The sequence below is a fragment of the Microcebus murinus genome, unplaced genomic scaffold, assembly GCF_040939455.1.
Source record: "Microcebus murinus isolate Inina unplaced genomic scaffold, M.murinus_Inina_mat1.0 scaf004_hap2_Mmur4.0, whole genome shotgun sequence".
Classification (NCBI taxonomy): Eukaryota; Metazoa; Chordata; class Mammalia; order Primates; family Cheirogaleidae; genus Microcebus; species Microcebus murinus.
In genome coordinates this window covers 1214215-1358393 of record NW_027438950.1, presented here as the reverse complement: position 1 = coordinate 1358393, position 144179 = coordinate 1214215, and the positions used below count along the sequence as shown (strand labels likewise).

The 144179-nt window shown below is 35.6% G+C and overlaps 1 protein-coding gene and 1 pseudogene across 1 annotated transcript; both read left to right on the top strand.

Annotated features, from left to right (window-relative positions):
• The first annotated feature begins 49547 nt into the window (after nucleotides 1-49547).
• LOC142866385 (uncharacterized) lies at nucleotides 49548-57011 on the top strand (annotated as a pseudogene).
• Nucleotides 57012-64567: 7556 nt separating this feature from the next.
• Nucleotides 64568-124383, top strand: LOC142866394 (uncharacterized). Its single transcript, XM_075999763.1, is given in 7 exon segments — nucleotides 64568-64714; nucleotides 69517-69643; nucleotides 70157-70252; nucleotides 81394-82830; nucleotides 82915-82969; nucleotides 104559-105175; nucleotides 122333-124383. Coding segments are annotated over 7 exon segments (3705 nt in total). The 5' UTR covers nucleotides 64568-64711; the 3' UTR covers nucleotides 123703-124383.
• The last annotated feature ends 19796 nt before the right edge of the window (nucleotides 124384-144179 follow it).

The window sequence follows — 144179 nt, the reverse complement described above, 5'->3', positions numbered from 1 at the left end:
TTATTGATATGATGTTAATATAACACCATAAATTTGTATTACTGTAGTAAGGCCCTTAATTGTGTATAAAATACTTTATCATCCAAAGCAGAATCATATGCACACAGTTTCATAGCTCTTTTGTGATCCTCATTCCTGTGAACAAGAGATTATGTGCAAGAATATCAATGTGCTAAAAAATATCTTATTGGATAATCCCAGTCCCTCATATGTCAGAAACAGTTCTCATAACCATTTTCCTTGTAGTCAAATTAAGAAGTCTCTGGCCACTTTGCAAATATGTGTCTTTTTACAGGAAATGATGACATTCCAGGATGTGGCTGTAGAATTTTCTCCAGAGGAGTGGGCATGCCTTGACAAAGCTCAGCGGAATTTGTATAGGGATGTGATGCTAGAGAACTACAGAAACCTGATCTCCCTTGGTGAGGATCACTTATATACAGAAATCCTATTCCACATTAAGGCCATTATTTTATTTTTGTAGATAGTTTCTTAAAAGTTTCTACTTTACAAGAGTAAATTTTATATCCCTGCTGTCAAAGAAAATTGAAGAATTTTGATATATAAAATGAAATCATTAGATGTCTCATGTTATCTTCAACGTTTCCCTTTCTTGGACTGATATGTATATTTCACACTAGATTAGTAGTTACTCTAGGAATCAGGGTATATAACTGTTGCCTGCACCTGAGAATAGAATTTACACCTGTTATTTATGTGGTGATACTGGGAATTGGTGCTCAAGTCATAAATTAGAAGTAATTTTTTATCATTCTACAGGGTCTGTGAGAAAACAATATCTTGCAAAGGAATTTTCTATAATCTTCTATAATATTATGTCTACTAGGGATAGTACTGCATTAGTAATTGGAAAGTCTTCAGCAAGAGTCATGTGAAATTTTTCTTTTTTTTTTTTTATTTTATTTTTTTTTTATTTTTTATTTTTTATTTTTTTTTATTCTTTTTTTTTCACGGTCTGTATTCGTACTGAAATGAAATTTTTCTAATAAAACAGGTCTTGCATTCTCAAAACCAGAGCTGATCACATGCCTGGAGCAAAGTATGGAACCCTGGATTATGAAGAAAGAGGAAACAACGGCTAAATATCCAGGTAGGTGAGATTTAGTGAAGCAGATTAGCAAATGTTAGAGAGCCAAAACTCAAGGAAGAAAGCAGATATTAAAAAGTGGGTTTGAATATTCTGCTCTTTTGGAAATGATTTTTAGAAGCCTGTGTATGTTTCTCTTTATCTCACAGAAGGACATCTTCTGTCCCACGCCCTTAAACTCTCTAAGAACTCTAACCATGCAGTGATCTTCCTTAGAATTCAGTGAGAGCCAAACTTCTTGTCATCGCTTATAAGGGACTACATTATCTATTAGCATTTCTATTGGTTAGGAGTTATGGGACTATCTGTGCATATTTTGAAGACCATGACATTAAACCATCTTTTGACAGCCTTTCCCTCTCCTGTCCTTTCTGGAGTACAGTGGCTGATCATAGCTCACTGCAACCTCAAATATAGGGGCTCCAGGGTTCCTAGTACCTCTGTCTTCCAAGTAGCTAGAACAATGGGCATGAGCTACCATGGCAGCCATTTTTTTTTTTTTTTTTTGAGACAGAGTCTCGCTTTGTTGCCCGGGCTAGAGTGAGTGCCGTGGCATCAGCCTAGCTCACAGCAACCTCAAACTCCTGGGCTCGAGTGATTCTTCTGCCTCAGCCTCCCGGGTAGCTGGGACTACAGGCATGCGCCACCATGCCCGGCTAATTTTTTATATATATATCAGTTGGCCAATTAATTTCTTTCTATTTATAGTAGAGACGGGGTCTCGCTCAGGCTGGTTTTGAACTCCTGACCTTGAGCAATCCGCCCGCCTCGGCCTCCCAAGAGCTAGGATTACAGGTGTGAGCCACAGCGCCCGGCCTCCATTTTTTAATTGTTATTATTTTCTTGTAAAAATGGAGTCTCCTTATGTCGCTAGGGCTGATATCAAGATCCTGGCCTAAAGTGATCCTTCTACCTTGGCCACCCAAAGTGCTAGTATTATAGGTGTGATTCACCATGCCCAGCTCCATGTTTTAAGTTCCTTTTGATGCCTCCTTACTGAAATGTGTAAAGGGGAATAGTGGAGATATTGGGACTTGCTTCTGGAATGCCAGAAGCACTAAGAACACAAGTTCATATTTTATGCATCATGATTTCCAATTCTTAGTTTCCAGAGGCAATCCTACAGAAAATCAGACTCACTAATTTTGTACAAATGCATACCCTCCTCCTAAATGTAAGAAAATCTAATGTTATTTTACTTGTAAATACTCTTTTTGTTGTATAAAATAAGAGTAAATTTTCAACTTCATTATACCCAAATTCTCAAACTAATAATATAGTTTATTTTCCCTGCTCACCTTATGGAATTCTTAAATATACTGTCTCATTCAGTGCTTTAAATAGCTGAACATATTTATATTCCCAATTGATACATAATGCTTTGATAACCCATACTCCATAATTTCCTTTTATTTCATAGCATTAGAAATGTGTCATTCATATGTGTGTATATGTGCATGTATTTCTGTGTGTGGTGTTTTAATGGGTGGAAATTTCCACAAATAAGAAATGTATAACTGTATAAATTTATTGTACATACTGTAGTGATCTGATGTGTGTATAAATGGTAAAACAATATAATTAAGTTAATAAACATATCCATCATCTCACATATTTACCATTTAATTATAGTTAGAACATGTATTAATACTGAGGTCTATGGTCTAAACAAATTTTAAGCATATAAAACATTATTAATAACTCTAATCATAATGCCGTACATTAGATCTCCAAGATCTAGTCATCTTATAACTAAAAGCTTTTACCCTTAAACATCTGCTCACTTTTCCTGACTCCACACCCTGTAAACCAATGTTGTACTCTTTATTTTTGTAAATTCAACTTTTTAAAAATTATCCATAGCAGTATTTATTATCAGTATTTAATTATCCATACCAGCATTTCTGGGAATGGCTGATTTTACTTAGCATAATGCCTACTACGTCCATCCATGTTGTTGAAATTGCAGGATATTTATCATTGTCATGGCTTAGTAATATTATATAGTATGTGTTTGTACAGTCATTTTTTAGTCTATTCATTATAAGCAGGCATTTAGTTTGTTTCCATTTTCTTGCTCAATGTGCATAATGCTGCGATATATATGGGGGTGCAGAATCTTAAGATACTGATTTTGCATGGTTATACTCATAGGTAGAATTGGTGAATGACAAGGCAGTTGTATTATTTACATTTTTTTACAAATCTCTATGGTGACAATATCCATTTACAATCAGTAACAGTCTACAGGGATTGCTTTCTTGCACACTCTTGCCCTCACTTTTTATGTCTCTTCTTTTGGACATTAGCCATTATAACAGTTGTGAGGTGATACCTTATCATAGTTTTCATTTGTGTTTACATGATGTTTTGGTGATGCTGAGTTACTCTTCGTGTTTCCTGTTGTAAACTGGTATGTTCTCTTTGAAAATAATCTACATAAATTTTTGCTTATTTTGAAGTGGGTGATGACATTGTTTTTCATTTGAAAAATGTGAGTTTCCTATATATTTTGGGTGTTAACATATTATGGAATATAAAATTTGAAAATATTTACTTCTGTCCTATATGTTTTCTTATTTTGTTTTTTTCCTTGCTGTGCAGATGATTTTAAGTTTGATGCAGCCCAAATTGTTCAGATTTTGTTCCAGTGCTGATTTTATCATATACAAAAAAAAAAAAAAAGAAGAAGAAGAAAATTGCAAGTCTTATGTCAAGGTTTTCCCATATTTCTTCTTTTCCTTTATACTTTTTTTTTTTTTTTTACAAACATTACAGTTTTATGTATTCTATTTAAAATCTTTATTATCTCTGGAGTTAGTTTGGGGTATCATATAAAAAATAGTTTGCTTTTATTCATTTGTTTTTGGGTATTCAGTTTTTCAGCACCAAGCATTGAAGAGCCATACTTTCTGCATCGTGCATTCCTAAAGCCTAGATAAATGTTAGTTGACCTTATATGTTTTGGTTTATTTCTGAGCTCTCCATTCTCTTCCATTGTTATTTGTGTCGGTTTTTATGTGCATATTTTGCTGTTTTTATTACTCTCACCTTAAAATTTACTTTGAAATTAGAAAGTTTGATGCTGGAACCTTTTTTCTTCTTTTACATTATTGTTTAGGGCTCATCAATGGTATTTGTGATATCATACAAATATTAGGATTTTTTGGTTAATGCTGTCAAGTAATGCCCCTGGAATTTTGATAGGGAGTACATTGAATGTATACATAGTTTTGGATAATATCTTCCTATTTTCTCATGCCATCTTCAATTTCTTTTGTTAATATCTTATAGTACTCAGTGTGAAGGGTTTTTTTAAACAACTTTGGTTAAATATATTTCTTAGGAATCTATTATCTTGATGGTATTCTACATGAGAATGTTTTCCTCTTTTATTTTCTACTTTATTAGTGTGTAGAAAAGCAACTCATATCTGTATGTAAATTTTACATCCTGTGACTTAACTGAGAAGTTTTATTACTTTTAAAGCTTTCTTCTTATCTTCTTTATGGTTTTTGATATATAAGATAATGTCATCTGCAAATAGTGTAATTTTTACTTTTTTCTTTCTAACATGAGTGTATTCTTGTCATGCTCTTGCCTAATTTTTGTACTTACGTCTTGTAGTTATGATAGTATAGAAGCGTTAAGAGAAGTTGCACATTATCCTTATATTGGTATCTGTGCATGTGAAGAATTAAATATATTTCTCAGATTTTATAAACTGGTTTTGGAGGGTAAAGATTTTTTCTTTTGAGTACTAGGGCTAAAGGTCTCTCCACTAGGTTTTCAATGAAGACTTGCTGTAGCTAGGTCACAAGACTGCCGCTTGCTCTTCAGTGGAGTCTGCATCTGGTGGGCCAGTTCCAAAGGGCTTGGGTAGTTTTCAGTCCTCTCTTGTTTCTGGGTAAATTGGTTGCCTTCAGGATTTTGATGTGTATGACACATACTAGGGCATGGTTGTGGATTTCAGTCTGCATATTTTAGGGCTTATTCCATATGTGTGGCTGGGTGTGGCTCCCAACGAGTACCTTGGAAGAGTCCCTGCAGGTCACTGTGTGAATCTATGCACTGAAAGAACTAGATATGAACTATAGTTCAGACTGCTGTAGCCGAGTCACAGTTCTGCTTTACAGATGATAGCAAGACCAAGTTATTCAGATCTGCCTCCATGGCTGCAGATAGCTGTGTCTCTCCCAAAGTCTCTAGATGAGCAGCACCACTCCAACTTTGTCACAGGGAACCATCGGAGACTCTGTGTATCCAAGATGGTTGACCCATGTTGCAGTCTGTATTCATGACAATGGGTCCTTAAGTTTGTCACCTGGATGAGAACCTGAATACTCACAATGACTCTCCCAGATCTATGGTTCCACTAGTGTTTAATGACTTTCCATTTAAGTCCCCAAATTCAGATAATTGTAATTTTCTGTGGATTGCTGCCAAATTTTTGTTGTTCTTTGGAGGTAAAGACAAATGGATCCTGTCTCTCCCACTATATAGTTGATTTGCTCTCCTTGTATGTTTTCAATTTTTCATCCGTTCTATTTCAATTTTTATAATTTTTAGAATCAAAGGCTCAGAATAACATGGCAGCATTTCAGTTTCTCTACATTCTCACCATATGTATGTATTTTCATATGATTTTATTTATTTAAATGTTCTCAATGTAATACATGTGACATGACATCTCATTATCATATTGTTTTGCATTTCTCTAAAGATTAACAATTTTTGGGATGCTTTCAAATTATGTTTGGCCATTAGTATATCTTCTTTGCAGAAATGACAGATCAATCTATTGTCTGTTTCTTAGTCAAGCTATTCCCCTTTGTTTTTTTTTTTTTTTTTTTTTTGAGACAGAGTCTCGCTTGTTGCCCAGGCTAGAGTGAGTGCCATGGCGTCAGCTTAGCTCACAGCAACCTCAAACTCCTGGGCTCAAGCAATCCTGCTGCCTCAGCCTCCCAAGTAGCTGGGACTACAGGCTTGCGCCACCATGCTCGGCTAATTTTATATATATATTAGTTGGCCAATTAATTTCTTTCTATTTATAGTAGAGACGGGGTCTTGCTCTTGCTCAGGCTGGTTTCGAACTCCTGACCTTGAGCAATCCGCCCGCCTCAGCCTCCCAGAGTGCTAGGATTACAGGCGTGAGCCACCGCGCCCGGCTCCCCTTTGTTTTTGAATTTTAATCATTGATTACTTATTCACCATGTTAACTTCTACCAAATATGTGATTTGCATCTATTTTTACCCATTTTATAGGAGGCAATTTTACTCTACTAAGTTTTTCCTTTATTTAAATAATTTGATGTCTGATACAATCCCATTTTTCTTCTCTTCATTTTTCTTGATTTTGAATTTAATGTTACATCTACTGAAACACTGCCAGGACAAATATTATGATGTTTCCCTTATATTTTTTTTTTTTTTTTTGAGACAGAGTCTCGCTTTGTTGTCCAGGCTAGAGTGAGTGCCGTGGCGTCAGCCTAGCTCACAGCAACCTCAAACTCCTGGGCTCAAGCGATCCTTCTGCCTCAGCCTCCCGAATAGCTGGGACTACAGGCATGCGCCACCATGCCCGGCTAATTTTATATATATATATCAGTTGGCCAATTAATTTCTTTCTATTTATAGTAGAGACGGGGTCTCACTCTTGCTCAGGCTGGTTTTGAACTCCTGACCTTGAGCAATCCGCCCGCCTCGGCCTCCCAAGAGCTAGGATTACAGGCATGAGCCACCGCGCCCGGCCTCCCTTATATTTTTTCTAAGAGTTTTATACATCTATTTCTTATGTTTAAGTACTTAATTTATTTAAGATATATTCTATATAGTGCAAGGGAAGACACCAACATCATTTTTTTCTCTCATAAATATTCAGTTTTCTACAACATTTGTTTAAGGGACTCTTTTCTTTCATCGCATGGTCATTGCAATCTTGATTAACATAATTTTGGTCATGGACACAAAAGTTTATTTCTAGGATCTCCGTTCTGTTGTTTCATCTCATTATTTGTTTTTGTGCCAGTAGCATGTTTTTTTTTTTTATTCCTGTAGATTTGTTTTTAAAGCAAGAAATGCTATTCCTCCTTGTTTGTATTTCTAAAACAGTCTGGCTATTTTTTGTTCCAATACGCTTTAGAATTTATTTTTATATATCTTCAAAACAAGTACGATAGGACTATTATAGACATTGAATTAAATTTGGATATCACTGTGGATATTACTGACATCTTAACAATTTTAAATCACTTGACCATTGATCATGGATGCATTAAAGAGTGTTTAATTTTGACTTATTTTTGTATTAGCCAGTTTCTGTATTGCTTTTGATTTCTAGTTCCACTTCATTTATGCCAAAAAATGTATGGTGTATGTTTTTAGGTTTCTTTGACTTAATAAGACTTAATTGTCCTAACACCATATATCATGTATGATTGAAACCATAGTGTATTCTAATGCTTTTGACTGAAGAGCTCTGTAAATGTCTTTTACATCTAACTGGTCTATAATATTTTCCCCATTATCTGTTTTCTTATTTATATTCTGTAAAATTTTTGTATTCATCATTGAAAGAGAGGTCTTGCAGTCTCCTATAATAGTGTGTTGCTAGGTGTTTCTTGCAACACTTCTGTCCATACTTTTGTGCATATTTTCTTAATATATTTAGAAACTCTGATATACAATATATATTAAAATTATCTATGCTACATTATGTACATTACATGTATATCATCTGTCTATGTGTATTCTGTGCCATAGATTTCTCCTAAATGACCCATTTTGTCATAATAAAAGTTTTTGCTTTTCTTATGGCTTTTGACTTAAAGTGTATTTTCTTTAATTATAGCCACAATATCCTCCTCTTATTATTTATGTATATTGTTTTTACAATTACTTCCAACCAGTTTGACTTTTTAGAGCTAAAGGAAGGATTTTGTAGTTGGCATATTTAGGGTTCTGTTTGTTTTTTATACATACATTCATCTTATTTTTCATTAGAGAATCGAAACCACTTATATTTAATGAAACTTCTGAAGGAAGAGTTTTCTGTTTTCCTTATTCAAAAACTGAAGTTGAGAATTTGAAAGGAATTGCATTTAATCTGTAGATCACTTTGGACATCTTCATAACGTTAGGTCTTCTTCCCTTGAAGAAGAACATATCCAAGAGTGTGTTGTGTATTTTCCTATATTTGTGAATTTTTCTGTGTTTCTTCTATTGTTTGCTTTCAGTTTCATTCCATTCTAGTCAAAAATTAAAGTGTGTAAAATTTCAATTTTCTAAAGTTTGTTAAGACTTGTGGTTGAACAGGTAGATTTTTAGGAAGAACATTTTATGAGCTATGAAGAAGATTGTATATTCTATTATTCTGTAGAGTGTTTCCAATATATCTGTTAGGTCTAATTGCTTTATAGGGTTTTCAAATCTTTTGTTTTCTTATTAATAATTTCACTGGTTTTATTATTAAAAGTGGAGTAGAATATCAAAGTATCCTATTATTTTGCTGTCTAATTCTGGCTTCAATTCTGTCAATGCTTTTTGAAAACATATTTGAGAAACTTGATGTGAGAGATAAAGATAGATATCATATATATGTATTATTTTTATATGCTCTCATTGAATGAACACTTTTTATATTTAATGTCCTTAATTTTCTCTTGTGATAGTTTTGACTTAAAGTATATTTTAAAAACTATAACGTTTTTCACTTCAAAAGTAATATGCCTAATATAATTTTGAACTCCACTGCTCTTAGATGGTTAAAGTTTTCCTGATATATCTTGCTATCTCCTGCCAGTTTTAGTCTATTGTTCTCACCAGGTATGAAGCCAAGTCACTTTCGATAAAATATAGTTGGATTTTGTAATCCCCTTATTTAACTATGGCTTCTGACTGGAAACAGTAGTACATAAATATTTACATAATTTCTCAAAGGAAGGACTTACAATTTCCTTAATGTTAATTGCTTCATATAACTTTTATCACTATTTTTTTCCTTTCCACTCCTTCTTTCCTTCATTGTGCCTCACTGATTTTGAGTGACATTTTGTTTCTTTGCCCAGCTTTCTTTTTGTATCCGTATAAACATTTTTCTGATGTTCACTGTGAGAATTACGTAAAATATTTTGATCTTGCAACTTATGTTAAATGGATAACTACTTAGGTTGCATACAAAAATTCTTTTTTTATATATTTATTTATTTATTTTATATATTTATTTTTTTTTCCAAATTCTGTGGGTACAAATATTGTTAGGGTTACATATCTTGCCCCTGCCCCCCTCCCCATCCCACTCTGCCAGAGCTTCAAGCATGCCCATTCTTCAAGTGGTGCGCCCTGCACCCACCATGAAAGTACGTACCCTTCCCCTTTTCTCCCCTTCCACCTGTTCATCTCCCATTAACAATTTTTTTTTTTTAGAGATTTTGGTTACAGTGTGTCTTTGCCTCTCCCTAAAAAGGAATAGAGGTAATCCTTTCCCCCCTACAATGCTCATCACATCTTTAAGATGTGGGTCTCCCCCCCTCAGACCCCTGTTGAACACTATAATTATTTGAACACCATAGTTTTAGCCTGTCAGTACCAATTTTATGGTGAGTAGATGTGTAGCCCATTTTCCAGGTCTTGTGTTGTCTCGCTTTGTATTGCATGCTTAAGCTTAATCCACGATAGCATAAACGGTGCCAGTTCACTATTGTTTCTTAGGATTGAGTAATATATGGGCATCCAAAAATTATTAATCTTTACATCTGCCCTCAACTTTATGATATTGCTGTCAATAATTATGTCTTTTTATATTGTATACAAATTAACACATGGGAATGATCATTTTTATTTTGTCTTTGAAGTTTTATAGCATAATTAAATGGTTTCCCCCTCATTAAGATAATGCAGAATTTTATTCTTGATATGTGCATATTTTCCCCAGAGAGTTATGTAGTTGTCATGGGAGATAGAAACCAGACTTTGAAAAGGCCATAAAAAAACAGATGTGTGGACATGTGCCCATAGTTTCATCCTCTGTTAGAAGGGAATCCAGGAGATGGGATTTTTCTACTACAGTGATAACTCAGTCTCAGCATGGAGTAAGGGCTTTGGTGTGTAAATGAAACAAAGTTTCCTTCTTCCCCTTCCATGTGGTTCTTAGGTTTTTCTCATCTGGGGTGCTATGAACAATTAGCAATTATGATTTCTAAAAGAATCATGGCTGTAAGTACATTTTTAATGTCATACATCCATGATGGAAGTAAGACCATGGTATTCTATAGTGCGTTCTTGCTAATGTGCTTTCTATGGTTTTACATATTCAAATTTTGAAGTATATTCACCTGAGTCTGGTTAGTGAGATACTTTGTTATTTTCATTTATTTCAGAACTCTCTTCCCATTGCAACAAAGGCCTATTGCCAGAGCAGGGCATAAAAGACCCTTTTCAGAAATCAATAATGGGGCTACATGGAAGCTGTGGCCTTGAAAATATACACTTAAGAAGAGACTGGGAGTGTGTGGTTGAGTGTAAGAAGCAGAAAGTATGTTATGATGGTCTTACCCAATGTTTGTCAACTTCTCATACAAATATCTTCAAAAGTTACAAATGTATAAAAGTCTTCAGCAAATCATCAAATCTAAATAGACACAAGGCAAGACATACTGGAGAGAAAAGTTTCAAACTTAACGAATGTGGCAAAACCTTTCACCGCAGTTCAAATGTTTCTGGACATAGGAAAATTCATACAAGAGAGAAATCCTACAAGTGTGAAGAATGTGGAAAACTCTTTAACTGTTGCTCAAAACTTACTATACATAGGAGAATTCACACTGGAGAGAAACCTTACAAATGTGATGAATGTGGCAAAGCCTTTAAACAGTCCTCAATCCTTATTCACCATAAAAGAATCCATACCGGAGAGAAACCCTACAAATGTGAAGAATGTGGCAAAGTCTTTACCTGGTGCACAAACCTTACTCTGCATAAAAGAATTCATATGGGAGTGAAACCATACAAATGCGAAGAATGTGGAAAAGCCTTTACTCAGTGCACTCACCTTGCAGAACATAAAAGAATTCATACTGGTGAGAAACCCTACAAATGTGAAGAATGTGACAAAGCCTTTACCTGGTGCACAAACCTTACTCTGCATAAAAGAATTCATATGGGAGAGAAACCATACAAATGCGAAGAATGTGAAAAAGTCTTTACTCAGTGCACTCACCTTGCTGAACATAAAAGAATTCATACTGGTGAGAAACCCTACAAATGTGAAGAATGTGACAAAGCCTTTACCCAGTGCACACACCTTAGTCAACATAGAAGAATCCATACTGGAGAGAAACCCTACAAATGTGAAGAATGTGGCAAAGCCTTTACCTGGTGCACACACTTTACTCGACATAAAAGAATTCATACAGGAGAGAAACTCTACAAATGTGAAGAATGTGGCAAAGCCTTTACCTGGTGCACACACTTTACTCGACATAAAAGAATTCATACAGGAGAGAAACCCTACAAATGTGAGGAATGTGGCAAAGCCTTTACCCAGTCCTCAACCCTTACTCAACATAAAATAATTCATACTGGAGAGAAAACATAAAAATGTGTATTATGTGGCAAAGCCTTTATCCGGCTAAGAGACCTCACTCTACATAAATGAATCCATACAGGAGAGAAACACTAACAATGTGAGGAATGTGGCAAAGCATTTTCCCTGTGCTAATAACTTAATCTACATAAAATAAGTTATAACAGAGAAAAATTCTATGAATTTGAAAATTGTGGCAATGTTTTTAATAACTGCCCACATCTTATTCAACATCAAAGGAATCATACTAGTAAAAGTTAAATATAATGAGTATGTAAGTGCTTTACCAAAGTATTAGCCTTAAAATGCACAACAGTACTTATACTTAAAGTAAAAAATAATAATGTAGACTGCTGACAATACCTTTATTTATAACAGAGATCTTACTGGACATGGGAGAACTTACACTGAAAGAAATGCTCCAATATTTTCTCAAATATTGCTCAACATCACCAAAATTTTAAGGAATAGAAACCTTACAAATATAATGAATGTGAAAAAACATTTATGCAAAAGATATACCTTAGAGAACAACAAACAATTGATACTTAAAACTATTTTAATAAATTTCAGAATATGATTAATCAAGAATCAAGTCTAAACATATATCAGAGGACTCACAGTGCAATACACTAATGCACTAACACATTCATACATTTCTTTAAACTAGATTGTTGATTATAAAGAACAACCCAGTTAAAATAGCTAGTGGATTTATTTGTATGTCAGCTTTAAAAAGAGAGAGATTTTGTGAGAGTTATAATTATATGTAAAATATACTTTCTGGTCAGGGAAGGGTGAAAATATAATAACGTATAATTTTTTTGGTATTTTTGACAAGCAAATACTTATGTAATTCAACTTTAAATACAGTAGATGGTATGCTTTCATTCTTAGCGGGTATGTGAATGTGTGTGGTTAATGATAGCTACATCACATTTATTAGAAGTCTTTCTGTATTAAGGAGGCATTATTCATGCACTTTTCCATGGAAAATTAAAATTACTGAAATGTAAGATTTATGAAATGGAGAGGTACTATGGAGTTTTCTTATAACAAACAGCATTTTAAGTGATGTATGATGTAGGTATACAGACTCATATTCTTATGATCAGAATGAAAAAATTACAATATTAAAAATAACTTATTTTAATATTGCACATTACGATAATAAAATAGAATGAAATTTGAAATGTTTTTAGATTGCATGTAAACTTAATTTGTTTCATTAAATTAAAAATGTGTTTACTGTTTCCAATATCTTGTAGATTGAATAAAGTGTATTTTGCCACCAACATTAACCTATCCCATGTTACTCAAAGTTGGAGGAAATCGATTGTAAAAATGTACCATCGGGCTACACAATACAAAGACATCATTTTTGATCCTTTTATCAGTGGCTGTACTATGAAGAATAATGTTATCAGTGCTTTTTTTCATTACATTTATAATTACATTGATACTGTAATGCTTATAATAAAGATTATGCACTTAACAAAAAGCCATACATCTCTGAACACAGAATGAGTAGTTGTTACATTCTACCCTACATTTTTCTTTCAACATGCAACAGTGTTTCACTGCCTGGCCAGTGAAACAAAAATAAGCATATTTTTTATTTATATTGAATCAGATATACAAATACATCACAGTTAAGATGAACTATAGTTGTAGTATATTTACAGAGTAAGTAATTATGTTTGTGTGAATGTGGATGTATGCCGATTTTGAACTGAAAAGAAGAATATTAGAAAAAATGGGTAATTTCCAAAGTGTTGAGAATTTACTATCAAACTAGAAACTTCAAAGATTCTGAAAGGAAATATTTTGTTCACTTTATGTTGAATTAATTGTTTAAAACCCTAAAGCTTCTGAATTGGAACCTGCCCATGCCGACCCTCTGTTCTTATATTTTTATTACTCATGCTGGGTCTACTATGTTATTTTATTATTTCAAAGTTCATTAAATATAGCTTGTATGACCTGATCTGCAATTGCAACAAGGATTGTTATAAAACTTAATGGTGTTCATAAAATTACCTGAAGGTATGAGTAATTCTGCAGTGTAGTAATTTCATTTTACTTATTACATTCTATATTTTCATTGTAATTTGGGAAGCATATTGAAAACACCTTTTTGGTTACTGTTTCTTTTACTTTTGGTGATCGAACCAATTAATTTATTGACTTTATCAGGCTACTTTGTTCAGGTAAACACTCAGAAGGATTTATAAATTATGGAGTTGATTTTATATTTAAATAGGAGAAAAAAGTACAGGACAGTGTTAGATATGTAATAGACGCTTCATAATTAGCAGTCAATATTTCTATGGGAGTGAGCTTGTGGCTCCAGAGAAGAGATTGAAAATGTCCAGGGTAAAAAAAAAAATCACTGATTATGCATGTGGAGTGAAGGGACATGTAGAACAACCAACTCTCAGGATTTATAAGTGGAAATTCTGCTTTTTTCATTTCATAATTATCTCTAATTTGGGGCCATTTTTGTCTTCATTCCCTTCTAAAATGGTATCTAAGCCATTCTTGTTTCTGCCTGTGCTTGTGCTGCAATATTCTCACTGTTGTTTTCACTCCTGGCCAGTTCACACAGTACTTTAAAAGTTCTGATGAGAAGTGTATAATATTTAAATTTGGTGAAAAAACAATTTAACTAGAGAGCTTGAAACCATTTAGAGTCTATACAAACAGCATTGTGATTATTTAATTAAGATTAGAGAGATTCAGCGTTCTAAGGTTAAAGTAAGAGGCTTAAACTCCAAAGAAACATAAACAATTCTGAAGTCCAGAGGGGTAAATCAAGAACTCAGCATTGTTTGCTTTGTAAGAGCAAACTGTGATTAAATCCTAACATATGATGTCATAAATATGAAAATAATTATAATAAGTGAAGCATTAATAAGTGTGTGATGCATATCTTAAGTACTATATACAGAAACATGAGAATTTGGAAATCTCTTAATAGCGAGTTTAGGTAAATAAATAAGTTTGAATATAATTTTCTGTGAATTACTTATAGTACAACATATGCATCCATCTAGAATCTACTTATGAGTATGTATTTTCATTGTTAGAATATAATAGAATGATTTCTGTGGATTGAAAATAATTGGAATAATCTTTATCTGATATTTCAATCTTAGAGAATTTATTTTACATGACTCTATCTTTTATTTTATTTTTTTATTTTTTTTGAGACAGAGTCTCGCTTTGTTGTCCAGGCTAGAGTGAGTGCCGTGGCATCAGCCTAGCTCACAGCAACCTCAAACTCCTGGGCTCGAGCGATCCTTCTGCCTCAGCCTCCCGAGTAGCTGGGACTACAGACATGTGCCACCATGCCCGGCTAATTTTTTATATATATATCAGTTGGCCAATTAATTTCTTTCTATTTATAGTAGAGACGGGGTCTCGCTCTTGCTCAGGCTGGTTTTGAACTCCTGACCTTGTGCAATCCGCCCGCCTCGGCCTCCCAGAGAGCTAGGATTACAGGCGTGAGCCACCGCGCCCAGCCTCTATCTTTTATTTTAATGAGTGCAGTGTGCAGTACAGTTTTCATTTTTAGTCATGTAACTGTGGCCAAAACTTTGGTCATTGACTCTCGGAATCCCAGGGATCATGGCAGCTTTTTGATTGAAAATTTCATCAGTGATTTGGGATGCAATCCAAATTATGTTTTGTGTTCTCAAAGTGGCCAGAGGTGGGACAATCAGTACCACATACCTCTTTAGTGTCTTCCATACCATAATAATCAGCACGAGGAAGTTACAGGTATCTTTAGCTTCAAATAAATCGTCAAAGCCCCTTTCATGTTGTGTGCTGGATTCTGAATCTGTTGGCAATTATCAGAGTTTCCTTGCTTATGACTGAGAAATGGAATGATGAAAACAGCACTAAAATGATATATTTTTGATACAGTTCAGCTAAGTTCATTACAAAGATCCAGGCTCAGTTTTGGAACAATGCTATACTTCAAAGATTTTACTGATTTGTTCTTGTAATTGGCAGATAACATTATTTGTATTTGTCATGTAAAATGTGATGTTTTGAAGTACATACACACACACACACAAACACTGTCTAATGCTTATTCTAGCTAATTAGCAGATGCTTTACTTCCCATATTTATCATGTTTGTGGTGAAGAACACTTATCATTGACTCTGTCAGCATATTTTAAAAATACATCATCATTAAGTATAGTTAGCATGCTTTATACAGTGTATCTCTTGAATTTTTTCTTCCTACCCAGCAGAAATAATGTATCCTTTGAAAGGCATCCCCCCCCAATCATACACTTTCCTAAAACCCTAGTGCTGTGGCCCATTTACATGATGGAGGATGAACACAGAACACAGAAGAAAACACAGACACACATACAAAGACGGTTGACTTGAGTGTTAATACTCTGGGTTGTTTTTATTTTTACAGTCTAAAAAATTTAAGTTAGTTCCTTATACGTAACCACCCAGGCATTGCAGCAATGGCCATAAATTCTGGAACACGTAGCCTTAAGGACAGAGATGTCCCCTGACTCAAGGTTTCCAGGTGGTTGCTCTAGGCACCAGGCATAGATCACGCATCAAGATTAGCAAGGATGGGCAAGGCAGCCACAGGGAGCATTTGTCATCCCCACTTTCTCTTAGACTGATCCCCTGCGGCTGTGTGTGGCTTAGGTCACCTTTCCCTTGAGGGGTCTTACCTGTCATTGACTAAGGAGCCATCTTATGGGGCTTAACAGCAATCACAGTTACAATGTGTTTATCATGTGACCTCCAGACCCCCACTGCCTTGGGGCTGGGCAGCTCTTGCTTACTTGCAGCTCAGGTCCTTTGTTATGCCTCTAGGCAACACCTTGTTTATCACAGAGTCCCTGTCCAGAACACATTACTTTCAAACACTCTGAGTAGAGCACATACATTACTCAGTAAATTTAATTCTTAATCTAGGAATATATAATGTCAGTTCCCAACATCTCCCCCTATTTTATTTAATTTTGAAGGTGAACATGCTGGAACACGGCCATAACATTTTGTTTTTGCCATTGCTGAGTAACTTTCCTTTTCTTCCAGCACCTGTCGTTTAAGAGCAAAAAACATAATACAAGGAGGAGAACACTCAAATTATTCCCAATACTATTAAGCATCGTTTTTAATGAAGCCAAAGAGTAGGCCTGTGACAATCCACTAGCCAGGCCAGAAAAGAACTCATCATTATTAAAATCTGGCAGATTGTCTTGAAAAGCAGAGGTGATTTCTTGTACTAATTTTTGGAGGTCGCCAGTTAGGTTTTGACCTCCATTTAACAATTTTCATAATAATATCCAATGTTGGCTACTATTGAAAGGAATAGGAGTGACACAAAAATGGGAAGAATTCCAATAACAATGGAAAAAATATTGAGTTGTCAAAACCTGAATTTGGTCTCCCAGTCACTGAACTGTATTCTGCAAATGAATAATTTCACCTTCCAGGTGAGTATCAATTTCTTGCTGATGTTTCCATAATTTATGTGAAACATCATGCCACTTATGAACAAAATCAGCTGTTTGCACAGAAAGGTGTAATGCAACCCCAGCAATAGCAGTGGAGGAAGCAACAGCTATTAAGCCAACTACTACCATGATTATCAGACCAATGACTCTTTTTGTTCTATGAGCCAGAGGAGTTATTTTATTTAAAAGAGTTGTGACCAGGGCTGAATCGCCCCAAGGTAGAGATAGGTTGATAGGTAACCATATCTCTGTACGAACCTTGAGAATATACAGACTATGTAAGGATTTTTTTAAAGTAGCCCATGAAGTGAAGTTTACACAAGTAAATAGGGCACAATTACCAGGAAAGTCAGCTTTCCTGCAGACTGATTCCAATAAACAGTTCCCATGAGTAAAAGATAATGATAAGGAACACATGCCAGTAAAGTTTTAGAATGGCGATGGTGGAGGCGTCTGACAAATGGTGATGTCTTAGGAGCCCCCAGGAGAGTTCTCAGAAAATCAGCAATATGACATGTTTAACTTTCCACTGAAAATCCAAATCTAAAACAATGAAACAAATACATGGAAATGGTGGGATTTACCATATGTAGAGAGACATATTCATATGCATTTAACTATAAAGCCAGATAATTTGAGGAATATATAACAGAGACAAAGAAATGATCCTCTCTTGAATGTTGATATGTAAATTGGTCATTTTCTTCCTTTATTTTTATTTCTGTATTTGTACTACAATATAAAATATTTGGAATGGCTTATTTGTGTACTATATCCAATATTCATTTCTTATTCTTGTGCAATCATCTTATTTGGTTATTGTTATTTATTTTGCTATATTTTTGTTTTAATTCACAAATAGTTGTATATGAATATGTCAGACACAGTGTGATGATTTTATCTAGGCATACTTTGGGAAAGATATGATAAAACTAATTGACATTTCTCAAAACAGAGAAATCAATGTTCAACAGATATATGTCGAAATGCTCAACCTATCTAATCATCATGGAAATGAAAGTTAAAGCCACAATGAGCTATTAACTCACACGTGTAAGAATGCCTGTTCTCAATATAATGAATGCTAAGTGATAGTGAGGATGTGGAGAAAAGAAACACTTGGAGATTGTTGCTGTGAATATAAATTACGACAGACAAATTTATTTGTATTTCAGTAAATTTGGGGGAGTTCCAGTCGTGTTTCTCTCTTTGATAAATGTATGAATTATATAGTGATAAATTCAGGACCTTTAGTGCATTATTTATTCAATGAATATAGTTTTCACACTGTAGATGACATTTGATCCCTTAATCCCAATCACCCTCCTCCCATCTGAGTCTTAAAAATCTATTTTCTCCATACAGTCTTTGTAGAAAATAGTATGGTGATTCCTCAACAATAAAAATTGAATTACCATATGATCCATCACTCCTGTTTCTAGATGCATATTCAATTGAAAAAAAAACCAGTATGCAGAATATATATCTTTCCTTCCATATTCATTACAACATTATTCATTCTAGCCCAGGTATAGAAGCAGTGTAAGTGTCCACCAGCATATGAGTGGATAAAGAAAATGAGGTGCATTTACACAATGAGCTGTCAAACAGAATGAAATTCTGTCATTTGTGACAACATGTTTTGAACTGGAGGACATGATGCTAAGTAAAGTTAGCCAGGCACAGAAAGACAAATACTGTATGATCTCACTTATGTGTGGAATCTAAAGAAATCTGATTTCATAGTGGGAAGTGTGGTTACCACAAAGAGTGGGATGGGGAAAGAGAAAATCAAAGGGTACAAAGTGTCAGTTTTCATTTTTTTATTTTTTTATTTTTATTTTTTTTTTGGACAGCTCAATGAGTTGTATGTTTTCATTTTTTTAAATTCAAAGTTTCATTTTTTTAAATTCATAGACCTCTAAATAGAAGAACCCTGGTATTCTTACCAAAATATATCTATTCAATTGTAGTAATCTTCTAATGCTGCCATTATGGACAATATAATAATTTATATTTTTAATGTATAATTTATCCTAAATTTGAAATTTCCCCTAAAGTCACCCTAACTCTAACTTCCTGGCATGAGATAACTAAATCATAATTTATTGATATATTTTTAATTTTTAAATAATCTTGACATTTTTGCTTAATTTACTTTGCAATCATTACTTGATTGACCTTCATATTTGCTTTGTGACTCAATATTTGGTATTTTTATAAAGTTAAGGAAAGATGTATGGTTTTTATTTTTATATTTTTTATTTCAAAAAAATATGAGAGTACAAACAATTTAGTCGCATTTTATATCTTTTCCTCTACCTAGCACGGGTTAGAGGTATGCCCTTACCCTCCATGATGATCAAGGCTTCCCTTAGATGTGGGTCTACCACCAAACCCCTAAATCCCTGTTGAACACCACCACCATTTGTGCACCATAGTTTTAATCAGTCAGTACCAATTAGATGGTGAGTACATGTGGAGCCCTTTCTTCTGATCTTGTGTCACTCCACTTTGCATAATGGGCTCACTCAATCCAGGAAACCATAAGCAGTGCTAGCTCACTGTCATTACTTAAAATTGAATAATATTTCATTGTAAAAATATACCAAATATTAATAATCCACTCATGAGTTGGCAGGCTCTTGTGTGGTTTTTTTTTTTACTTTAAAATTGTAACATGCTCATTAATTTTATTTCATCAGAATTTTATCTTTGGAGGTGTAGGTTCTTATCAAATAATCAACAGGTGTCCTGGGAATTTCATCAAGGTATAGGAGCTCCCTCTATGAAAGCCCATGAAGGAGGGTGAACTGCAATGCAGATTAAAGCTAATGATGTATTAATCCCTTAGGATCACCTAGATCACTTTGTAAATCTTATTATGCCTTGGCTAGGGAAATGCTAGATTGATAAAGCATTCTCTCCTTCCTCAGGTATACAGTGGCTCAGGGTTTAATTAAGGATGGAGCAGCACCAAAATGGAATGGCAGCCTTATCCCTCTCCCCAGGTGGAGCAATTGCCAGAAACAGCACCAAAACAGGGTACCATTCTCCTTAGAAGAGCCAGAGATCCTAACTATCTGCCTAAGATTGTAAATCCTTTTGAAAGATTTTTAAATATGCTTTTTTTTTTAAAGAAATGCTTTATCTGAAACTGAGAAACATCTCTTTGAAATGAAATATCAAGGAAGATAGTTCTCTATCCCACAATTTCCATAAGAAGATGGCATGCTAACTTCAGTGAGCACTTAGCTTTAATTTGCAAAATTATCTCCTCCTTCATTGACTTGAGACACTTTTTTTTTATTTGAATGTAATCAATTACCAAAAACAGAGTCTCACTAATTACCAAGTAAGTTTATGGTGCACTCTTTATGACAAATAGGGCTATCTAGTCTTCGTTCTTCTTTCTTCAAAGCTAATTATTATTTATATAGATTACAGGTATGTAAAAGTTAGGATTTGCTTAGTTATGTACAGTAAGGACTTTATGTGTGCCTTTGAAATCTCTCAGTGGATTGGCACTCTGCACATCAAATTCTGCTTTAATTGAGTAATAAAAGGGTTTTCTTTTTAATTCTATTTTAACTTTGTGGAGAGGTTTTCTGAGTTGGAGACTCTTTACTTATAATATTTCCTAAACATTTTCCAGAATTAAAAATGCAACATAAACATAAAATGTGCCTACCACTTCTACATTTGAAGGGCTTTGAACACTAGATTCCTTTTTGAGCTTCCAGTCTGTAACCTGAAACTCTGCAGCACAGAGCTTCACTGTCCCCACATCTGCACACAGTAAGTTCTCTAGGCCTCTTTGGTGTCTACTGTCCCTCTAGAGCATACTTAGACCTTATTCCTGTGAATACACTCTCATAGGAAATAATCAGTTATTCTATCTTTTCTCTAAATGCATCTCACATCTTTAGAACTGAAATGGTTTCGGAGACCATGGGGCTCAGACACAAATGGGAACAAGATAATACACTCTGGGTTGGACACATAAACACCCTTTCTGCCTTCTCTTCTTGCCCAAATGCCAGGAAATGTGCAGTGAGTGCTACTGAATCCATGCCTCTCTAGAGACCTAAACCTGCAGCTCTGAATTCTGAATCCAAAGTCTGAGGTTCCTCAGGAAGCATTAGAGCAGGTTCCAAAGAAGAATTTCTCTTCCTGTTTTCCTCCCCTTCCTGTCAAAGCAAAGAATACACAAGTTTGATCAAACTAGACCTGGCCTGAACCTGGAATTCACAACACAGACATACATTGGACTGAGGATGTTCCAAAGTCTCAAGGGAGACATATGCTGCAGTGTAAGAGATCAACATGGATTTTTAAGTTGACTTTGAAAGGATCCTTTTGGGGTGAGTGTAGACAATGTTTTAGATCTTGTGTAGTATTGTATTATAGTTGTGTGTGAAGAATGGAAATGCTGGCACCACATCTAAATTTTCTGTAAATTATGGTGGGACACTTACTAGTCACCTTTTGTGGAATAATAAGGATTAAATCACACAATGTAAAGGCTTCTCCACAGTGCAACAAGCCATACTTCTAATCAAATAGCACATGCTCAGTAGACATTGCATTATGCTGCTCTTCACTTTGGATATTAGGTATATGTTGTGATGAGTGTTGGGCAAAAGGCAGTATGTATGCTGTGCTTGCTGTCTCTACCTGAGTGCTACTAATAATGGATTCAGGTTGACCAACAGCAGCACTAAAAGGGGACCTGACAAAGAACCCAAATAGTGTATACATTCCACACCAGCCAACCACAATTCTTAGAGTGAGGCGCACATTATCAAATCATTTACATTCACATTGATGTTTCAGAGACAATTTTAAAGTAATTGCCTCTCAGCCCAGACTTTCAATTAGGATAACCTGGCTAGATTGAAGAAACATCATCACCTGCGTGTTGGGCTGGGTGGGAACATCCATGTGGTTTTAATTGTGCCCCAAATAATTCTAATTTGATAGCAGGGTCAATCATTAGGACTCATGCATACATTCATGAGAATTGAGTTTAGCCTTTGTTCGAGATAGAAGTCACAGTTTCTGCTCTATTGAGTTTGGTAGAGACAAATCAGTGTGGTCCATATTCCTACTCCTGTTGCAAAAACTCCTGGCACCTGTAGCAGGGGGAGGTAACAGGAAGAAAAGACAGGAGAACCTCCCATTTTGGTCTCCATGAATGGGCTGATCATAGCTGACTCTTTCCTGTGAGCAAGAAAAATTGAGTGTAGCCTTTCTGCGTTTTATGTTCCTCCTGCTTGTCAGTGTTGTGGAAACAAGGGAAGAAATTGTGCTGACTCCTTTCAGGGCAGTCTCAAGATTTAATTCTAATTGTTCTACACAATATCACCTCAAAAGAAATTTCAGAGTAGGAGAAGAGGAGGAAGAGATGGCTGGTTTTCAGGTAAGTGTGCCCCAGATTAGAGGTTGTGTCAACTGTTTCTCCTAGAAAGTCATGTAGAACGTCAATTTTTTTTAACTTGCAAACCTTTACTTCTTTACTTCTAATGTGTATGCCTAATAAGTTTTGCAACTACATTTTTTAATTTCTTCTTATGATAGTCAAGGAGCTCTGGAAAATGCTTCCTCCTTATCTAACAGAGTCTGCTCTACATTCTCTCCCATAAGCTTCTTAATACAGTAGCCAATTTGTGTAAGAAACGTATGACATATAATATTGAAAATGTTCCCATTGCGACAGATCAAGATAGATTAGTGTGGATGTCTGAGATTCCTGTTGGATATAGTCTTTGAATTTGAGTGAAGAGGGGGAACATGTGCTCTCAAAGTTTTATCTGGCTGCTTGATCAGCTCTATGTAAAATATTATTAGGAGAATTCAGGAAGAGGATAGCATTGATTGCCTAGGATAATCAGAAAATCATGGAAAACACAGAAAATAGAAGACTTGCTCTGTATGATGCTAAAGTATTTACATACATCATTAAAGATCACAACAAATGGGAAGAATCTGTATCTGAAATTTGCATAAAACTGATGATTCCTCATGATTACATATTGTTGGCACTGCCATGCCAGCAGTGATTTTGTTTCCTCCTCTTTTCAATGGTACCTAACACCAATTTGTCCCATTAAAGTTATGTTAATTTCATTCACTTGCGTAAGATGCTCTCTGACAGATTCCTCCAATATAAAGTTAATTGTTTTTTTTATCATTAAGTGTCTCGTGGAGATTTACTGACTGTTGTGAATCAACCATCACATTTAATCTGGAAGCTCCCCTTTCTTTTTATAGCTTGCTTTAAAAAATGAAGGCTGTCATCTGTTTCTGTTCAGATGAACTGAGATAAATTCAAAGTCTACCATTTACTGCATCCTTACAAAATACTTTCCTTAGGCAAGAAGCATTGATATCAGCAGTTATATCATATGATGCAGAGATTCAGGCCCCATCCCAGATCACCTGAATCAGAATCTGTATTTTAACAAAATCTCTAATTCTTCATTGTACTCGTAAAAATTAGGTGATACCTTCTAACTCTCTATGTTTCTCTATGTGAGAAATATGCACAATTTATTAATGTGATGTAAATGTAACACACATAAATTTATATTACTGTAGTAAGGCCCTTAAATTTGTATTCAATAATTTATCATCCAAAGCATAATCGTATGCACAGTTTCATACATCTTTTGTGATCTTCATTCCTGCAGATAAGAGAATGTGTTCAATAATATCAATGTGCTAAAAATTATATTATTGGATAATTCCAGTCACTCATATGTCAGAAGCAGTTCTCATAACTCATTTTCCTTGTAATCAAATGAATATCTCTCTCTATGGCCACTTGGGAAATATGTGTCTTTTTACAGGAGCTGGTGACCTTCAGGGATGTGGCTGTAGAATTCTCTCCAGAGGAGTGGGCATGTCTTGACAATGCTCAGCGGAATTTGTATAGGGATGTGATGTTGGAGAACTATGGAAACCTGGTATCCCTTGGTGAGGATCACTTATATACAGAATTCCTATTCCACATTAAGACCATTTTTTTTATTGATAGTTTTTTAAAAGTTTCTAATTTACATGAATTTTATTTATTTATTTATTATTTATATTTTAGCCTGTTATGGGGTATAAGAGTGAAGGTTACTTATATTGCCCATGCCCCACTCTCCCCTCGAGTAAGAGCTTCAAACATGTCCATCCCCCAAACGTTGCACATCTTACTCGTTGTCGTTGTATACACCCATCCCGTTCTTCCCCCTCCCATACTCCCGACACTCCATAAATGTTACTCCTACATGTCCACTTAGGTGTTGATCCATTAATACTAATTTGCTGATGAGTACATGTGGTGCTGGTTTTTTCATTCTTGAGATACTTCACTTAGTAGAATGGGTTCTAGCTGTATCCAGGAATATATGAGAGGTGCTATATCACCATTGTTTTTTAAAACTGAGTAGTATTCCATGGTATACATATACCACATTATATTAATCCACTCATGAATTGATGGGCACTTGGGTTGTTTCCATAGCTTCACAATTGTGAATTGTGCTACTATAAACATTCGAGTGCAGGTGTCTTTTTCATAAAGTGACTTTTGATCTTTTGGGTAGATGCCCAGTAGTGGAATTGCTGGATCAAATGGTAGATCTACGTGTATCGCTTTGAAGTATCTCTATATTGCTTTCCACAGAAGCTGAACCAGTTTGCAGTCCCACTAGCAGTGTAGGAGTGTTTCTATCTCTCCACATATATGCCAATATTTATTGTTTGGGGACTTTTTACTGGAAGGTCATTCTTACTAGAGATAAATGATATCTTATTGCAGTATGCTCAACATCTCTGATCATCAGGGAAATGCAAATCATTTTATTCTTAATGTATTTTTAATTTTTGATCTGTTCTATGTCTATGTTGTATAATATTAGAATCCAAGGTTCAGAATAACATGGCAGCATTTCAATTTCTCTACATTCTCAACATATGTATGTACGTATGTGTATATACGTTTACTTATTTAAAAGTTCTCAATGTAATCAAAACGTTCCCAAACAGCAAATGTTGGTGTGGATGCAGAGAGAGAGGAACACTCCTACACTGCTGGTGGGACTTCAAACTAGTCCAACCTCTGTGGAAAGCAACATCAATGAATTTTATATCCATGCTTTTAAAGAAAATTTGAAGATTTTGGTCCATAAAATCAAATCATTAGATGTCTCATGTTATCTTGAACCTTTCCCTTTGTTGGGATTTCACACTAGATTAGTGGTTACTCTAGAAATCAGGGTATATAATTGTTGTCTGCGCCTTGGAATAGAATTTCCACCTCTTATTTATTTGGTGCTAGTGGGAATTGGTGCTCTAGTCATAAATTAGATCAATTTTTATTCTACAGGGTCTGTGAGTAAGCAATATGTTGCAAAGGAATTTTCTAGAACCTTCTCTAATATTCTCTCTACTAAGGATAGTACTGCATTAGTAATTGGAAACTCTTCAGCAAGAGTCATGTGAAATTTCTCTAATGAAACAGGTCTTGCCGAGTCAAAGCCAGAGCTGATCACATGCCTGGAGCAAAGGATAGAGCCCTGGATTATGAAGAAAGAGGAAACAACAGCTAAATATCCAGGTAGGTGAGATTCAGAGAAGCAGATTAACAAATGTTAGAGAGCCAAAAGTCAAGGAGGAGGGCAGATATTAAAAAGTGGGTTTGAATATTCTGCTCTTTTGGAAATGATTTTTAGAAGCCTGTGTATGTTTCTCTTTTTCTCACAGAAGGACATCTTCTGTCCCACGCTCTTAAACTCTCTAAGAACTCTACCCATGCAGTGATCTTCCTTAGAATTCAGTGAGAGCCAAACTTCTTGTCATGGATTATAAGGGAATACATTATCTATCAGCATTTCTATTGCTTAGGAGTTATGGGATTATCTGCATATTTTAAAGACCATGACATTAAACCATCTTTGACAGTATTTCAGTTTTCTGTCCTTTCTGGAGTACAGTGGCTGATCATAGCTCACTGCAACCTCAAACGTATGGGCTTCAGAGATCCTACAACCTCTGTCTTCCAAGTAACTAGATCTATGGGCATGAGCTACCATTTTGTTATTATTATTTTCTTATAAAAACGGAGTATCCTCATGTTGCTAGGGCTGGTATCAAGATCCTGGCTTCCTTCTTGCTTGGTCTCCCAAAGTGCTGGGATTATAAGTGTGATCCTCCATGCCCAGGTCCATGTTTTAAGTTCCCTTTGATGCCTCATTTCTGAAATGTGTAAAGGGGAATAGTGAAGATGTTCGGATTTGTTTCTGGAATGCAAGAAACACTAGGGAAATATATTTATATTTTCTGCATCATGATTTCCAATTCTACGTTTTCAGAGGCAATCCTACAGAAAGTCAGATTCACTAATTTTGTACAAATGCATATCCTCTTCCTAAATGTAAAAATATCTAATGTTATTTGACTTAAAATAATCTTTTTCTAGTATAAAATGAGAGTAAAATTTCAGCTTTATTATACCCAAATACCCAAACTATAATATAGTTTATTTTCTCTGTTCACCTTATATAATTCTTAAATACACTGTATAATTCAGTGCTTCAAATAACTGAATATATTTATACTCCCAATTGATATATAATACTTTGATAACTTATGTTCCATAATTTCCTCCTATCTAGTAGCATCAGAAATGTGTCACTCATATGTGTGTGTGTGCATATATTTCTGTGTGTGGGGTGCTTAATGGGTGGAAGTCTCCACAAATAATATTTGTATAACTGCATAAATTTATTGTACACACTGTAGTGATCTGATGTGTGTATGAATGGTAAAACAATAAAATTAAGGTAATAAACATATCCATCATCTCACATATTTATCATTTAATTATAGTGAGAACATTTATTAATAGTTAGTTCTATGGTCTTAAAAATTTTAAGCGTATAAAACATTATTAATAACTCTAATAATGTTGCCATACAATAGATCTCCAAGATCTATTCATCTTAAAACTAAAAGATTTTACCCTTAAAATCTCCTCATTTTTCCTTACTCTACACCCTGGAAACCACTGTTGTACTCTTTACTTTTGTAAATTCAACTTTAAAAAAATTATCCATAGCAGTATTTATCTTTCTGGGAATGGCTGATTTTACTTAGCATAATGCCTCCTATGTCCATCCATGTTGTTGAAATGGCAGGATATTTATCATTTTCATGGCTTAGTAATATTATATGGTAGGTGTTTGTACAGTCATTTTTTATTCTATTCATCAAAGCAGGCATTTAGTTTGTTTCCATTTTCTTGGCTAATGTGCATAATGCTGCAATATATATGGGGGTGCAGAATCTTCTTCAGATACTGATTTTACATGAGTATACTCATAGGTAGAATTGGTGAATGATGAGGCAGTTGTATTATTTACATTTTTTGACAAATCTGTATGATGACACTGTCTATTTATAATCAATAACAGTCTACAGGGCTGGATTTCCTGCACACTCACTTATTATGTCTGTTGTTTTGGACATTAGCCATTTTAAAAGTCTACAAATGTGAAGAATGTGGCAAAGCCTTTACCCAGTGCACATACCTTACTCAACATAAAAGAATCCATAGTGGAGAGAAACCCTACAAATGTGAAGAATGTGGAAAAGCCTTTACCCTGTGCACAAACCTTACTCGACATGAAAGAATCCATACTGGAGAGAAACCCTACAAATGTGAAGAATGTGGCAAAGCCTTTAACCAGTCCTCAGTCCTTACTCGACATAAAAGAATCCATACTGGAGAAAAACCCTACAAATGTGAAGAATGTGGCAAAGCCTTTAACCATTCCTCAATCCTTACTCGACATAAAAGAATCCACACTGGAGAGAAACCCTACAAATGTGAGGAATGTGTCAAAGCCTTTACCCAGTCCACAAACCTTACTCGACATAAAAGGATTCATACTGGAGAGAAACCCTACAAATGTGAAGAATGTGGCAAAGCCTTTACTTGGTGCACACACCTTACTCAACATAAAAGAATTCATACTGGAGAGAAACCCTAGAAAAGTTTAGAATCTGGCAAAGCCTTTATCCAGCTAAAAGGCCTCACTCTACATAAATGAATCCATAGAGCAGAGAAACCATACAAATGTGAGGAATGTGGCAAAGCATTTTCCCAGTGCTCACACCTTAATCTACATAAAAGAATTCCTATCACTGAAAAATTTTACGAATGTGAGATTTGTGGCAAAGTCTTTAATATTTGTTCACATCTTATTCAACATCAAAGAAATCATACTAGATAAAAGTTAGATAAATGTAATGAGTATGTAAGTGCTTTACCAATGTATTTGCCTTAAAATGCACAACAGTACTGAAACTTAAATAGAATGATGTAGACTGCTGACAATACCTTTAGTTATAACAGATCTTACCGGATATGGGAGAACTTACACTGAATGAAATGCTCCAATATATTCTCAAATATTGCTCAACATCAGAAAAATATTAAAGAATAGAAACCTTACAAATATAATGAGTGTGAAAAAATATTTATGCAAAAGTTATACCTTAGAGAACACAAAAACAGTTGATACTTAAAACTACTTTAATAAATTTCAGAATGCAATTAATCAAGAATCAAGTATAAACATATATCCGATAACTTGCAGTGTAATACACTAATGCACTAACACATTCACACATTTATTTAAACCAGGTTGTTCATTATAAAGAACTACCCAGTTAAAATAGTTAGTTGATTTATTTGTATGTTAGCTTTAAAACAAGAGAGATTTTCTGAGAGTTATAATTACATTTAAAATAAAAGTTCTTGTCAGTGTGGGGTGAAATTGTAATAAAGTATAATTTTGTTTTGCTATTTGTGACAAGCAAATACTGATATTATTCAACTTTAAATACAATCGATGGTATGCTTTCATTCTTAGCGTGCATGTGAATGTGTGTGGTTAATGATAGCTACATCACATTTATTAGAGGTCTTTCTCTATTAAGTAGGCATTATTCATGTACTTTTCTATGGAAAATTAAGAACACTGAAATGTAAGCTTTACTAAATTGAGAGGTACTATGGAGTTTTCTTATAACAAACAGTATTTTAAGTGATGTATGATGTAGGTATACAGACTAATATTCTCCTCATAATCAGAGTGAAAAAATTACAATATGAAAACTAACTTATTTTAATATTGCACATTACGATAATAAAATATAATGAAATTTGGAATGTTTTTAGATTGCATGTGAATTTAATTTGTTTCATTAAATTAAAAATATTTTTAATATGTCAAACATGTTGTAGATAGAATGAAGTGTTATTTTGCACCAACATTAATCTATCCCGTGTTACTCAATGTTGGAGGTAATGGATTATAAAAATGTATTGTTGGGTTACACAGTACAAAGACATCATTTGTGATCCTTTTTATTAGTTGCTCTACTTTGAAGAATATTGTTCCCAAAGCTTTTTTTATTATATTTATAATTATATTGTTGCTGTAATGCTTATAATAAAGATTTTGCACTTAATGAAAAGCCATACACTCCTGAACAAGGAATGACTAGTTGTTACATTTTATCCTACATTTTTCTTTCAACATGCAACTTGCTTGGCCAGTAAAACAGAAATAAGCATTTTTTTAAGTTTATATTGAATCAAGTATACAAATACATCATGGTTAAGTTGACCTATAGTTGCAGTATATTTACAGAGTGAGTAATTATGTTTGTTTGAATGTGTATATATACTTATTTTGAACAGAAAAGAAGAAATATTAGACAAAATGGGTAATTTCCAAAGTGTTGAGAATTTACTAGCAAACTAGAAACTTCAAAGATTCTGAAAGGAAATATTTTGTTCGCTTTATATTAAATTAATTGTTTAAAACCCTTAAGCCTCTGAATGGGAACCTGCCCATGCCAATCCCCTGTTCTTACATGCTTATTACTCATGCTGGGCCTACTATGTTTTTTTATTATTTCAAAGTTCATTAAGTATTGGTTATGTGATGTGATCTGCAATTACAGCAAAGATTGTTATAAAACTTACTGGTGCTCATAAAATTACCTGAAGGTATGAATAATTCTACAGTGTAGTAATATCATTTTACTTAGTACATTCTATCTTTTCATTCTAATTTGGGAAGCATATTGAAAGCCCTTTTTGGTTACTGTTTCTTTTACTTTTGGTCATCGAACTAATTGATTTATTGACTTTATCAGGCTACTTGTTCAGGTAAACACTAAGAAGGATTTATAAATTATGGAGTTGATTTTATATTTAAATAGGAGAAAAAAGTACAGGACAGTGTTAGATATGTAATAGATGCTTCATAATTAGCAGTCAATATGTCTGTGGGAGTGAGCTTGTGGCCCCAGAGAAGAGATTGAAAATGTCCAGGATAAAAAAAAGTCATTGATTTTGCATGTGGAGCGAAGGAACAAACAGAACAACCAACTCTTGGAATTTATAAGTGGAAATTCTGCTTCTTTCATTTCATAATTATCTCCAGTTTTTTGCCATTTTTTATCTTCATTCACTTCTGCAACTGTATCTAAGCCATTCTTGTTTTGGCCTCTGCTTGTGCTACAATATTATCACCATTGTGCTCACCCCCAGCGAGTTCACACAGTGCCTTAAAAGTTCTGATGAGCAGTGTAGAATATTTTTAATTTCATGAAAAATTTTAACTAGAGAGCTTGAGACCATTTACAGGCTATACATACAGCATTCTGATTATTTAATTAAGTTGAGAGAGTTTCAGTTTCCTAAGGTTAAAGTTAGAGCCTTAAAGTCCAAAGAAAGATGAACAATTCTGAATGCCAGAGGATTAAATCAGGAACTCAGCATTGTTTGCTTTGTAAAAGCAAACTGTTACTAGATCCTAACATATAATGCCATAAATATGAAAATAATTACAATAAGTGAAGCATTGAAAAGTGTATGATGCATATCTTAAGTACTATATAAAGAAATATGAGAATTTGAGAATCTCTTAATAGGGAGTTTAGGTAAATAGAATTGAATTTAATTTTCTATGAATTACTTATAGTACAACATATGTATGCATCTAGAATCTACTTATGAGTGTGTATTTTCAGGGTTAGAACATAATAGAATGATTTATCTGGATTGAAAATATTTGCAATAATCTTTATGTGATATTTAAATCTTAGATAATTTATTTTACATAACTTCAGCTTCCTTTATTTTAGTAGGTCCAGGGTACAGTACACAGTTTTCATTTTTAGTCATCTACCTTTGGCCAACAATTCAGTCATTCTCTCTAAAGGAATTTCAGGGATCATGGCTACTTTTTGATTGAAAATTTCATTAGTGATTTTGGATGAAATCTTGTTATCTATGCTCACAGTGGCCAGAGGGGAGACAGTGAGCACCACATACCTCTTCAGTCCTCTTCCATAACATAATCTTCAGCACCAGGAAGTCCAGGTGTCTTTAGCTTCAAATAAAAGCATTAAAACCCCTTTCATGTTCTATGCTAAATTATGAATCTGTTGGTAAATAACAGAGTTACCTTGCTTATGACTGACAAATGGAATGGCAAAAGCAGCACTCTCACTCTGTTGCCTGGGCTAGAGTGCCATGGCATCAGCCTACCTACAGTAACCTCAAACTCTTGGGCTCAAGCAATCCTTCTGCCTCAGCCTCCCTAGTAGCTGGGACTACAGGCATATGCCACAATGTCCTGATGATTTTTCTATATATTTTTATTTGGCTGATAAATTTATTTCAAGATTTAGTAGAGACATGGTCTTGTTCTTGCTCAGGCTTTTTTCAAACTCCTGACCTTGAGTGATCCTCCTGCCTTGGCCTCTAAGAGTGCTAGGATTATAGGTGTGAGCCACTGTGCCTGGACAGCACAAACTCTCTTCACACCAAGAGCTCACTTAAAGAATTGGCTCAAATAGAAAGGTTAATTCCTTAGGATTGGAAATCTGTGCAAATAGTTATATCTCCACCTAAATTTTTACAGTTCACCACTTGATGCAGGACTCAGATGTGTCAGAACCCCTAGCTAAATGAGTCTACAGACCCACCAGTAAAAATGTCTGGCACAAATTATGGGTCCACACCTCTCCTCTCACAAATATCAACTCACAATGGATGAAAGACTTTATCCTTTGGCATAAAACCATACAATTGTAGAAGAAAATGTTGAAAATACTCTTACATACTTCAGCCTAGACAAAAAATTTAGGAAGATTACCCCAAAATCAATCACACCAACATCAAAAATAAATAAATCAGGCCTCATCATACTAAAAAGTTTCCAGACAGCCATTAAAAGTATAACTAGAGCACACAGACAACCTAGAGAATGGGAGAAAATATTTGCATGCTATATATTCAATATATTGCTAATAGCTAGAATTTATACATAAGTCCAGGAACTCAGTAAGATAAAATCAAACAACCTGATTAAAAGTGTGCCAATATATGAACAGAAAGTTTTAAAAAGGACATGTACTATGGCCAAGAAGCATATGAAAAAAGTGTGTACATCTCTATTCATCAAGGAAATGCAAATGAAAACCAAACTGAGATATCCCTTAACTCCAGTGAAAATGGCTTTTATCAATAAGCCCAAAATAAGTGTAGATGTGGATGTAGAGAGGTAGGAACACTTATATATTACTAGTGGGACTGCAAACTGGTACAATCTCTCTGGAAAGTTATATGGAGACACAGGAAAGTACTAAATTTAGAACATCCATTTGATCCAGAAATCCCACTATTTGGTATCTAACCAATGTAAAAACGTCATCCTATAATAAATACATCTGCACTTGAATGTTTATAACATCAAAATTTACAATTGCAAAGAGGTAGAAACATCCTTGGTACTTATAAATACATTAATATAAATATATCTATAAATAAATATAAAATGTGATATATGTATACCATGGAGTACTACTGAGCCTCAAATTCAGTGGCTAAATGACAGCCTCTTATATTATCCTTGATTGTGCTGGAGGCCTTTCTTTAAAGTAAACTATCACAAGAATGGAAAAACAAGCACCACAAATAGTCACTATAAAATTGTTACCAATCGATCAACACATATGTGAACAAATGGAAGTAAAATTCAGTTGGTATTGGGCTGTTGGAAGGGGGAGAAGGTGTTGGGAAAATCCACTCCTAATGAGTGTGGTGCACACGATCTGTGGATGGGCACAGTTGTAGCTCTGATCAGTCAGTGCAAAAGCAATATACATATTCTAAATGATTTACTCCCATAATATTTTGAAATTAAAAAAACAATTTTGTAATATGTAAGAAAGTTTTGAAAAGTTCATCTCTGTATCTCTTTAAGATATTCTTTTTATTTTAATTATTGTAAAAATCACAAAAATTGAAATCTTAATTACTTTTAGTTGTTAATATCAGTCATGTGAGCTATATTTACATCATCATGTACTATATTGTCTGGAATGTATGTACTAAGTAAATGTGAATTTGAGTACACATGAGGAAACTACCTATTTTGCCCATTGCCTAACTGCTGACGAAAAGCATTATGTTTTCTGTTCCTAAGAGTGTAACAGCTTAGAAATATCCTATAAATACAATCAAAATACATCTGTCTTATTGTGACTGAGGTTTCATTAAGCATATTGTCATTGAGGTTTATCTATATTGTGGATGTTATTAGAGAATCTGTTTTTTCTTAAGCTGAGAAATAATCCATTATTTCTACATTTCAAAGAGTATTTATCTGTTCATTTGGCAAAGGCAGTTTGTGTTGCTTTCATCTACTGACTTTTGCGAATTATGGTGAAATAAATATGCATATGAGTATAACTCTTTATTTTACAATATATGCATGAGTTTATTTGTGTTTCTTTCTCATTCATTGGTCCAGGTGTCTCTGCCCTTAGATAACTTCATTGACTAGTGTATTATTTTTTTATTTTTCTATTTTTTTTCAGCATATCATGGGGGTAGTAATGTTTAGGTTATGTGTGTTGCCTTCACCCCCGGAGTCAGAGTTTTAAGCATGTCCATGCCCTGATGGTGCACATCGCACTCATGTTTGTATATACCCATCTTCTCCTCCCCCTCCCACCTGCCCGACACCCGAAAAATGTTATTCCTGTATGTCCACTTAGGTGTTTATCAGTGAAATCAATTTCCTGGTGAGTACATGTGGTGCTTATTGTTCCATTATTGGGATACTTCACTTAGGATAATGGGGTTCAGCTCTATCCAGGAAATTACAAGAGGTGCTATATCAGTGTTGTTTTTTATAGCTAAATGGTACTCCGAAGTATACATTTTTAATGTTTCAAAATGGGTAAGTGTGGTACCTATAACATTGCTTCTCTTTTTGATGATTGTTCACATCTTTGTGGTCTCTTGAGATTTCATATTATTTTGGGGTTTGCTATTTCTGTTTTTGAAAAAAATGAAATAGAGAATTTGAAAGGAATTGTATTTAATCTGTAGATCACTTTGGACATCTTCACATTAGGTCTTCTTCCCTTGAACAAGAACATGTTCAAGAGTGTGTTGTTTATTTTCCTATACTTTTGAATTTCTCTGTGTTTTTTGTGTCACTTATCTACAGTTTCATTCCATTCTGGTCAGAAATTAAACTATGTAAAATTTCAATTTTTGAAAATTGGTTAAGACATGTTTTGTGTCTGAACAGGTAGATTTGTAGGAAGAATTTTTATGAGCTATCAAGAATATTGTATATTCTATTATTACTCAGCACAATATTATCTATATATGTGTGAGGTCTTATTGTTCTCTAGTGATTTCAACTCTCCTGTTTTTTTATTAGTAATTTAACTGACCTTATTAGTATTGAAAGTGGAATACCATGCTATCCTATTATTTTTATGTCCATTTCTTGCTTCAATTGTGTCAATGCTTTTTATATATTTGAGAACCTTTATGCGAGATATAGATAGATATCAGATATATCTATTACATTTAAAGGGTTCTCAGTGAATGACCTCCTTTTATATTAAATGTCCTTGTTTGTCTCTAGTGGCACTTTTGACTTAAAGTATATTTTATAAACTATAACATTTTTTACTTCAAAAGTAATGTGCCTAATATAATTTTGAACTCCACTGCTCTTGTAGGCTGAACATTTTCATGATATGTCTTGTTATTTCCTGTCACTTTTTGTCTATTGCTTTCACCAGGTATGAAGTCAAGTCTCTTTAGAGAGAACAGAGTTGGATTTTTTTAATTTCTTTATTTAACTGTGTCTTCTGACTAGAAATACTATTACATAAATATTTGCATAATTTTCTAAAAAGGAGGGATTCAAAATTGCACTAATATTAATTGTTTATATAACTTTTGTCACTATTTTGTCTTTCTTTCCACTCCTTTTTCCTCATTCCACCTCACTGATGTTTATTGATATATTTTGTTTCTGTGGCCACCTTTGTTTGTATATCTCTTTAAACACTTTTCTGCTGTTCACTGTGAGAATTACATAAAATCTTTTGAAGCTGCAACTTATGTTAAACTGATAACTACTTAACTTCAATTGTACACAAAAATTCATAACATTTATATCTGCCCTCAACTTTATGATATAGATGTCAATAATTATGTCTCTTTATATTAAGTCAATTAACAAGTGGGAATGATCATTTTTATTTTGTCTTTTAAATTTGATAGCATAATTAAATGTTTTTGCACCATCTATATAATACTGCAGAATTTTATTTTTGATATCTGCATATATTTCCCAGAGTGTAATGTAGTTGTCTTGGAAGATATAAAGCAGCCATTCAAAGGATATCAAAAACCAAATGTATGGACACATGTGCCCCTGGTTTGAATCTCTTTTGAAAGGAAATCCAGGAAATGGAACTTTACTGTAATATCAGTGGGGAGGAAGGGTTTTGCTGAGTAAATGTAACAAATGTTCCTTCCCCTTCCATATGGTTCTTGGTGTCATACTCACCTGGGGTGCCATGAAATATTACCACTTGTGATTTCTCAATGAATCATGTTTGCAAGTATATTTGAAGGTCATGCATCTATGATGGAAGTAAGACTATGGTAGTCTATTGCACTTTCTTGCTAATGTCCTTGGTATTCTTTTGTATATTGAAATTATGAAGTATATTTACCTAAGTATAATTAGTGAGATACTTTGTTATTTTCATTTCTTTCAGAACTCTCTTCCCATTGTACTGAAGACCCAATGCCAGAGCAGGGCATAAAACATTCATTCCAGAAATCAATAATAAGACTATACGGAAGCTGTGACCAGGAAAATGTACTTTTAAGAAAAGACTGGAAGTGTTTGGATGAGTGTAAGAGGCAGAAAGTATTTTATGATGGTCTTACCCAATGTTTGTCAGGTAACCATAGGAAAATCTTGAAAGGTTATAAATATATAAAATTCTTTAGCAAATCCTCAAATCTAAATAAACCTAAGATAAGACATACTGGAGAGAAAAGTTTCAAACATAATGAATGTGGCAAATCTTTTAACCACAGCTCAAATATTCTTGGAAATAGGAATTTTCACACTGTAGAGAAAACTTACAAGTGTGAAGAATGTGGAAAACTCTTTAACTGCTATCCAAAACTTTCTATACATAGGAGAATTCACACAGGAGACAAATCCTACAAATGTGAAGTATGTGGCAAAGCTTTTACTCAGTGCTCAACTGTTACTCAACATAAAAGAATTCATAGTGGAGAGAAACCCTACAAATGTGAAGAATGTCGCACAGCCTTTATCAAGAATGGACATGTCAATCGATATAAACAAATTCATACAGGAGAGAAACCCTACAAATGTGAGGAATGTGGCAAAGCCTTTACCCAGTGCTCAAACCTTACTCGGCATAAAAGAATTCATAGTGGAGAGAAACCCCACAAATGTGAAGAATGTGGAAAAGCCTTTATCCAGTGTACAAACCTTACTAAACATAAAAGAATTCATAGTGGAGAGAAACCATACGAATGTGAAGAATGTGGCAAAGCCTTTACCCAGAGCACACACCTTAATCAACATAAAAGAATTCATACTGGAGAGAAACCCTCCAAATGTGAAGAATGTGGCAAAGCCTTTATCCAGTGTACAAACCTTACTAAACATAAAAGAATTCATAGTGGAGAGAAACCATACAAATGTGAGGAATGTGGCAAAGCCTTTACCTGGTACACACAACTTACTCTACATAAAAGTATTCATACTGGAGAGAAACCCTAGAAATGTGAGCAATGTGGAAAATTCTTTTCCCAGTGCTCAATCCTTACACTACATAAAATAATTCATAGTGGAGAGACACCATACAAATTTGAGGAATGTGGAAAAGCTTTTACCCAGTGCTAACACCTTAATCTGTATGAAAGAGTTCATAACAGAATAAATTCTATAAATGTGAAAATTGTGGCAAAGTCTTTAATATCTGCTCACATCTTACTCATCATCAAAGAAACCATACTAGATAAAAGTGAGACAAATGTAATGAGTATGGAAGTGCTTTCACAAAGTATTAGCCTTAAAAGGCACAACAGTACTTATACTTACTATAAACAATAATAATATAGACTGCTGACAATACCTTTAGTTATAACAGAGATCTTATTGGACATGGGAGAACTTACACTGAAAAAATGCTCCAATATTTTCTCATACATTACTCAACATCACAAAATTTGTCATAAATAGAAACCTTACAAATATAATGAATGCGAACACATATTTATGCAAAAGTTATACCTTAGAGAACAACAAAGAATTGATACTTAATACTACTTTACAGATATAATAAATTTCAGAACACATTTAATCAAGAATCAAGTCTAAACAGATATCAGAGGATTCACTGGGCAATGCACTGAGGCACTAACACATTCGTGCATTTCCTTAAAACAGGTTGTTGAGTATAGAGAATAACCTCATTAAAATAGTTAGATTATTTATTTGTATGTCAGTTTTAAAAATTAAACATTTTTTGAAAGTTATAATGACATGTAAAATATACTTTCTGTTCAGCTTGGGATGCAAATGTAATAAAGTATAATTATTTTCAAATTTTGACAAGGAAATACTAATGTTATTCAACTTTAAACACAGTAGATGCTATGCTTTCATTTGTAGTGTGTATGTGAATGTCTACAGTTAATGATAGCTACATCACAGTTATTAGAAGTCTTTGTGTATTATACTTTTCCATGGAAAATTAAAATCACTGAAATGTAAGATGTATGAAATGGAGAGGTGCTGTGTGGTAGACTTCTAACAAACAGTTTTTCAAGTGATATATGAGGTAGCTATACAAACTAATATCCTTCTCATTATAATCAGAATGAAACAACGACAATATTACAAATAACTTGTTTTACTAATTGCACATTAGGAAAATGAAACAGTGAATTTTGAAATATTTTTAGATTACATGTAAACTTCATTTGTTTTATTAAAGTAAAGAATGTTTTTATTGTGTCAACGTGTTGTAGATTGAATGAACTGTTATTTTGCCACCAACATTAACCTATTCCATGTTACGCAAAGTTGCAGGCAATGGATTGTAAAAATGTACTATTGGGTTACACAGTAAAATTAAATCATTTATGATCCTTTTTTCAGTGGCTTCAAATTTCTAATTCTTGAAGACTAATGTTCCCAAAAGTTTTATTTTTTATTATTTTTATAATTCCATATTAACTCTAATGCTTATAATAAAGTTTGTCTGCTTAATGAAAAGCCATGTATTTCTGAACACTGAATGAGTACTTGTTACATTTTATGCTACATTTTTCTTTTAACATGCAGCCTGTCTGGCCAGTGAAACAGAAATAAACACATTTTTTATTTACACTGAATCAAATATACAAATACATCACATATAAGAAGAACTTTAATTGTAGTAGATTTACAGAGTAAGTAATTCTGTTTGTGTAAATGTGGATGTATATTTATTTTGAAAAGAAAAGAAGAAATATTAAAAAATGGATAATTTCATAATTGTTCGGAATATACTAGCAAACTTGAAACTCCATAGATTCTGAAAGCAAATTTTTTTCCTTTATGTTGAATTAATCTGGTTAAAATTCTAAAGTTTCTAATTCAGAACCTGCCCATGCCTATCTTCTGTTCTTACATGGTTATTACTCATGCTAGGCTTAATATATTATTTTATTATTTCAAAGTCTGTTATGTATTGTATATATGTCCTACTCTGAAATTATAAAAATAATGTTTATAAAATTTAATTATGGCTCCATGTAATAGATTGAAATGTCCAGGGTGAAAAATGTCACTGATTTGCATGTGGATTGATGAAATCTGCAGTACAAACAACTCTCAGAATTTATCAGTGGGAATTCTGCTTCTTTCATTTCATAATTATCTCCACCATTTTCTTTCTTTTTTTTTTTTCTTTTATCCCCTAGATTAATCTAGTTAGAAGATTATCCAGGGTGTTGATATTTTCAATAAACCAGCATTAACTTGATTGGTCTATGTAGTCCTTGCTAGGTAAAGAAACTCAGACATGAGTTTCTGAACTAGCTCAGCCAGCATGTGATGAAATCTGTTTGTTAGTGTATGATGAAATGCTTTATATAATGATTTAAGGAGAAGAATAAAATTATAGTGCTAACTTGTCACACTCACAATGAGCCAGCAAACATTTACCCAACACACACATCTGCATACTGTGTCAGGCATTAGAAATGCAGAGACTGATCACCTATATTTGTTGATTTTAAGTAAGTTAGATATAAAAAATACATTTAGTAAAGTACCCATAGATTTCAGGTGGAGCATAGCACAAATAAACATAAAACTGTGGGCCACAGAATCTGAAAAATATTGTAAAAGATTATGTGTAGCTCATTATAAATATTTTGCATATGTTCTCCGGACAGATAGTAAAAATGGGAAGGAGGAAGCCTTCCAGGTCAAAGAGCAGGAGGTAATAAGGGAGGAATTATGGAATAGCTTTCTGGACTCTGAAAACTCCAGAAATGTCTACAGAACCCTATGTGGAACACTGTGTTTTTCAGTCCTAAACACATTGTAGAGCACATTTTTCCTGAATGAATGAATGAATGAATGAATGAAATATAAAGTGGAGAAAATCACAGGCCTTAAAGTCAGTGTTTAGATACTTACTAAAATGAAGGGTGGCTTCACTCCCTCTGCTGGAGATACTTTTGTTTTTGTCTTTTTAAAAAATTAACTATATTATACAAAGTATCTAGAAGAATCAAATTCATAGAAACAAAAAGTAAAATGATGGTACCAGGGACTGGAAGAATGGAGAAATGGAGCTATGTTTACTGGGTGTAAAAAAGTTCTGGAAATTTCTTTCACATAGTGTGAATACACTTAACACTACTTTGCTGTGTACCTAACAATGTGTAAGATGGCAAATATTATATTTTGTGTATTTTACCACAATTTCAAATTGTAAATTGCCTATATATTCACCAAGTGGTTTAGAATGGGACAGGGTTATTCTGTCTATATTATCACATGAATTATATTGCCCACATTGGCCAGAATGTTTTCTCAGTCATGAAACCCCCACTTTGTTTTTATTTTTGCTTTTTGTCAGATAGTCCTAGAGGATTTTGATTCTAGGTACGTGCTTAAAAGTGGGAGAGGTTTTAGACACCTTCCAAATCTTTTTTAGAAAATAGATATCCAAGCTGAGGTCCAATATTATGTCCATTACCTTGTGGGTTTGCCCTACACAGCAAGCACCTTCCTGGTAGTACTCATGGGCTGTTATATTAACAAGGCAGATCCTCAGAAGCCAGAGCATGTGAGTGGAGCAAGAAGTGGGTGGGGCATGAAGTAAGTAAGATCCTGAGAGATTAGAACATGATGGAAGAGATGCACAGAGGAAAATGGGCGACCTGAGTGAGATGTCCCCCAGTAGGGGAGTACCAAAGGAGTGCATTTGACTTGGGACAGCAGACCCTGGACCCAGGCCAACTGCCAGTGAGTACTGAGAGAGCCCTGGACTGGATCAAGCTGTGATAAGGCCACCACGGCACACCAGAGGGAGAAGGTGATCTAAGATGATATTCATCAGAACTAAATTGATCCCGTATCAGGCAGATGGGAGGAGAATTGAGGAGCGGATGGGTATATACACATCTAATGGTTGCAGTGCTCACCATCTTGGGGATGGACACTCTTGAAGCTCTGACTCCTGTGGGGAAAAGGGCATATACATAACCTAAACATTTTTACCCCTGTAATATGCTGAAATAAATAAAAAAAAGAAGTCAATCTTGTGGGAAAAGTATCACAAGGAGCTACTAACCCAGAAGTCTATACTCAGCATTACATAAATCCCCTCCAAATTTGAGAGATGTGGTGATTAGTACCATGGGCAAGAGTGGGGAGGGCACCCCAAGAAGGAGGAATCAGGGGCTGAGGGAAGGGGGTTTCAGGTGCCAGTGAAAGAGAAGACACCTTTTTGCACACCCCAACCTCTTTCATACAGTTCAAAAATAATAAATTTGGATGAGGTCTCATTCCACATTACATTACACATATTGGCTATATGAAAAGTCATCCACAATGTGATTCAATAATATTGTTGTAGTAAAAAAGCAGACTGGCTTTTGATAATATTTCTTTGCAAATAATTATATTTTGCAAGGTTTGTATGTTGTTTTTGTTTGTATTTTGGTTTGGTTTTAACAAGCTAGAGGTTTTACATCAGGCTTCTGATATTGTTTTAGACCTTGAATTTCACAAGTAGTAGCTTCTAGGCCTGTGTTGCTCCCCTGATAAAACAACCTTACCCTCCAATCTTCACTGTAAACACTCCTTGGGCAGTTTTATCTAGTCCTGTCACATCAGCTCCCCCTAAATGCTACAAGTGCTAAAATGGAGCTTCAGGTTTACATGACAAACCACAGCCCAGAGGTGGTTGCCTTCCCTGGGCAACCCATACTCACATTTAGCAGGTGAAAAGCTAGGCTCACTCTGTACCTTTTTTCACAACCCCCTGTGATACTTCAGAACATCTTGTCTGAGCAGAAGACACCCCAATCATTCATCCTTTGAATTTGAAAGCCCAAAAATCATTATGAAGGATTATCATTCAGTCCATATTATTAAACACTTCAGACCTGTGTTCACTGGCTATGAAACCTTGCCCTCTGCTGGCACTCATAGTCCGCATGATACTATGTGCTGTACATTGATGACAAATCCATTTTGTTCTTGTGTGATGAGGAAAGCTTTAAAGCACTGAAAGCTTGTTTTACTTTGCTGGCAGCTTTAGAAAAATAACTATAATAACTCCTACTAAGGACTTGTTAAATGCTCACAGATTCATAGTAACTTATTAGCTGAACATACATATTGCAACTGCAGAGAGAAAAGCTGTAAAAGTAAAAGCTTTTGGCTGTTGACTAAAGTCGACGCTCAGCTGTGCACCTTCATATCATGGCTGTTGGCTAAAGTCAATACTCAGCTGTGCACGTTCATCTGTGGCTCTTGACTATAGTTGATGCTTGTATCAAAGTGGTAAGTAGGCTTAAATCTCATTGATTCCTTAATATGTCTCCTACCTGACTCATATGTTTCTACCTCAGTAAAAAATACCATTGTGCACTTCATCTCACCTCTAATATTACCTGAATCTACCTCTCTCCTTCTTCAATGCCAAAGCCTCAGCAGGGCCCTAGTCACTGCCACCTTGATTGGTCTCCTGGGTTCCCAACTATGCTTTTCCCCTCAAAGGTGGCCCCTTCAACCCATCCCCTACACCTCTACCAGCTAGCTGGATGGTAAAAGGCCAGTTTTATCACATCAAACCCTCCGGAAAATTCTTCAGAGGCCCCGACAGTTTTTGAGCTGTCATAATCAGTACATAAAGCTCCTTTGGATTGGATTCTAATTCCAGACAGTTTCCTTACATACTCCCCTTCATCACTACCCCTGTGTTATTTTCATAAATATTTAAGTGTCTAGTATGCACCAGCCACAGCTGAAGGAACCTACACATATCCCATGCTCTCTCACCATTTATAAATAAATGGATTTCCTAAATATACCATGCCATTTTCCACTACTTTACCTATACAAACCTTATTTTTTTTCTTCCTGAACTTCTTCCCCTATTCCTGTGTCTAATTAACAACCATCCACTGGAGCCTGACTATAGAGATAAAATGTACTGTCTTTGCTTTACTTATAACAAACTTGGTTTTCTTTTGGAGCCCCCAGTCACAAATGTCAGAAAAAAAATTAAGTCCAATTCCCATTTTACAAATGAGAAAACTGAGAGTCAGTAAGAATAAAGAACTTCTTGAAAGTTATACAGCAATAGAAGAGCCTGATTTGCCAAAAAGTGGTACCTATAAGTATGCTATGCAGCTTCTTTCCAAATGGCTTGGTTATAGAAGATTTTGCACTGTTTACAGAAGTTTTCTGCTGTGAAGAAGCTGTGCTATATGCTGAATAGCAACAATTTGGTCCATTCAACCGATTTAATTAATCCCTTCTGGCAACTTTAAGACTTTATAAGGAAGCACAATCACTCACTTGAGGTCCCTTAGGCAAATGATACATTTGGGTAAAGTGAGAGTATACTAGACCTTGTATTGATGTTTACTTTTATCCTTAAATGTAGTGATGATGCTTTGCTAATATACTGATAATAGTAAATAAAGACTTTCTATATGCATGAATTAGGGGTGCATGCCCCAAAGGTGTTTACTGGTAGGAGTTTGAGACAAACAGTCTAGGGACCCTGTTCTCTACTGACTTCTGCTCATTTGCTTCTACTCTCCATGAAGCTCACTCCACTTGAGCCACAACTCACAAAGCTCACACTCAGGTTCTTCCCACATATCCTCACTCAGTGCACTCACTACCTTCATCCAAGCCCCTGCTCAAATGGATCTCCCTAGGGGGACGTCACCCACACCGCACCCCACCATCAACTCTCTCTCCACTTATCCTGCTTTACTCCTCTCCATCACAGCTACATTTACCTGACATTACATATTTGTGTCAATCACCACAAACAGAATGAAAGATCAGGAAGCCTGGGAGCCTTCTCTGTTTTGTTTCCATCCTTTTCTCCAGTGCAGTAGGAATTATGACCTGAATGGATAAATGTAGATTTTGCTCTTCTGTTACCATGTACACTGCTGAGTGTAGAGTATTCTTTGGCTAAGCTTGTTTGACTGCCTTGTGAGTTTGTCTTATGTATAGGCCAGTACTGTCTCTTCCCATGCCTGGTTTCTGCTTGGCATCCAACAGAACATTCTTCCATACTGAAAATATTCTGTATCCATGCTGTAGTATAAGCTGTAGCCTTTAACCACATGTTGCTATTTAACCCTTGAAAAGTGTCTAGTGTAACTAAAACACTGAATTTTTTTATTGTTTTGGTTCTTCAGAATGTTTACTGTAATTGTGAGAGGATTTCAATTTCTAGAACTTTAATTAAGGAAAAAAATATTTCAAAAGTACATGTTCAAATGCAACAGTGATTATGCTCTCTCCTCCAATGTGTCAAGTGTCATAATCTAGAACACTTTTATGATTCCTTAGTAAATCCTGGTGATATGCAAATGTAATTATTTACTGAAACCAAAAGAAGGGTAGGGCAAAAATGAATTGGAAGTGCTGGAAAGTGCCTTGTGATTTAATTTAGAATAATTATGTACAGACTGTGAATATATCTCTTTCAATCTGTCTTGAAAGTTAACAAATAAGGAACAAGCAAGGCTGAACAACCAGACATCAAAGGTTGTGTCATTCTTTAGGCCTATTTTGCAGACTCCAGGATCCCTGGCTTCTTTTAGTCCTCATCATGCTGGAATTCCTGGTCTTTTCTGGAAACACCACAGTCATCCTTCTCATTCAGCCCTACCCACCTCTCCACTGCCCTATATATTTTCTGATGAGCAAGCCATCCCTCATGTGCCAGTTCTATATGTCCATGTTTATTCCTCATATGGCCCTCAACTTTCTCTCTAGGGATTATCACATATCTCTCACTGACTGAGGCATTCATCTCTTCCTCCTCATCACCCTGTTGGTAGCAGAGTGTCAGATGATGGCCGTCCTCACTTAGGACTGCTACCTGGCCATCTGTCCCCCATTGCACTACCCCATCCACATTCCCCGTGTTCTCTGTGTTCTCCTGGTGCTTCCATCTTGGCTAAGTGCAATGCTCAATGCCTTCATCCAAGTGCACTGCCCTCTGACTGTCCATAACTTCACTTCCAGAGAAGGTCATCATTTTGTTTCTGAGATCCCAGCTGTATTTAAACTAGTCTCTTCTGACACTTCCCTCTATATAAGGTTCTTTTTATCCATGGTGCTATTTTTCTCTTCCCTCCTATCTTAGCTATTATGGTCTCCTATGTATTCATCCTGTCTTCTTGACTGTTGACAGTCTCAAGCCTGGGTCACATGGAAACCCTGGCTACTTACTTCTCTCAAATGGCCCTGGAGTCTCTATTCTATATGGCTTCCATTACCAAGTCCCTTCTACAAAAGTCTCATTTCCTTGAGCAGGAGAATTGGTCTCTGTCATCTACACCATCCTAATGCCAATGCTCAACCGTCTCATCTACCAACTGACAAACGGGGATGTGTTTGAAGCCCCCAGGAGAGTGCCCAGGAAATAGGGAATATGACATATTTAACTATACACTGAAAATCCAAATCTAAAACAAGGAAACATATACATTGAAATGGTGGGATTTACCATAAGTAGAGAGACATTCATATGCATTTAACTATAAAGCCAGATATTTTGAGGAACAGATAATAGACGAAAAGAAATGATCGTGTCTTGAAGGTTGACATGAAAATTCGTGATTTTCTCCTTTTATTCATTTCTGTATTTTTACCCCAATAAATATATTAGGAAAGTGGCTTATTTGTGTACTATATCAAATATCGTTTCTTATTCCCGTGCAATCATCTTATTTGGTCATTGTTATTTATTTTCCTATATTTTTGTTTTTAATTGACAAATAATTGTGTATGTATATGTCAGACACAGTGTGATGATTTTTATCTAGGCATACTTTGGGAAAGATATGATTAAACGAATTGACATTTTTCAAAAGAGAGAAATGAATGTTCAACAGATATATGTCAAAATGCTGAACCTATCTAATCATCATGGAAATGAAAGATAAGCCACAATGAGCTATTACCTCACACCTGTGAGAATGTCTATTCTCAATAAGATGAATGCTAAGTGCTGGTGAGGGTGTGGAGAAAAGGAAACACTTCATATTGTTGTTGTGAATATAAATTAGGACAGCCAAATTTATTTGTATATCAATGAATTTAGGGAGTACCAGGCATGTTTTTTCTTTGTATGTTCTTTGATTGTATGAATTATATAGTGTTAGATTCAGGACATTTATTGTATCATTCATTCAATGAATATAGGTTTCACACAGTAGATAATATTTGATCCCTCAACCCCAATCACCCTCCTCCCTTCTGAGTCATAAAAACCTATTTTCTCAACACAGCCATTGTAGGAAATAGTATAGAGATTCTACAAAAATGAAAATTGAATTACCATATGATCCATCACTACCATTTCTAGAAGCATATTCAGTTGAAGCAAAACCAGTATGTAGAAGATATATATGTCCTTCCATATTCATTAGAACAATATTCATTGTAGTCTAGGTATAGAAGCAGCTTAAGTGTCCACCAGCACATGAGTGGATAAAGAAAATGAGGTGTATTTACACAATGAGCTGTCAAACAGAATGAAATTCTGTCATTTGTGACAACATGTTTTGAACTGAAGGACATGATGCTAAGTAAAGTAAGCCAGGCACAGAAAGACAAATACTGTATGATCTCACTTATCTGTGGAATCTAAAGAAAGCTGATTTCATAGTGGGAAGTGTGGTCACCACAAAGAGTGGGGGATGGGGAAAGAGAAAAATCAAAGGGTACAAAGTGTCAGTTTGTTCATTTTTTTAAATTCATAGACCTCTAAATGGAAGAACCCTGGTATCCTTACCTAATTATATCTATTAAATTGTAGTATTCTTCTAATGCTGCCATTATGGACAATGTAATAATTTATATTTTTAATGTATAATTTTTCCTAAATTTGAAATTTTCCCTAAAGTCACCCTAACTCTAACTTCCTGGCATGAGATAACTAAATCAAAATTTATTGATATATTTATAATTTTTAAATAATCTTGACATTTTTGCATAATTCACTTTGCAATCATTACATGATTGACCTTTATATTTGCTTTGTGACTCAATATTTGATATTTTTATAAAGTTTAGGAAAGATGTATGGTTTTTATAATTTTTTTTATTTCAAGAAAATATGAGAATACAAAAATTACAGTGACATTTTATATCTTTGCCTCTCCCTAGTGAGTGTTAGAGGTATGCCCTTACCCTCAATGATGATCAAGGCATCCCTTAGATGTGGGTCTTCCCTCAATGCCCTGAATCCCTGGTGAATACCACCACCATTTGAGTACCATAGTGTTAATCAGTCAGTACCAATTTGATGGCAAGTACATGTGGAGCCCATTTTTCTGATCTTATGTCACTTCACTTTGGATAATGGGCTCACTCAATCCAGGAAAATATAAGCAGTGCTAGCTCACTGTCATTTCTTAAAATTGAGTAATATTTCCTTGTAAACACATACCAAATATTAATAATCCACTCATAAGTTGACGAGCTCTTGAGTGGTTTTTATTTTGTACTTTAAAATTGTAACATGCTCATTAATTTTATTTCATCAGAATTTGTATCTTCAGAGGTGTAGGTTCTTATCAATTAATCAACAGGTGTCCTGAAAATTTCATCAAACTATAGGAGCTCCCTCCAAGAAAGCCCATGAGGAGGGTGAACTGCAATGCAGATTAAAGTGAATGACATACTAATTACACCTAGGATACCCTAGATCACTTTGTAAATCTTATTATGGCTTGGCAGGGGAAACGCTAGATTGATAAACCATTCCCTCCTTCTTCAGGTGTAGAAGTGGCTCAGGGTAGAATGAAAGGTTGAGCAGCACCAAAATGGAATGGCAGCCTTATCCATCTCCCTGGTGCAGCAATTGCTGGAAATAGCACCAAAACAGGGCACCATTGTCCTGAGAAGAGACAGAGATCCTAACTATCTGCCTAAGATTTGTAACACATTTGAAAGATTTTTAAAAAGATTTTGTTTTAAGAAATGCTTTTCTGAAACTGAGAAACATATCTTTGAAATGTAATATCAACAAAGATATTTCCCTATCCCACAATTTCCATATGAAGATGAGATCCTAACATCAGTGAGCACCTAGCTTTAAGTTGCAAAATTATCTCCTCCTGCATTGACTTGAGACACTTGTTTTTTATTTGAATTTAACCAATTACAAAAAAAAGAGTCTCATTAACTATCAAGTAAGTTTATGGTGCACTCTTTATGACAAATAGGGCTGTCTAGTCTTCATTCTTCTTTCTTCAAAGCTAATTATTATTTATCTAGACAACATGTATGTAACAGTTAGGATTTGCTTAGTTATGTACAGTACCACCTTTATGTGTGCCTCTGAAATGTCTCAGTGGATTGGCACTGTGCACATCACATTCTGCTTTAATTGAGTAATAAAAGTGTTTACTTTTAATTCTCTTGTAACTTTGTGGACAGGTATTCTTAGTTGGAGAGTCTTCATTTTTAATATTTCCTGAACACTTTCCAGAATTAAAAATGGAACATAAACATAAAATGTGCCCACCACTTCTAAATTAGAAGGGCTTTGAACACGAGATTCCATCTTGAATTCCAGTCCTTAACCTGCAACTCCAAAGTACAGAGCTTCACTGTCCCCACATCTGCACACAGTAAGTTCTCTAGGCCTCTTTGGTGTCTACGGACCCCCAGAGCATACTTAGACCAGATTCCTGTGAATACAGTCTCACTGGATAATAATCACTAGTTCTATCCTTTCTCTAAATGAATCTCACATCTTTAGAACTGAAATGGAGTCACAGACCGTAGGGCTCAGACACAAATGGGAACAAGATAATGCGCACTGGGTACAACACATAAACTCCCTTTCTGCCTTCTCTTCTTGCCCAAATGTGAGGAAATGTACAGTGAGTGCTAATGAGTCTATGCCTCTCAAGGGACCGAAATCTGCAGATCTGAATTCTGAATCCAAGAATCTAAGGTCTGTAAAATGATGAATCTGAATCCAAGGCCTTTAAAAGCAAAGAATACACAAGTTTGTTCCAAACTAGACCTGGACTCAACCTGGAATTCCCAAGACAGAGGACATACTTTGGACCAAGTATATACCAAAAACTCAGGGGAGACACATGCTGTGGTGTAAGAGATCAACATGGACTTTTGGGTTGATTTTGAAAGGAAATTTTGGGGTGAGTGTAAAGAAATTTCTAGATCTTCTGTAGTGTTGTATTATAGTTGTGTGTGAAGAATAGAAAGGCTGGCACCACATCTGAATTTTTCTGTAAATTAATGGGGGTTTACTAGTCACCTTTTGTGGAATAACAAGGATTACATCACACAATGTGAAGGTTTCTTCACAGTGCAACAAAACATACATCTGAGGACATAGCACATGCTCAGTTGACATTGCATTATGCTGCTCTTCACTTTGGTATTAAGTGTATGTTGTGATGAGTGTTGGGCAAAAGGCAGTATGTATGCTGTGCTTGCTGTCTCTACCTGAGTGCTACTAATAATGGATCTAGGTTGAGCAACATCAGCATAAAGGGGACCTGACAAAGAACCCAATGAATGTACCCCTTCCACACCAGCAGACCACATTTCTTAGAGTGAGGCCCACAGTACCACATGATTTACGTTCACATTGATGTTTCAGAGACAATTTTAAGGTAATTACCTCTCAGCCCAGGCTTTCAATCAGGAATACCTGGGTAGATTGAAGAAACACCATCATCTGCCTTTTGGGCTGGGTGAAAACATCCATGTGGTTTTAATTGTGCCCCAAATAATTCTAATTTGATACCAGGGTCAAGCATTAGGAATCCTGCATATATTCATGAGAATTGAGTTTAACCTTTGTTCCCCAATGAAGTCACAGGTTCTGCTCTCTGGGTTTTGGTAGAGGCAGATCAGTGTGGTCCAGATACTCATTCCTGTAGCAGAAACTCCTGGCACCTGTAGCAGGAGAAGGTAACCAGAAGAAAGGACAGGAGAAATTCACATTTTGGTCTCCCTGAATGAGCTGATCATAGCTGATTCTTTACTGTGAGCAAGAATAAGTGAGTGTAGCCCTTCTGCATTGTATGTTCCTCCTGCTTGTGAGTGTGATGGAAACAAGGGAAGAAATTGTGCTGACTCCATTAAGGAAAGTCTCAAGATTTAATTCTAATTGTTCCACACAATCTCACATGAAAAGAAATTTCAGAGTAGGAGAAGAAGAAGAAGAAATGGCTGGTTATCAGGTAAGTGTGGCCGAGATTTGGCATTGTGTCCACTATTTCTTACAGATAGTCATATAGAATGTCAATTTTTTGAACCTGTAAACCTTTACTTCTTTACTTCTGATGTGTATGCCTAATAAGTTTTGTAACTACATATTTTTATTTCTTCTTATGGTAGTCAACGTTTTCTGGGAAATCCTTCCTTCCTATATAACAAAGCCTACTGTACATTCTCTCACACAAGCTTCTTACTACAATAACCATGTTTTCTAAGAAATATATGGCATATAATATTAAAAATGTTCCCATCCTGAGAGGTCAAGATAGAATAGTATGAATGTTTGAGATTCCCATTGGGGATAGGATAGAGTCTTTGGATTTGAGTGAGGAAGGGAAACAGGTACTCTAAAGTTTGATCTAGATACTTCACCATCTCTACATAATATACTATTAGGAAAGTTCAGAAAGAAGATAGCATTGATTGCCTAGGATAACCAGAAAATTATGGAAAAACTATAAAATAAAAGACTTGTTCCGTATGATGCTAAAGTATTTACATACATTATTAAAGATAAAACATGGGAAGTATCTGTATCCAAAATTTGCATAAATCTGATGATTCTTCATGGTTACATATTGTTGGCCACTACCATCCCAGCAGTGATTTTGTATCCTCCTCTTTGCAACAATGCCTAACACCAATTCATTCTGATAAAGTTATGCTAATTTCATTCACTTGCTTAACATGCTTTCTGAAAGATTCATCCAATATAAAGTTAATTGTTTTTTTGTTTATCATTAAGGGTCTTGTGGAGATTTACTTTCTGATGTGCATGAGCCATCACATTTAATCTAGAAGCTCTAATTTCTTCTTATACCTTGCTTTGAAAACTGAGGGATATTATCTGTGTTCTGTTCAGATGAACTGAGATATATTCAAAGTCTACCACTTACTGGATATTGACAAAATACTCTCCTTAGGCAAGAAGCATTGTTGTCAGTAGTTATATTATGTGAAATGCAGAGATTCAGACCCCACCCCAGATCGCCTGAATCAGAAGCTGTATTTTAACAAAATCTCCAGTTCTTTACTGTACTTCTAAAAATTATGTGATATCTTCTAACTCTCTATGATCCTGTATGTGACAAATATGCACAATTTATTGATGTGATATAAATATAACACCCCAAAATTTATATTACTGTACTAGGGGCCTTAATTTTGTATTAAATACTTTATCATCCATAGAAGAATCCTATGCACACAGATTCATACATCTTTTTTGATCTTCATTCCAGCGGATAAGAGAATACGTTCAAGAATATCAATGTGCTAGAGAATATCTTATTGGATAATTCCAGTACTTCATGTGTCAGAAACAGTTCTCACAACTCATTTTCCTTGTAGTCAAGTGAATAACTCTCTCTATGGCCACTTGGGAAATATGTGTCTTTTTACAGGAGATGGTGACATTTCAGGATGTGGCTGTAGAATTCTCTCCAGAGGAGTGGGCATGCCTTGACAATGCTCAGCGGAATTTGTATAGGGATGTGATGTTAGAGAACTATGGAAACCTGGTCTCCCTTGGTGAGGATCACTTATATACAGAATTTCTATTCCACATTAAGGCCATTCTTTTTTTATTAATAGTTTCTTAAAAGTTTCTACTTTACATGAATAAATTTTATTTTATTTTATTTATTTATATTTTAGCATGTTATGGGGATACAAGTGTTAAGGTCACTTATATTGCCCATGCCCCCTCCCCCCTCAAATAAGAGCTTCAAACATGTCCAATCCCCAAAAGTTGCACATCTTACACATTGTCGTTGTATATACCTATCCCCTCCTCCCCCCTCCCACCATCCCAACACCAGATAAATGTTACTCCTATATGTCCACTTAAGTGTTGATCCATTAATACCAATTTGCTGGTGAGTACATGTGGTGCTGGTTTTTCCATTCTTGAGATACTTCACTTAGTAGAATGGGTTCCAGCTGTATCCAGGAATATAGGAGAGGTGCTATATCATCATTGTTTCTTAAAAGTGAGTAGTATTCCATGGTATACATACACCTCATTTTATTAATCCATTCATGAATTGATGAGCACTTGGGTTGTTTCCATACCTTCACAATTGTGAATTGTGCTGCTATAAACATTCGAGTGCAGATGTCTTTTCATAAAATGACTTTTGATCTTTTGGGTAGACGCTCAGTAATTGAATTGCTGGATCAAATGGTAGATCTACTTGTATCGCTTTGAGGTTTCTCCATATTGCTTTCCACAGAGGCCGAATCAGTTTGCAGTCCCACTAGCAGTGTAGGAGTGTTTCTATCTCCAAATCTATGCCAATATTTATTGTTAGGGGACTTTTTACTGGAAGGTCATTCTTACTGGAGATAAGTGATATCTCATTGCAGTATGTTCAACATCTCTGATCATCAGGGAAATGCAAATCATTTTATTCTTTCTGTATTTTTATTTTCTTATCTGTTCTATGTCTATTTTGTATAATATTAGAATCCAAGGTTCAGAATAACATGGCAGCATTTCAATTTCTCTACATTCTCAACATATTTATGTATGTATGTATGTGTATATATATTTACTTATTTAAAAGTTCTCAATGTAATCAAAAAGTCCCCAAACAGCAAATGCTGGCATGGATGCAGAGACAGAAGAACACTCCTACACTGCTGGTGGGACTGCAAACTAGTTCAACCTCTGTGGAAAGCAACGTGAATGAATTTCATATCCATATTTTAAAGAAAATTTGAAGATTTTGGTGCATAAAATAAAATCATTAGATGTCTCATGTTATCTTGAACCTTTCCCTTTGTTGGGCTTTCACACTAGATTAGTGGCTACTCTAGAAATCAGGGTATAAAATTGTTGTCTGCACCTTGGAATAGAATTTCCACCTCTTATTTATTTGGTGCTAGTGGGAATTGGTGCTCTAGTCATAAATTAGATCAGTTTTTTATCATTCTACAGGGTCTGTGAGAAAGCAATACGTTGCAAAGGAATTTTCTAGATTCTTCACTAATGTTCTCTCTACTAAGGATAGTACTGCATTAGTAATTGGAAACTCTTCAGCAAGAGTCATGTGAAATTTCTCTAATGAAACAGGTCTTGCCAAGTCAAAGCCAGAGCTGACCACATGCCTGGAGCGAAGGATAGAACCCTGGATTATGAAGAAAGAGGAAACAACAGCTAAATATCCAGGTAGGTGAGATTCAGTGAAGCAGATTAACAAGTGTTAGAGAGCCAAAACTCAAGGAGGAAGGCAGATATTAAAAAGTGGGTTTGAATATTCTGCCCTTTGGAAATGATTTTTAGAAGGACATCTTCTGTCCCACGCTCTTAAACTCTCTAAGAACTCTACCCATGCAGTGATCTTCCTTAGAATTCAGTGAGAGCCAAACTTCTTGTCTTGGCTTATAAGGGAATACATTATCTATTAGCATTTCTATTGGTTAGGAGTTATGGGACTATCTGTGCATATTTTGAAGACCATGACATTAAACCATCTTTTGATAGCCTTTCACTCTCCTGCTCTTTCTGGAGTACAGTGGCTGATCATAGCTCACTGCAACCTCAAACCTATGGGCTCCAGAGATCCTACAACCTCTGTCTTCCAAGTAACTAGATCTATGGGCATGAGCTACCATTTTGTTATTATTATTTTCTTATAAAAATGGAGTCTCCTCATGTTGCTAGGGCTGATATCAAGATCCTGGCTTCCTTCTTGCTTGGTCTTCCAAAGTGCTGGGATTATAAGGGTGATCCTCCATGACCAAAACCATCTTTTAAGTACCTTTTGATGCCTCATTTCTGAAATGTGTAAAGGGGAATAGTGAAGATGTTGGGATTTGTTTCTGGAATGCAAGAAACTCTAGGGAAAGATATTTATATTTTCTGCATCATGATTTCCAATTCTACGTTTTCAGAGGCAATCCTACAGAAAGTCAGATTCACTAATTTTGTACAAATGCATATCCTCTTCCTAAATGTAAAAATATCTAATGTTATTGACTTAAAATAATCTTTTTCTTGTATAAAATGAGAGTAAAATTTCAACTTTATTATACCCAAATATCCAAACTATAACATAGTTTATTTTCTCTGTTCACCTTATATAATTATAATTCTTAAATACACTGTCTCATTCAGTGCTTCAAATAACTGAATATATTTATACTCCCAATTGATATATAATACTTTGATAACTTATGTTCCATAATTTCCTCCTATTTAGTAGCATCAGAAATGTGTCACTCATATGTGTGTGTGTGCATATATTTCTGTGTGTGGGGTGCTTAATGGGTGGAAGTCTGCACAAATAATATTTGTATAACTGCATAAATTTATTGTACACACTGTAGTGATCTGATGTGTGTATGAATGGTAAAACAATATAATTAAGGTAATAAACATATCCATCCTCTCACATATTTATCATTTAATTATAGTGAGAACATTTATTAATAGTGAGTTCTATGGTCTTAAAAATTTTAAGCATATAAAAAATTATTAATAACTCTAATCATGTTGCCATACAATAGATCTCCAAGATTTATTCATCTTATAACTAAAAGATTTTACCCTTAAAATCTCCTCATTTTTCCTTACTCTACACCCTGGAAACCACTGTTGTACTCTTTACTTTTGTAAATGCAGCTTTAAAAGAATTATCCATAGCAGTATTTATCTTTCTGGGAATGGCTGATTTTACTTAGCATAATGCCTCCTATGTCCATCCATGTTGTTGAAATGGCAGGATATTTATCATTTTCATGGCTTAGTAATAGTATATGGTATGTGTTTGTACAGTCATTTTTTATTCTATTCATCAAAGGAGGCATTTAGTTTGTTTCCATTTTCTTGGCTAATGTGCATAATGCTGCAATATACATGGGGGTGCAGAATCTTCTTCAGATACTGATTTTACATGAATATACTCATAGGTAGAATTGGTGAATGATGAGGCAGTTGTATTATTTACATTTTTTAACAAATCTGTATGATGACACTATCCATTTAAAATCAATAACAGTCTACAGGGATGGATTTCCTGCAAACCCTTGTCCTCACTTATTATGTCTGTTGTTTTGGACATTAGCCATTTTAAAAGTCTACAAATGTGAAGAATGTGGCAAAGCCTTTACCCAGTGCACACATCTTACTGAACATAAAAGAATTCATACAGGAGAGAAATCCTACAAATGTGAAGAATATGGCAAAGCCTTTAACCAGTGCACATACCTTACTCAACATAAAAGAGTCCATAGTGGAGAGAAACCCTACAAATGTGAAGAATGTGGTAAAACCTTTACACGGTGCACACACCTTACTCAACATAAAAGAATCCATAATGGAGAGAAACCCTACAAATGTGAAGTATGTGGCAAAGCCTTTTCCCAGTCCTCAATCCTTATTCAACATAAAAGAATACATACTGGAGAGAAACCCTACAAATGTGAAGAATGTGGCAAAACCTTTACACAGTGCCCACACCTTACTCAACATAAAAGAATCCATAATGGAGAGAAACCCTACAAATGTGAAGAATGTGGCAAAGCCTTTTCCCAGTCCTCAATCCTTATTCAACATAAAATAATACATACTGGAGAGAAACCCTACAAATGTGAAGAATGTGGCAAAACCTTTACACGGTGCACACACCTTACTCAACATAAAAGAATGCATAATGGAGAGAAACCCTACAAATGTGAAGAATGTGGTAAAGCCTTCACCCAGTGTACAAAACTTACTCTACATAAAAGAATTCATATGGATGAGAAATGATACAAATGCGAGGAATGTGGCAAAGCCTTTACCTGGTCCACAAACCTTACTCAACATAAAAGAATTCATACAGGAGAGAAACCCTACAAATGTGAAGAATGTGGCAAAGCCTTTATCCATTCCTCAATCCTTACTCGACATAAAAGAATCCACACTGGAGAGAAACCCTACAAATGTGAGGAATGTGTCAAAGCCTTTACCCTGTGCACAAACCTTACTCGACATAAAAGGATTCATACTGGAGAGAAACCCTACAAATGTGAAGAATGTGGCAAAGCCTTTACTTGGTGCACACACCTTACTCAACATAAAAGAATTCATACTGGAGAGAAACCCTAGAAAAGTATAGAATCTGTCAAAGCCTTTATCCAGCTAAAAGGCCTCACTCTACATAAATGAATCCATAGAGCAGAGAAACCATACAAATGTGAGGAATGTGGCAAAGCATTTTCCCAGTGCTCACACCTTAATCTACATAAAAGAATTCCTATCACTGAAAAATTTTACGAATGTGAGATTTGTGGCAAAGTCTTTAATATTTGTTCACATCTTATTCAACATCAAAGAAATCATACTAGATAAAAGTTAGATAAATGTAATGAGTATGTAAGTGCTTTATCTATGTATTTGCCTTAAAATACACAACAGTACTGAAACTTAAATAGAATGATGTAGACTGCTGACAATACCTTTAGTTATAACAGATCTTACCGGATATGGGAGAACTTACACTGAATGAAATGCTCCAATATATTCTCAAATATTGCTCAACATCAGAAAAATATTAAAGAATAGAAACCTTACAAATATAATGAGTGTGAAAAAATATTTATGCAAAAGATATACCTTAGAGAACACAAAAACAGTTGATACTTAAAACTACTTTAATAAATTTCAGAATGCAATTAATCAAGAATCAAGTATAAACATATATCTGATGACTTGCAGTACAATACACTTATGCACTAACACATTCACACATTTCTTTAAACCAGGTTGTTCATTATAAAGAACTACCCAGTTAAAATAGTTAGTTGATTTATTTGTATGTTAGCTTTAAAACGAGAGAGATTTTCTGAGAGTTATAATTACATGTAAAATATAATTTCTTGTCAGTGTGGGGTGAAATTGTAATAAAGTATAATTTTGTTTTGCTATTTGTGACAAGCAAATACTGATATTATTCAACTTTAAATACAATCGATGGTATGCTTTCATTCTTAGCGTGCATGTGAATGTGTGTGGTTAATGATAGCTACATCACATTTATTAGAGGTCTTTCTGTATTAAGTAGGCATTATTCATGTACTTTTCTATGAAAACTTAAAAACACTGAAATGTAAGATTTACTAAATTGAGAGGTACTATGGAGTTTTTTTATAACAAACAGTATTTTAAGTGATGTATGATGTAGGTATACAGACTAATATTCTCCTCATTATAATCAGAATGAAAAAATTACAATATGAAAAATAACTTGTTTTAATATTGCACATTACGATAATAAAATAGGATGAAATTTGGAATGTTTTTATATTGCATGTGAACTTAATTTGTTTCATTAAATTAAAAATATTTTTAATGTGTCAAACATGTTGTAGATAGAATGAAGTGTTATTTTGCACCAACATTAATCTATCCCGTGTTACTCAAAGTTGGAGGTAATGGATTGTAAAAATGTACTTTTGGGTTACACAGTACAAAGACATCATTTGTGATCCTTTTTATTAGTTGCTCTAGTTAGAAGAATATTGTTCCCAAAGCTTTTTTTATTATATTTATAATTATCTTGTTGCTGTAATGCTTATAATAAAGATTTTGCACTTAATGAAAAGCCATACATTCCTGAACATGGAATGACTAGTTGTTACATTTTATCCTACATTTTTCTTTCAACATGCAACCTGCCTGTCCAGTGAAACAGAAATAAGCATAATTTTTATTTACATTGAATCAAATATACAAATACATCACAGTTAAGTTGAACTATAGTTGTAGTATATTTACAGAGTAAGTAATTATGTTTGTATGACTGTGGATGTGTACTTATTTGGAACAGAAAAGAAGAAATATTAGACAAAATGGGTAATTTCAAAAGCATTGAAAATTTACTAGCAAACTAGAAACTTCAAAGATTCTGAAAGAAAATATTTTGTTTCCTTTATATTAAATTAATTGTTTAAAATCGTAAAGCTTCTGAATCGAAACCTGCCTATACCAATCCCCTGTTCTTACATGCTTGTTACCCATGCTAGGCCTTCTATATTATTATTTCAAAGCTCGTTTAATATTGTTTATATGACCTGATCTGCAATTACAACAAGGATTGTTATAAAACTTAATGGTGCTCATAAAATTACCTGAAGGTATGAGTAAATTCACAGTGTATTAATTTAATTTTACTTAGTGCATTCCATATTGTAATCTTGAAGAATGTAATTTGATCATGGACACAAAGGTTTATTTTAGGGTTCTCCACTGTGTTCTTTCATCTCATTATTTGTTTTTGTGCCGGGACCATGTTGCTTTTATTCCTATAGATTTGTTTTCAAATCAAGAAGTGCAATGTCTGTGTTTGTATTTTCTAAAACCGTCTCAGTATTTATTGTTCCAACACACTTTAGAATTTATTTTTATATACCTCCAAAATAAGTATTAATGGAATATTATAGACATTGCATTAAATTTGTATATTACTGTGGATAGTATTGACATCTTAACAATTTTAAACTATCTGACCATTGAGCATGAATACCTTGAAGAGTGTATTTAATTTTGACATATTTTTCTATTAGCCAGTTTATGTTTTGCTTTTGATTTCTAGTTCCACTTTATTTTTGTCACAAAATATATGTTGTATATTTTTAGTCGTCTTCAATTTGATAAGACTTAAGTGTCCTAATAGCATTTGCCATGTATGATTGAAACTATTGTGTATTCTGCCTCTGTGGACTGAAGAGCTCTGAAAATGTCTTTTACATCTAAATGGTCTATAATGTTTTTCTCATTATCTGTTTTCTTATTGATCCTCTATCAAATCTTTTTTTTCTTTTTTCTTTTTTTACATTTTCTATTTTTTTTTATTTTGGCATATTATGGGGGTACAAATTTTAAGGTTTCAATTAATGCCCATTTCCCCCTCCCCCCAAAAGTCTGAGTCTCCATCATGACCATCCCCCAGATGGTGCACATCTCACTCATTATATATGTATATATATATGGGTTGGCAGAATCAACATTGTTAAAATGTCTGTACTACCCAAAGTGATCTACAGATTCAATGAAATCACTATTAAAATACCAACATCATTTTTCAGAAACCTAGAAAACATAATTCTATGCTTCATATGGAAAAAGAGAAGACCCTGTATAGCAAAACCAATCTTAAGTAAAAAGAACAAATTGGGAGGCATCAATTTGCCAGACTTCAAGCTATATCACAAGACTATACTGGCTAAAACAACATGGAGCCGGCACTAGAACAGAGACATAGATTGATGGAGCAAAATGAGAACCCAGGTATAAAACCATCCTCATATAGCCATCTACACTTTGACAAAGCAGACAAAAACATACACTGGGGAAAAGAATCTTTATGCAATAAATGGTGCTGGGAAAACTAGATGGCAACATGTAGAAGACTGAAACAGGATCTGCACCTTTCACCTCTCACAACAGTGAACTGATGGTGCACAACAGATTTAAACCTAAGGTGCGTAATTATAAGAATTCTAGAAGAAAATGTTGGAAAAACTGTTATAGACCTTGGTCTGGGCAAAGACTTTATGAAGAAGACCCCCAAAGCAATCACAGCAACAAGAAAAATAAAGAAATGGGACAGGATCAAATTAAAGAAGCTTCTACAGAGCCATGGAAACTACCGCGAGAGAAAACAGACAAGCTATAGAATGGGAGAAAGATATTGACATGCTATACATCCAATAAAGGGCTGATAACTATAATCTATATAACTCAGGAAAATCAGCAAGAAAAAAATCAACCCTATGAAAAAGTGGGCAAAGAACATGAACAGAAACTTTTCAATAGAAGAGAAACTAATGGCCAGGAAACATATGAAGAAATGCTTAACATCTCTAATTATCAGTGAAATGCAAAGAAAAACCACAATGAGATATCACTTCTCTCCAGTGAGAATGGCCTTTATCAAAAGTCCTCAAACAATCAATGTTGGCTTCGTTGGGGAGAGACAGAAGCACCCATACACTGCCGATGGGACTGCAAACTAATACAACCTCTGTGGAAAGCATTATGAAGATACCTCAAAGAGATACAAGTAGTACTACAATTTAATCCAGCAATTCCATTACTGGGCTTCTTCTCAAAGGAAAAAAAAATATTCCATAAAAAAAGACACCTTCACTTGAATGTTTATAGCAGCACAATTCAAAAAGGCGAAGATGGGGGATCAACTCAAGTGCCCACTGAGTGGCCATGGAGACAGGCCCAGAGCCCTTTGCGCTCACTGTGATCTCTGAAGCCCTTCTGTCACTCTGTTCCACCTGTCTTAGCAACAGTTCACAGCTAGTGCTGCCCACTTGGGAACCCACACAGTGACCTGAGGAAAGTATCCCAGATACTCAGTGGGAGGCACACTCATCCATAAACCTGGCATCAGGCCCAGTCTATGCAGACCCAATTGTATGTGCCTGCCCTAAAGATCAAAGCCATGAAGGAAATCCAGTCTGCCCATGAATAAGACAGGATTTACAACTACCCAAGCTTCTGCTAACAGGCCCATACTAAAGGCAGTCCTCACTACATACCCATCAGCAGACTTGTGACCCAGCTACAACCCCTTTTATCTCAAAATCCAGAGAAATTCCCATCTTCTTGGGAACCCAAGAAGGGAAAATCTTTACCTACTTAAACTAGCTTATTAAAACTGGAAGAAGTGTTTGCTCCTTTAAATACACAACACCAATGAAAACGTATATTATGACCATATTCAATGCTTCCATTTAACATAGTATTGGAAATCCTAGGCAGAACTTTTAGGCAAGAAAATTTTTTAAAATGTATCCAAAAAGAAAAGAAAATTTAAAAAGTCAGTTGTAGAATACATGATGTCATATAAAAGAGAACCATAAATAGTAGGCCAAAAACCTGTTAAATTAAAACACACACTCAGTAAATCTGCAGAGTATTAAATGAACATTAAAATATCAGTGTTTCTGTACACTAACAACAAACTATCAAATAGAATAAGGAATAAAATGACCTGATTTATATTAGCACAAAACAATGACTTTTTTAGCAATAAATTTAACAAAGAAGTTAAAATAGGTTTACATTGAAAAAGATATTGATGAGAAAAATTGAAGATGTCACAAATGTAAAAATATCCTGTGTTAGGGTTTAGGCTTAGTGTAGGGCTTAGAGTTAGGGTAGGCATTAGGGTTGAGTGTTAGGGTTAGGGATTATTGTTTAGGTTCAGTTTAGAGGATAGGGTTGAGTGTTAGGTTTAGAGGTTATTGTTTAGGTTAGGGTAGGGGTTAGTGTTTAGGGTTAGGGGTTAGGGTTAAAGGTTACTGGTTAAGGTTTAGGGTTCGCATAGGTATTAGTGGTTAGTGTTAGGGTTTAGTGCTTAGGGTTACAGTTTAGGGCTATGTTTTCGGGTTACACAAGTGTTACGGTTTAGGTTTAGGGTTAGAGATAGTGTTTATGATATGTGTTAGTGGATGGGGATGGGAGCTGTGGCAACCTCATAGGCTGAGTTGGCCTTCCAACCCTCCCCTATATCAGCCCAATCCTCCTCTACATCACCCCAACTCTCCAAGGCATGCTACAGAAAAGTGGCAGAAGCCTACAGCACCTGGTATTCCCAGGTTGTCTCCCATCCGAGTACTAACCGGCCTTACCCCGCTTAGCTTTCAAGATCAGATCAGATTGGTCACATCCAGGGTGGTATGGTGGTAGATGGTGGTGAGTATCGTTGGATGCCTCAAGAAACCTTGTTGCTAGGCATCCCTGCCAACCCAGTGGCCCATAACCCCCTCCTGCCTCCCAGCACTAACCCTGGGCCTCAGTAGTGTCTGCTTGTTCATGTTTGTGACATTACAGCATGAGGAGCAGACTTTGGAACTCAGGCTGATAGCCAGGGCATAGCAGGCAGCAGCTGAGGATGTCAGTTCTGCCTTGAAGCATGAGGTCTGACCTGCCAAGTCTCAAATGGGCAAAGTACTGGCTTCCTGTCTCACCACCAGAGTGCTGCCAGCAGATAGCAATTATAGAAACGGGTATAATTATCTTTATTCAGACAGTCAAGCTGAAAGACAAGACTCTTATTGCCAGGGGGTTGAAGTCCCAGACTTTGATGCATCCCTTCCTGCTCATTTCCTGTGTCTTGTGGGGTTGCTGATGTTCACTGTGGTTGAGGGTGTTGATCTGGTGAGCATGCTGGGAGATTCCACTCCAAAGAGGGACAGAGGGAACTGGCTGCATCTCACCCCTTGTATTAAAGTGGAAGGAATATGTAGGTTTCCACGCAGCAATTCCTGCCAGGTTTGGCAGTACAGTGTAAGCACGCAACAAAAGAGTATACTATAAAGTGAGTTTGAAAAATCAAAATACAATCAGTAACAAATTGAATGGGAAATGTGGAGCCTATATAAACAAAATACAAGAGCATTCTTGAAATATATGAACAAAGACTTAAACACATAGAGAGTTCTATCTTGTTCTTGTAGGGATACAAAATCAATACTATAAAGAGGTCCTTTGTCCTTTGTGCCTTCAACATGGCATTGGATCTCATAATAGATTCTGTCAGCTTTTTAAAACCTAGCAATGATTTTGCAAAATGCACATGGAAGAACAAGCTTATAAGTATAGCCAAACTTCCAGTGGGAAGCACACAATGAGATTTTCTTCTCCCATAAGAAGTTAAAACACTTAAAAATAAATGTTCTGTACTTAAAGCAGGGTGGTGTTGATGAAAGTAGACAGATGAGGACAGCAGAAAACCCCCACACCTACCAAAGTGTATCAGAAACATTAAGCAGTAAAAAAAACCACCTTTACCAAATCTGAAATGTTAAAATGTTTGTCATTGTACAGTTTCCAATTTTGAATATGATATATGTTATTCATAAATGGAGATAACGTTTATTTTTCCTTTTTTCTGAGACAGAGTCTCACTTTGTGGCCTGGGCTAGAGTGCTGTGGCATCAGCCTCACTCACAGCAGCCTCCAACATCTGGGCTCAAGGGATCCTCCTGCCTCAGCCTCCTGAGTAGCTGGGAGTACAGGCATTCACCTCTATGCCTGGCTAATTTTTTTTGTATGTATTTTTATTTGTCCGACTAATTTCTTTCTATTTTTTTAGTAGAAACAGGGTCTCACTCTTGCTCAGCCTTCCCTTAAACTCCTGTCCTTGAGCGATCCTCCTGCTTCAGCTTCCCAGGGTGCTGGGATGACATGTGTGAGTCACCGCGTCCAACATGGATATAACCTACCACGTTTCCCCAAAAATCAGACAGGATCTTTTATTTATTTTCCCTCAAGAAGACAACCGAGGGCTTATTTTCAGGGTATGTGTTTTTTTTTAAGCACGGTACAACCATCTCCATGGATTCAAATAGAGTGAAGTCGTCTTCTTCTAGAACATCCTCCTCACTCTCCAAACCCCGGATCCCATCCTGAATGTCTTCTGACTCTGTTTCCTTTAGAACCATCTAGAACCCATGTCTCCTGTCTAGCCACAGAGCTTTCAGGGGGCAGATGAGAAGGGCTGCTCTTCCTCTGTCCGCCCCCCAGCGACACGCATGGGTTGTGCAGATGTGCTGCGTAGCCACACCCATCACTAGGGCTGATTTTCGGGGTGGGGCGTCTATGGTGCGTGTGCTTACACATCCTGCAGGTGCTTATTGTATGGGGTCGGCTGACTTTCGAGGAAACACAGTATATACAAGGTTAAATGGGAACATCCTCCGGGAAGCACCAGAGAGAAAGCCCTGGTTGCCGCCATTAGTGGGTGGGATCCCATTATATGTCAGTCAGGGCTCCGAGGGGTGTGGCCTGGAGCTCTACCCAATCAGAAATCTTGGTGCGGGAACTGTCCAATCAGGCACGCAGTCGGAGGGCGAGACTTCCGGGACCTGGCCCGGTCTTTTTCTCCTTCCAGTCCTCCAAGTTCCGGTTTGTCGTCTGTGTGTTCAGTTCTTCTTTGCTTTGCAAAACTCAGGTGACCCTCTGCTTCTGCCGCCCTCTCACCTGTGGATTCATCTGCAGGAAGGATCCCTGGGCACCACGGAAGTGAGAAAATGGTGAGTGTGCATGGCGGCTGTGCTAGGGGGTTTGGAACTCATCGGAACTGGCTGGGGCAGGTCCCCGGTTTCCCGCCGGTCCAGAGTCTGCAGACATGAGGATGCACCAGCCCAGCTTTGCCCTCAGGCCATGCGGCTGAGAGCAGGGTTCCTCTGGGTGGTTCCAAGGTGTAGCCCTGTGTCTCCCCTAGATTGTGCAGGGACTATGGCAGGGTCATCAGGGAAGGATTTCGACTGGGGTGCGGGGTTCATGCGTGGGAGGAGCTGTAGACCCTGTGGTCCCCGTCCCTCCCCTCTGGTGTTAAAATTACTCTAAGGCACCCCTTGAAGACACGATAGAGGTCAGGCACAGAGGTTCACGCCTGTCATCTCAGCACTCTGGGAGGCCCAGGAGGGAGCAGCACTGGAGGTGGGGAGTTTGAGACCAGCCTGAGCAAGAGTGAGGCCCTGTGTCTACTAAAAATAGAAAAAAATTAGCTGGAAAATTAAATATGTATGTATATACACACACACACACACACACACACATATATATATGTATGTATATATATATAATAGCCAGGTGTGATGGCACATGCCTGTACTCCTAACTACTTGAGAGTCTGAGGCAGGAGGATCGCTTGAGTCCAGGAGTTGGAGGTTGCTGTGAGTGAGGCTGACACCACGGCACTCTAGCCCTGGGTGACAGAGCGAGACTCTGTCTAAAAAAAAAAAAAAAAAAAAAAAGACATGATAGAGTTTATTAGACCAAAGAGAGATTTATGGATCAGAGAGCAATCTTCCATGGTTTGTTTCTGGGGTCCACCAGGGGGGCTTGAAGCAAAGACTTTCAGATAGATAAGGACAAAAGACTATTTGTTTTGAGGCCTTAAGTGTATTCCTCTGCATTTAGCAGTTGCTGCACAAGTTACAAGACAGTAAATATAAAGACAATAGAAAAATCCCTGCAAACTACAGTCCACTTTTCCTTTGTCTATCTGTTCCATCTGATTATATTTAGCTTTTATTCTGTACCATTTTCTTTCTTATTTATTTATTTATTTGGAACAGAGTCTTGCTCTGTCACCCAGGCTAGGGTGCCATGGCATCAGCCTAGCTCACAGCAACCTCTCCCTCCTGGGCTCAAGCGATCCTCCTGCCTCAGCCTCCCTAGTTGCTGGCACTACAGGCATGGGCCACCGTGCCTGGCCAATTTTTCCTATATAGTTTTAGTTGGCCAATTAATTTCTTTCTATTTTAGTAGAGCCAGGGTCTCACTCTTACTCAGGCTGGTCTCGAACTCCTGACCTTGAGCAATCCGCCTGCCTCAGCCTCCCAGAGTACTAGTGCTAGGTGAGCCACCACGCCCGGCCTTACATTTTTCTTTTAAAATCATGATAGTTAAAAGAACGAGGTGGGCCAGGTGTGGCAGCTCAGGCCTGTAATCCCAGCACTCTGGGAAGCTGAGGCAGACGGATTGCTGAAGGTCAAGAGTTGAAAACCAGCATGAGTAAGAGTGACCTCGTCTATACTATGAATATAAAGGAATTAATTGGTTAACGAAAAATGTGTATAGAGAAAATTAGCTGAGGATGGTGTGCATGCCTGAGGTCCCAGGTACTCAGGAGGTTGAGTCAGGAGGATCGCTTGATCCCAGGAGTTGGAGGTTGCTGTGAGTGAGGCTGATGCCATAGCACTCTAGCCTGGGTGACAGAGCAAGGCACTGTGAGAAAGAAAGAGAGAGAGAGAGAGAGAGAGAGAGAGAGAGAGAGAGAGAGAGAGAGAGAGAAGGAAGGAAGGAAGGAAGGAAGGAAGGAGAGAAAGAGAGAGAGAGAAAGAAAGAAAGAAAGAGAAAGAAAGAAAGAAAGAAAGAAAAATAAAAGAAACAGGGTGGGCCCATCACCTAAATTCTGGAAATTATGGGGACTTTAGTATTCACCTCCCAGGGGAGGGAGGGAGGGAGGGAGGGAAGGAAGGAAGGAAGGAAGGAAGGAAGGAAGGAAGGAAGGAAATGGAAGGAAGGAAGGAAGGAAGGAAGGAAATGGAAGGAAGGAAGGAAAAATAAAGGAAACAGGGTGGGCCCATCACCTAAATTCTGGAAATTATGGGGACTTTAGTATTCACCTCCCAGGGTATTATGAGAATTAACTCCCAAACTTGGAACTTTCCAGCACTGTAGCACAGTGATCCACCAGTTATGGAGAGTTGTAGAATTATTTTATTATGTGTTACAATGTAGTAATCTGAAATTCACAAAAAAATGCAATGTAATTGAATCATCCCCAAACCATACTCCAACTCCCCAGTGTGGGGGGAAATTGTCTTCCTTGAAAATGGTCCCAGGTACCTGTAATAAGATTGGGGACCACTGATGCAACATACTTGCGAACACATCCTACATGCTCAGGAAATGTAGCATTAAGGCATGGCTCATGTTGTTTTCGAAATGCAGACTTACTCAGACACCGCCGTTTTCTCTAGCCTCTGTAATCTTTTAATAGAATGCCATGTTTCAGGATGGCAATTGGTGGTCTTCACTTTGGACCAAAAGTATTTTTGTCATAAGAGTGTTGGGTGTGATGCTCTCTATGTGCTGTTCTTGCTGTCTATAGTTGAGTGCTTCTCATAAGTGGGTCTAGGAGAAGCAACGTCAGCATTCACAGGGGACTTTTTCAGGAAGCCAATTCATGGACCCCTTGGAGGAATTCCTTGGCTCTAGGATCACATTACTTAGAGTGGGCTCCAGATTACCAAATGATTTGTAGGCACATTCTAAGAGATTCTCCCTCCAGGCACCATCACCTGTGCCCTCTCCCACAGAGTGTCCATTGGTCTAGGTGGGACCATGGATGTGATTTTAATGAAGTGCCCACATGGTGCTAAGTTGCAGCTAGGGGAAAATACAAGGGCTCTGAGATATATCCACGAGACTTGAATTCACACATTGTTCCAAAGGAAGGCCACAGGCCCTGCTCTGCTTGTGTTTTATAAGGACAGGTCTGTGTGGTCCATATATCCACTCCTGTGCAAAAATTGCTGATGACTGTGGGAGGGAAGGGGAGCTGAGAGTAGGAAAGAAAAGACTCAAATTTTGATATTTATGTAGGAGTTTGACGCTCCTTACTCTCTCTTGTAATAAAGGACAAGGCAGTGTCAATTTTTTCTGCACTTCATGGTCTTTTTGCTCTGGGTGCGGAAGTATCAGGGGGAAGGGTTGTGCTGACACCTTTAGATGCATACTCTCAAGATGCAAGGGTGAATTTTCCAGATAATCTTAACACAGAAGGAATTTCAGAGAAGGAAGCAGACAAAGAAATGGCTGGTTCTCAGGTGAATGTGTCCCAGGTCAGGGGCTGTATTCACTTTTCCTCTCGGAATGTCATGTTCAGACTTTGCAAACTTGAATTTTTCTCCTTTGATTTCTGTACCTAATCTGTTCATCTCAACTGCTTTTTTTTCCCCTTTTCTTAAAGATAGTCAAGAATCTCTGAAAAATTCTTTTTGTCTATATACTAGAGCCTTCTTTCCATCCAGGCTTCTTGTAGGCCATCAACAATTGTCACCATACATTTATAACCTCCAATATTAAAAATATTCCCTTTGTAGCTGTTGAACATCTTGGAAGCAGAATCTTGGATGCCCAAGATTACTATTAGAGATGAGTTCAGTCCCTAGGATATCAGTGAAGACGGGTAACATGTACCATTTAGGTTTTATCTACATGCTCCGTCAGTTCTGTGTAAAATAAGATTAATAGAATACACATTAATTGTTCAGAATAACTCAGAACATTTCTGAGAAAAAGAATAATTAGAAGAGACTTCCTCTGTAGGATACTAAAGAAAGACTATTTAAATACATCATTAGAGATTACAGAACAAAATAGATATCAGTAGCTTGAACTTTGCATAAAACTGATGTTCAGGATTAGATTCAGACTATAATTTACTTTTTTCCTTTGGCTAAAAAATATCAAAATATCATAGCAGTGGTGGTATGTCTGTGTGCATTGACACCTGATACTAATTTGTTGTATTATAGTTGACATTAATTTTATTCACTTGGCTAACGTGTTTTCTATCATTTTTCTAGTATAGAGTTAATTATTTTTTTCTTAATTATTAAATACCTTGGGTAGTTTTACCTAATCATGGGCATAAACCATCACATTTTATCTGGAAGCTCCCGTTTTCTTTTTAGATTCCCTTTGCATATAATCTGCTTTGGAAAATAAAGGCTCTCATCTTTCTTTCCTGGTTAGATGAACTGAGATAAAGGCAGGCTCTGCTGCTTTCCAATTGTTTGAAAAATATTCCCTTTTGGCCAGAAGCGTTGATGTCACTGCTGAGCTTGTTAGAAATTCAGCAACTCAACTTTGCCCCAGATATTTGAAATGAAAATCTATTTTAATAGGATTTGTAGTTCATTGTTGTACATATTAAAATCTTTGTAACACTGAAGAAGTATTAATACCATGTAATTGAACATGACTTTTCTATCTGAAAAATATACATGACTTGTGCTGTATGATATAAATATAGTACTCAAAAATATAAATGCCTGTGTCGGTAACTTGAATTTTATACCTTATCTGTCAAAAAACTATAATATCTACACAAGTTTTGTGGACCTTATGTCATCGTCTCTCCCCAGAGTCAGATAACACATTAGAGAATATTTCTGTGTTAAAAATTGTCGTTTTGAATAATTCCAGTTACTCATATGAGTCAGAACCAGTTCTCTTTACTCTGTTATTTCACCAGCAGTGAAATCTCCACATGACCACTTGGTAAATATGTGTTTCATTTTGTTTTGTTTTTCAGGGACTGTTGACATTCAGGGATGTGGCCATAGAATTCTCTCTGGAGGAGTGGGCATGTCTTGACAATGCTCAGCGGAATTTCTATAGGGATGTGATGTTAGAGAACTACAGAAATTTAGTGTTTGTGGGTAAAGATCATCTCAATACATAATTTTTATTCCCCACTAAGAATTTTATATTCTACTTATGCAGAATTTTTCTGGGATTTTCTGCTTTGCATGAGTGAAGTTCAGATGTTTGTTTCCAAGGAAAAAATGAAATTTCTTGGTATAGGAAAGAAAATCTTCAATCATTTTTATCTTGACATTAATCTTTCTCTTTCTTGAACTGATCAGTATCTTTCACTCTTCGTTAGTGATAATTCCAAAAATTTGGTGGCATAAGATTTTGTTGCTCACTGTTTACAATCCAATTTCCACCACCAATATTTGATTCCACAAGTATTGGGTAATGGAGCTAAGGACCCCCCAAATTTTAAGTACTTTCTAAATATTATAAAGTGTCTGTCAGGCATTAGTGTTTTGGGATTAATTTTGTTTTAGGGTCTTCTGTACTGTTCCCGTTTCTCTACTGAGCACAGTACACCATTGGTAATGGAAGAATCTCAAAAATGTCATGTCACTTTTCTTCAAATAAAACAGGTCTTGTTGCCTCTAAGCCAGACCTGATCACCTGTCTGGAGCAAAGAACAGAGCCCTGGAAAGTGAAGACAAATGAGACAGTCGCCAAACACCCAGGTAGGTGGCAGTGAATGAAGCAGGTGACGGACAGGAGAGAGGTCCAAATGTCAAGGAGGAAGCCAGATCTTGAAAAGTGGTTTGCAAAACTCTGCTTCCATGGTTCTGGCAAGCTTGAGTTTCCTTATCTTAATCTTTGATACAGGCTTCCCTGTCCCTTACCGTTAAATTATCTAAGGACTTTATTTCTCTTCAGTGTAGTTAATTTAAGGTTAGAGTGAGAACAAAAGCCCTGCTCATGATTTATAAGGGACTGCAGGTACTGACTGCTTTCCATTCCATTGCAGACATGGAAATATGTGTGTATATTTAATAAAATCTATTGTAAAGCATTTTTTTTTTGAGACAGAGTGTCACTCTGTCAACCTGGGTAGAGTGCAATGGCATCTTGGAAGCTCACTGCAGCCTCAAAGTCTTGGGCTCAAGTGATCCTCCTGCCTCAGCCTCCTGAGTAGCTAGAACTATAGGCATGTTCCACAGTCTCTGGCTAATTTTTCTATTTTCAGTAGAGACGGGGTCTTGCTCTTGCTCAGACTGTTCTTGAACTCCTGAGCTCAAGCGATCCTCCCCCCTTGGCCTCCCAGAGTGCTAGGATTACAGGTGTGAGGCATCACACCTGTCTACAAACCATTTTTTAATTTCTCTGCATTTATTGCATCACGTCTGAAATGTGTGAGCGTTGTGGTGATATTGGTATTTGGGACAGAAATCCCAGGATGACCACTAGCAGATGTCGTATGTTTTCTGCTTTATGATTTGTTATCCTTTGTGAAAGGATTAAATGTTGTTTCTACAGAAATTCATACTTATCATCAGAACACTTAGTATTGCCCTAAATCTAGGGAAATATATTGTTATTTTACTTCAAAATTGTGTTTTTACTGTGAATATTGTGAATTTAAATGTGTTTCTACAGAAATTTATACTTATTATCAGAACACTTAGTATCTCCCTAAATCTAGGGTAATATATTGTTATTTTACTTCAAAATTGTGTTTTTATTGTGAATATTGTGAATTTAAATGTGTTTCTATAGAAATTCTTACTTATTATGAGAACACTTAGCATTTTTATTGTTACTTCATTTCAAAATTGTGTTTTTATTGTGAACTCTGATTAATGATTTAACTCTATGTGCCCAAATTTCTCACTTTTAATATAGTTTAATGTATCTACTCCCTACATTTCTTAAAACTGTTTGGGGCTCTTAGAACAGTGCTGAGTGTGCATTAAACTTCTAGTTTGTACTTTTACTCACTCTGATTCTATCATTTTCTCTTCTTTAGTCTGATGCTTACTGGGGCTGTGTCATTCACAGGTTTATATGTGTGTATATATGTGTTTGTGTGTGTCATGAATTTTCTTCACAAATAAGAATAGCGTAACTATATAATTATTATGGATAATGTAAGGATTTGATGTGTTTATATGTTTTGAAATGATTAACATAACCAAGTTAGTGAAAATATATATGACCTCACAGTTACTTATTCTTTTTTGTATGTGTTGTCAGAATACTTATGGTCTATACTCAGCAAATTTTCAGATGCAAAACATTATTGTCTATAGACACCATGGTGTAGATTAGGTCTATGACACTTTTGGATCTTGTAACTTAATGTTTGTGCCCTTGAAAAACATCTATGCTTTTTTTTTGAGACAGAGTCTCCCTTTGTTGCCCAGGCTAGATTGAGTGACTTGGCATCAGCCCAGCTCACAGCAACCTCAATCTCCTGGGCTCAAGCAATCCTCCTGCCTCAGCCTCCCAAGTAGCTGGGACCACAGTCATGCACCACCATGCCTGGCTAATTTTTTGTATATATATTTTTAGTTGGTTTATTAGTTACTTTTGATTTTTTTAGTAGAGTTGGGATCTCGCTCAGGCAGGTTTCAAACTCCTGACCTCAAGCAATCCACCCACCTCGGCCTCCCAGAATGCCAGGATTATAGGCGTGAGCCACCGCACCCGGCCTAGGGTAGTTTCCTTGACGTCAGTTTATTGTGTGTTTGATTTCACCTAGGTATTATAATTTTATATGACATTACAACTCTCTGCATACACTTTAAGTCAATATGTGGTTCAATGAAAACCGGCGTCCTCAAACTACGGCCCGCAGGCCATGTGTGGGTGTTTTTGCCCATTTTTTTTTTTTTTATTTCAAAATAAGATATGTGCAGTGTGCATAGCAATTTGTTCATAGTTTTTTTTAAACTATAGTCCTGCCCTCCAATAGTCTGAGGGACAGTGAACTGGTCCCCTGTTTTTTTTTATTAATTAATTAATTTAATTAATTTATTTTGTTTTAGCATATTATGGTGGTACAATTGGTAAGGTTACGTATACAGCCCATGCCCTGTCTCCCCCCTCAAATCAGAGCCTAAAGCGTGACCATCCCCAAAACGTTGCACATCTCACTCATTGTGTTTGTATATGCCCATCCCGTCTTTCCCCCTTCCATCTGCCCGACACTCGATAAATGTTATTCCTATATGTCCACTGAATTGTTGATCTGTTAATACCAATTTGCTGGTGAGTACCTGTGGTGCTTCCTTTCCCATTCTTGAGTTACTTCACTTAGTAGAATGGGTTTCAGCTCAACCCAGGATAATATAAGAGGTGCTATATCACCATTGTTTCTTAAAGCTGAGTAGTACTCCATGGTATACATATACCGCCATTTTATTAATCCACTCATGAATTGGTTGTTTCCACAACTTTGCAATTGTGAATTGTGCTGCTATAAACATTCGAGTGCAGGTGTCTTTTTTCATAAAGTGACTTTTGATCTTTTGGGTAGACGCCCAGTAGTGGAATTGCTGGATCAAATGGTAAATCTACTTGTATCACTTTGAGGTATCTCCATATTGCTTTCCACAGAGGTTGAACTAGTTTGCAGTCCCACCAGCAGTGTAGGAGTGTTCCTCTCTCTCTGCATCCATGCCAGCATTTATTTTTGGGGGACTTTTTGATAAAGGCCATTCTCACTGGAGTTAAGTGATATCTCATTGTGGTTTTGATTTGCATTTCCCTGATAGAGGTGTTGAGCATTTTTTCATATGTTTGTTGGCCATTATTCTGTCTCCTTTTGAGAATTTTCTGTTCATGTCCTTTGCCCATTTTTTGATAGGGTTGTTTGATTTTTTTTCTTGCTGATTTTCCTGAGTTGTAAATAGATTCTATTTATCAGCCCTTTATTGGATATGTAGCTTGCTAAATTTTTCTCCCATTCTGTGGGTTGTCTGTTTGCTGTCTTGACAGTTTATTTGGCTGTGCAGAAGCTTTTTACTTTGATCAGATCCCATTTATTTATTTTTGTTGCTGTTGTGATTGTCTTTGGAGTCTTCTTCATAAATTCTTTGCCTAGGCCAATGTCTAGAAGAGTATTTCCAATGTTTTCCTGTAGAATTCCAATAGTTTCATACCTAATGATGAACTCTGTTACTCAGTGTGAGTTGATTTTTGTGAGAGGTGAAAGGTGTGGGTCCTGTTTCAGTCTTCTACATGTGGCTATCCAGTTTTCCCAGCACCAGTTATTGAATAAGAATTCTTTTCCCCAATGTATGTTTTTGTCTGCTTTGTCAAAGATTAATTGGCTATATGAGGATGATTTTATATCTGGGTTCTTTGTTCTGTTGCACTGGTCAATGTCTCTGTTCTTGTGCCAATACCATGCTCTTTTAGTAACTATAGCCTTGTAGTGTAGTTTGAAATCTGGTAAATTGATACCTCCTATTTTGTTTTTATTGCCTAGGATTGATTTTGCTATACGGGATCTTCTGTGGTTCCATACAAAACGTAAAACTATATTTTCTATATCTGTGAAAAATGATGATGATGTTTTAATAGGGATTGCATTGGCTCTCTAGGTCACTTTGGGTAGTATTGACATTTTAACAATGTTGATTCTGCCAACCCATGAGCATGGTATTTTCTTCTTTCTACCTGTTTACATCCTCTGCTATTTCTTTCTTCAGTGTTTCATAGTTCTCCCTGTAGAGGTCTTTTACCTCCTTAGTTAAATATATTCCAAGGTACTTCATTTTCTTTGTTGCTATTTGGAATGGAATTGAGTCTTTGATTTGGTTCTCACTTGTACTGTTGTTGGCGTATATGAATGCCTCTGATTTCTGTGTATTGATTTTTTTATCCTAAGACTTTACCAAATTCTTTTATCAGTTCAAGGAGTCTTTTGGTTGAATCCTTGGGGTTTTCTATGTATAATATCATGTCATCAGCAAAGAGTGAGAGTTTGATCTCTTCTGCTTCCATTTGGATGCCCTTAATTCTGCTTTCTTATCTGATTGCTGTATCGAGGAATTCCAGCACTATGTTAGGAGTGGAGATAGTGGGCATCCTTGTCTTGTTCCAGTTATAAGTGGGAATGTTTTTAATTTTTCTCCATTCATTATGATATTGCCTGTGGGTTTGTCATATATGGCTTGTATCATTTTTAGGTAAGCCTATGGTAAGTCTATGCCTATTTTGTTGAGCGTTCTTATCATAAAAGTGTGTGGAATTTTGTCAAATGTTTTTTTTGCATTTATTGAAGGATCATGTCGTCTTTGTTTTTGCTTTTTTTTTACATGGTGAATTACATTTATAGATTTGCGTATGTTGAACCATCCCTGCATCCCTGGGATGAAGCCCACTTTCTTGTGATGGATTACTTTCTTGACAAGCACCTGGATTACATTGGCTAGGATTTTGTTGAGAATTTTTGCGTCTATATTCATAACGGATATTGGTCTGCAGTTTTCTTTTTGTTGCATCTTTTCCTGGTATTTGTATCAGAGTTATGTTCACTTCATAAAATGTGTTGAGGAGGATTCCATCCTTCTCGATCTTGTGAAATAATTTTTGCAGGATAGGCACCAATTCTTTTTTGTAGGTGTGGTAAAATTTGGCTGTGAAATCATCTGGTCTAGGACTTCTCTTTTTAGGAAGGTTTTTTTATTGCTGTTTCCATTTCAGTACTTGATATTGGTCTGTTCAGGAATTCTATTTCTTCCTGGTTGAGCCTAGGGAGACTGTGTGTTTCTAAGAAATTGTCCATTTCCTCCACATTTTCCAGTTTGTGTGCATAGAGGTTTTTGTAGTATTTATAAATGATATCTTGTATCTCCATGGCATCAGTTGTAATTTCTCCTTTATTCCTGATGAAGTTTATTAGAGATTTTTCTTTTCTGCTTTTGGTTTGTCTAGCCAAAGGTGTGTCAATTTTGTTTATTTTTTCAAAGAACCAACTTTTTTTTTTCCCATATAGTTTCCCTATTGTCAATTTTGTTTAGTTCTGATTTGATCTAATGATTTCACTTCTTCTGCTGATTTTGGGGTCGGTCTGTTCTTTTTTCAGCTCTTTGAGATGATGCATTAGGTTGTCTGTTTTTGATCTTTTTGACTTTTGAATATAGGCATTTATGGAAATAAACTTTCATCTTAGGACTACTCTAGCTGTGTCCCACAGGTTTTGGTAACTTGTGTCTCCTTTGTCATTTGGTTCAAAGAATCCTTTGATTTCCATCTTGATTTCCCGGTTTATGAAGTGATCATTGAGCAGAAGGATGTTTAGTTTCCATGACTTTGTGTAGAAATGAGAACTCCTGTGAGGGTTGATTTCTACATTTTTTCCATTGTGGTCTGAAAAAATACATGGTATAATTTCTATTTTTTTAAATTGTGGGAGACATGTTTTGTGTCCTAGGATATGGTCACTCTTAGAGAATGGCCTATGAGCTGATGAGAAGAGTGTATATTCTGTGGTTTTGGGGTAGAATGTCCTGTAAATGTCAGTCATGTCCATTTGTTCTAGAGTTCTGTTTTAGTCAATTATTTCTCTGTTGATTTTCTGTTTGGAGGATCTGTCCTGTGCTGTCAGTGGGGTGTCAAAGTCTCTGACTCTTATGGTGTTGTTGTTTATCCATTTGTTTGGATCAAGTAGAGTTTGCTTTATGAATCTGGGTGCACCAAGGTTGCAAGGTTTGCAATGTTTGCTTGAAATATTGTTCTCCACCCCTTTACCTTTAATCTAACTGCATCCTTGCAGGTTAGATGTGTTTCCTGAATGCAGCAGATACTTGGCTTGTATTTTTTTATCCATTTGGCCAGCCTATGTCTCTTGAGTGGGGAGTTCAAGCCATTTACATTTATTGAGATTACTGATGGGGGGGCAGATTTCTGTTCATTATATTGGGTTGAACTTGGTTCCTTTGTTTTCTCTCTTGAGCCATTGTGGTATCTGGGCTTTGATCTTTAGCTTTGAGTAGATTTACATTTGTGTTTATTGTGCTGATCCGTGGGTAACACTGTTTTGAGTACTTCTTAAAGGGCTGGTCTTGTCTTGGTGAATTCCCTCAGACTTTGCTTATCTGAGAATGTCTTGATTTCTCCTTCAATATACAAAACTTAGTTTTGCAGGGAATAAGATTCTAGGCTGGGCATTATTCTGTTTCAGAAGAGTGAGAATGGTACCCCAGTCTCTCCTTGCTTGTAAAGTTTCAGAAGAGAAGTCTGGAGTTATTTGGATTGCTTTTCCTTTGTATTTTACTTGCTTCTTTCATCTTATAGCTCATAGAAGGGCCTCTGTAGTTGATATTTTGGTCAGTCTGATAACTGCATGTTGTGACGTCTTCCTGTTTGCATTGAATCTCCCAGGTGTCCTCAGAGCTTCTTGAACTTGTATCTGAAGATTTTTAGAAAGGCCTGGGAAATTTTCCTCTATTATATCTTCTAATAGCTTGTCCAACCCTTGAGTGTTGTCTTCTTCCCCTTCTGGGAACCCTATGACCCTCACATTAGGTTTCTTCACATAATCCCACATCTCTCGTAGGCTTTACTCTTTTCTTTTGTTTCTCTGTTCTATGTCTGTAACTGGTTTATTTAATTGGAAGGTGTCATCTTCAATCTCTGAAATTTCCTTCTGTTTGTTCTACCCTGTTCTTGAGGCTTTCCACTGTGTTTTGTAGTTCTCTGAATTGATTCTTCATTTACAGGTGTTTCGTTAGATTTTTCTTCAGTGTTTCTATTTCTTTAGTGAGTTTTTGTTCCCGGTCCTGGAGTCTTTTTGTGTTTTCTTTGTGTTGGTTGTCCCAGTGTTCTAGCAAGTCGTTGAATTTTCCTATGATCCACATTTGAAATTCTTTTTTTGTCATTTTAGAGGTCTGATTTTGATTATTGCCCATATCTAAGGGTCCGGTGCTCCTCTTTGGGGGTGTGCTTTCTGTTTTGTTCCTCACATTTCCAGAGTTCCTCCACTAATTTCTTCCCATCTGGATCAGTTGTTGCTTCTTGCCTTTAGGTTTTTGTTTGGATACTGACACACCTTGTTTAGTGTCTGAGCCAGTAGGTGGTTTCTGTGGGTGAGATTCAACCACACCGTGTGTGATGGATCAGGAGGTGCCATGAAGAGGGTGTGCAGGGTGTCCTCCCTGTCAGCAGGTGGTGCTTGCTTGGAGGAGCAGGCTATACTGTTGTTTTTGGGTGTTGTATCCAGCTCTTGTTCCAATAGAAAGGCACTCCAGTGCCTCAGGTGGTGGGTCAGTCCCTGGGACTTCTGGATGTATCCTCATTCTCCCCCTCAGTGGGGACTGATCTTGGAGTGAGTCTGGGCAGAGCTGGGTTGGGTCAGCCTGCCCTCAGGCACCACCAATGCCATCAACAGGGGTCAAAGTTCTGTTCTCTGCTTCCTGTAAAAGCTGTCAGGGAGGGGCACTCTGGGCTGGTGTCGGCAGGTCTCTCCTACCACTGGGGAGCCCACCAGCAGTCTGAGATGCAAGGGAGGGGAAAGTTAGCAGTTCAACCTACCCTTGCCGCTGGTCTTTAGGCTACTCAGGAGGTCTCTGCTTCCAGTTCTCCTCCACAACCTCCTCCCATGGGGTCTCTGGTAGTCTCCGGTACCCCTCCTTCCAACCCTCGCCGGCTGTATACTTGTCTGCTTGCTTCTTTCTTCTTATTTGTCAGAGTCTGTCTTTTCTGCAGAGACAGTCTGCCTGGCAGTGTTTCTCATCCACCATCTTGCCTGATCCCCAAAATTCTAAATGAAGAACTACCGTTTGATCCAGCAATCCCACAATCTGGAATCTACCCAATGTAAAAACGTCATCTTAAAATAAAGATATCTTGACTTGAATGTTTATGGCCTAAAGATTTACAATTGCAAAGATGGGGAGACAACCTCGGTACTTACTAATACATATATATAAATATATGTATAAATACATATAAAAATTAGTGTATGTATACCATGGAGTACTGCTGAGTCTCAAAAAATCAGTGGTTAAATAACGCTTGTATTATCCTGGATTGTGTTGGAGCCCATTCTTTGAATTAAAGTATCACAAAAATGGAAAAGCAAGCACCACGCATACTCATTATCATATTGTTGCCAATTGATCAACACCTACGTTAACAAATGGAAATAATATTCAGCAGGTATTGGGCAGTAGGAAGTGGGTGTAGGCATTGGGAAAATTGACACCTAATGGATGTGGTGCACACAATCTATGCATGGGCACAGTTGTAGTCCAATCAGTCAGTGCAAAAGCAATATATGTAATCTAAATGATTTACTCCCATAATATTTCTAAATTAAGAAAAAGAAACAGTTTTGTCAAATGTAAGAAAGTTTTGAAAAACTTCATAACTGTGTATCTCCTTCAGATATAATTTTTATTTTAATTATTGTAAAACCACAAACATGACAACCTGATTTACATTTAATTATTCACATCAGTCTCTTTAAATATATGTCCATCATTATGCAATATATCTCTAGAATATATGTATTGTGTGAAACTAAAATTTAATACACGTGAGAAAACTACCCATTTTCCCCCCTTGCCTAAGTGCTGATAAACTCCATTACATTTTCTGTTTCTCAGGGTGTAACTGGTTTAGAAATATCATACAAGTATAATCATAAAACATCTGATTTATTGTAACTGACATTTCATTAAGCATAATGTCATCAAGGTTTATCTCTACTGTGGACATTATTAGATTATCTGGGTTTTTAAACCTGAGAACTAATCTATTATTTCCAAATTTCTACTTGTATTTGTCCTTTTGTTTAGTAAGGACAGTTTGGGTTGCTTGCATCTACCAGCTTTTGTCAATAATGGTGAAAAAATATATGGGTTTGAAGATACCTCTTTAGTTTACAACATATGCAAGTGTTTATATTTGTGTTTCTCTCTGATTCATTCATGCAAGAGTCTGTCTTTCTGCCAGTGGAAAACTTCATTGACCACTGTAGGATTTTTTTTTAATATGCGGAACTGTGGGTACCTATAGCACTCTTTTTCTTTTTGATGATTGTTCAGATCTTTGCAGTCTCTTGAGGTTTCATATTATTTTGGGGATTGCTGTTTCTATTTTTGAAACAAAATAAAATTGAGACTTTGAAAGGAATTGCATTTAACGTGTAGATCACTTTGGACATCTTCACAACATCAGGTCTTCTTCCCTTGAACAAGAACATGTTCAAGAGTGTGTTGTTTATCTTCATATATTTGTGAGTTTTCCTGTGTTTCTTGTGTTATTTATTTACAATTTCATTCAATTCTGGTCAAAATTTAAAGTGTGTGTAAAATTTCAATTTTCTAAAATGGGTTACGACTTGTTTTGTGGCTGAAAAGGTAGTTTTCTAGGAAGAATGATATATGAGCTATCAAGATTGTATATTCTACTATTATTCTATAGAGTGTTCTCTGTGAATCTGTGAGGTGTCATTGCTCTAGAGTGTTTTCTAATCTTCTGTTTTCTTATTAATAATTTGACTGGCTCTATTATTATTGAAAGTGGAATATCAAAGTATCCTATTATTTTGCAGTTCATATCTTCAATTATGTCAATGCTTTTTTTTACATATCTTTGAGAAACTTGATGTGAGGTAAAAATAGATGTCATATATATGTATTATTTTCATAGGTTCTCAGTGAATGACCTCTTTTTATAGTAAATGTCCTTGTTTGTCTCTTGTGGCAGTTTTGACTTGAAGTATATTTTATAAACCATAACATTTTCACTTCAAATGTAATGTGCTGAATATAATTTTGAATTCCACTGCTCTTATATGCTTAAGGTTTTCATGGTATATCTTATGTCCTGCCAGTGTTAGTATATTGTTTTCACCAGGCATGAAGTCAAGTCTCTTTAGAGAGATTAAGTTGGGTTATTTAATCCCTTTATTTAACTTTGTCTTCTGACCAGAGATACTAGTACATAAATATTTCCATAATTTACTCAAAGGGAAGGGCTTACAATTACCCGAATGTTAATTATTTTATATACCTATTGTCACTATTTTTTTCTTTCTTTCCTCTCCATTTGTCCTGCATTGTGCCTCACTGATTTTTAATGACATATCTTTTTTCTTTGCTCATTTTCCTTTGTGTATTTCTAAGAACATTTTCCTGATGTTCGCTATGAGAATTTCCTAAAATGTTTTGAAGTCACAACATATGTTAAACTAGTAACTACTTCACTTCAGTTGCATACAAAATTTTTAACCTTTACATTTGCCCTCAACTTTACAATGTCGATGCCAGTAATTATGTATTTTCATGTTGTATAAAAATTAACATGCGGCAATGATGGCTTTTATTTTCTCTTTCAAATTTTATAGCATAATTAAATGCTTTTACACCATGATTATAATACTGCAGAATTGTATTTTTGATATGTGAATATCTTTCCTTGAGGGTGAGGTAGTTGTCATGGAAGATAGAAGCCAGCCTTTGGAAACACCATCAAAAAAGAGATCTTTGGACACATGTGTCAATAGTCATATTCTCTTTTCACAGGGAATCCAAAAGATGAGATTTTACTACTAAAGTGATTGCTCTATATCAGAGGGGAGGAAGGGCTTTGGTGGGTAAATGTTACAAGCTTTCCTTCCACTTCCATATGGTTGTTGATGTCATTCTCAACTAGGGTGTTATGAATTCATAGCCATTATGATTTCTCAAAAAGTCATGTTTGCAAGTATATTTTTAAGGTCATACCTCTATGATGGAAGTGAGATCATGGTATTCTGTTGTGCTTTCTTGCTAATGTGCTTGGTATAGTCATATATATTCAAATTGTGAAGTATATTCACTTGAGTCTAGTTAGTGAAATATTTTGTTATTTTTCTTTCTTTCAGAACTGTCTTCCCATTGCACCCAAGACCTATTGCCAGGGCAGGGCATAAAAGATTCGTCTCAGAAATCAATAATGAGACTATATGGAACCTGTAGCCCTGAAAATGTACACTTAAGAAAAGCCAGGGAGTGTGTGGGTGAGTGTAAGAGGCAGAAAGTATGTTACAATGGTCTTACCCAGTGTTTGTCAAATACCCATAGGAAAAACGTCAAATGTTATAAATGTATAAAAGTCTTTACCAAATCTTCAAATCTCAATATACATAAGATAGAACATACTGGTGAGAAAAGATTCAAATGTAATGAATTTGGCAAGATGATAAACCACAGCTCAGAACCTTCTGGACATAGGAAAATTCATACCGGAGAGAAACCTTACAAGTGTGAAGAATGTGGAAAAGACTTTAAGCATTCCTCCAAACTTACTATACATAAGAGAATTCACACTGGAGAGAAACCCTACCAATGTGAAGAACGTGGGAAGGCCTTTACCCAGCTTGATGTAGTCACTCGACATAAAAAAATTCATAGAAGAGAGAAACCATACAAATGTGAGGAATGTGGCAAAGCCTTTATCTGGCTAAGTGACCTCACTAGACATAAAAGAATTCACACAGGAGAGAAACCATACAGATGTGAGGAATGTGGGAAAGCCTATACCTGGCTCTATAGCCTCACTCGACATAAAAGAATTCACACTGGAGAGAAACCATACAAATGTGAGGAATGTGGCAAAGCCATTATCTGGCTAAGTGACCTCACTGTGCATAAAATAATTCATACTGGAGAGAAACCATACAAATGTGAGGAATGTGGCAAAGCCTTTATCTGGCTTAAAGACCTCACTGGACATAAAAGAATTCACACTGGAGAGAAACCATACAAATGTGAGGAATGTGGGAAAGCCTTTACCTGGTGCACACAGCTTAATCAACATAAAATAATTCATAGCGGAGAGAAACCTTACAAATGTGAAGAATGTGGCAAAGCCTTTACCAGGTGTGCATACCTTACTCAACATAAAAGAATTCATACAGGAGAGAAACCCTACAAATGTGAGGAATGTGGCAAAGCCTTTACCTGGTGCACACACCTTACTCAACATAAAAGAATTCATACAGGAGAGAAACCCTACAAATGTGAGGAATGTGGCAAAGCCTTTACCTGGTGCACACACCTTACTCTACATAAAAGAATTCACACAGGAGAGAAACCCTACAAATGTGAGGAATGTGGCAAAGCCTTTATCCAGTGCTGGACTCTTACTCAACATAAAAGAATTCACACTGGAGAGAAACCCTACAAATGTGAGGAATGTGGCAAACTCTTTACACAGTTCTCAACCCTTACTCAACATAAAAGAATTCACACCAGAGAGAAACCCTACAAATGTGAGGAATGTGGCAAACTCTTTACACAGTTCTCAACCCTTACTCAACATAAAAGAATTCATACTAGAGGGAAACCCTAAACATGTGTAGAATGTGGCAAAGCCTTTATTCACCTCAGAGACCTCACTCTACATAAATGAATCTATACAGGAGAGAAACCATACAAATGTGAGGAATGTGGCAAAGCATTTTCCCAGTGCTCACCCCTTAATCTACATAAAAGAATTCATATCAGAGAAAAATTCTACAAATATGAAAATTGTGGCAAAGTCTTTAATAACTGCTCACATCTTATTCCACATCAAAGAAATCATACTAGATAAAAACGAGATAAATATAATGAGTATGTAAGTGCTTTACCAAAGTATTAGCCTTAAAAATGCACAACAGTACTTATACTTAAAGTAAAAAAAATAATAATGTAGACTGCTGACAATACCTTTAGTTATAACAGAGATCTTACTGGACATGGGAGAACTTACACTGAAAGAAATGCTCCAATATCTTCTCAAATATTGCTCAACATCACCAAAATTTTAAGAGATAGAAACCCTACAAATATAATGAATGTGAAAAAATATTTATGCAAAAGATATACCTTTAAGAAAAACAAACAAATGCTACTTAAAACTACCTTAATACATTTCAGAATGCAATTACTGAAGAATCAAGTCAAAACATATATCAGAGGACTCACAGTGCAATACACTAATGCACTAACACGTTCACACATTTTTTAAAACCAGATTGTTGATTATAGAGAACAACCCAGTTAAAATAGTTGATTTATTTGTATGTCAGCTTTAAAAAAGACAGAGATTTTGTGAGAGTTATAATTACATGTAAAATATACTTTGTGGTCAGGATTTGGTGAAAATGTAATAAAGTATATATTTTTTTGCTATTTTTCACAAGCAAATACTGATATTATTCAACTTTAAATACAATTGATGGTATGCTTTCATTCTTAGCATGTATGTGAATGTGTGTGGTTAATGATAGCTGCATCACATTTGTTAGAAGTCTTTCTGTATTAAGTAGGCATTATTCATATACTTTTCCATGGGAAATTAAAAACACTGAGATGTAAGATTTATGAAATGAATAGGTACTATGGAGTTATCTTATAAAAACCAGTATTTCAAGTGATGTATGATGTAGGTATATAGAGTAATATTCTCATTATGATCAGAATGAAAAAATGACAATATTAGAAATAACTTGTTTTACTATTGCACATTATGATAATAAAATAGAATGTAATTTGGAATATTTTTAGATTACATGTAAACTTAATTTGTTTCATTAAATTAAAAATGTTTTTACTGTTTCCAATATGTTGTTGATTGAATAAAGTGCTATTTTGCCAACAACATTAACCTATCCTATGTTACTCAAAGTTGGAGGAAATCGATTGTAAAAATGTACTGTCGGGCTACACAATACAAAGACATCATTTTTGATCCTTTTATCAGTTGCTCTACTTTGAAGAATACTGTTCCCAAAGCTTTTTTTTCATTATGTTTATAATTACATTGTTACTGTAATGCTTATAATAAATATTTTGCACTTATCAAAAAGCCATACATCTCTGAACACAGAATGAGTAGTTGTTACATTCTATCCTACATTTTTCTTTCTACATGCAACCTGCCTGGCCAGTGAAACAAAAATAAGCATGTTTTTTATTTATATTGAATCAGATATACAAATACATCACGGTTAAGATGAACTATAGTTGTAGTATATTTACAGAGTAAGTAATTATGTTTGTGTGAATGTGGATATATGACTATTTTGAACAGAAAAGAATAATATTAGAAAAAATGGGTAATTTCAAAAGTGTTGAGAATTTACTAGCAAACTAGAAACTTCAAAGATTCTGAAAGGAAATATTTTGTTCGCTTTATGTTGAATTAATTGTTTAAAACCCTAAAGCTTCTGAATCGAAACCTGCCCATGCCAGTGCTCTGTTCTTATATCCTTATTACTCATGCTAGGTCTACTATGTTATTTTATTATTTCAAAGTTCATTAAATATAGCTTGTATGACCTGATCTGCAATTGCAACAAGGATTGTTATAAAACTTAATGGTGCTCATAAAATTACCTGAAGGTATGAGTAATTCCGCAGTGTAGTAATTTCATTTTACTTATTACATTCTATATTTTCATTCTAATTTGGGAAGCATATTGAAAGCACCTTTTTGATTACTGTTTCTTTTACTTTTCTTGATCGAACCAATTGATTTATTGACATTATCAGGCTACTTTGTTCAGGCAAACACTAAGAAGGATTTATAAATTATGGAGTTGATTTTATATTTAAATAGAATAAATAAGGACAGAACAGTGTTAGATATGTAACAGATGCTTCATAAATAGCAGTCAATATTTCTGTGGGAGTGAGCTTGTGGCTCCAGAGAAGAGATTGAAAATGTCCAGGGTAAAAAAATCACTGATTATGCATGTGGAGTGAAGGGACCTACAGAACAACCAACTCTCGGAATTTATAAGTGGAAGTTCTGCTGCTTTCATTTCATAATTATTTCTAATTTTAGGCCATTTTTGTCTTCATTCCCTTCTACAACTGTATCTAAGCCATTCTTGTTTCTGCCTGTGCTTGGGCTACAATATTCTCACTGTTGTACTCACCCCCAGCTAGTTCACACAGTACTTTAAAAGTTCTGATGAGAAGTGTAGAGTTTTTTTTTAATTTGGAGGAAAAAAATTAACTAGAGAGCTTGAGACCATTTATAGGCTATACATACAGCATTCTGATTATTTAAGATTAGAGAGATTCAGTGTCCTAAGGTTAAATTTAGAGCCTTAAAGTACAAAGAAAGAAAATCAATTTTTAGTGCCAGAGGATTAAATCCAGAATGCAGTGTTGTTTGCTTTGTAAAAGCAAAATGTTATTACATCCTAACATATAATATCATAAATATGAAAATAATTACAATAAGTAAAGCATTAATTAGTGTATGATGCATATCGTAAATACTATATATAGAAAAATGAGAATTTGGCATTCTCTTAATAGAGAGTTTAGGTAAATAAATAAGTTTGAATATAATTTTCTGTGAATTACTTATAGTACAACATAGGCATCCATCTAGAATCTACTTATGCTTATGTATTTTCATTGTTAGAATATAATAGAATGATTTCTGTGTATTGAAAATAATTGGAATAATCTTTATCTGATATTTGAATCTTAGATAATTTATTTTACATGACTCTATCTTCTTTCATTTTAATGAGTGCAGTGTGCAACACACAGTTTTCATTTTTAGTCATCTAACTGTGGCCAACAGTTTGGTCACTGACTCTCGGAATCTCAGGGATTATGGCAGTCTTTGATTGAAAATTTCATCAGTGATTTGGGATGCAATCCAATTTCTGTTTTCTGTTCTCACAGTGGCCAGAGGTAGGACAGTCAGCACCACATACCTCTTTAGTGTCTTCTATACCATAATAATCAGCACGAGGAAGTTACAGGCATCTTTATCTTCAAATAAAATCGTCTAAGCCCCTTTCGTGTTCTATGCTGGATTATGAATCTGTTGGTAATTATCAGAGTTTCCTTGCTTATGATTGACAAATGGAATGACAAAAACAGCACTAAAATGTTATATTTTTGATACAGTTCAGCTAAGCTCATGACAAAGATCCAGGCTCAGTATTTGGAACAGTGCTATACTTCAAAGATTTTACTGATTTGTTCTTGTAATTGACAGATAACATTATTTGTATTTATCATGTAAAATGTGATGTTTTGAAGTACATACACACACAAACACTGTCTAATGCTTAGTCTAGCCAATTAGCAGATGCTTTACTTCCCATATTTATCATGTTTGTGGTGAAGAACACTTATCATTGACTCTCTCAGCATATTTTAAAAATACATCATCATTAAGTATAGTAAGCATGCTGTATACAGTATATCTCTTGAATTTTTTCTTTCTACCCAGCAGAAATAATGTATCCTTTAAGAGACATCCCCCCCCCCGATTGTACACTTTCCTAAAACCACAGTGCTGTGGCCTATTTACAGGATGGAGGACGAACACAGAACACAGAAGAAAACAGAGACACATACAAAGATGGTTGACTTGAGTGTTAATACACTGGGTAAGTTATATTTTTATACTCTAAAAAATTGAAGTTACCTCCTTGTACATTACCACCCAGGCATTGCAGCAATGGCCATAAATTCTGGAACACATAGCCTTAAGGACACAGATGTCCCCTACTCAAGGTTTCCAGGTGGTTGCTCTAGGCACCAGGCATAGATCACGCATCAAGATTAGCAAGGATGGGCAAGGCAGCCACAGGGAGCATTTCTCGCCCCCAGTTTCTCTTAGGCTGATCCCCTGCAGCTGTGCCTGGCTTAGGTCACCCCTCCCTTGAGGGGTCTTATCCATCATTGAGTAGCCATCCATTTTTAAGGGGCTTAAGCAGCCTTCAGAGGAACAATGTATTTATCATGTGGCCTCCAGACCCCCACTGCCTTGGGGCTGGGCAGCTCTTGCTTACTTGCAGCTCAGGTCCTTTGTTATGCCTCTAGGCAACACCTTGTTTATCACAGAGACCCTGTCCGGAACACATTACTTTCAAACACTCTGAGTAGAGCCCGTACATTACTCACTAAATTTAATTCTTAAACTAGGAATATATAATGTCACTCCCCTACATCTCCCCCGATTTTATTTAATTTTGAAGGTGAACACACTGGAACACGGCCATGACATTTTATTTTTGCTGTTGCTGAGTTGCTTGCCTTTTTTGCCAGCACCTGTAGATTAAGAGCAAAAAACATAATACAAGGAGGAGAACACCCAAATTATTCCCAACACTACTGAGCATTGTTTTTAATGAAGCCAAAGGATAGGCCTGTGACAATTGACTGGCCAGGCCAGAGAAGAACTCCTCATTATTAAAATCTGGCAGATTGTCCTGAAAAGCAGAGGTGATTTCCTGTACTAATTTTTGGAGGTCACCAGTTAGGTTTTGGCCTCCATTTAACAATTTTCATAATAACATCCAATGTTGACTGCTATTGAAAGGAATAGGAGTGACACAAAAACGGGAAGAATTCCAATCACAATGGAAAAAAATATTGAGTTGTCAAAACCTGAATTTGGTCTCCCAGCCACTGAACTGTATTCTGCATCTGAATAATTTTACCTTCCAGGTGAGTATCAATTTCTTGCTGATATTTCCAAAATTTATGTGAAACATCATGCCACTTAGGAACAAAATCAGCTGTTTGCACAGAAAGGTGTAATGCAACCCCAGCAATAGCAACTGAGGAAGCAACAGCTATTAAGCCAACTACTGCCATGATTGTCAGACCAATGACTCTTTTTATTCTACAAGCCAGAGGAGTTATTTTATTTAAAAGAGTGGTGACCAGGACTGAATCGCCCCAAGGTCGAGATAGGTTGACAGGCAACCATATCTCCTTACGAGCCTTGAGAAAATACAGACTATGTAAGGATTTGTTAAAAGTAGCCCATGAAGTGAAGTTTATACAAGTAAATAGGGCACAATTACCAGGAAAGTCAGCTTTCCTGCAGACTGATTCCAATAAACAGTTCCCATGAGTAAAAGATAAGGATAAGGAACGCATGCCAGTAAAGTTTTAGAATGGCGATGGTGGAGGCGTCTGACAAATGATGATGTCTTAGGAGCCCCCAGGAGAGTTCTCAGAAAATCAGCAATATGACATGTTTAACTTTCCACTGAAAATCCAAATCTAAAACAATGAAACATAGACATGGAAATGGTGGGATTTACCATATGTAGAGAGACATATTCATATGCATTTAACTATAAAGCCAGATATTTTGGGGAACAGATAATAGACACAAAGAAATGATCCTCTCTTGAAAGTTGATATGTAAATTGGTCATTTTCTTCCTTTATTTTCATTTCTGTATCTTTACTCCAATATAAAATATTTGGAATGTGGCTTATTTGTGTATTACATCAAATACCCATTTTTTATTCCTGTGCAATCATCTTATTTGGTCATTGTTATTTATTTTGCTATGTTTTTGTTTTAATTCACAAATAATTGTATATGAATATGTTAGACACAGTGTGATGATTTTATCTAGGCATACTTTGGGAAAGATATGATAAAGCTAATTGACATTTCTCAAAACAGAGAAATCAATGTTCAACAGATATATGTGAAAATGCTCAACCTATCTAATCATCATGGAAATGAAAGTTAAAGCCACAATGAGCTATTAACTCACACGTGTGAGAATGCCTGTTCTCAATAGAATGAATGCTAAGTGATCGTGAGGATGTGGAGAAAAGAAACACTTGCATATTGTTGCTGTGGATATAAATTAGGACAGACAGATTTATTTGTATTTCAATAAATTTGGGGGGGCTCCAGTCGTGTTTCTCTCTTTGATAAATGTATGAATTATATAGTGTTAAATTGAGGACATTTAGTGCATTATTAATTCAATGAATATAGTTTTCACGCTGTAGATGAGATTTGGTCCCTTAATCCCAATCACCCTCCTCCCTTCTGAGTCTTAAAAATGTATTTTCTCAATACAGCCTTTGTAGAAAATAGTATGGTGATTCCTCAACAATGAAAATTGAATTACCATATGATCCATCACTCCCGTTTCTAGATGCATATTCAATTGAAACAAAACCAGCATGTAGAATATATATCTTTCCTTCCATATTCATTACAACATTATTCATTCTAGCCCAGGTATAGAAGCAGTTTAAGTGTCCACCAGTACATGAGTGGATAAAGAAAATGAGCTGCATTTACACAATGAGCTGTCAAACAGAATGAAATTCTGTCATTTGTGACACCATGTTTTGAACTGGAGGACATGATGCTAAGTAAAGGAAGCCAGGCACAGAAAAACAAATACAGTATGATATCACTTATCTGTGGAATCTAAAGAAAGCTGATTTCATAGTGGGAAGTGTGGTTACCACAAAGAGTGGGATGAGGAAAGAGAAAATCAAAGGGTACAAAGTGTCAGTTTGTTCATTTTTTAAAATTCATAGACCTCTAAATAGAAGAACCCTGGTATTCTTACCTAAATATATCTATTGAATTGTAATAATCTTCTAATGCTGCCATTATGGACAATATATTAATTTATATTTTTAATGTATAATTTATCCTAAATTTGAAATTTCCCCTAAAGTCACCCTAACTCTAACTTCCTGGCATGAGATAACTAAATCAAAATTTATTGATATATTTTTAAGTTTTAAATAATCTTGACATTTTTGCTTAATTTAGTTTGCAATCATTACTTGATTGACCTTTATATTTGCTTTGCGACTCAATATTTGGTATTTTTATAAAGTTAAGGAAAGATGTATGGTTTTTATTTTTATATTTTTTATTTCAAAAAAATATGAGAGTACAAACACTTTAGTCACATTTTATATATTTTCCTCTACCTAGCAAGGGTTAGAGGTATGCCCTTACCCTCCATGATGATCAAGGCTTCCCTTAGATGTGGGTCTACCTGCAAACCCCTAAATTCCCTCTTTGAACAGCACCACCATTTGTGCACCATAATTTTAATCTGTCAGTACCAATTAGATGGCGAGTACATGTGGAGCCCTTTCTTCTGATCTTGTGTCACTGCACTTTGCATAATGGGCTCACTCAATCCAGGAAACCATAAGCAGTGCTAGCTCACTGTCATTATTTAAAATTGAATAATATTTCATTGTAAACACATACCAAATATTAATAATCCACTCAAGAATTGAGGAGCTCTTGGATGGTTTTATTATTTTTTCACTTTAAAATTCTAACATGCTCATTAATTTTATTTCACCAGCATTTGTATCTTCGGAGGTGTAGGTTCTTATCAAATAATCAACAGGTGTCCTGGGAATTTCATCAAGGTATAGGAGCTCCCTCTATGAAAGCCCATGAAGGAGGGTGAACTGCAATGCAGATTAAAGCTAATGATGTATTAATCCCTTAGGATCACCTAGATCACTTTGTAAATCTTATTATGCCTTGGCTAGGGAAATGCTAGATTGATAAAGCATTCCCTCCTTCCTCAGGTATACAAGTGGCTCAGGGTTTAATTAAGGATGGAGCAGCACCAAAATGGAATGGCAGCCTTATCCATCTCCCCAGGTGGAGCAATTGCTGGAAACAGCACCAAAACAGGGCACCATTGTCCCGAGAAGAGCCAGAGATCCTAACTATCTGCCTAAGATTGTAAATCCTTTTGAAAGATTTTTAAATATGCTTTTTTTTAAAGAAATGCTTTATCTGAAACTGAGAAACATCTCTTTAAAATGAAATATCAAGGAAGATAGTTCCCTATCCCACAATTTCCATAAGAAGATGGCATGCTAACTTCAGTGAGTACCTACCTTTAATTTGCAAAATTATCTCCTCCTGCATATACTTGAGACACTTGTTTTTTATTTGAATGTAATCAATTACCAAAAACATAGAGTCTCCCTATTTACCAAGTAAGTTTATGGTGCACTCTTTATGACAAATAAGGCTGTCTAGTCTTCGTTCTTCTTTCCTCAAAGCTAATTATTATTTATCTAGATTACATGTATGTAAAAGTTAGGATTTGCTTAGTTATGTACAGTAATGACTTTATGTGTGCCTTTGGAATCTCTCAGTGGATTGGCACTCTGCACATCACATTCTGCTTTAATTAATAAAAGGGTTTTCTTTTAATTCTCTTTTAACTTTGTGGAGAGGTTTTCTGAGTTGGAGACTCTTTACTTTTAATATTTCCTGAACACTTTCCAGAATTAAAAATGCAACATAAACATAAAATGTGCCCACCACTTCTACATTTGAAGGGCTTTGAACACTAGATTCCTTTTTGAGCTTCCAGTCTGTAACCTGCAACTCTGCAGCACAGAGCTTCACTGTGCCCACATCTGCACACAGTAAGTTCTCTAAGACTCTGTGATGTCTACTGTCCCTCCAGAGCATACTTAGATCAGATCCTGTGAATACACTCTCATAGGATAAAACTCAGTAGATCTATTCTTTCTCTAAATGCATCTCACATCTTTATCACTGAAATAGACTCAGAAACCCTGAGGCTCAGACACAAATGGGAAAAAGATAATGCACTCTGGCTTGGACACATAAACTCCCTTTCTGCCTTCTCTTCTTGCCCCAATGCCAGGAAATGTGCAGTGAGTGCTACTGAATCCATGCCTCCCTGGAGACCCAAATCTGCAGCTCTGAATTCTGAATCCAAGGTCTGAGGTTTCTCAGGATGCATAAGAGCAGCTTCCAAAGAGGAATTTCTCTTCCTGTTTTCCTTCCGTCTCTGTAAAGCAAAGAATACACAACTTCGATCCAAACTAAACCTGGCCTTAACCTGGAATTCACAAGTCACTGACATACTTTGGACTAAGGAAGGACCAAAATCTCAGGGGAGACAAATGCTGCAGTGTAAGAGATCAACATGGACTTGTAAGTTGACTTAGAAAGGACCTATTTTGGGCGAGTGTAAAGAATTTTCTAGATCTTGTGTAGTGTCATGTTATAGTTGTGTGAAACGAATAGAAAGGCTGGCACCACATCTAAATTTTTCTGTAAATTATTGGACACTTACTACTCACCTTTTCTGGTATAACAAGGATTAAATCACACAATGTAAATGCTCTTCACAGTGCAAAAAACCATACTTCTGAGCACATAGCACATGCTCAGTAGACATTGCATTATGCTGCTCTTCACTTTGGAAATTAAGTATATGTTGTGATGAGTGTTGGGCAAAAGGCAGTATGTATGCTGTGCTTGCTGTCTCTACCTGAGTGCTACTAATAATGGATCTAGTTTGAGCAACTTCAGCACTAAAATGGACCTGACAAGAACCCAATGAATGTACCTCTTCGACAGAAGCAGATCTCATTTCTTAGAGTGAGGCCAACATTACCACATGATTTATATTCACATTGATGTTTCAGAGACAATTTTAAGGTAATTACCTCTCATCCCAGGCTTTCAATTAGGATAACCTGGGTAGATTGAAGAAACACCATCACCTGCCTGTTGGGCTGAATGAGAACATCTATGTGGTTTTAATTGTGCCCCAAATAATTCTAATTTGATACCAGGTTCAAACATTAGGACTCCTGCATATATTCGTGAGAATTGAGTCTAGCTTTGTTTTAGAGGGAAGTCATAGGTTCTGCTCTCTTGGGTTTGCCAGAGGCAGATCATTGTGTTCCTGATTCCCATTCTTGTAGCAGAAAATCCTGGGATCTGTAGCAGGGTGAGGTAACCAGAAGAAAAGACAGGAGAATCTCACATTTTGGTCTCCATGAAAGAGCTGATCATAGCTGAATCTTCCCTTTCAGTAAGAACAAGTGAGTGTAGCCTTTCTTCATTTTGTGTTCCTCCTGCTTGTGAATCTTGTGGAAACAAGGGAAGAAATTGTGCTGACTTCCTTCAGGGCAATCTGAAGATGTAATTCTAATTGTTCTACACTATCTCACCTGAAAAGAGATTTCAGAGTAGGAGAGGAGGGAGCAGAAATGGCTGGTTTTTGGGTAAGTGTGTCCCAGATTAGGGGTTGTGTCCACTATTTCTCCTAGAAAGTCTTGTAGAACTTCAATTTTTTTTTAATTTTTTTTTTAATTTTGGCATATTATGGGGGTACAGATTTTAAGGTTTCAATAAATGCCCATTTCCCCCCTCCCCCCAAAAGTCTGAGTCTCCATCATGACCATCCCCCAGATGGTGCACATCTCACTCATTATGTATGTATATACCCGCCCCCCTCCCCCCTCCCACCTCCCCAATCCCCTATTACTGTAACACCTATGTGTCCACTTAGGTGCTACTCAGTTAATACCAGTTTGCTGGAGAATATATCTGGTGCTTGTTTTTCCATTCTTGAGATACTTCACTTAGTAGTATGGGTTCCAGCTCTAACCAGGAAAATATAAGATGTGCTATATCACCATTGTTTCTTAGAGCTGAATAGTACTCCATGATATACATATACCACATTTTATTAATCCATTCTTGGATTGATGGGCACTTGGGCTGTTTCCACAGCCTTTCAATTATGAATTGTGCTGCTATAAACATTCGAGTGCAGGTGTCTTTTTTGTAGAGTGCCATTGGATCATTTGGGTAGATGCCCAGCAATGGGATTGCTGGATCAAATGGTAGATTCACTTGTATCGCTTTAAGGTATCTCCATATTGCTTTCCACAGAGGTTGAACTAGTTTGCAGTCCCACCAGCAGTGTAGGAGTGTTCCTCTCTCTCCGCAACCACACCAGCATTTATTGTTTGGAGATTTTTTGATAAAGGCCATTCTCGCTGGGGTTAAGTGATATCTCATTGTGGTTTTGATTTGCATTTCCCTGATGATTAGAGATGTTGAGCATTTCTTCATATGTTTGTTGGCCATTCTTCTGTCTTCTTTAGAAAAATTTCTGTTCAAGTCCTTTGCCCACTTTTTAATGGGGTTATTTGATTTTTTCTTCCTGATTGTCGTGAGTTCTAAGTATATTCTAGTTATCAGTCCCTTATCGGATGCATAGGATGCAAAAATTTTCTCCCATTTTGTAGGTTGTCTGTTTACTTTCATGACTATTTCTTTGGCTGTGCAGAAGCTTTGTAGTTTGATCATGTCCCATTTATTTATTTTTGTTGCTGCTGTGATTGCCTTTGGGGACTTCTTCATAAACTCTTTGCCCAGGCCGATGTCTAGGAGAGTGTTTCCAACTTTTTCCTCTAGAGTTCTAATAGTTTCATATCTTAGGTTTAAGTCTGTTATCCAGCGTGAGTTGGTTTTTGTGAGAGGTGAAAGGTGTGGGTCCTGTTTTAGCCTTCTACAGGTGGCTATCCAGTTTTCCCAGCACCATTTATAGAAGAGAGATTCTTTTCCCCAGCGTATGTTTTTGTCTGCTTTGTCAAAGATGAGATGGCTATATGAGGAGGGTTTTATATCAGGATTCTCACATCTGTTCCACTGGTCAACATTCCTATTTTTGTGCCAATACCATATTGTTTTAATTAATACAGCTTTGTAGTATAGTTTGATATCTGGCATATTAATGCCTCCCATTTTGTTTTTGTTGCCTAGAATTGCTCTTGATATTCGGGGTCTTCTTTGGTTCCATACGAAGCGTAAAATTATTTTTTCTATATCAGTGAAGAATGCTGATGGGATTTTAATAGGTATTGCATTGAATCTGTAGATCAGTTTGGGTAGTATAGACATTTTGATGATATTGAGTCTGCCAATCCATGAGCATGGTATGGATTTCCATCTGTTTACATCCTCTGCTATTTCCTTCCTCAGTGTTTCATAGTTCTCCCTGTAGAGGTCTTTTACCTCTTTGGTTAAATATATTCCTAGGTACTTTAATTTCTTTGTTGCTATTGTGAAGGGAATTGAGTCTTTGATTTGGTTCTCAATTAGATTGTTGTTGGCGTATATGAATGCCTCTGATTTCTGTGTATTGATTTTGTATCCTGAGACTTTACTAAATTCATTGATCAGTTCCAGGAGTTTCTTGGTTGAATCCTTGGGGTTTTCTAGATACAATATCATATCATCAGCAAACAGTGAAAGTTTGATCTCTTCTGCCCCTATTTGGATACCTTTGATTCCATTTTCCTGTCTGATTGCTGTAGCCAAGACTTCCAGCACTATGTTGAACAGAAGTGGAGATAGTGGGCAGTCTTGTCTGGTTCCAGTTCTAAGTGGGAATGATTTCAATTTTTCCCCATTCAGTATGATGTTGGCTATGGGTCTGTCATATATGGCTTGTATCATTTTTAGGTATGTCCCTTCTATGCCTATTTTCTTAAGTGTTCGTATCATGAAAGGGTGTTGAATTTTGTCAAAAGCTTTTTCTGCATCTATTGAAAGAATCATGTGGTCTTTGTTTTTGCTTCTGTTTATGTGGTGAATGCATTTATAGATTTATGTATGTTGAACCATCCCTGCATCCCTGGGATGAAGCCCACTTGGTCGTGGTGGATTATTTTTTTGATAAGTGTCTGGATTCGGTTAGCTAAGATTTTGTTGAAAATTTTTGCATCTATATTCATTAGGGATATTGGTCTGTAGTTTTCTTTTTTTGTTGCATCCTTTCCTGGTTTTGGTATCAGAGTAATATTCGCTTCATAAAAGGTGTCGGGGAGGTTTCCGTTCTTCTCGATGTTGTGGAATAGTTTCTGCAAGATAGGTACTAGTTCTTCTTTGTAAGTATGGTAAAATTCAGGTGTGAAGCCATCTGGACCAGGACTTTTCTTTTTAGGGAGATTTTTAATTGCTGTTTCTATTTCAGCTGTTGAGATTGGTCTGTTCAGGGAATCTATTTCTTCCTGGTTGAGCCTAGGGAGGCTGTGTGTTTCTAGAAATTTGTCCATTTCCTCCACATTTTCCAGTTTGTGTGCATAAAGATTTTTGTAGTATTCATAAATTGTATCTTGTATCTCTTTGGGATCAGTTGTGATATCTCCTTTTTTATTCCTGGTGGAGCTTATTAGAGATTTCTCTTTTCTGCTTTTCGTTAGCTTAGCCAATGGTGTGTCAATTTTGTTTATTTTTTCAAAGAACCAACTTTTTGTTTTATTAATCTCCTGAAGAGCTTCCCTGTTTTCAATTTCGTTTAGTTCTGATTTGATCTTGTTGATTTCACTTCTTCTGCTGGGTTTGGGGTTGGTCTGTTCTTCTTTATCCAGCTCTTTGAGTCGTTTCATTAGATTGTCTATTTGTGATCTTCTTGTCTTTTGGTTATAGGCATTTATGGAGATAAACTTTCCTCTCAGAACTGCTTTAGCTGTGTCCCAGAGGAGTTGATAACTTGTCTCTCCATTGTCGTTTTCTTCATAGAACTTTTTTATTTCAGTCTTGATTTCTTCATTTACGAAGTAATCATTTAGTAGGAGGTTGTTTAATTTCCACGTTTTTGTGTAGAAATGTGAGTTTCTGTTAGGGTTGATTTCTAGTTTTATTCCACTGTGATCTGAGAAGGTACATGGTATGATTTCTATTTTTTTAAATTTCTTGAGATTTTCTTTGTGTCCTAGGATATGGTCAATCTTGGAGAATGTCCCGTGAGCTGATGAGAAGTACGTATATTCAGTGGATTTTGGGTAGAATAGAACTTCAATTTTTTGAATTTATAAACCTTCACTTCTTTACTTCTCATGTGTATGACTAATAAGTTTTATAAGTAAATTTTTTTATTTCTTCTTATGATAATCAAGGAGCTTTGGAAAATCCTTTATCCCTATTTAACAGATCCAGCTGTATATTCTCTCTCACAAGCTTCTTAATACAATAACCAAGTTTTATAAGAAATGTATGACATGTAATATTGAAAATTTTCCCATTGTGAAAGGTCAAGATAGAATGGTGTGAATATCTGAGATTCCCATTAGGTATGGGATAGAGTCTTTAGATTTGAGTGAGGAAGGGAAACATGTACTCTCAAAGTTTGATCTGGATGCTTCATCAGCTCTCCATAAAATATTATTAAGAAAATTCAGAAAGTGGATAACATTGATTGGCTAATATAATCAGAAAATTATGGGAAAAATAGAAAACAGTAGACTTGCTCTGTATGATGCTAAAGTATTTACATACATTTTAAATGATAATGAACCATGGGAAGTATCTGTATCTGAAATTTGCATAAAACTGATGATTCTTCATGGTTACATATTGTTGGCCACTACCATCCCAGTAGTAATTTTGAATCCTCCTCTTTGCAAGGGTGCCTAACACCAATGTGTCCCACTGAAGATATGTTAATTTCATTCACTTTCTTAAGATTCTCTCTGACAGATTTTTTCCATATAAAGTTATTTTTTTTCTTTGTCACTAAGTGTCTCATGGAGATTTACTGACTATTGTGAATGAAGAATCACATTTAATCTGGAAGCTCCCCTTTCTTCGTATAGCTTGCTTTAAAAAATGAGGACTATCATCTGTGTTCTGTTCAGATGAATTGAGATAAATTCAAAGTCTACCACTTACTGGACATTGACAAAATACTCTACTTAGGCAAGAAGCATTGTTATCAATAGCTTTATTATGTGACATGCAGAGATTCAGACCTCACCCCAGATCTACTGAATCAGATTCTGTAATTTAAGAAAATCTCCAGTTCTTTATTGTACTTTAAAATATTAGGTGGTACTTTGTAACTCTCTGTTTCTCTATGTGAGAAATATGCACAATTTATTGACATGATGTAAATATAACATGCATAAATTTATATTACTGTTGTAAGCCCTTAATTTTGTATTAGACACTTTATCAACCAAAGCAGAATCATATGCACACAGATTCATGCATCTTTTGAGATCCTCATTCCTGTGAAAAAGAGAAAATATGAAAGAATATTACTGTGCTAAAATATATCTTATTGGATAATTCCAGTCACTCATATGTCAGAAAAAGTTCTCAAATCTCATTTTCCTTGTGGTCAAATTAAGAACTCTCTCTATGGCCACTTGGGAAATATGTGTCTTTTTACAGGAGATGGTGACATTCAGGGATGTGGCTGTAGAATTCTCTCCAGAAGAGTGGGCATGCCTTGACAATGCTCAACGGAATTTGTATAGGGATGTGATGCTAGAGAACTACGGAAACCTGGTCTCCCTTGGTGAGGATCACTTATATACAGAATTCCTATTCCACATTAAGGCCATTATTTTATTTTTGTAGATAGTTTCTTAAAAGTTTCTGCTTTACATGAATGAATTTTATATCCCTTCTTTTAAATAAAATTTGAGAATTTTTGGTGTATCCAATAAAATCATTAAATGTGTCATGTTATCTTGAACCTTTCCCTTTCTTTGGCTGATATGTACATTTCACAGTAGATTAGTAGTTACTTTAGAAATCAGGGTATATAGTTGTTGCCTGCACCTTAGAATAGAATTTCCACCTCTTATTTATTTGGTGCTAGTGGGAATTGGTGTTCTAGTCATAAATAAGAAATATTTTTTTATCATTCTACAGGGTTTCTGAGAAAACGATATCTTGCAGAGGAATTTTCTAGAATTGTCTATAATGTTCTGTGTACTAAGGATAGTACTGCGTTAGTAATTGGAAAGTCTTCAGCAAGAGTCACGTGAAATTTTTCTAATAATACAGGTCTTGCCATCTCAAAGCCAGAGCTGATCACATGCCTGGAGCAAAGGATAGAGCCCTGGATTATGAAGAAAGAGGAAACAACAGCTAAATATCCAGGTAGGTGAGATCCAGTGAAGCAGATAACAAATGTTAGAGAACCAAAGCTCAAGGAGGAAGGCAGATTTCAAAAGAGTGGCTTGGAATATTCTGCTCTGTTGGAAATGATTTTAGGAAGCCTGTGTATGTTTCTATTCATCTTCCAGAAGGACATCTTCTGTCCCAAGATTATAACTCTCTGAGAACTCTACCCATGCAGTGATCTTCCTTAGAATTCAGTGAGAGCCAAACTGTCAATGGCTTGTAAGGGACTACATTATCTATCAGTATTTCTATTATTTAGGGGTTATGGACCCATCTGTACATATTTTGAAGACTTCTATATTAAACCATCATTTGACAGGTTTTTGCCCTCCTGCCCTTTCTGGAGTACAGTGGCTGATCATAGCTCACTACAACCTCAAACCTCTGGGCTCCTGGGATCCTACAACCTCTGTCTTCCAAGTAGCTAGAACTATGGGCATGAGCTACCATGGCCAGCCCTTTTTATTATTATTACTTTATTATAAAAATGGAGTCTCCTCAGGTTGCTACCCCTGGTATCAAGATCTTGGTCTCAAGTGACCCTTCTCCTTGGCCTCCCAAAGTCCTTGGATTATAGGCATTATCCTTCCTACCCATCTCCATGTTTTAAGTTCTTTTTGATGCCTCATTTCTGAAATGTGTAAAGGGCAATAGTGGAGATATTGGGATTTGTTTCTGGAATGCTAGAAACACTAGGTACATATATTCATATTTTATGCATCATGATTTCCAATTCTAAGTTTTCAGAGGCAATCCTACAGAAAGTCAGACTCACTAATTTTATATAAATTCATATCCTCTTACTCAATGTAAGAAAATCTAATGTTATTTCACTTCTAAATACTCCTTTTGTTATATAAAATAAGAGTAAATTTTCAACTTTATTATACCCAAATTCCCTAACTATAATATAGTTTATTTTCCCTTCTCACCTTATGAAATTCTTACATATACTGTCTCATTCAGTGCTTCAAATAGCTTAATATATTTATACTCCTAATTGATACATAATACATTGATAACTTATATTCCATATTTTTCCCCTATTTAGTAGCATCAGAAATGCGTCATTCATATGTGTGTATGTGTGCATATATTTCTCTGTGTGTGGTGTTTAATGGTGAAAGTTTCCACAAATAAAAATTGTATAACTGTATATATTTATTGTAGACACTGTAGTGAACTGACGCGTGTATAAATGGTAAAACAATATAATTAAAGTAATAAACTATTCCATCATCTCACATAGTTACCATTTAATTATAGTGAGAACATTCATTAATAGTGAGGTCTATGGTCTAAACAAATTTTAAGCATATAAAACATTGTTAATAACTCTAATCACGATGCCATATATTAGATCCCAAGATCTATTCATCTTATAATTAAAGATTTTACCCTTAAATATCTCCTCACTTTTCGTGACTCCACACTCTGGAAACCACTGTTGTACTCTTTATTTTTGTAAATTCAACTTTTAAAAAGATTATCTATAGCAGAATTCATCTTTTTTGGAATGGCTGATTTTACTTAGCATAATACCCACTACGTCCATCCATGTTGTTGAAATGGAAAGATATTTATCATTTTCATGGCTTAGTAAATTATATGGTATGTGTTTGTACAGTCATTTTTTAGTCTATTCATCATAAGCAGGCATTTAGTTTGTTTTCATTTTCTTGGCAAATGTGCATAATGCTGCAATATATATGGGTGTGCAGAATCTTCTTAAGATACTGATTTTACATGGTTATACTCATAGGTAGAATTGGTGAATGACAAGGGAGTTGTATTATTTACATTCTTTAACAAACCTCTACGATGACACTATCCATTTACAATCAATAACAATCTACAGGGATTGATTTCCTGCACACTCTTGTCCACACTTGTTATGTCTCTTCTTTTGAACATTAGCCATTTTAACAGTGGTGAGGTGATACCTTATCATAGTTGTCATTTGTGTTAACTTCTATCAATTATGTGATTTGCATCTATTTTAACCCATTTTTTAAAAGGCATTTTTAGTCCACTAAGTTTTTCCTTTCTGCAAAAAATTTGAAGTGTGATACCATCCCATTTTTCTTCTCTTCCTTTTTCATGATTATGCATTGGATGTTACATCTGCTAAAACAGTGCCAGGACCAATATTGTGATGTTTCCCTTATGTTATTTCTAAGAGTTTTATTAATGTATTTCTCATGTTTAAGTATTGAATTTATTTAAGATATATTCTATATAGTGCAAGGGAAGGTACCAACATCTGGTTTTTCTCTCATAAATATTCAGTTTTCTACAACATTTGTTTAAGGGACTCTTCTCTTTCATTGCATGGCCATTGCAATCTTGAGGAACATAATTTTGGTCATGGACACAAAAGTTTATTTCTGGGTTCTCCATTCTGTTGTTTCATCTCATTATTTCTCCTTGTGCCAGTTGCTCATTTTTTTATTCCTATAGATTTGTTTTTAGGTCAAGAAGTGCTATTCCTCCTTGTTTGTATTTCTAAAACAGTCTGGCAATTTTTTGTTCTAATACACTTTAGAATTTATTTTTATATATCTCTAAAACAAGTATAATTGAACTATTATAGACATTGATTAAATTTGTATATCACTGTGGATAGTATTGACATCTTAACAATTTTAAATCATCTGATCATTGAGCATGAATGCATTAAAGAGTGTGTTTAATTTTGACATATTTTTGTATTAGCCAGTTTGTACTGTGCTTTTGATTTCTAGTTTCACTTCAATTTTGTCAAAAAATATATGTTGTATGATTTTAGAGTTTTTCAACTTGATAAGACTTAACTGTCATAATAGCATTTACCATGTATGATTGAAACCATAGTGTATTCTGCTGCTTTTGACTGAAGACCTCTTTAAATGTGTTTTACATCTAACTAGTCTATAATGTCTTTCCCATTATCTGTTTACTTATTTATCTTCTGTCAAATTTTTGTATTCATCATTGAAATCATATATATGAGGCATAGCCTTATATATTCATCATTGAAATAATCATATATCATGCAAAGCCCTGATATATAATATATATTTAAATAATATCTAACCTAAAATGTGTACATTACATGTATATCATCTGTCTATTTGTGTTCTGTGCTATAGATTTCTTCTAAATGACCCATTTTGTCATTATAAAAGTCTTTGTCTCTTCTGATGGCTTTTGACTTAAAGTGTATTTTCTTTAATTATTGCCACAATATCCTCCTCCTATTATTTATGTAGTGTGTTTTACATTACTTTCAACCATTTGACTTTTTAGAGCTTTTAAAGGAAGGATTTTGTAGGTGGCATATTGTAGAGTTCTGTTTGTTTTTATACATACATTCATCTTATATTTCATTTGAGAGACTAAACCATTTACATTTAATGAAACTTCTGAAGGAAGAGTCTACTGTTTCTATTATTCAAAAACTGAAATTGAGAATTTGAAAGGAATTGCATTTAATCTGTAGATCAATCTGGGCATCTTCACAACATTAGGTCTTCTTCAGTTGAAGAAGAACGTATTCAAGAGTGTGTTGTTTATTTTCCTATATTTGTAAATTTTTCTGTGTTTCTTCTATTATTTATTTTCAGTTTCATTCCATTCTAGTCAAAAATTAAAGTGAGTAAAATTTCAATTTTCTAAAATTGGTTAAGACTTGTGGCTGAACAGGTAGTTTTTTAGGAAGAACGTTTTATGAGCTATCAATGAGATTGTATATTCTACTATTATTCTGTAGAGTGTTTCCAATATATCTGTTAGGTCTAATTGCTCTGTAGTATTTTCAAATCTTTTGTTTTCTTATTAATAATTGACTGGTTTTATTATTATTGAAAGTGGAATAGAATATCAAAGTAACGTATTATTTTGTTGTCTATTTCTTGCTTCATTTCTGTCAATGCTTTATAAAAATATATTTGATAACCTTGATGTGAGATAAAGATAGATATCATATAAATGTACTATTGTCATAGGCCCTCCGTGAATGACCACTTTTTATATTTATTGCCCTTTTTTCTCTTGTGACAGTTTTGACTTAAAGTATATTTTAAAAATCATAACGTTTTTTACTTCAAAATAATGTACATAATATAATTTTGAACTCCTCTGCTCTTAGATGCTAAATGTTTTTCTGATATATCTTGCTATATCCTTCCAGTTGTAGTCCATTGTTCTCACCAGGATTTAAGTCAAGTCGCTTTAGATAGAATATAGTTGGATTTTTTTTAACTCTTTATTTAACTGTGCCTTCTGAATGGAAAAACTAGTACATAAAATTTATGTAATTTTCTCAAAGGAAGGACTTACAATTTATCTTATGTTAATTGTTGTATATAACTTTTGTCACTGTCTTTTCTTTCTTTCCTCTCCTTCTGTCCTGCATTGTGCCTCACTGATTTTTAGTGACATATTTTGTTTCTTTGCCTAGCTTTCTTTTATCTCTATAAACATTTTTTTCTGATGTTCACTGTGAGAACTACATAAAATCTTTTGAACGTACTACTTATGTTAAATGAATAACTACTTCACTTGCATATAAAAATTCTTAATCTTTATATCTTCCCTCACCTTTATGATATCAATGTCAATAATTATGTCTTTTTATATTGTATAGAAATTAACACATGGCAATGATCCTTTTTTTATTTTGCCTTTCAAATTTTTTAGCATAATTAAATATTTTGCACCATCATTATGATAATGCAGAATTTTATTCTTAATATGTGCATATTTTTCTCAGAGAGTTATGTAGTTGTCAAGGGAGGTGGAAACCAGCCTTTGGAAAGGCCACAAAAAACACATGTGTGGACATGTGCCCATAGTTTCATTCTCTTTTGAACGGGAATCCAGGAGATGGGATTTTACTACTAAAGTGATAACTCAGTGTCAGCATGGAGGAAGGGCTTTGGTGGGTAAATGCAACAAAGTTTCCTTCCCCTTCCTGTGGTTCTTGGTGTTTTTCTCAATTGGGGTGCTATGAACTATTAGCAGTTATGATTTGTAAAAGAATCATGGTTGCAAGTATATTTTTAAGATCATACATCTATGATGCAAGTAAGACCATGGTATTCATTGTGCTTTCTTGCTAATGTTCTTTCTACAGTTTTATATATTCAAATTGTGAAATATATTCACCTGAGTCTGGTTAGTGAGATACTTTGTTATTTTCATTTCTTTCAGAACTATCTCACTATTGCAGCAAAGACCTGTTACCAGAACAGGGCACAAACGACCCCTTTCAGAAATCAATAATGAGACTATATGGAAGCTCTGGCCTTGAAAATACACACTTAAGAAGAGACTGGGAATGTGTGGGTGAGTGTAAGAGGCAGAAAGTATGTTCTGATGGTCTTACCCAATGTTTGTCAACTTGTCATAGAAAAATCTTCAAAAGTTACAAATGTATAAAAGTCTTTAACAAATCATCAAACCTAAATAGACACAAGACAAGACATACTGGATAGAAAAGTTCCAAACTTAAAGAATGTAGCAAAACTTTTAACCACAGCTCTAATGTTTCTGGACATAGAAAAATTCATACCACAGAGAAATCCTACAAGTGTGAAGAATGTGGAAAACCTTTTAACTGTTGCTCAAAACTTATTATACATAGGAGAATTCACACTGGAGAGAAACCCTACAAATGTGAAGAATGTGGTAAAGCCTTTACCCAGTGCATACACCTTACTCAACATAAAAGAATCCATACTGGAGAGAAACCCTACAAATGTGAAGAATGTGACAAAGCCTTTATCCAGTTCTCAATCCTTAGTCAACATAAAAGAATTCATACTGGAGAGAAACCCTACAAATGTGAAGAATGTGGCAAAGCCTTTAAATGGTCCTCAACCCTTAACCAACATAAAAGAATTCATACTGGAGAGAGACCCTACAAATGTGAAGAATGTGGCAAAGCCTTTATCTGGTCCTCAACCCTTATTCTACATAAAAGAATTCATACTGGAGAGAAACCCTACAAATGTGAAGAATGTGGCAAAGCCTTTAACCAGTCCTCAATCCTTACTCGACATAAAAGAATTCATACTGGAGAGAAACCCTACAAATGTGAAGAATGTGGCAAAGCCTTTACCCAGTGTTCAGGCCTTACTCAACATAAAAGAATTCATACTGGAGAGAAACCCTAAAATGTTGTAGAATGTGGCAAAGGCTTTATCCAGCTCCGAGACTTCACTCTACATAAATGAATCCATACAGGAGAGAAACCATAGAAATGTGAGAAATGTGGCAAAGCATTTTCCCAGTGCTCACACCTTAATCTTCATAGAAGAATCCATAACAGAGAAAAATTCCGTGAATGTGAGAATTGTGGCAAAGTCTTTAATAACTGCTCGCATTTTATTCAACACCAAATAAATTATACTAGATAAAAGTGAGATAAATGTAATGAGTATGGAAGTGCTTTCCCTAAGTATTAGCTTTAAAATGCACAACAGTACTTATACTTAAAGTGAACAATCATAATGTAGAGTGCTGACAATACCTTTAGTTACAACAGAGATCTTATTGGATATGGGAGAACTTACACTGAAAAAAATGCTCCAATATTTTCCCCAACATTGCTCAACATCACAAAAATTTTAAGAGATAGACACCTTACAAATATAATGAATGTGAAAAAATATTTATGCAAAAGATATACCTTAGAGAACCACAAAGAATTGATACTTAAAAATACTCTACAGATATAATGAATTTCAGAACACATTTAACGAAGAATCAAGTCTAAACAAATATCAGAGGATTCACAGTGCAATACACTAATGCACTAACACATTCACAGATTTCTTTAAACCAGGTTGTTGATTATAGAGTACTACCCAGTTAAAATAGTTAGTTGATTTACTTGTATGTCAGCTTTAAAAAGAGAGAGATTTTGTGAGAGTTATAATTACATGTAAAATATACTTTCTGGTCAGGGTGGGGTAAAAATATAAAAAGATATAATTTTTTCCCTTTTGGACAAGCAAATATTAATGTTATTCAACTTTAAAAACAGTAGATGGTATGCTTTCATTCTTAGTGTGTATGTGAATGTCTGTGGTTAATGATAGCTACATTGCATTTATTAGTAGTCTTTGTGTATTCAATAGGCATTATTCATGTACTTTTCCATGGGAAATTAAAATCACTGAAATGTAAGATTTATGAAGTGGAGAGGTACTATGGATTTTTCTTATAACAAACAGTATCTCAAGTGATGTATGATGTGGGTATACAGGCTAATATTCTTCTCATTATAATCAGAATGAAAAAATTACAATATTAGAAATAACTTGTTTTAATATTATACATTATGATAAATAATAAAATCAAATGAAATTTGGAATATTTTTAGATAACATGTAAACTTAATTTGTTTCATTAGATTAAAAATAATTTTAATGTGTCAAACATGTTGTAGATTTAACGAAGTGTTATTTTTGCACCAACTTTAACCTATCCAATGTTACTCAAAGTTGGAGATAATGTGTTGTAAAAATGTACTGTGGGGTTACCTAGTAAAAATACATCACATGTGATCCTTTTTATCAGTGTCTCTACTGTGAAGAATAATGTTCCCGAAGCTCTTTTTCATTATATTTATAATTACATTGTTACTATAATGCTTATAATAAAGATTTTGTACTTAATGAAAAGCCATACATTTCTTAACACAGCGTGACTACTTATTACATTCTATCCTACATTTTTCTTTAAGTTGCAAAATTATCTCCTCCTGCAATAACTTCAGACACATGTATTTTATTTGAAATTAACCAATTACCAAAAAAAGAAAGTCTCACTGATAACCAAGTAAGTTTAGGATGCACCGTTTATGACAAATAGGGCTGTCGAGGCTTCTTTCTTCTTTGTTCACAGAAAATTATTATCTAGATAACATGTATGTAAAAGGATTTGCCTAGCTATGTCCAATAACAACTTTATGTTGTGCCTTTGAAATGTCTCAGTGGATTGGCACTGTGCACATCACATTCTGCTTTAATTGAGTGATAAGAGGGTTTTTTTTTCAATTCTCTTTTAACTTTGTGGATAGGTTTTCTGAGTTGGAGACTCTTTACTTTTAATATCTACTGAACACTTTCCAGAATTAAAAATGCAACATAAACATAAAATGTGCCCACCACTTCTAAATTAGAAGGGCTTTGGACACTAGATTCCTTCTTGGGCTTCCAGTCTGTAACCGGCAAGTCTGCAGCACAGAGCTTCACTGTCTCCACATTTGCAAACAGTAAGTTCTCTAGGCCTTTTTGGTGTCTACTGTCCCTCCAGAGCATACTTAGACCAGATTCCTGTGAATACCATCTCATAGGATAAAAATCAGTAGTTCTATCCTTTCTGTAAATGCATCTCACATCTTTAGAACTGAAATGGATTCAGAGACCATGGGGCTGAGACAGAAATGGGAACAAGTTACTGTGCACTGTGTGTGACACATAAACTCCCTTTCTGCTTTCTGTTTTGCCCAAATGCCTGGAAGTGTGCATGAGTGCTACTGAATCCATGCCTCTTTAGAGACCTAAATCTGCAGATTTGAATTCTGAATGAAAGGTCTAAGGTTCCTCAAGATGCATTAGACAGGTTCCAAAGAGGAAATTTTCTTCCTGTTTTCCTTCCCTCTCTGTAAAAGCAAAGGATACACAAGTGTATACACACGTTGTATACACATGTTGTGTATCCTTTGCTTTTACAGAGGGAAGGAAACTAGACCTGGCCTCAACCTAGAATTCGCAAGACAGGGACATACTCTGGAATAAGGATGTGCCAAAAACTCAGGGGAGACATATGCTGCAGTGTTAGAGATCAACATGGACTTGTAAGTTGAGTTTGAAAAAACCTTTTTGGAGTGAGTGTAGACAATTTACTAGATCTTCTGTAATGTTGTATTATAATGTCTTATAATGTCTTGTATTATAATGTCTTGTGTAATGTCGTATTATAATTGTGTTAAAAGAATAGAAAGGCTGACACCACATCTAAAATTTTCTGTAAATTATTGGACACTTAGTACTCACCTTTTCTGGCACAGCAAGGATGAAATCACACAATGTAAAGGCTTGTTTACAGTGCAACATACTATACTTTTGAGCACATAGCACATGCTCAGTAGACATTGCATTATGCTGCTCTTCACATTGGAAATTAAGTATATGTTCTGATGATGATGAGTGTTGGGCAAAAGGCAGTATGTATGCTGTGCTTGCTGTCTCTACCTGAGTTCTAATAATAATGGATCTAGATTGAACAACATCACCACTAAAAGGGGACATGTCAAAGAACCCAATTAATGTACCCCTTCCACACCACCAGACCACATTTCTTAGAGTGAGACCCACAGTACCACATGATTTATATTCACAGTGATGTTTCAGAGACAATTTTAAGATAATTACCTCTCAGCCCAAGCTTTCAGTTAGGATAACCTGGCTAGATTGAAGAAACACCATCACCTGCCTGTTGGGCTGGGTGGGAACATCCATGTGGTTTTAATTGTGCCCCACAAAATTCTAATTTGATACCAGCGTCAAGCATTAGGACTTCTGCATATATTCTTGTGAATTGAGTTTAGCCTTTGTTCTAGAGGGAAGTCACAGGTTCTGCTCTCTGGGTTTGGTAGAGGCAGATCAGTTTGGTTCAGATTCCCATTCCTGTAGCAAAAACTCCTGGCACCTGTAGCAGGGGAAGGTAACCGGAAGAAAAGATAGGAGAACCTCACATTTTGGTCTACATGAAGGAGCTGATCATAGCTGAATCTTTTCTATGACCAAGAACAAGCCTTTCTGCGTTTTATGTTCCTCCTGCTTGTGAATATTGTGGAAACAAGGGAACAAATTGTGCTGACTCCTTTAAGCGTAGTCTGAAGATTTAATTATAATCGTTCTACACAATCTCACCTGAAAAGGAATTTCAGAGTAGAAAAAGAGGGAGAAGAAATGGCTGGTTTTCAGGTAAGTGTGTCCCAATTAAGGGGTTGTGTCCACTCTTTCTCCTAGAAAGTCATGTAGAACCTCAATTTTTTGAACTTGTAAACCTTTACTTCTTTACTTCTGATGTATATGCCTAAAAAGTTTTGTAACTACATGTTTTTTCTTCTTATGATAGTCAAGGAGCTCTGGAAAATCCTTCCTTCCTATATAACAGAACCTGCTCTATATTCTCTCCCACAAGCTTCTTACTACAATAACCAAGTTTCATAAGAACTATATGACATGTAATATTGAAAATGTTCCCATTGTGACAGGTCAAGATGGAATAGTGTGAATGTCTGAGATTTGTCCTGGGGATAGGATAGAGTCTTTGGAGTTGAGTGAGGAAGGGAAACATGTACTCTCAATGTATGATCTGGATGCTTCATTAGCTCTACATAAAATATCATTAGGAAAATTTCAAAAGAAGATAGCATTGATTGAAAAGAATAACCAGAAAATTATGGAGAAAAGCGAAAATAGAAGAGTTGCTCTGTATGATGCTAAACTATTTAGATACATTATTAAAGACAACAAAATATAGGAAGTATCAGTATCTGAAATTTGTATAAATTGATGATTCTTCATGGTTACATATTGTTGGCCACTACCATCCCAGCAGTGATTTGTGTCCTCCTCTTTGTAACGATGCCTAACACCAATTTGTGCAGCTAAAGTTATGTTAATTTCATTCACTTGCTTAATATGCTCTCTGACAGATTCATCCAATATAAAGTTAACTGGTTTTTTTTTTCTTTATTGTTAAGTGTCTTGTGGAGATTTACTGACTGATGTGCATGAGCCATCACATTAAATCTGGAAGCTCTAATTTATTCTTATACATTGCTTTGAAAAATGAGGGCTATTTTCTGTGTTCTGTTCAGATGAACTGAGATAAATTCAAAGTCTACCACTTATTGGATATTGACAATATACTCTCCTTAGGCAAGCAGCATTGTTATCAGTAGTTATATTATGTGACAGGCAGAGATTCAGACTACACCCCAGATCTACTGAATCAGAGCCTGCATTTAAAAAAAAATCTTCAGTTCTTTATTGTACTGATCAAAATTATGTGACACTTTCTAAATCTCTGTTTCCCTATGTGAGAAATATGCACAATTTACTGATATGATGTAAATATAACACCTATAAATTTATATTACTGTACTGAGGCCTTTAATTTTGTATTAAATACTTTATTATCTAAAGCAGAATCATATGCACACAGTTTCAAACATCTTTAGTGATCCTCATTCCTGTGAATAAGAGAATACGTTCAAGAATATCAATATGCTAAAAAAATATCTCATTGGATAAGTCTAGTCACTCATATGTCAGAAACAGTTCTCATAACTTATTTTCCTTGTAATCAAATGAATAACTCTCTCTATGGCCACTTGGGAAATATATGTCTTTTTACAGGAGATGGTGACATTCAGGGATGTGGCTGTAGAATTCTCTCCAGAAGAGTGGGCATGCCTTGACAATGCTCAGCGGAATTTGTATAGGGATGTGATGTTGGAGAACTATGGAAACCTGGTCTCCCTTGGTGAGGATCACTTGTGTACAGAATTCCTATTCAACATTAAGGTCATTAATTTATTTTTGTAGGTAGTTTCTTAAAAGTTTCTACTTTATATGAATGAATTGTATATCCCCGCTAATAAAGAAAATTTGAAGTTTTGGTGTACAAAATAAAATCATTAGATGTCTCAGGTTATCTTGAACATTTCCTTTTCTTGGGCTGATATGTATATTTCACACTAGATTAGTAGTTACTCTAGAAATCAGGGTATATAGTTCTTGCCTGCAAGTTAGAATAGAATTTCCACCTCTTATTTATTTGGTGCTAGTGGGAATTGGTGCTCTAGTCATAAATTAGAAATAATTTTTTATCATTCTACAAGGTCTGTGAGAAAACAATATCTTGCAAAGGAATTTGTAGAATATTCTATAATGTTCTCTCTGCTAAGGATAGTACTGCTGTAGTAATTGGAAAGACTTCAGCAACAGTCATGTGAATTTTTTTTTTTTTTATAAAACAGGTCTTGTTGTCTCAAAGCCAGAGCTGATCACATGTCTGGAGCAAAGGATAGAGCCCTGGATTATGAAGAAAGAGGAAACAACAGCCAAATATCCAGGTAGGTGTGATTCAGTGAAGCAGATAACAAATGTTTGAGAGGTAAAGCTCAAGGAGGAAGGCAGATATTAAAAAGTGGCTTGGAATATTCTGCTGTGTTGGCAATGATTTTTAGAAGCCTGTGTATGTTTCTCTTTAACTTACAGAAGGACATCTTCTGTACCATGCTCTTAAACTCTCTACAAAGTCTACCCATGCACTGATTTTCCTTAGAATTCAGTAAGAGCCAAACTTCTTGTCATGGCTTATAAGGGACTCTATTATCTGTCTCTATTTCTATTGCATGTGGGTATATGAGAATATCTGTACATATTTTGAGGACCTCTACATTAAATCATCTTTTGACAGAGTTTTGCTCTGCTGCCCCTTCTGGAGTATAGTAGCTGATCATAGCTCACTGCAACCTCAAACTTCTGTGCTCCAGGGATCCTACTACTTTAGTCTTCTAAGTAGCTAGGACTAACTATGTTCAGGAGTTACCATTGCAAGCTATTTTTTGTTATTAATAGTGTTTTTTAAAAAAAAATGGAGTCTCCTTATGTTGCTTGGGCTGGTTTCAAGATTCTGGCCTCAAGTGTTCCTCTTTCCTTGGCCTCCCAAAGTGCTGGGATTATAAGTGTGATCCACCATACCCAGCTACATGTTTTAAGTTCCTTTTGTTGCCTCATAACTGTAATTTATAAAGTGGAATATTAGAGATATTAGGATTTGTTTCAGTCATGCTAGAAACACTAGGGACAGATGTTCATATTGTCTGCATCATAATTTCCAATTCCAAGGTTTCAGAGGCAATCCTACAGAAATTCAGACTCATTAATTTTATACAAATACATAGCCTCTTCCTAAACATAAGAAAATCTAATGTTATTTCCCTTCTAAATATCCTTTTTTCTAGTAGAAAATAAGAGTAAAATTACAACTTATTAGACCATAGTTTCCAAGCAGTAATATAGTTTATTTTGCATACTCACCTCATAGAATTCTTAAACATACTGTCCCATTGAGTGCTTCAAATTGCTAAATATGTTTATAATCACAATTGATACATAGTATTTTGATAACTTATATTTTGTAATTTTCCCCTAATTAGTACCATCAGGAATGTGTGATTCCTATGTGCATATGTGTGCGTATATATGTGTGTGTGTGTGTGTGTATTTGTGTGTGTGGTGTGTGTGTCTAACAGGTGTACTTTTACACAAATAAGAATTGTATAACTGTATACATTTATTTTTTATGCAGTAATGATTTGATGTGTGTATACATTGTAAAATAATAGAGTTAAAGTGATAAACATATCCATCATCTCTCACATTTATAATTTATTTATAGTGAGAACATTTACTTATAGTGAGGTCTATGTTCTTAGCAAGTTTCATGTATATAAATTATTTTTAATAACTGTAACCATGATGCTGTGCATTAGTTCTCCAAGAATTATAACTAAAAGTTATTTCCCTTAAACATCTGCCCACTTTTCTTGCCTCTGCACTCTGGAAACCAATGTTGTACTATTTATTTTTATAAGTTCAACTTTTTAGTATTACCTATAGCAGTATATATGTTTCTGGGAGTGGCTTATTTTACTTAGCATAATCCCTACCATGTCCATACATGTTGTTGAAATGGCAGGATATTTATCATTTTTATGACTTAATAATATTCTATTGTATGTGTTTGTATACTCATTTTTTAGCCTTTTCATCATAAACAGTCATTTAGTTTGTTTCCATTTTATTGGCACATGTGCATAATGCTGTGATATACATGGAGGTGCAGAATCTTCCTAAGATACTGATTTTACATCTTTGGTTATACTCATAAGTAGAATTGATGGATGATAAGGCTGTTCTCTTTTTTACAATTGTTAATGAATCTCTATGATGACAGTACCAATTTACAATCAATAACAGTGTACAGGGATTGCTTTCCTGCACACTCTTGCCCACACTTGTTATGTCTCTTCTTTTGGACATTACCCATATTAACAGTTGGGAGGGGATACCTTAACAAAATTTTGATTTGTGTTTGCATGACGTTGTAGTGATGCTGAGTTTTTCTTCATGTTGCTTGTTGTAAACTTGTAGGTTTTCTGTGAGAAAAATCTACACAATATTTTTCTTGTTTTTGATTGGGTAATGATGTTGAAGATAATATTGTTTTTGCTTTTGATTAATAGGAGTTTCCTTTATATTTTGGGCATTAACATATTATAGAATATAAAGTGTGAAAATATTTTCTCCTATCTTAAGTTTTCTTGTTTTTTTCTTTTCCTTGCTGTACAGAGGATTTGAACTTTTATGCAGCTCATATTTTTTATATTTTTTCCAGTGCTTATTTTGTCATATATATCCCCCCCAAAGAAAAACAAAAAACAAAATTTCAAGACATATATCATGGTTGTCCCATATTTCTTCTTTTCACTTATGCTTTTTTTTAAAGAAACATTACAGTTTTAAGTGTACCATTTAAATATTTAATACATCTCAAGTTATTTTTGGCGTATCATGTAAGAAAAAATAGTCTACTTTTATTAATTTGTTTGTGGGTATCCAGTTTTCCAGCACCAAGCATTGAAGACACCATACTTCCTACATTCACATTGCTAGTGCCATAGATAAAGATTAGTTACCTTATATGTTTCCGTTAATTTCTGAGCTCTCCATTCTCTTCCTTTTTGTGCTTTTTTAATACTCATATTTTGTTGTTTTTATTACTGTCATCTTGACATACACTTAAAAATCATAAAGTGTGATGCCAGAACCTTTTCTCTTATTTCTAAACATTGTTTTGGCTCATCAAAGTATTTGTGATATGGTACAAATATTAGGAATTTTTTTGTTGATACTATGTGTAATATAACGAGAATTTTGATAGGGAGTGGATTGAATGTATGCATTGTTTTGGATAATATCTTTCTATTTACTCATGTCTTATTCAATTTCCTTTATTAATATCTTCTAGTAGTGAGTGCAAAGGATCTTTTTTACCACTTGGTTAAATTTATATCTTAGAAATCTATTATCTTGATGCTATTGTAATTGACAGTGTTTTCTTTACTTAATGGATAGTTTGCTAGTGTATAGAAAAACAACTGATATTTGTATGTAAATTTTATGTCCTGTGAATAGCTGAGTTGTTTTACTACTTTATAATTTTTTTCTATCTTCTTTATGGTTTTTGATATATAAGATAATGTCATCTGCAAACAGTGTTAGTTTTACTCTTCTGTTTATAATTTGAGTGGATTCTTCTTATGTTGTTGCCTAAAATTTCTGATTAGATCTTGTAGTAATATGATAAAATAGATGTGTTAAGAGTCGTTGCATATTATCTTTATATTGGTATCTGTGCATGTGAAGGATTACTTTTGCAGTTTTTATAAAGTGATTTTGGAAGGTAAAGATGTTTTCTTTAGGGTTCTGGGTTTTCAATGGATAGTTGCTATAGCTCGGTAACAAGACTGCCCCTTGCTCTGCAGTGGAGTCTGCGTTTGGTGTGCTAGTTCTGAAGCACATGGGCCACTTTCAATCCTCTCTTGTTTCTGGGTAAACTGCATTCCTTCAGGAGTTTGATCTGTATGACACCAATTAGGGCCTGGTTGTATAGTGACTCTGCATATGGTGGGGCTGATACCAGCTGTGTGGGTGGGTGTGGCTACTAATGAGTACCTTGGAAGTTACCCTTCAGTTCACCGTGTGGATCTACATACTAAGAAAACTGGACATGGACTGTGGTTGAGACTGCTGTAGCAGAGTCACAGGTCTGCTTCACAGATGATAGCAAGACCAAGTAATACAGGCCTGCCTTCATGGCTGCACATAGGTGTGTCTCTCCTAAAGTCACTGGATGAGCAGTACCACTCCAACTTTGTCACAGGGAACCATTGGAACCTCTGCGCATTCCTGTTGCTTGACTCATGTTATAGTCTGTAGTGAGGACAAGGAGTCCTTAATTTTGCCAACTGGATGAGAACCTGAATATTGAAAATGACTTCCTAGATCTGTGGTACCTCTATGGTTTAATGACCATCCATTTAAGTCCCCAAATTCACATAAATGTAATTTTCTGTGGATAGCTGCCTAATTTTTGTTTTTTGGGATAAAACAACTGTATATTTTCCACCCGACCATATTGCTCATTTGATTCTTTTTTTTTTTTTTTATTTTGGCATATTATGGGGGTACAGATTTTAAGGTTTCAATAAATGCCCATTTCCCCCCCTCCCCCCAAAAGTCTGAATCTCCATCATGACCATCCCCCAGATGGTGCACATCTCACTCATTATGTACGTATATACCCGCCCCCCTCGCTGCTCCCACCTGCCCAATACCCTATTACTGTAGTACCTATGTGTCCACTTAGGTGCTACTCAGTTAATACCAGTTTGCTGGAGAATATATCTGGTGCTTGTTTTTCCATTCTTGAGATACTTCACTTAGTAGTATGGGTTCCAGCTCTAACCAGGAAAATATAAGATGTGCTATATCACCATTGTTTCTTAGAGCTGAATAGTACTCCATGATATACATATACCACATTTTATTAATCCATTCTTGGATTGATGGGCACTTGGGCTGTTTCCACAGCCTTTCAATTATGAATTGTGCTGCTATAAACATTCGAGTGCAGGTGTCTTTTTTGTAGAGTGCCATTGGATCATTTGGGTAGATGCCCAGCAATGGGATTGCTGGATCAAATGGTAGATTCACTTGTATCGCTTTAAGGTATCTCCATATTGCTTTCCACAGAGGTTGAACTAGTTTGCAGTCCCACCAGCAGTGTAGGAGTGTTCCTCTCTCTCCGCAACCACGCCGGCATTTATTGTTTGGAGATTTTTTGATAAAGGCCATTCTCACTGGGGTTAAGTGATATCTCATTGTGGTTTTGATTTGCATTTCCCTAATGATTAGGAATGTTGAGGATTTTTTCATATGTTTGTTAGCCATTCTTCTATCTTCTTTAGAAAAGTTTCTGTTCAAGTCCTTTGCCCACTTTTTAATGGGGTTATTTGATTTTTCCTTCCTGATTTTCATGAGTTCTAAGTATATTCTAGTTATCAGTCCCTTATCGGATGCATAGGATGCAAAAATTTTCTCCCATTCTGTAGGTTGTCTGTTTACCTTCATGATTCTTTATGTATTTTTAAGTTCTGATCTGTTCCATGTCTATGGCTTATAATATTAGAATCCAAGGTTGAGAAAAACATGGGAGCATTTCAATTTCTCTACATTGTCAACCTATGTATGTATGTGTATATATATTTACTTATTTAAAACTTCTCAATGTAATGGATGTGAGGTAATATCCCATTGTGATGTTGCTTTGCATTTCTCTAAAGATTAATAATTTTGAGGACCATTTCAAATTCTGTTTGGCCATTTGTATATCTGCTTTTCAGAAATGCCAGATCAATCCATTGTCCATTATTTAATCAAGTCATTCATTTTTGTTGTTGAGTTGTAGTCATTTTTATATATTGAGGATGTAATCTATTATGGTTAAGTGGGCTTCATCCGAGAGATGTAGGCATGGTTAAACATAGGCAAATCCATAAATGTAATTATATACATAAAAGGAAAGTAAAAACAAAGACCATATAATATTCTCAAGAGACCCAGAAAAAGCATTTAACAAAATCAGGCCTCTTTGGTGTAAGAATGCTTAACAAGATAGGCATTGAGGGGACTTACCTCAAAATGATAAAGGTCGCATATGACAAACCCCCAGTCAGTCTCACACTGAACAGAGAAAATTTGAAAGCATTCCTGCTTATAAACAGATAATATATCCCTTTAAGTTATTGTAAACATAGTACTGGAAATCATTGCCAGAGCTTCTGGCAAGGGAAAGAAACTAAGGGAGTCTCAATCAGAGCAGAAGAGGTCAAACCATCACACTTTACAGATTAATGATCTCAGAAAACACCAAAGAGTCTGCCAAAAGCTACTGGAGTTGATAAATAAGTTCAGCAAAGTCTCAGGTTACAAAGTCAATGTACACAAATCAGGAACTTTCTCATAGGCCAACAACTGTGAAACTGAGAACCAAATCAAAGATGCATGCCTTTCATAATTGAAACAAAGCAAATGAAATACTTAGGAATATATTTACTAAGGATGAGAAGGACTTCTACAGGGAGAATTATAAAACACTGAGGAAGGAAATAGAAGAGAATAGAAACATACGGAAAAGCATCCCATGGTCAAAGATAGGCAAAATCAACATTGTTAGAATATCTATACTACCCAAAGTAATCTATAGATTCAATACAATTTGTGTTAAACTAATAACATCATTGTTTAGAGATTTAGAAAAGTAATTCTATACTTCATATGGTACAAGAGAAGGCCCCATAAAACAAAAACGACACTGAGGAACATGAACAAATTGAGAGGCATCCGTTTACTAGACTTTCAGCTATAGTACAAGGCTATCGTAACCAAAACAGCATGGCATTGTCACAAGAACAGGAAATAGAACAAAGGAACAGAACTGAGATCACAGATATAAAACCATCCTCATATAGCCATGGAATAGCAGACAAGAACGTGTACAGGGAAAAGAAATCCCTTTTGAATAAATGGTCCAGTGAAAATTGGATAGCCACATGTAGAAGAGTGAAACAGGATCCACACCTCTCATCTCTCACAAAAATCAACTCACAATGGATGAAAGACTTTATCCTATGGCATAAAACCATAGAATTTTAGAAGAAACTGTTGAAAATGCTCTTACATACTTCAGCCTAGACAAAAAAATTAGGAAGAATACCCCCAAATCAATCACACCACCAACAAAAATAAATAAATCAGGCATCATCATACTAAAAAGTTTCTACACAGCCATTAAAAGTATAACTAGAGCAAGCAGACAACCTAGAGAATGGGAGAAAATATTTGCATGCTGTATATTCAATATATTGCTAATAGCTAGAATTTATACATAAGTCCAGGAACTCAGTAAGATAAAATCAAACAACCTGATTAAAAGCATGCCAATATATGAACAGAAAGTTTTAAAAAGGACATGTACTATGGCCAAGAAGCATATGAAAAAAGTGTGTATATCTCTATTCATCAAGGAAATGCAAATGAAAACCAAAGCGAGATATCTCTCTACTCCAGTGAAAATGGCTTTTATCAATAAGCCCAAAGTAAGTGTAGGTGTGGATGTAGAGAGGTAGGAATACTTATATACTACTAGTGGGACTGCAAACTGGTACAATCTCTCTGGAAAGTTATATGGAGACACAGGAAAGTACTAAATTTAGAACATCCATTTGATCCAGAAATCCCACTACTTGCTATCTAACCAATGTAAAAACATCATCCTATAATAAATACATCTGCACTTGAATGTTTATAACATCAAAATTTACAATTGCAAAGAGGTAGAAACATCCTTAGTACTTATAAATACATTAATATAAATATATCTATAAATAAATATAAAATGTGATATATGTATACCATAGAGTACTACGGAGCCTCAAATTCAGTGGCTAAATGACACCCTTTTATATTATCCTTGATTGTGCTGGAGGCCTTTCTTTAAAGTAAACTATCACAAGAATGGAAAAACAAGCACCACAAATAGTCCCTATCAAATTGTTACCAATTGATCAACAAATATGTGAACAAATGGAAGTAAATTTCAGTGGGTATTGGGCTGTTGAAAAGGGGAGAAGGTGTTGGGAAAATCCACTCCTAATGAGTGTGGTGCACACGATCTGTGGATGGGCACAGTTGTAGCTCTGATCAGTCGATGCAAAAGCAATATACATATTCTAAATGATTTACTCCCATAATATTTTGAAATTAAAAAAACAATTTTGTAATATGTAAGAAAGTTTTGAAAAGTTCATCTCTGTATCTGTTTAAGATATTCTTTTTATTTTAATTATTGTAAAATCACAAAAATTGAAATCTTAATTACTTTTAGTTGTTAACATCAGTCATGTGAGCTATATTTACATCATCATGTACTATATTGTCTGGAATGTATGTACTAAGTAAATGTGAATTTCAGTACACATGAGAAAACTACCTGTTTTGCCCATTGCCTAACTGCTGACAAAAAGCATTATGTTTTCTGTTCCTAGGAGTGTAACAGCTTAGAAATATCCTATACATACAATCAAAATACATCTGTCTTATTGTGACTGAGGTTTCATTAAGCATATTGTCATCGAGGTTTATCTATATTGTGGATGTTATTAGAGAATCTGTTTTTTCTTAAGCTGAGAAATAATCCATTATTTCTACATTTCAAATAGTATTTATCTGTTCATTTGGCAAAGGCAGTTTGGGTTGCTTTCATCTACTGACTTATGTGAATGATTGTGAAATGAATATGCATATGAAGATAACTTTTTATTTTACAATATATGCAAGAGCTTATTTGTGTTTCTTTCTCATTCATTGGTCCAGGTGTCTCTGCCATTAGATAACTTCTTTGACTACTGTATCATTTTTTTATTTTTCTATTTTTATTTCAGCATATCATGGGGGTAGAAATGTTTAGGTTATGTGTGTTGCCTTCACCCCCGGAGTCAGAGTTTTAAGCATGTCCATGCCCTGATGGTGCACATCGCACTCCTTATGTTTGTATATACACATCCCCTTCTTCCCCTCCCACCTGCCCAACACCCGATAAATGTTATTCCTATATGTCCACTTAGGTGTTGATCAGTGAAACCAATTTTCTGGTGAGTACATGTGGTGCTTGTTTTTCTATTCTTGGAATATTTCACTTAGGATAATGGGGTTCAGCTCTATCCAGGAAATTACAAGAGGTGCATATCAGTGTTGTTTCTTATAGCTGAGTAGTATTCCAAAGTATACATTTTTAATGTTTTAAAATGGGTAAGTGTGGTACCTATAGCATTGCTTCTCTTTTTGATGATTGTTCACATCTTTGTGGTCTCTTTAGATTTCATATTATTTTGGGGTTTGCTATTTCTATTTTTGAAAATATGAAATTGAGAATTTGAAAGGAATTGTATTTAATCTGTAGATCACTTTGGACATTTTCACAACATTAGGTCTTCTTCCCTTGAACAAGAATATGTTCAAGAGTGTGTTGTTTATTTTCCTATACTTTTGAATTTCTCTGTGTTTTTTGTGTCACTTATCTACAGTCTCATTCTCATTCTGTTGAGAAATTAAACTGTGTAAAATTTCAATTTTCGAAAATTGGTTAAGACATGTTTTCTGTCTGAACAGGTAGATTTGTAGGAAGAATTTTTATGAGCTATCAAGAATATTGTATATTCTATTATATTCTATGTATGTGTGAGGACTTATTGTTCTCTAGTGATTTCAACTCTCTTGTTTTCTTATTAGTAATTTGACTGACCTTATTAGTATTGAAAGTGGAATACCATGCTATCCTATTATTTTTATGTTCATTTCTTGCTTCAATGGTGTCAACCCTTTTATATATTTGAGAACCTTTATGCGAGACATAGATATCAGAGATATCAATTATATTTAAAGGGTTCTCAGTGAATGACCTCCTTTTATATTAAATGTCCTTGTTTGTCTCTTGTGGCAGTTTTGACTTAAAGTATATTTTATAAACTATAACATTTTGCACTTCAAAAGTCATGTGCCTAATATAATTTTGAACTCCACTGCTCTTGTATGCTGAACATTTTCGTGGTATGTCTTGTTATTTCCTGTCACTTTTTGTCTATTGCTTTCACCAGGTATGAAGTCAAATCTCTTTAGAGAGAATAGAGTTGGATTTTTTAATTTTTTTATTTAAATGTGTCTTCTGAGTAGAAATACTAATACATAAATATTTGCATAATTTTCTAAAATGGATGGATTCAAAATTGCACTAATATTAATTGTTTATATAACTTTTGTCACTATTTATCTTTATTTCCACTCCTTTTTCCTCATTCCACCTCACTGATTTTTATTGATATATTTTGTTTCTGTGGCCATCTTTGTTTATGTACCTCTTTAAACATTTTCCTGTTGTTTCCTGTGAGAATTACCTAAAATCTTTTGAAGCTGCAACTTATGTTAAACTGATAACTACTTAACTTCAATTATACATAAAAACTCAAAATATTTATATCTGCCCTCAACTTCATGATATAGATGTCAGTAATTATGTCTCTTTACATATGTCAATTAACATGTGTGAATGATCATATTTATTTTGTCTTTCAAATTTGATAGCATAATTAAATGTTTTTGCACCATCAATATAATACTGCAGAATTTTATTTTTGATATGTGCATATCTTTACCAGAATGTTATGTAGTTGTCTTGGAAGATAGAAACCAGATATTCAAAGGCCATCGAAAACCAGATGTATGGACACATGTTCCATTGGTTTGAATCTCTTTTGAAAGGGAATCCAGGAAATGGAATTTACTGCTAAAGTGAGAACTATGTATAAGTGGGGAGGAAGAGTTTTGCTGGGTAAATGTAACAAATGTTCCTTCCCCTTCCATATGTTTCTTGGTGTCATACTCATCTGGGGTGCCTTGAAATATTACCACTTATGATTTCTCAATGAATCATGTTTGCAAATATATTTTGAATGTCATACATCTATGATGGAAGTAAGACTATGGTAGTCTATTGCACTTTCTTGCTAATGTGCTCTGTATAGTTTTGTATATTCAAATTATGAAGTATATTTACCTAAGTATAATTAGTGAGATACTTTGTTATTTTCATTTCTTTCAGAACTTTCTTCCCATTGCACTGAAGACCCAATGCCAGAGCAGGGCATAAAACATTCATTCCAGAAATCAATAATAAGACTATACGGAAGCTCTGACCAGGAAAATGTACTTTTAAGAAAAGACTGGGAGTGTGTTGATGAGTGTAAGAGGCAGAAAGTAGGTTATGATGGTCTTATCCAATGTTTGTCAGGTAACAATAGGAAAATCTTGAAAGGTTATAAATGTATAAAAATGTTTAGCAAGTCCTCAAATCTAAATAAACCTAAGAAAAGAAATACTGGAGAGAAAAGTTTCAAACATAATGAATGTAGCAAACCTTTTATGCACAGCTCAAAAGTTCTTGGGCATTGGAAATTTCACACCATAGACAAACCCTGCAAGTGTGAAGAATGTGGAAAACCCTTTAACTGCTACACAAATCTTACTATACATAGGAGAATTCACACAGGAGAGAAACCCTATAAATGTGAAGAATGTAGCAAAGCTTTTACCCATTGCTCAATCCTTACTCAACATAAAAGAATTCATAATGGAGAGAAAACATACAAATGTGAAGAATGTGGCAAAGCCTTTACCCAGAGCACACACCTTACTGAACACAGAAGAATTCATAGTGGAGAGAAACCCTACAAATGTGAAGAATGTGGCAAAGCCTTTATCAAGATTGGAGACCTCAATAGACATAAACAAATTCATACAGGAGAGAAACCCTACAAATGTGAGGAATGTAGCAAAGCCTTTAGCCAGTGCTCAACCCTTACACTACATAAAAGAATTCATAGTGGAGAGAAACCCTACAAATGTGAAGAATGTGGCAAAGCCTTTATCAAGATTGGAGACCTCAATAGACATAAACGAATTCATACAGGAGAGAAACCCTACAAATGTGAGGAATGTAGCAAAGCCTTTAGCCAGTGCTCAACCCTTACACTACATAAAAGAATTCATAGTGGAGAGAAACCCTACAAATGTGAAGAATGTGGCAAAGCCTTTAACAAGATTGGACATGTCCATCGACATAAACGAATCCATACATGAGAGAAACCCTACAAATGTGAGGAATGTAGCAAAGCCTTTACCTGGTGCTCAACCCGTACTCTACATAAAAGAATTCATAGTGGAGACAAACCCCACAAATGTGAAGAATGTGGCAAAGCCTTTACCCAGAGCACACACCTTACTCAACATAAAAGGATTCATAGTGGAGAGAAACCATTCCAATGTGAAGAATGTGGCAAAGCCTTTATCAAGATTGGAGACCTCAATCGACATAAACGAATTCATAGTGGAGAGAAACCCTACAAATGTGAGGAATGTGGCAAAGCCTTTACCCAGTGCAGAGAACTTACACAACATAAAAGAATTCATAGTGAAGAGAACCCCTACAAATGTGAAGAATGTGGCAAACCCTTTACCCAGAGCAAACACCTTACTGAACATAAAAGAATTCATAGTGGAGAGAAACCCTACAAATGTGAAGAATGTGGCAAAGCCTTTAACAAGATTGGACATGTCCATGGACATAAACGAATTCATACAGGAGAGAAACCCTACAAAGGTGAGGAATGTGGCAAAGCCTTTACCCGGTGCTCAACACTTAGTCTTCATAAAAGAAATCATAATGGAGAGAAACCATACAAATTTGAGGATTGTGGCAAAGCTTTTATCCAGTGCTCACACCTTAATCTATATGAAAGAGTTCATAACAGAAAAAAATTATATAAATGTGAAAATTGTGACAAAGTCTTTAATAACTGCTCCAATCTTACTCATCATCAAAGAAATCATAAAGTGAGATAAATGCAATGACTTTAGAAGTACTTTCCCAAAATATTAGCTTTAAAATACACAACAGTACTTATATAAACAATAATAATGTAGAGTGCCAACAATATCTTGAGTTATGACAGATTTTACTGGACATGGGAGAACTTTCACTGAAAGTAATTCTCCAATATTTTCTGAAACATTGATCAACATCACAAAAATTTTCATAGATAGAAACCTTACAAATATAATGAATGTGAACAAATATTTATGAGAGAACAGCAAAGAACTGATACTTAAAAAATATTTAGAGAACAGCAAAGAACTGATACTTAAAACTCCTTTACAGATATAATAAATTTCAGAACACATATAATCAATATTAAGTCTAAACAGATATCAGAGGACTCACAGGAAAATGTGCTGAGGCACTAACACATTTAAACATTTCTTTAAACCACGTTGTTGAGTATAGAGAATAACTCTGTTAAAATAGTTAGATAAAGTATTTTTATATCAATTTTAAAAACGAGAAATATTTTGAAAATTATAATGATGTGTAAAACATACTTTCTCATCAGGGTGGGATGCAAATGCAATAAATTATAATTTTTTTTGCAACCTTTGACAAGGAAATACTGATGTTATTCAACTTTAAAAACAGTAGATGCTATGCTTCATTTTTAGTGTGTATGTGAATGTCTATGGTTAACGATAGCTGCGTAACAGTTATTAGAAGTCTTTGTGTATTAAGTACATATCATTCATCTACTTTTCCATAGAAAACTAAAATCACTGAAATGTAAGATGTATGAAATGGAGAGGTGCTGTGTGGTAGACTTCTAACAAACAGTATTTCAAGTGATATATGATGTAGGTATACAGATTAATATCCTTCTCATTAAAATCAGAATAAAACAATGACAATATTACAAATAATTTGTTTTACTATTTGTGCATTCGAATAATGAAACAGTGAATTTTTAAATATTTTTAGATTACATGTAAACCTAATTTGTTTTATTAAATTAAGAAAGGTTTTTGTTGTGTCAAACATGTTTTTGATTGCATGAACTGTTAGTTTGTTACCAACATTAACCTATTCCATGTTACTCAAAGTTGGAGGCAATAGATTGTAAAAATGTACTATTGGGTTACACAGTAAAATTAAATCATTTGTGATCTTTTTTTCAGTGGCTCCAAATTTCTAATTCTTTGAAGAATAATGTTCCCACAAGTTTTATTTTTTATTATTTTTATAATTCATTGTCACTGTAATGCTTATAATAAAGTTTGTCCACGTAATGAAAAGCCATATATTTCTGAACGCTGAATGAGTACTTGTTACATTTTATGCTATGTTTTTCTTTCAACGTGCCACCCGTCTGGCCAGTTAAACAGAAATAAACACACTTTTTTATTTATACTGAATCAAATATACAAATACATCACATATAAGATGAACTTTGGTTGCAGTAGATATATAGAGTAAGTAATTATGTTTGTGTGAAGATGGATGTATACTTATTTTGAAAAGAAAAGTAGAAATATTGAAAAAAATAGTTAATGTCATAATTGTTCAGAATATACTAGCAAGCTAGAAACTCCACAGATTCTGAGAGCAATATTTTTTGCTTTATGTTGAATGAATTTGTTTAAAATTCTAAAGTCTCTAAATCAGAACCTGCCCATGCCTATCTTCTGTTCTTACACAGTTATTACTCATGCTAGGCTTAATATATTATTTTATTAATTGAAAGTTTGTATTTATTGTATATATGACCTACTCTGCAATTATAAGAATGATTTTTATAAAATTTAATTGTGGCTCCAGGTAAGAGATTGAAATGTCCAGGGTGGAAAATGTCACTGATTTTCATGTGGAGTGATGAGACCTGCAGAACAAACAACTCTCAGAATTTATCAGTGGGAATTCAGCTTCTTTCATTTCTTAATTATTTCCAGTGTTTTGATTTTTTTTTTTTTTGGTCTCTTTTTATCTTCATTCCCTTCTAAAAATGTATTCATGCCATTCTTTTTTCTGCCTGCACTTGGGCTACAATATTCTCACTGTTGTACTCACCTGCTGAGAGTTCACATAATACTTTAAAGGTTCTGATGAGAATTATAGAATTAATTTAATTTGGTGAAAATCATTTAACTATAGAATTTGAGGGAATTTATTGGCTATACATGCAGTATTCTGATTACTTAATTAAGATTAGAGAGATTCAGAATCCTAAGCTTAAAGTAAGAGCCTTAAGAACAAAGACAGATATACAATTCTGAATGCCAGAGGATTAAATCAAGAACTCAGTATTGTTTGCTTTGTAAAAGCAAACTGTTATTAGATCCTAACATATAATGCCATAAATATGAAAATAATTTCAATAAGTAAAGCATAAATAAGTGTGTGATGCATACAGTAAGTACTATATAAAGAAACATGAGAATCTGGCAATCTCTTAATAGTTTGGGTAAATAAAGAAGTTTGAATTTAATTTTCTATAAAGTACTTATAGTACAACCTGTGCATCCATCTAGAATCTACTTATGAGTGTGTATTGTCAGTGTTAGAATATAATAGAATTATTTCTGTGTATTTAAAATATTTGGAATAATATTCATCTGATATTTCAATCTAGAGAATTTATTTTACATGACTTTATCTTCCTTTATTTTAGTGGATGTAGTACACAGTGCACAGTTTTCATTTTTAGTCATCTGACTTTGACAAACGATTCGGTCATTCTCTCTAGAGGAATCTCATGGATCATAGCTGCTTTTTGATTGAAAATTTCATTAGTGATTTTGGATGCAATCCTGCTTTCTCTGTTCACAGTGGCCAGAGGGGAGACAGTGAGCACCACATACATCTTTAGTCTCTTTCATAACATAATCATCAGTACCAGGAAGTCCAGGTGTCTTTAGCTTCAAATAAAATTGTTAAAGCCCCTTTCGTGTTCTGTGCTGCATTATTAATCTGTTGGTAAATATCAGAGTTCCCTTGTTTATGAATGACAGGTGGAATGACAAAAACAGCACTCTCACTCTGTTGCCCAGGCTAGAGTGCCATGGCATCAGCCTAGCTCACAGCAACCTCAAACTCTTGGGCTCAAGCAAGCCTTCTGCCTCAGCTTCCCTAGTAGCTGGGATTACAACCATATGCCACAATGCCCTGCTGATTTATCTATATATTTTTATTTGGCTGATTAATTTCTTTCTATTTTTAGTACAGACACAGTCTTGCTCTTGCTCAGGCTGGTTTCAAACTCCTGACCTTGAGTGATCCTCCTGCCTTAGCTTCCCAGAGTGCTAGGATTACAGGTGTGAGCAACTGCACCCGGTCAGCACAAACTCTCTTTACACCACTAACTCATTTAAAGAATTGGCTCAAATGGAAAGATTAATTCCTTGGGTTTGGAAATCTCTTGTGTGAACCATTATATCTCCGTGTAAATTTTTAAAGTTCACCACTTAGTGCAGGAATTAGATGTGTCAGAAACCCTAGCTAAATGAGTCCATGGACCCACCAGTAAAAATTGATGGCACAAATGAAGGGACAGGAAATTTGGTTTGATATTAATGCTTAACTAAAATATGGTGATCAAGCTATTTCTCAAATTCAACAGTGCTGTATTAAGAATGGAAAATATAGCTTCTCTTAGACTGTATCTTCCTATATAAATGTTAAACAAAATGTTAATGAAACTCATGTAGATTTTATTGCTAGATTGTAAGAAAGATATGGTGCAAGAAATGGTTAGTCCTCCTAATTTAAGAAATATGGTTTTACATATATTGGCTTTTAATAATGTTAAATCTAAATGCCAGCGGCTTTATGCCCAGCAAAATTAAAGTGCATGGTGCCACCGCTGCCATGGCTGCTGAGCCACCAATGCTGTGGCTGTGCTCAGCCAGGCAGCCCAGCACCAGCTCCGCACCACCGCACCCCAATGGCACCTTATGGAGGAAGGGGATCACCTGGCTGCTGAAAAAACTTTTAAGAATTTGCCATTATTTGTCCTGGTCCAACAAGCGCATTAATATTTATAATTTGGTCATATTTTTGTTACATGAAAAGGAGTATTAATACATATAGGTGTAATTGATTCAGCTTATTCGAAAGAAATTTTAGTTATCAAGGAAAATAGCTCCCTATCCCACAATTTCCATCTGAAGATGGGATCCAAAGTTGAGTGAGTACCTAGCTTTAAGTTGCAAAATTATCTCCTCCTGTTTTAACTTCAGAAGCTTGTTTTTTATTGGAATTTAACCAATTATCAAAAAAAGAGAGTCTCACTAATTACCCAGTACGTTTATGGTGCACTGTTTAGGACAAATAGGGCTGTCTAGACTTCTTTCTTCAAAGCTAATTATTATTCATCTAGATAACATTTATGTAAAAGTTAGGATATGCTTAGTTATGTACAGGAACGACTTTATGTGTCCCTTTGCAATCTCTCAGTGTATTGGCACTGTGCACATCACATTGTGATTTGAGTAATAAAAGGGTTTCTTTTAATTCTCTTTTACCTTTGTGGAGTGGTTTTCTTAGTTGGATACTCTTTACTATTAATACTTCCTGAACACTTTCCAGAATTAAAACTGCAACATAAACATAAAATATGCCCACCACTTCTAAATTAGAAGGGCTTTGAACACTAGATTCCTTCTTGAGCTTCCAGTCTGTAACCAGCAAGTCTGAAGCAGAGAGCTTCACTGTCCCCACATCTGAACACAGTGAGTTCTCTAGACCTCTTTGGTGTCTACTGTTCCTCCGGAGTATAGTTAGACCAGATTCCTGTGAATACACTCCCATAGGATAATAATTAGTAGTTCTATCCTTTCTGTAAATGCATCTCACATCTTTAGAACTTATATGGATTCAGATACCATCGGCCTCAAACACAAATGGGAATAATATTATGCACACTGAATTGGACACATAAACTCCCTTTCTGCCTTCAATTCTTGCCCAAATGCAAGGAAATGGGCAGTGAGCCCTACTGAATTCATGCCTCTCTAGAGACCTAAATCTGCAGCTCTGAACTCTGAATCCAAGGTCTCAGTTTCCTCAGGATGCATTAGAGCAGCTTCCAAAGAGGAATTTCTCTTCCTGTTTTCCTTCCCCCTCTGTAAAAGCGAAGAATACACAAATTTGATCCAAACTAAACCTGGCCTCAACCTGGAATTTGCAAGACAGGGACACGCTTTGGACTGAGGATGGATCAAAATATCCGGGGAGAAATATGCTGCAGTGTAAGAGATCAACATGGACTTGTAAGCGGACATTGAAAAGACCTATTAGGGATAAGTGTAAACAATCTTCCAGATCTTGTGTAGTGTCATATTATAGTTGCAGGAGAAGAAAAGAAAGGCTGCCACCACATCTAAATGTTTCTGTAAATTATTGAACACTTATTACTCACCTTTTCTTGTATAATGAGGATTAAATCACACAATGTAAAGGCTTCTTCACAGTGCAACAAACCATACTTCTGAGCACATAGCACATGCTCAGTAGACATTGCATTATGCTGCTCTTCATATGGATATTAAGTATATGTTGTGATGAGTGTTGGGCAAAAGGCAGTATGCATGCTGTGCTTGCTGTCTCAACTGAGTGCTACCAATAATGGATCTATGTTGAGCAACAGCAGCACTAAAAGGGACATGGCTAAGAACCCAATTAATGTGCCCCTTCCACCCCAGCAGACCACAATTCGTAGAGTGAGGCCTACAGTACCACATGATTTATATTCACATTGATGTTTCAGACACAAATTTAAGGTAATTACCTTTCAGCTAGGCTTTCAATTAGGATAACCTGGCTAGATTGAAGAAACACCATCACCTGCCTGTTGGGCTGGATGGGAACATCCATGTGGTTTTAATTGTGCCCCAACTAATTCTAATTTGATAACAGGTCAAGCATTAGGATTCCTGCATATATTCATGAGAATTGGGTTTAGCTTTTGTTGTAGAGGAAAGTCACAGGTTCTGCTCTCTTGGGCTTGTTAGAGGCAGATCACTGTGGTCAGATTCCCATTCCTGTAGCAGAAACTCCTGGCACCTGTAGCAGGGGAAGGTAACCAGAATAAAAAACAGGAGAATCTCACATTTTGGTCTCCATGAATGAGCTTATCATAGCTGACTCTTTACTGTGAGCAAGAGTAATTGAGTGTAGCCCTTCTGCATTTTATGTTCCTCCTGCTTGTGAATGTGGTGGAAACAAGGGATGAAATTGTGCTCACTGCTTTAAGCGCAGTCTCAACATTTACTTCTAATTGTTCTACAAAATCTCAGCTGAAAAGAAATTTCAGAGTAGAAGAAGAGGAAGAAGAAATGGCTGGTTTTCAGGTAAGTGTGTCCCAGATTAGAGGTTGTGTCCACTGTTTCTCCTAGAAAGTCATGTAGAACTTCAGTTTTTTGAACTTGTAAACCTTTAATTTTTACTTTTGTTGTGTATGCCTAAGAAGTTTGTAAGTACATTTTTTTTTCTTTCTTCTTATTATAGTCAAGAAGCTCTGGAAAATCCTTCCTTCCTATATAACAGAGCCTGCTCTACATTCTCGCCCAGAAGCTTCCTAATACAATAACCAAATTTTATAAGAACTGTATGATATGTAATATGAAAATGTGCCCATTGTGACAGGTCAAGATAGAATAGTGTGGATGTCTGAAATTCCTGTTGGGCATTGGATATAGTCTTTGAATTTGAGTGAAGAGGGGAAACATGTACTCTCAAAGATTTATCTGGTTGCTTTATCAGCTATAAATAAAATATCATTAGGAGAATTCAGGAAGAGGATAGCATTGATTGTGTAGGATAACCAGAAAATTATGTAAAATAAAGAAAATAGAAGACTTGCTCTGTGTGATGCTAAAGTATTTACATACATTATTAAAGACAACAGAACATGGGAAACATCTGTGTCTGAAATGTTTATACAACTGATGATTTTTCATGGTTACATATTGTTGGCCACTACTATCCCAGCAGTGATTTTGTATTCTACTCTTTGCAATGATGCCTAACAACAATTTGTCCCACTACGATGATATTACACTTACTTGCTTAAGATGCTGTCTGAGAGATTGTTCCCATATAAAGTTAATTGTTTTTTTCTCTTTATCATTAAGTGTCTCATGGAGATTTACTGAGTGATGTGCAGGAAGGATCATATTTAATCTGGAAGCTCCCCTTTCTTCTTATAGCTTGCTTTGAAAAATGAGGGCTATCATCTGTGTTCTGTTCTGATGAACTGAGATAAATTCTACCTTTTACTGGATGTTGACAACATACTCTTCTTAGGCAAGAAGCATTGATATCAGTCGTTATATCATGTGACATGCAGATATTCAGACCCCACCCCAGATCTCCTGAATCAGAATCTGTATTTTAACAAAATCTCTAGTTCTTCATTGTACTCGTAAAAATTAGGTGATACCTTCTAACTCACTATGTTTCTCTATGTGAGAAATATGCACAATTTATCAATGTTTTGTAAACATAACACCCATAAATTTATATTACTGTTGTAAGGCTCTTAATTTTGTATTCAGTGATTTATCATCCAAAGCATAATCATATGCACACTTTTTCATACATCTTTTGTGATCCTCATTCCAGTGGATAAGAGAATATGTTCAAGAATATCAATGTGCTAAAAATTATCTTATTGGACAATTGCAGTCACTCATATGTCAGAAACAGTTCTCATAACTCATTTCACTTGCAGTCAAATTAAGAACTCTCTCTATGACCACTTGGGAAATATGTGTCTTTTTACAGGAGCTGGTGACATTCAGGGATGTGGCTGTAGAATTCTCTCCAGAAGAGTGGGCATGCCTTGACAATGCTCAGCGGAATTTGTATAGGGATGTGATGTTAGAGAACTATGGAAACCTGGTCTCCCTTGGTGAGGATCACTTATGTACAGAATTCCTGTTTCACATTAAGGCTATTATTATTTTATTGATAGTTTCTTAAAGGTTTCTACTTTACATGAATGAATTTTACTTTTTTTATTTTTATTTTAGTGTATTATGGGGGTACAAGTGTTAAGGTTACTTATATTGCCCATGCCCCCCTGCCCCCTTGAGTAAGAGCTTCAAGCATGTCCATCCCCCAAACATTGCACATCTTACCCCTTGCGGTTGTATACACCCATCCCCTCCTCCTCCCTCCCACCCTCCTGACACCTGAAAAATGTTACTCATATGTGTCCCCTTAGGTGTTGATCCGTTAATACTAATTTGCTGGTGAGTATATGTGGTGCTGGTTTTTCCATTCTTGAGATACTTCACTTAGTAGAATGGGTTCCAGCTGTTTCCAGGAATATATGAGAGGTGCTATATCACCATTGTTTCTTAAAGCTGAGTAGTATCCCATGGTATACATATACCACATTTTATTAATCCACTCATGAATTAATGGGATCTTGGGTTCTTTCCATAGCTTCACAATTGTGAATTGTGCTGCTATAAACATTGGAGTGCAGATGTCTTTTTCATAAAGTGACTTTTGATCTTATGGGTACATGCCCAGTAGTGGGATTGCTGGATCCAATGGTAGATCTACTTGTATCTCTTTGAGGTATCTCCATATTGCTTTCTACAGAGGCTGAACCAGTTTGCAGTCCCAATAGCAGTGTAGAAGTGTTCCTATCTCTCCACATCTGTGCCAATATTTATTGTTAGGGGACTTTTTACTGGAAGGTCATTCTTACTGGAGATAAGTGATATCTCATTGCAGTATGTTCAACATCTCTGATCATCAGGGAAATGCAAATTATTTTATTCTTTCTGTATTTTTAATTTCTGATCTGTTCTATGTCTATTTGGTATAATATTAGAATCCAAGGTTCAGAATAACATGGCAGCATTTTAATTTCTCTACATTCTCAACATATGTATGTATGTATGTATGTATATATATATTTACTTATTTAAAAGTTCTCAATGTAATCAAAAAGTCCCCAAACAGCAAATGCTGGCATGGATGCAGAGACAGAGGAACACTCCTACACTGCTGGTGGGACTGCAAGCTAGTTCAACCTCTGTGGAAAGCAACATGAATGAATTTTATATCCATGCTTTTAAAGAAAATTTGAAGATTTTGGTCCATAAAATAAAATCATTAGATGTCTCATGTTATCTTAAAACTTTCCCTTTTTTGGGATTTCACACTAGATCAGTGGTTACTCTAAATATCAGGGTATGTAATTGTTGTCTGCACCTTGGAATAGAATTTCCCACTCTTATTTATTGGTGCTAGTGGGAATTCGTGCTTTAGTCACAAATTAGATCAACTTTTTATCATTCTAAAGGGTCTGTGAGAAAGCAATATGTTGCAAAGGAATTTTCTACATTCTTCTCTAATGTTCTCTCTACTAAGGATAGTACTGCATTAGTAATTGGAAAGTCTTCCACAAGAGTCATGTGAAATTTTTCTAATGAAACAGGTCTTGCTGAGTCAAAGCCAGAGCTGATCACATGCCTGGAGCAAAGTATGGAACCCTGGATTATGAAGAAAGAGGAAGCAACAGCTAAATATCCAGGTAGGTGAGATTCACTGAAGCAGATTAACAGATGTTAGAGAGCCAAAACTGAAGGAGGAAGGCAGATATTAAAAAGTGCGTTTGAATATTCTGCTCTTTAGTAAATGATTTTTAGAAGCCTGTGTCTCACAGAATTCTTTATCTCACAGAAGGACATCTTCTGTCCCACGCTCTTAAACTTTCTAAGAACTCTACCCATGCAGTGATCTTCCTTAGAATTCAGTGAGAGCCAAACTTCTTGTCATGGCTTATAAGGGACTACATTATCTATTAGCATTTCTATTGGTTAGGAGTTATGGGACTGTCTGTGCATATTTTGAAGACCATGACATTAAACCATCATTTGACAGCCTTTCGCTCTCCTGCCCTTTCTGGGGTACAGTAGCTGATCATAGCTCACTGCAACCTCAAATATAGGGGCTCCAGGGATCCTACTACCTCTGTCTTCCAAGTAGCTAGAACTATGGGCATGAGCTACCATGGCCAACCATTTTTTTATTATTATTATTTTCTTGTAAAAATGGAGTCTCCTTATGTTACTAGGGCTGGTATAAGATCCTGGCCTCAAGTGATCCTTCTTGCTTGGCCTCCAAAATTGCTGGGATTATAGGTGTGCTCCTCCATGCCCTGCTCCCTGTTTTAAGTTCCTATTGATGCCTCATTTCTTAAATGTATAAAGGGGAACAGTGGAGATATTTGGATTTTTTTCAGTAATACCAGAAACACTAGGGACAGATAGTCATATTTTATGCATCATGATTTCCAATTCTAAGTTTTCAGAGGCAATTCTACAGAAAGTCAGGCTCATTAATTTTGTACAAATGCATAGCCTCTGCCTAAATGTAAGAAAATCTAATGTTATTTCACTTCTAAGGAATCTTTTTCTAGTATAGAATAAGAGTAAATTTTCAACTTTGTTATACCGAAATACCAAAATTATAATATAGTTTATTTTCCCTGCTCACCTTATAGAAATCCTAAATATACTGTCTCATTCAGTGCTTCACATACATGAATATATTTATACTCCCAATTGATTAATAACATTTTGATAACTTATATTCCATAATTTACCCTATTTGGTAGCATCAGAATCATGTCATTTATATGTGTGTATGTGTGCATATATTTCTGTATGGGGGGTGTTTAATGGGTGGAAGTTTCCACAAATAAGAATTGTATCACTGTATATATTTATTGTATACACTGTAGTGATCTGATATGTGTATAAATGGTAAAACAATATAATTAAAGAAATAAACTGTTCCATCATCTCACATATTTACCATATAATTATAGTGAGAACATTTATTAATAGTGAGGTCTATGGTCTTAACCAATTTTAAGCATATACAATATTATTAATAACCCTAATCATGTTGCCATACAACAGATCTCCAAGATCTATTCATCTTATAACTAAAAGATTTTACCCTTAAACATCTCCTCATTTTTCCTGACTCTACACCCTGGTAACCACTGTTGTACTCTTTATTTTTGTAAATTCAACTCTTTAAAAATAATTATCCATAGCAATATTTATCTTTCTGGGAATGGCTGATTTTACTTAGCATAATGCCTACTATGTCCATCCATGTTGTTGAAATGGCAGGATATTTATCATTTTCATGGCTTAGTATTATTCTATGGTATATGTTTCTGCAGTCATTTTTTAATCTATTCATCAAATCAGGCATTTAGTTTGTTTCCATTTTCTTGGCAAATGTGCATAATGCTGCAATATATATGGCTGTGCAGAATCTTCTTAAGATACTGATTTTACATGGATATACTCATAGGTAGAATTGGTGAATGATTCACCAGTTGTGTTATTTATATTTTTAACAAATCTCTATGATGTCACTATCCATTTACAATCAATAACAGTGTACAGGGATTGCTTTCCTGCACACTCTTGTCCACACTTGTTATGTCTCTTCTTTTGGACATTAGCCATTTTAACAGTTGGGAGGTGAAACCTTACACTTTTCATTTATATTTACATGATGTTTTGGTGATGCTGAGTTACTCTTTGTGTTTCCTGTTGTAAACTGGTATGTTGTCTTAGAAATTAATCTACATAAAATTTGCTTATTTTTAAGTGGGTGAAGACATTGTTTTGCATTTGAAAAATATGAGTTTCCTACATATTTTGTGTGTTAACGTATTATACAATATGAAATTGAAAATATTTTCTCCCATGCTATATGTTTTCTTATTTTGTTTTTCCCTTGCTGTGCAGAGGATTTTAAGTTTGATGCAGGCCAAATTGTTTATATTTTGTTCCAGTGCTTATTTAGTCATATAAAAAAAATAGAAAAATGAATATTGCCAGTCGTATGTCAAGGTTTTCCCATATTTCTTCTTTTCTTTATACTTTTATGGTTTTTTTAGAAATATTACAGTTTTATGTCTCCCATTAAAATCTTTATTACATCTAGAGTTAGTTTTTGGGTATCATATAAGAAAAAATAGTCTGCTTTTATTCATTTGTTTTTAGGTATTTAGTTTTCCAGCACCAAGCATTTAAGAGCCAAACTTTCTGTATTGTGCATTGCTAGTGCCTAGATAAATGTTACTTGACCTTATATGTTTCGGTTTATTTCTGATGTCTCCATTATCTTCCACTGTTATTTCTTTTGGTTTTTAGGCACATATTTTGCTGTTTTTATTACTCCCGCCTTAAAATTTAGTTTGAAATCTGAATGTGTGATGCTGGTTTTCTTCTTTCTCATTATTGCATAGGGCTCCTCAAAGATATTTCTGATATCATAGAAATATTAGGAATTTTTTGGTTAATACTGTCAAGTAATGCCCATGGAATATTTATAGGAATTGCATTGAATTTATATATTGAAAGATATATTGCATAATATCTCTCTATTTACTCATGTCATCTTCAATTTCTTTTATTAAAATCTTATAGTACTCAGTGTAGAGTTTTGTTTTTTTTTTAACCTTTGGTTAAATTTTTTTCTTAGAAATCTGTTATCTTGATGGTATTGTACATGAGAATGTTTTCCTTTTTTATTGTTCACTTTATTGGTGTATAGAAAAGCAACTGATATCTGTATGTAAATTTTACATCCTGTGACTTAACTGGGGGGTTTTATTTCTTTATAAATCTTTCTTACTATCTTCTTTATGGGTTTTGATATATAAGATAATGTCATCTGCAAATGGTGTTATTTTTCCTTTTTGCTTTCTAATTTGAGTGGATCTTTTCATGTCCTTGCCAAACTTTTCTGCTTAGGTCTTGTAGTAATATGATAAAATAGTAGTATTTTCAGTGGTTGCACACTATGCTTATGGTGGTATGTGTGCATATGAAGGATTAAATACCTTTCTCAGTTTTTATATACTGGTTTAGAAAGGTAAAGACTTTTTTCTTTTGAGTACTTGGGCTAAAGGTATCTCTACAGAGTTTTCAATGAAGTTTCCGTAGCTAGGTCACAAGACTGCCGCTTGCTCTGCAGTGGAGTCTGCATCTGGTGGGCCAGTTCCAAAGGGCTTGGGTGGTTTTCAATCCTCTCTTGTTTCTGGGTAAACTGGTTGCCTTCAGGGTTTGGATGTGTATGACACATACTAGGGCATGGTTGTTCATTTCAGTCTGCATATTTTAGGGCCAATACCATAAGTGTGGGTGGGCGTGTCTCCCAATGAGTACCTTGGAAGTGTCCCTGCAGGTCACTGTGTGGATCTATGCCCTAAAAGAACTGGATATGGACTGTAGTTCAGACTGCTTTAGCAGAGTCCCACTCTGCTTTACAGATGATAGCAAGATCAAGTTATTCAGGTCTGCCTCCATGGCTGCAGATAGCTGTGTCTCTCCCAAAGTCTCTGGATGAGCAGCACCACTCCCAGTTTGCCACAGGGAACCACTGGAGCCTCTGTGTATCCAAGATGGTTGACCCTAAGTTTGTCACCTAGATGGGAGCCTGAATATTCTAAATGACCTTTCCAGGTCTATGGTTCCACTAGAGTTTAATGCCCTCCATTTAAGTCTTCAAATTCAGATAATTGTAATTTTCCTTGGATGCCTGCCAAATTTTTGTTGTTCTTTGGGAAAGAAAAAAAAAAAAACAAGTGGATCCTTCCCCTCCCACCATATAGCTGATTTGTTCTCCTTATATATTTTAAATTTGTGATCTATTATAATTTAATTTTTATAATTTTTAGAATCAAAAGTTCAGAATAACATAACAGCATTTCACTTTCTCTACATTCTCACCATATGTATGTGACGGCATATGGTTTTATTTATTTAAAAGTTCTCAATGTAATGAATATGAGGTGATATCTCATTGTGATTTTTTTTTTGCATTTTTCTAAAGATTAACAATTTTTATGATGCTTTCATTTTATGTTTGGCCATTAGTATATCTTATTTTAAGAAATGCCAGATCAGAGGGGGGCAGAGCAAGATGGCAGACGAATAACACCGCCAGACAGAGTGTCTCTGCAGAAAAGACAGATTCTAGCAGAAATTAGAGGAAAGAAGCAAGAAGACGAGCATACAGTGGACAAGGGCCAGAAGGAGGGGTACCTGAGAACCCGGGAGACTCCAAGGGTGGAGGCTGCGGAGGAGAACTGGAGGCTGAGACCACCGGAGCAGCCCGGAGACCAGCGGCAAGGGTAGGTGGATTTGCTGTTTCACCTCCCCTGCATTCGGGACTGCTGGTGGGCTCCCCAGCGGGTGGAGAGACCTGTGGACATGAGCCCAGAGACCACCGCCGCCTGCCAATGGTGAGCCTGTAGCAGACGTGGCACCAGGTTCCCAACTTCCTCCGGGCACCTGCGTGTGCACAGACCCGAGCCGCGTGTCAGGCGCCATATTGCCTCCTCCTCCCCTCCGCCGACCTTGGCTGCCCAGAGAGACAATACAGCCACCAGCCGGAGGCACCTCCAGGGAACGGGACCTTCCCGTTTGGGACCCCGCCTGCCCTCCCAGGTGCTGCTGGCACCGTGTTCCCAGGAATCGTGTTCCTAGGAAAACGGTGCCGACTCAGAGGCTGAGAGACATAGACCCAGCTTGGGCTTCCTGTGGGTGAATTAGGACCGGAAATCCTCTCCCTGGTGGGAATACAGTTTGAACTCTGGGACCCAGAGGTCGGACCTGCAGACCAGATCCCCTGCACCGAGGGCTAGCATTGCCCGGGGCACAGAAGTGTTATATGTGAACAGCCTACTGAGGGCTGTGTGCCTCCAGGGGTGGATCGGCGTCCTAGTGGGCAACCCTACTCCCAGGAGGAGGCCGTGCACCCAACCCAGGTGGCGTTCCTGTGCAGGGAACCTCCCCGCCGGAATCACAGTTCGGGGAGGCCTGGTGGCTTGTGGTCTGGCCTGCTGGCAGAGGCCCAGGAGTAGCTGCGGAGTTGGGGAGGGTGGAAAGAAGCGAGGCCCACTCCAGACTGCGGGTCTCAGACAGCCCCACCCCCACACACAGACTTTCTGGCTGAGTGGGACCATTCCAGCCCTGCCCTGACAGCTTTCCCTGGAAGCAGAGAAGAGAACTTTGACCCTTGCTAACGGCCTGAGGGCAGGCCTACCCAACCCAGCTCCGCCCAGAAAGAGAGCTGATAACAGGACTCAAAATCAACACCATAGCCTGTTCCTCCAAGCAAACACCACCTACTGACAGGGACGGCATCTTGCACAGCCTTTCCACAGCACCCACTGACTCAATATACAGGGAGTGGTCCAATTTCACCCACAGGCACCACCTAACGCCTCAGAAACTAAACAAGGTGTGTGAATACCCAAACAATAACTTAAGGAAAGAAACAACAACTGATCGACATGGGAAGAAATCAGCGAAAGAACTCAGGAAATATGAAGAACCAAATGGAAAACACACCCCCAAAGAGGAGCACCAGCCCCCTAGAAATGGACACCAACCAAAATCAGGCAACCAATATGATAGAAGAGGAATTTTGCATGTGGATCATAAGAACACTCACCCAGCTGCAACAACAACTCAATAACCAACACAACGAAACCACAAAAAGTCTCCAGGATATGGGAAAAGAAATAGACACATTGAAGAAAAGTGTAACTGAACTCCTGGAAATGAAGAATCAATTCAAGGAACTACAAAATACAGTGGAAAGTCTGAAGAACAGGGTAGATGAAACAGAAGAAAGAATCTCAGAGCTTGAAGATAACACCCTCCAATTAAATAAATCAGTCACAGAAATAGAGCAGAGAAACAAGAGAAAAGAGCAAAGCCTACAAGAGCTGTGGGAATAAAACTAGAAATCAACCCTAACAGAAACTCACATTTCTACACAAAAACATGGAAATTAAACAACCTCCTACTAAATGATTACTTCATAAATGAAGAAATCAAGACGGAAATAAAAAAGTTCTATGAAGAAAACGACAATGGAGAGACAAGTTATCAACTCCTCTGGGACACAGCTAAAGCATTTCTGAGAGGAAAGTTTATCTCCATAAATGCCTATAACCAAAAGACAAGAAGATCACAAATAGACAATCTAATGAAATGACTCAAAGAGCTGGAAAAAGAAGAACAGACCAACCCCAAACCCAGCAGAAGAAGTGAAATCAACAAGATCAAATCAGAACTAAATGAAATTGAAAACAGGAAAGCTATTCAGGAGATTAATAAAACAAAAAGTTGGTTCTTTGAAAAAATAAACAAAATTGACACACCATTGGCTAAGCTAACGAAAAGCAGAAAAGAGAAATCTCTAATAAGCTCCATCAGGAATAAAAAAGGAGATATCACAACTGATCCCAAAGAGATACAAGATACAATTTATGAATACTACAAAAATCTTCATGCACACAAACTGGAAAATGTGGAGGAAATGGACAAATTTCTAGAAACACACAGCCTCCCTAGGCTCAACCAGGAAGAAATAGATTCCCTGAACAGACCAATCTCAACAGCTGAAATAGAAACAGCAATTAAAAATCTCCCTAAAAAGAAAAGTCCCGGTCCAGATGGCTTCACACCTGAATTTTACCATACTTACAAAGAAGAACTAATACCTATCATGCAGAAAGTATTCCACAACATCGAGAAGGACGGAAACCTCCCCGACACCTTTTATGAAGAGAATATTACTCTGATACGAAAACCAGGAAAAGATGCAACAAAAAAAGAAAACTACAGACCAATATCCCTAATGAATATAGATGCAAAAATTTTCAACAAAATCTTAGCTAACCGAATCCAGACACTTATCAAAAAAGTAATCCACCACGACCAAGTGGGCTTCATCCCAGGGATGCAGGGATGGTTCAACATACGTAAATCTATAAATGCAATTCACCACATAAACAGAAGCAAAAACAAAGACCACATGATTCTTTCAATAGATGCAGAAAAAGCTTTTGACAAAATTCAACACCCTTTCATGATACGAACACTTAAGAAAATAGGCATAGAAGGGACATACCTAAAAATGATACAAGCCATATATGACAGACCCATAGCCAACATCATACTGAATGGGGAAAAATTGAAATCATTCCCACTTAGAACTGGAACCAGACAAGGCTGCCCACTATCTCCACTTCTGTTCAACATAGTGCTGGAAGTCTTGGCTACAGCAATCAGACAGGAAAATGGAATCAAAGGTATCCAAATAGGGGCAGAAGAGATCAAACTTTCACTGTTTGCTGATGATATGATATTGTATCTAGAAAACCCCAAGGATTCAACCAAGAAACTCCTGGAACTGATCAATGAATTTAGTAAAGTCTCAGGATACAAAACCAATACACAGAAATCAGAGGCATTCATATACGCTAACAACAATCTAATTGAGAACCAAATCAAAGACTCAATTCCCTTCACAATACCAACAAAGAAATTAAAGTACCTAGGAATTTACTTAACAAAGGAGGTAAAAGACCTCTACAGGGAGAACTATGAAACCCTGAGGAAGGAAATAGCAGAGGATGTAAACAGATGGAAATCCATACCATGCTCGTGGATCGGCAGACTCAATATCATCCAAATGTCTATACTACCCAAACTGATCTACAGATTCAATGCAATACCTATTAAAATCCCATCAGCATTCTTCACAGATATAGAAAAAATAATTTTACGCTTCGTATGGAACCAAAGAAGACCCCGAATATCAAGAGCAATTCTAGGCAACAAAAACAAAATGGGAGGCATTAATATGCCAGATATCAAAGTATACTACAAAGCTGTAGTAATTAAAACAATATGGTATTGGCACAAAAACAGGAATATTGACCAGTGGAACAGATGTGAGAATCCTGATATAAAACCATCCTCATATAGCCATCTAATCTTTGACAAAGCAGACAAAAACCTATGCTGGGGATACGAATCCCTCTTCAATAAATGGTGCTGGGAAAACTGAATAGCCACCTGTAGAAGACTAAAACAGGACCCACACCTTTCACCTCTCACAAAAACCAACTCATGCTGGATAACAGACTTAAATCTAAGGTATGAAACTTATAGAACTCTAGAGGAAAAAGTTGGAAACACTCTCCTAGACATTGGCCTGGGCAAAGAGTTTATGAAGAAGTCCCCAAAGGCAATCACAGCAGCAACAAAAATAAATAAATGGACATGATCAAACTACAAAGCTTCTGCACAGCCAAAGAAATAGTCATGAAAGTAAACAGACAACCTACAGAATGGGAGAAAATTTTTGCATCCTATGCATCCGATAAGGGACTGATAACTAGAATATACTTAGAACTCACGAAAATTAGGAAGAAAAAATCAAATAACCCCATTAAAAAGTGGGCAAAGGACTTGAACAGAAATTTTTCTAAAGAAGACAGAAGAATGGCCAACAAACATATGAAGAAATGCTCAACATCTCTAATCATCAGGGAAATGCAAATCAAAACCACAATGAGATATCACTTAACCCCAGTGAGAATGGCCTTTATCAAAAAATCTCCAAACAATAAATGCTGGCGTGGTTGCGGAGAGAGAGGAACACTCCTACACTGCTGGTGGGACTGCAAACTAGTTCAACCTCTGTGGAAAGCAATATAGAGATACCTTAAAGTGATACAAGTGAATCTACCATTTGATCCAGCAATCCCGTTGCTGGGCATCTACCCAAATCATCCAGTGACACTCTACAAAAAATACACCTGCACTCGAATGTTTATAGCAGCACAATTCATAATTGCAAGGACATCTTCACAACATTAGGTCTTCTTCCCTTGAAGAAGAACGTATTCAAGAGCGTGTTGTTTATTTTCCTATATTTGTGAATATTTCTGTGTTTCTTCTATTATTTATTTTCAGTTTCATTCCATTCTAGTCAAAAATTAAAGTTAGTAAAATTTCAATTTTTTAAAATTGTTTAAGACTTGTGGCTGAACAGGTAGTTTTTTAGGAAGAACGTTTTATGAGCTATCAAGGAGATTGTGTATTCTACTATTATTCTGTAGAGTGTTTCCAATATATCTGTTAGATGTAACTGCTATGTAGTGTTTTCAAATCTTTTGTTTTCTTATTAATAATTTGACTGGTTTTATTATTATTGAAAGTGGAATAGAATATCAAAGTATCATATTATTTTGATGTCCATTTCTTGCTTCATTTCTGTCAATGCTTTTTAAAAATATATTTGAGAACCTTGATGTGAGATAAAGATAGATATTATATAAATGTATTATTTTCAAGGCCCTCCGTGAATGACCACTTTTTATATTTATTGCCCTTTTTGTCTCTTGTGAGAGTCTTGACTTAAAGTATATTTTAAAAATTATAATGTTTTTCACTTTAAAATAATGTGCCTAATATAATTTTGAACTCCACTGCTCTTTGATGCTATATGTTTTTCTGATATATCTTGCTATATCCTGCCAGTTGTAGGCTATTGTTCTCACCAGGTATGAAGTCAAGTCACTTTAGATAGAATATAGTTGGATTTTTTTTAACTCTTTACTTAACTGTGCCTTCTGACTAGAAACAGTAGTACATAAATATTTCCATAATTTTCACAAAGGAAGGACTCACAATTTCTCTTATGTTAATTATTTTATATAACTTTTTTCACTGTCTTTTCTTTCTTTCCTCTCCTTCTGTCCTGCATTGTGCCTCACTGATTTTTAGTGACATATTTTGTTTCTTTGCCTAGCTTTCTTTTTTCTCTATAAACCTTTTTTTCTGATGTTCACTGTGAGAACTATATAAAACCTTTTGAACTTGCAACTTATGTTAAATGAATAACTACTTCAGTTGCATATAAAAATTCTTAATCTTTACATCTGCCCTCACCTTTATGATATCGATGTCAATAATTATGTCTTTTTATATTGTATAGAAATTAACACATGGAAATGATCTTTTATTTATTTTGCCTTTCAAATTTTATAGCATAATTAAATATTTTGTACGATCATTATGATAATGCAGAATTTTATTCTTAATATGTGCATATTTTACTCAGAGAGTTATGTAGTTGTCGAGGGAGGTGGAAACCAGCCTTTGGAAAGGCCATAAAAAACACATGTGTGGACATGTGCCCATAGTTTCATTCTCTTTTGAAAGGGAATCCAGGAGATGGGATTTTACTACTAAAGTGATAACTTAGTATCAGCATGAGCAAGGGCTTTGGTGGGTAAATGCAACAAAGTTTCCTTCCCCTTCCTGTGGTTCTTGGGGTTTTTCTCAGTTGGGGTGCTATGAACTATTACCAATTATGATTTCTAAAAAAATCATGGTTGCAAGTATATTTTTAAGGTCATACATCTAAGACCATGCTATTCTATTGTGCTTTCTTGCTAAGGTGCTTTGTATAGTTTTATATATTCAAATTTTGAAGTATATTCACCTGAGTCTGGTTAGTGAGATACTTTGTTATTTTCATTTCTTTCAGAACTATCCCACTATTGCACCAAAGAATTATTACCAGAGCAGGGCACAAAAGACTCCTTTCAGAAATCAATAACGAGACTATATGG